Source organism: Fringilla coelebs, assembly GCF_963513975.1.
Source record: "Fringilla coelebs genome assembly, chromosome: 3".
NCBI classification, from domain to species: domain Eukaryota; kingdom Metazoa; phylum Chordata; class Aves; order Passeriformes; family Fringillidae; genus Fringilla; species Fringilla coelebs.
The window spans coordinates 106,781,900-106,909,993 of NC_140030.1; the positions used below are offsets into that span (position 1 = coordinate 106,781,900).

General features: G+C 40.9%; 1 protein-coding gene across 8 annotated transcripts; it reads left to right on the forward strand.

The window, feature by feature from the left end:
• The first annotated feature begins 23,085 nt into the window (after window positions 1-23,085).
• On the forward strand, window positions 23,086-115,046 carry ENAH (ENAH actin regulator). Of its 8 annotated transcripts, none has more exons than XM_084201828.1 (15): window positions 23,086-23,453; window positions 67,468-67,633; window positions 68,969-69,146; window positions 80,994-81,078; window positions 95,437-95,756; window positions 96,950-97,750; window positions 99,857-100,164; window positions 100,819-100,958; window positions 101,334-101,388; window positions 101,682-101,730; window positions 103,450-103,516; window positions 105,816-105,878; window positions 109,160-109,238; window positions 110,445-110,502; window positions 111,608-115,046. In XM_084201828.1, exons 1-15 carry the CDS (start codon window positions 23,449-23,451, stop codon window positions 111,643-111,645), a joined length of 2,412 nt encoding a protein of 803 aa, XP_084057954.1. In that variant the 5' UTR covers window positions 23,086-23,448; the 3' UTR covers window positions 111,646-115,046. The 8 variants fall into 8 exon arrangements, with proteins under 8 accessions (XP_084057954.1, XP_084057958.1, XP_084057955.1 ...); XM_084201832.1 differs by having other exon boundaries at window positions 97,640-97,750; XM_084201829.1 differs by lacking the exon at window positions 105,816-105,878.
• The last annotated feature ends 13,048 nt before the right edge of the window (window positions 115,047-128,094 follow it).

A 128,094-nucleotide genomic window follows, 5' to 3' on the forward strand; every position in this document is an offset into this window, starting at 1 on the left:
TGTGTGTAAAGACCCTGCAGCAGTCTTGAAAATTTGTTCCATAGCTTCCATGAAGAGAAGCAGTGCCTTTGCTTCCCTTTGATAAAATCCATATCACTGTTCAATGGTAATATTAGCAATGGACTTGAAATATTTGGGTTCTGTGGAGGATTAAACTGTTGCTATTCTTACATTAGACATCTTTACTCATAATGGCTAATAAGAAAATCCTGGGTTGGACATGAGGAAGCAATTTTTACTTGCTTGCTTGCAGGTCCCAAAACCTGCTTGATGTTTAAAGTTTTCAAACAGAAAAAAGAAACAGATGCTGAAGTTTATGAAGCTGTAGAATTTACTTTATTCTTGTATCACCTCTTGAAAATAAGCATGAAATAATACAGATTACATTGCTCATTAGCTATTTATGTTGCACCATCATCAATCATCTGGTATAATGTAAGCCAACAGCATCCATTCTACATGGACACCATTATAGAGTGAATATTTCTCCTTCAAAAAAATTCCAGTGCACAAGTGTGTTTGTATACTTTCACTCTTTCCTTGTCCCCAGTGCTTTGATTGCAGTAAGAATCTTAAAATATGTTTGTTCTTGTTTTCCTGCACCTATTCCTGGTTTCCACTTACAAAAATTACAGGAAAACCCATGTGATATAAATCATACTGTAGTGCCTTCCAGTTTTATTTAGTTCCTTAGTCAACCATGCTTTTAGTTATCCCCAGCACTGGATGCCATGTTTAAGAGTGCAAGGGCTACATGCTTATGTGCTTACTTTATTTCCTTTACTGCCCAAGTTCTAAAGCAGTCAGCAGCACTTTAAATATGGATTTATGACTGCTCACGTACCCCTGAACTGCAGGGGAGGGAGGATAAAAATGTTACTGAGTACAGTGGGGTCAATTTCTTTTTGCATGAAAGGGCTGTTCAGCAGAGGGGGAGGAAGATGAACCTGGTGCCAGCTGGTTTTGCACTGGCCAAGTCCTGCCATCAAAACTGCACAGAGGCTGTGCTAACTTAACTCTGCAGCAGGGTCAAGTTAAACTTCCAGATGTGCACTTCTACAGACCCCTGCTCCTTCCCTTCCCTCTGTTCACTTCTGGGACAAGCACAGGGACCATCTCAGCTGGCTGGACATTGTCACATGAAGGCTGTGGTGGTTGTGACTTCTCTGGAGAACCTAATTCAGCAAGTGATCCCAGTTCAGTCATGGCCTCACTGGGTATGAATGGTATTTTTTAACAGGAAAGCTGAGCTGGACCTGACAGCTTTTAAAACTTGTAGATTTGGGAGGAAAAGAAAACAAAAACATATTGAATATAGTCTCTATTACTTTTTCATCTGATGAATGCTTCTTTTATTGTATTTCCTTGGTAGGAATTTCTGTGGTGTGAAGGATTTCCCTGTGGGTGCAGAGCAGGCATGAAGGGTCCTCTGGAGCTAATTTGATCCAATCTCCATTCCAAGAGAGGCCACTCCAAGATGGGGCTGCTCTCTGATGATCCTCCCCTGAGAGATGGCCCATGGTGAAGGTAAAACCTTCAAGTTTAGATTAGGAAAGCATTTCTTAAGCTTCTCCTGAGCACAGATTGACCTCTCCTGAATCATTTGTCTTCCCAAGATTTTTCTGAGTGCAGCAGTTCTGCCCAGACTAGGGAACAGCTTAAAATTCTGCTGATAGCAACAACCCAAATTCCTCCAAGGTGAGGGAGTAAGAATTGATCAGACTTTACTTGTTTGATGTGTGAAGATCCTTTTCTTTGCCTTGGAAGAACTGCACTGCAGTGAGCAGTTACATGAGCTTGCATAAGTACTTGCAGCCAGTTCTCATGCCCACATCCTGCAGGAAATGAGCAGTGTCTAGTAAGGAGATCAATTACAATTGTTTATTTTGGTTTTTTTTTACTATATGTCTCTTTCCTTTCTGAAATTTGCATAACTTTATGGTTCACGCTTCTGAGTTAAGAAGGAAAATATTTTTTCTTTCTTAATGTTTTAGACTCCTGGTGATTCTATCCTTTTCATTGGAAAGGATACCCTGAATTGTCTTTGCCCTAGCACTGGATAAATATAAGAAAGAGACAACTGCTGGATTGAACAGAGGCATTGCAAGATTAAGTTTTCTACTGCTTTTGCTTTGCAATTTGCCTGCTGGTTGATGTAGCAGCATCACCTCTAGCAGTACTTGCTCTCTCTTTAGCCTCTGTATTGATATTTCTCCCAATAAGTGAGGAATCTATTTTTGTGAGCATCTTGTGACAACCAGCTCAAGTGACATAAGCCACTGAACAGCTATTGAACAAATCCAGGCTAGATTCAGAACAGGAAGTTAGAGGGTGAAGTCTCCACATGCAAATAGCAACAACAGATTCATCTGGACCAAATTTTTGTCCTTCAGCTTCTGCTTGGTGTGACAACTGCCCCCTTAAAATAGCATTGAAATGAAAAAGAAAGGAAGCTGTGTCAGTACTTTCAGTCCCACTGAGGAAGGTGTTGGTTCACCCCTAATGCATAATGCACAGCCTCTCCAAAATACACATCCCATCAGTTCCCAGGACCTGCAGTGTTATAAAGCAGCTTGCAAAAGAAAAGGAAGAATAACTTCTCCAAAGGCAGCTAGAGAGAGAAGTCAGAGAGAGCTCTGGATATAATTACCTGAGCTGGAGTCCAGCCAGGAGAATGCTGAGCTAAGGAACAGTAAAGTCCTGACTCTGCACAAGGGATCCAGACAAATTTAAAAGAAACTGCAATAACAGAAGTGGGATTTGAGCATCTGGGAAGACGTTTGAGAGAGTGAATGAATGCAAACAAAGGCCTCTAGGGAGTCTGATAGGAAACAAAAGGAGCAAAATGAAGTACAGTGTTTAATGGTAATATATGTGGCACTGACTGTCTTACACTCAGGGCTACCTGATAAAACTCTTTCTTCTGCATGATCTGTGATCTGACTTCTCTGAGTTCATCTACCTCTCTGTACAAGCCAGACTACATGAACATGGATGGAAATGAGACACTGTTGTGTTCTTAAATAGTGATGAATAAGAACTGAGTCAGATCTGACAAATATGTTAAATTTTTAACCAAATACCAGGTTAATTAGCCACCATCAGTGGAAAGTTTATGCAGGAAGAAGGACTTCTCTCTGTTGGGCTGCTCCCCAGCTAAGGAAGTCTGTTCTCTGACCAGAAGTACTTTAATCCCCAATTTCTCAAAGGTTAGTTATTCTAACACTTGGCCAATGCTTCTTGACAGGACTGGTATCATAGAAACTTTTCAATTTTCCTTCACTTTTTCCTCTGACATAAACTTTCCTCTTCTACAAAGTCTTCACAGCTCTACTATCAGCAAGCCAATATACCTGACAGGAGGATGATAAGGCTATTATCTGCCTTTCATTTAAGATCATGTGCTTGGGGTGATTTGTTTTGTATTTGTTGGGAGCTCAAAGCATACCCAGGCAGCTACCATTGCTCAGAGCACGCCCAAAGCTTTTTTGGTCCTTCCAAACTGTTCTCATTCAGGCACCCCAAATGGTTTATAAGGTTTGTTAAAGAGATGTGGTTTAAAACAGAACGCAGACACAAAACTGGAGAGCTGATGGATGCAAGCAGGGAAGGTGGTCCAGAAGGCAATGGTAAAAAAAGGGAAAAAGAATAAAAATAAAAAAGGTAGGGCTGGAGGGAAGGTAGAACATGAGGAAATCCAAGTGGGGTAGTATCTGGAATCTGAAACTCTGCATTCTTCCCACTGGCAGGTTTTTTTCTTACTTTCCCTAAGCTGTTCCTTTTTTCACATTTCTTTTTCCCCCTGTCTCATTTTATGCCAAGAGGCTTATTTGTCTTTCCTGACTTATTTGTAGTGCATCTGGATTTAGGCATCCTGATAAATCAGTTCCTCTGAAGACTGTGATCTAAAAATGAATGTTGAGTTGAATTTTGAGCTAATTTAAACTGATATACATCTGATGAAGTGAGGTTTAGCCATGCAAAATTCCACTGCTTGAGCAAATGCATAAACAATGAACATTATTCCCCTTCAGTGTGTCAGAAAAAGATACTGTCTACTCCTTCCAAAAAGATTATTTTACATTTGAGACACGTATCTATAAATGTCTGTATTTTGCAGTTTTGAAAATCTAAACATGGAAATGTATTATGTTAAGACATTCCACGTGCTTCAAGAGATTGTCTTCTACTGAGCACATTATTTGTGAGAAGAGCTAAACCTTTCATTAGTTTTATCTGCCTGAATGTGTTGGCTTAATTGTGTGTTTTATTTGCTTTATAATATCATATGTGCTTACTATGCTTCAGCAGACAAACATAAGCTGGGGTCAGAGTGCAAGCTCAGACAATAGTCTGAAATTTTCAATACTCTGCAGGATTTGGGATTTCATTAGTAATTTTTGGTTTTATTTTATTATTAAACATGGAATGAGAGCACCATTGAACTGATTCATCTTAGGCACTGTACTTATATGACTGGCTTGGAATTGAAAAAATATATTTTAGTGACAACTTTGCTTCTGATCTCAAGGAAAGCACTGATGGGAATTAGTTAGCTGCTGTGCCTTAAAAAAAAAAGGCACATAATTAGAATTCAAATTTTAATCTTGCTGCCTTTGAAAGCGAAACAAAATCAGCAACAATCTAAAATCATGTCCCTTGCTACTTCTCCCTTCAGTCAGAGGAAGATTCCCACTGATGCCAAGAGCATGACTCCATGTTGAGAGATGAGCTCTGGTGAATTTTGCTGCAGCAGCTACAGAAGTTTCTGCCTTGGCTTCCCCCCTGCTGCTTGGCTGGAGGTCACTGCCACCCAGGCAACCTTGGCTGGAAAGAGCTGTCACACCTCAGTCTCCTCAAGGATTGTCTGCTTCCATTCACCTCAGCTGGATTTCTGACTGGGTTTGCACTGATCTCTCTGCAGGGGTGGAAGCAAAGACTTCTGCAGCATCAGGTGGAAAAGCCTTCTTCAGAAGGACAGGTTAGCTGAGGGGGGCAGCTCTTGAGTCTGGCAGAGTGGTGTATGACAGCTCTGTGTCAACAACAATTAGACAAAAAACAGATTAAGGGCTTCAATGGCAAAATAAACAAAAATGTACCTGAATGGAAATAAGAGAAAGGAAAAATGCTTTAAGGTCCAAACAAGGTACACATGGTGAGTAAAATGTGTATCTCTTTTTCCAGCATTATTTTTGTTGTCATATGCACGAGGGCCAAGTGCCACCACACCAGTGGTGCTTCGTCCTTTGGTTATCTCTGAAGACATGAAAATTACACGTGGAATGAAAGTGCAAGAACACTGTGGCCTCCTCTGGATCTACCACCTGCCATTAGAGAAAAGAGCTACCAGCAACTTTCAACATTTGGAGTGGGATCCAGGCATGCCAGCCCTAACTGTTCTTGCTCTCTAGACCTACTGGAGACGTGTTTGGACATCTAACTTCCTAATTAATTATTCACCTAAGTCCTTACCAGAAGCAAAAACACATTTGTCCAGCAAAATGTGCAATCACTCTGGGAACTGCTGAGTTCCTGCCTTTTTGGTGTGCTGTTGAAAATCAAATTATATAGCTTGAGCAACAGAACTGTAATTAGGGTCAGTAGAAAACTGTGGGTAGGATAATATTGTGGATTCTGCAATTTTTTGTCATGTTGCTCCAAAATATGCCAGATAAACCAGAAGTTTTATTGCTCAACAGTGCATTAACACTGTCAGTGAAACATCCTCTGCTTCCTGATGTGGAACTGGTCCTTCTGTGAGCCTGTTGCCAAGGCTGGCCTCAATTTACAATAATTCACAACTGTGCTCCTCCTGGAGTTGGTGGCAAAGCTCTTTGTTAACTCCTGTAGGAGCTGGACAGGTCTAGGCAGGGAAAATAGGGATGGATAAGGAAGATGATAGAGCAGAGCTGAGGAGGAAAAAAAGGAGGCTATGGTGTTTCATCATAATCTCCCCAGTTATCACTGGCTCTCATACTGATACCACCAGGAGGCTTTTTCATGGATTTAAATTACTTTGTAACTAAAAGTCAATCAGTTCTTATTTTTCTGTTCTCCATCACACTCAGAAAATCTCTGCTCCAGGCTACTGCTGCTTCTGCCTCTGGGCTCTCTTAAGCTCCTCCTTTTTCTTCTTAGATTTTCTTTTCCTAACCTCTCATCCTTCCTGCACATCTTTATTCCAGCTGTTTCCAGATCTTGCCTCTTGGGGGGCTCCATTCTCTCCACTTGCACCATTCCAACCCCCAAAATAATCAGCTGTGGGCAGGCTAACACTGACTGATGTGTCATTGCTGGCCCTTTCAGCCAGGAGAATACACCTCTTGAGATCATTCCTTCAGGATGTCAGCAAATTCAGACAGACTTTACAAGGCTGATATCATAATTGGAAGGCTGCCTAGGATCAGTTTTTATTAAAAAAAATATTAAATATATATATGTGTTTTAACTCTTGTGACTATAGTGGTGGTCTGAAGATGTAATATAGGTTCAAATAATTATTAAGATATTGCAAAATCCAGGCTCAAGCTTCATTCTTTGGGACAGTAGAGGGAAACAAAAATGAAGAAGGAAAAAAAAAAAGAGCTAATTGTGGAAAAGAAGCACAGAAGCACAGAAACAGAAGAGGTGGAAAGGAAAAGAGCAATGAAGAAATATAGAATGCTTTCATTTTTTGTTGAAAAAGTGTGGAAAAAACCCACAAAAACCAAGAAGCAAAGAAAAAATAAAAGGAAGAAGAGTAGAAAGAACAGCGAGATGAGCTGGGGGTTGGTTGATTTCTATTTGAGCCATGCAGTGAAAAGTTCCAGCTGTGGAATTACAGTCCAGATTCTTTAGATGGTGAAGTAGTCCATGAACAGACTGGATCTCTGACTTAGGGACTACCACTACCCCAACACTTCCCAAGAATAAAAGGCTGAAGTAACGCAGGAGCACCAGAGGACTTGGAGGAACCTCTGCACGAGGTGCAAGAAATAGACTGGATAAAAATGGAAGTGCTCAGAGCAGATGAGCAATGGTTGAGCTCCAATTGTTGTATTCCTGTACTTCCTGCTTTCTGAAGGCATCACTAGTTTCCTTCACACTACTTTATGTGTCTTTATGTGCATATATATACACAAACACAGGCATATCAAAAAATTTCTTAGCTTTTTAAGGAAGGGAAGTTGGTTTCCTTTCACATGTTACTACATTCAGTTCCATTTGTTTCATTGGAAGGAATTCCAGATCCACAGATTGAAGCAGAGGTTCATGGACAACTCTCACTGTGCAGTAGTGTATCATCCCTGTGCAGGCTGCAAGGAGAAAAGGCATCTTTTTTTTTTTTTTTTTTAGTAGATCTCAGTAGGAAAAATAGAAAAATATACAAGTCAGAAATTTTGGGTTCTATTCCAGATTCTGGGAGGAACCCTTCTAGGCACAGTGTCAGCTCTTAACACAACTCTCAAGTGTTCAACTCCTACTTACTCTAGCTTTTCCTTCTTACACTCCCAATTTAGCCCTTTTAGCCTTACATCTCCTTGATCTCCATCCCTGTTTTTCAGTCTCCTTTCAGCTCCAAGTTTTAGTCCTCACCACTGCCATATTCCACCTGCCAGGAATTCTAGAACTTAAATAGAAATAATGAATGTACAACCTTTGGGTTGATTGGACACCTGGATTATTTCTCACTGAGAAAAATAGTACACCTATCCACAAGCAAATTTTCAGAAGAGAGAGTGGAGAGGTCTTTTTCTAGACCTCATCCTAGTCTCCCTTGCTTCCCAGCTCTGTGGTACTCCAGGTACCCCAAATATCTTGTCACAGGGCTGCTCCCCCTGCATTTCCCCACTGCTCTCTGTCACAGCACACAATTTAATCCAAGCCTGCCCATTCTTTACTGAATGACTGAAAAGCAATTGGCAGAGGTTTGCTCTAACTGAGAGGCTTCTGAAAGGAGCAGTAAAAGTTGCCTCCTTGATCTCAGCATTTGTGATCCTTCCCTCCTTCAGGGTAAGGATGGCCTAGGATCACTACAGGAAAGGATGTGAATGTTTTTAAGGTGATACAGTGTCCTTCATTTTTGCTGGGGTTACTTGGGTTAGATTGATTCCAAAGTATTGAGATGAGTTGGATACCCAGCAGTGTAACTTTCAGCTGTCATCATTAGTACTTGCTAATGTTGGAATACTGTAATTCAGCAAGAAAACAGTGAATTAAATGGAGAGTGTAAAAACCTCAGCTACAGGAAACCTTATCTTTATTATCCATAATGTCACAGCCTCCTGGATGAAATAGCTACATCTGCTTTGAAAATTGCAACCAAAGACCTCAGTTCACATTAAACACATTTGCAGGCTCTCAGACTTCCTGGGATGGGGAAATTATCACCATGAAGGCAGAAATGGAGACACAGAGGCATCACAGGGTGGTTTCAGAGTGCCACAGGGGACAGGAGGGAAAAACAGATCCCACATGAACTTTAATTCCTATTATATCCTAAATATCATCATTCTCTCCCCATGGTGTCAATGGATTCAGGGAATTCCCAGTGACTGAGGCACAGTGAGTGCACTCCAGGTGTGCCAGGAAAGGCAGGAATCAGTGAGATGGTCTTGTGCTCTATGCCTGAGAGACACAAGCAGTTTTTTTCCCAAAGCTGTTTGCTGTTGTATCAGTTATGCCAACAGTTAATTCCTGACAGGGCCCAAACTACTCAAAAATCCTTATGACTTGCAGGATCATGGCTTGAGAGAGGATGTTCAAAATTAAAGCATGAAAGTTTTTTGCTGACTCCACCATGCCAGCTTATTTATCATTTAGCACATGATCATGGCTGTCACTGATTTACATATGAAACATGAGAGGTTTTTCCCCTCAGCTCCTGATGTCCCAAGGCTATGCATGTGTACATAAACCATATGTAAAAGAGAGGAGCTCTGTTTTCCAAGTGTGAGAAGGAAATTGTTCTGCTGTGAGACATAGGTCATCCCTTTGCCTTTGTTCCCAAACATGGTAAAGAGCAATAAAGCTGTTTGTGGACAATAATGTGACGTGGAGTAAGAACACACAGTTCCCATTTTTTCCTGCCTGTATGTATATAACAATGTCAGTGTGGGCATCCAAAGAATGAATGGTTATGAAATACTGCTCAGCAGCAATGTATAAAAGGTAAATGACACACAGCAAAGGAATCTCCCTTCAAATCACATAGCACATGAAACCATTTTGGTCTGTGACAGCTACACCACTAGATTTTTTCCATGTTTATCCAAAGTAGCTTAGTAAGCATAACATGCATGCCATTCACTAAGTCTGTGCACCAAAATACAGAGTATGATGACCCCAAGCAACATCTCCAGTGCTTGTAAGCTTGTCAGAAAGGAGGACTGGCTGCTGCTACCTCTGTAAAATATCTATTTCAATTAATTTTGGTGAGAGAAGTGACAAAAATAGCTCTCATTTTACTACAGCTATTCAACTCTTCTTTCGGTGGAATTACACCTGTGTAGATTTCTTAGAGGTAGGAGTTGTGCACATGTTCTGTGAACTAATGAGACTTCAGAAAAGGTTGTCAAGAATGGCACAAGACATATCTATTATTTTTGATTCAGAAGGAACCCATTTATCTCTTCTCTTTGCTAAAAAGGGCAATTTCAGGGTTTTTCTGGTGACTGAAAGAAAAAAGCAATGCTAGATGCAGGCTTCCTTCTGTCCCATATGTCTTAAGTGTACAAAGCTTTTTTTAGAGAATAGCTTTCTTTCAGGGCAAACCAGTTCTTACTAAAAATAATTCTTATGAGATCAGATAAAATGAGAGGAATGTTGTTGGCAGATCCTGATGCCTTATTTACAAAAAAAAAAAAAAAAAAAAAGGCTAAATCAGCCCAATCCAGGCCTGTAATACAAGGAGAGAGCTGAAGAACCTTCCCTGTTCCCCAGGGCTGTGGTTGACAGCTCCAGAGCTATTTTGGTGGCTGTGGTCAGAGGATGCAAAGTGCTGGGACAGTCCTGTCCAGCAGTCTGCCTTAACCCCTGGGAATGCCCCACAGAGCCACTCACAGCCCCGTGCTGAGGCTTTTGGAAAGGCACAGGGACAAGCTCCGTGCCCAGCTGGGGGCCTGCAAACACAAAGCACAACAGCATCTCTCATACTGGTCACACCTTCCTAGATATGCATCTGTTTAATGAGAAATATTCAGGTCTAGCTGGGACAGAGCTTGAAGTACAGCAAGGACTGGCTGCCTGGTGAGGTCTTGAGATCACACCCAGCGTGAAAGTAAAACTTGGATGGTTTTTGGTGTTACTGTGCTCTTGGCTTTGAACTTCACACTTCTGCCTCCTCTTCCTTCATACCAATGTCTTCTCTCAAGCTTTTAGTACTGAGCAGTGCCAGACCCCTGCTAATTTCTGGTGTTGTGTATAATTTTCCATCTTTTTAGCCCATTTTGGAGGTAGACAGCAAACCCCTGAGGCGGGGACTTGCGTCATCTATTTAAAAAAACACTCAGTAATTATTTATGATTCGTTTGTTGCAGCATTTGTGTACATTATTTAATAACAGATATGGACCACAAGTGTTGAGCAGACAAAAAGATTCCTGTTGTCAGGCAGACTGAACGTGATTTTGAAGACTTCACAAGTTGTGAAATACCTACATCAGTGGACAAACTTACTGCATGTCTAAATTCAAATCAAGCCAAAGCAAACCAGTTGCCTTTTCTGTGATTTGATTATCCACAGTTACTTAAACTGCATCAAACAAGCTGACATGGAACTGTTTGGCCTGGTTTTACATGTAGCTATCTTAACTCTTTGTTTAAGAGCAAAACAGTAAGGTCTGAGATGAGTTGGGGTCTTTTTTCTTCAAATAAAACATTTCCTTGTAAAGAATTCATTGACTGAATGCATTTAAAAAGTGTCCCTCAAATAGGTTAATTTTATTTTCGAGCTAGAAGAATGCCAGGATCCAGTTGTTCATTTATAATTCAGCACTAAACTAAAGAAACAAGGGCAGAAAATGCATTGTTGTAAATCATGCTTGCAGCCACAGAACAATATAATGCAGAGCAGCCATTTTAGGTTTTTGGTTGCTTTATACCCTTTCCACATAATGAAGCTTGTTAAATGAATCCTTATGGGAATTGTTCCCAAGGTTTGTGTTTTGTACATGAAATTCCAAATACAGGAGTTTAATTTTGTGAAGTAAGTGGTCTGTATTCTGCAAAAATTGGTTCAAGGTACTCCTATTTTGGAAAGGCTTTATCCTTTTTAGTAGAATGTAAACCCAATGTCTCTGGAAAAAAAAAAATCAGTGGAATTATTTCTGCCAGGGGGAATAAAGGTGGCAACTGCAAATCCTGGTGTATTTTACTCAAAAGAATTCCTAGGTAGTCTATAGCTAAATACATGGATCAGATCCTCCTTTCTTCTCTATTATGGAAATCTCAGAAAGAAATAAACTGTTGCTGTTTAACTTCAGTCTTCAAAGTGAAGCCCTAACAGGGGATGGAGTAGAGGCTCTACTCAGTAAATATGTGTAATTCTAGCCCACTTTTTTATCTGAGTGCTTTTTTGATGAAATTATCACACTCTCTCTTCTGAAAATTTGCTTGTGGATAGATGTATTATTTTTCTCAGTGAGAAATAATCCAGGTGTCCAATCAACCCAAAGGTTGTACATTCATTATTTCTATTTAAGTCAATTACAACAGTGCAGATGTCTCTTCTATTTGATGATTTGCTTCCAGAGAAAGACTAGAGAATTAATTAAAATACACAATCTAATTGAACAGAAAATCATAAGATTTTGTTTCTAGGAAACAACTTGTAAGTACAGGGGATCTAAAGTTGTGCATTTATATCTAAGTAGAGAACATATCATCCCAAGCCACCAAAGTTTGACTCTGAGGTCAGTTTTCAGACTGCAAGTCTAATTTAGTTTCAGAGTGGAGCTTAAGGTTCCCAACATCCAGAGACCTGGGTGGGGGCGTAGGGGGGAAACATGTGATTTTGGTTTCAGTTAATTTCAGATTTATTTCTGTTTAGCAGATCAGTTTTCTCTTTCTAAAAGTGTTTTCATTTTGGCAGACTCCTCAAATGAAAGGCTTATTTCGAGATGTTTCCTGTGGAGTAAATGCTGCTGCTGCTGCTGGAGGTAAAGGGAGACATGCACAGTGCTGAAGGGAACGTATGGAAGTGTCATGGCAATGACAGGCACGGAGCCAAAGGCTGCCCTTATCTTTCCTTCCATCCCAGAGGAGCTAAGCAGGCAGTGCAGAGGGAGAACATGCTACATGGCATTAGCAGATCCACCCTCCAGCCTTTTGGGTGCTGCCAGCCAGGTATTCTGAATGGAGACTAGGATTTGTGTCTCACGTGGTCATAGCTTCCAACCCTTCCCTTTTCTTGCACAAAGATTCCCAGAAAGCTTTGCAAAAGCATGGGGATTCTTCAGCATTTATTTCCACTGTGCTAAAGACAGCAGAAACCAGAATTCTGCACAATAGTCCCATTTGGACAAGCCCATTGTAAAGAATCTGTCTTTTGAAGTGAATATTCAGCAATCTTGGCATTTTGATGGATTATGGAAGATTACTGTTTCCAACTAAGCATTTCTGTCTTTCCCTACTAATGACCACCCTTCTGCAATTACTCCATAGCTTCTATACCCATCTGTCACAACCATAATAATGAATTTAACATTAAACAAATTTTTTTTTACAGAATAATGGAGAAGAGACAATGAAGATAAAATCTTGGGTGCTTAGGAGGAACTTTTTAAATTGCCTTGTGGATTAACAGCATTGTCTCTGCTGTTACATTTAAGTCCCCTGAATACACTTGGACAAGCCTTCCCCTGGTTCTTACAACCAGCCAGAACTCCTTGGTACAGTTGCTGTAAGAATGCAGTAGCTGGAGAGGAATCATTTAACAAGTGAGGTCAGCATCTCAGGAGAGTCTGTCTGCAGAACTTTGTAGGTAAAACCTCAGCTATGGAAAATTCTCAGCTTTTGAGGAAAACCTGTTGTGAAGGATTTAGCAAAGGTACACACAGCAGGATGCAGGAAGAGAAACACATTTTTGGCTGCTTGAGAGCACTCAGAGAAACCAGTAAGATGTCCAAAAGGTCTAAGAATTTGAGGGAGAAGTGCTTGTGAAGCTGAGCAATTTTGTGAATTGCGGCTGGCTTCACAGAATTCTTAGATGAGGAACAAAAAATGCAAGGCAGTCTCTTGTGTGCTTATTTAATGTAATTAATTAATGCATTTTGAACCACTTTTTTTTGGTGCAAAAGGATCTTAATTATAGCATAAAATTCAGCTGTAATTGATGTAAAAGATCTTCATGTAAATGAAAAGAAGAGCTGCTGTGTTTGAAACAGAAGGGAAGAAGAAATGCCCTGTTGTAAGGTCACAGTTTATGTGGGTTGGAGTCTCAGCTGATTTATGTTAAAGGTTAACTCACACAGAGAGAACATGCTCAGGTACTTGTGTAGCACGTGAACCAGCACTGCTGTCCTGGGTGAGGCTGTAATGCAGTGATAATGAGGGTAACTTGCTTATTTCTGGGACTTAAAAGATCCATTCCAAAAATTGCCTGAAAATGCTACAAATGAAGAGGTTCATAGAGAAAGCTTGTGAATTTAGCTGTGCTCAAGAAGGACTCCTGTGTCCAAGACCTTCCTGCAGCCTGCACCAGGCTGATCTTCCTGAAAAAATCAACAGCTTTGGGCTTTCCTCAGTGATCTGAATGTAAGTGGAGGCAAGAGCACCTCTTTCTTATTTAATTAATATGAATGCCACCAGAATTTGTTTATTAGGGTGAAATTTCCTCCATCTCTGTAGAAGTCACAGTCCAGGATTCCAAAGCAATGCTTTTAGTCCCATTTTGTTCAGGTTCAAAGGCCTCACTTCTTGTGGTGTGCTTTGACCTAACATGATCTGATCCATGCATGAAATCTCCCTGTGATTCCCTGGGCTAGTTCATCTTCTGAGCTTTACCTAACTCCTCTCCTTTCCCAAGCAAATCCTGCAGCAGCTTCCAGCCTGCTCTGAGTACCACAAGTGTGCTCAACCTGAAAGGACCATTGTGAGGCAGGAATCCCTGTGCTTTGGTGGGACAGGAGGCACATATCTGCTTTCAGCTGTCCTCTGGACACTCCATCTGTTCCAGATTATGGAGAAGAATGTGAAGCTTATGATGGTTATTGTCAAATGAATCTTGTAATGTGTCTGTTTTAAAATTCCTTTTGAGTTTTCATGATGAAGTTAAGAGATGGAAGGGCAATGCACAGCAGCTTTATCAGAGTAAGTAACTGGCCTCCTTTGGTTTTAAAGCCATAATTAAACTGATAAATGCAAAGCCCACCTCTACAAAGGCAGACTGACTTAGGTATTATATTTTCTCTGGATTTGGTTTAAAGTTATGTTGTTATGTTCAGAGTAATGTCTATGAGACATGATTATATGGTAATTCCTTTAAAAAAAATTCATTCCCTGCCTTTGTACATCAATGACTTGTTCTTTTCTCAGGACAAATGCTGATGGATTCATGCAGGGGTTTATCAATTTTTTAGCATTGTAACCTCACCACCTTCTTGCTGAAGCCCCATTTCATTTCCTGCTCTTGTTCTCAGCCATTGCTCCAAAGGAGCGCACAAGGATTGCCCTTGCTGCTGGGTTCTAGGAACAGGCTGGCAACCTTGCATAAATTCCCATCCAGTTGTGTATTTTTCACCTTATTCATCACTTCTTGTGGAAAGAGATGGGTGTCTTATCCTCCTAGCATTTTTATCTGAACATGTTTTAACCAACACATCAGCTCATATTTGTAGAATCACAGAATCCAAGGATGGCTTGGGTTGGAAGAGCCCTTGAAGCCCATCTAGTTCCAACCCCCTGCCTTAGGCAGGGACACCTTCCACTGCAGCAGGTTGTTCCAAGGCGTACCTAAACTGGCCCTGAACACTTCCAGGGATGGATGCCAAGACCCAGGTGCAGGACCTTCCACTTGGCCTTGTTGAGCTTCATAAGGTTCACGTGGGCCCAGCCCTGTCAAAGTCCCTGTGGTGTCCCCTCCCTCCAGCACCACTCAGCTCATGTCCCCAGCAAACGTGCTGAGGGTGCACTCCATCCCCAGCCCCTGTCCCTGATGGAGGTGTTAGACAGCAGCAGTCCCCACAGTGACCCCTGAGGAGCACCACTCCATGCTGGTTTGCACCTGGACACTGAGCTGCTGACCACAGCTCTTGCAGAGTGACCATCCAGCCAATTCCTGATCCACCAACTGCCAGCTTCACCAGACTGCCACCATTTTTCAAATGTGATGGACAGTGGCTCAGCCACTTCATCCCCTGGTGCCCTCAGGCAGGACCCATGCATCCCATGCATCTCATGCATCTCCTCAGGTTCCATGGATTTTACACCTTCACACTCCTTAGATGCTCTGGTGCCTGTTCTTCCCTTGCACTGTGTGGTTCTTCATTCCCCCAGTCACCGCCTTTGCATTCTGTGACTTGGCTGGTGTGGCTGGAGCCCCTGCTGGTGAAAATGGAGGCAAAACCATCATTGAGACCTCACCCTTCTCCATGTCCCACCTGGGTAACCAGCTCTTCCATTTCCTTCTGAAGATGGCCCACATTTTCCTTGGTTTTTCTTTTATCATCAGTGTACCTGTAGAAGCCTTTTTTGTTCTCCTTGATGTCCCTGGCCAGGTTTAATTCCATCAGGGTTTTGTTTTGCATAATCTGATCCCTGGCTACAGTTCTGTCTGTATTCCTCCCAGGCTACCTGTTCCTATTTCCACCCTCTGTAGGCTTCCTTTTTCTGTTTGATTTTGTCCAGGAGCTCTTGGAGGATTTTACTGATCATTTTATGAATATACCAACCCTGTCAGATGCTAATGGTTATGGCTGCTACCAGTTTAGGATGATTCAAAACCAAGAACAGGTAAGCAATGGAAGGGTTTTATTTCTTTGTAGATGTGCCAATACCCTAGTACAGTTGTTTTAATAATAATAATAATTTAAAACATTGCAAAGCTGGCATTTCCCCTTCACCCACTGGTGTAGTCACAGCAGAATGAATGGATCATTGTTAGAAGAGCCATTTCCCTGCACAAAGCAACCTCTATTCACAATTGGAAGTTTAGAAATGTTCAACCAGTCGTGACAATTAAATAAAATTATTGTCTGAGCATCTGTTAGGGTTACAAATCATTCTGTCACCAGCTGGTGCTACCTGTCCTTTATTATAAATCCACAGAATTTTTAAGACTGACAACAACTCTAGTGGAAACAGTCTCTTGAAATATGATTTCTGTTTCCATGTTCAGAAGCAAAGAGCAGTTGTTTGTACCTTGAATAAAGAATAGTTTTGTGCCCTTGTCCCCAGGACTAGGGACATGGGAAGGAGCTTAGAACAAAACCACAAAGTGTCAGTGGAAGCTTTTGAGAAAGTGAGCTATGGGAACAATGAAACATTTGGTTTGGTGACAGAGAGCAGTTGGTATTTTTGGGATAGTTGATGTCTGAAGAAGTCTCTGATAAAATTTACAGCTATTTAGAAGAGAAAAAAATCAGGGAAGATAGAATTTATCTAGACACAGTAAGCCTAAGAGAAACAAGGGAAATTTTACAAAGAACAACTTCTGTCAGTAAAATGTATTCCAGATAGCAGAAGGTTGTTTTTTGAAAACTCTGAAAAAAGCCTGGTGGAGAATTTTTATTGGTCTTTTCCTACCTCTACTTAATTACACACTCCAGAAGATGAATCCTTCCTTATTAACCAGTAAGAAAGGCCAGCATTCAGCAAGGATTTGAATGTAGAGTCTCCAGCAGTACTCTTTAATGAGTGGTATTCTTGGAAAGCACTCAGTTGACCGTAGTAGCTGAATTCCTGACTGCAGCACTCCAGTCAGTGTCAAACACTCAGGATGAGTTGTTTAGAAATAAACCTGTGACACAGGAAATAGGCTACGAGGTGGTTCTGTGCTGTCTGAGGGTGGAAGGAGCTGGAGAAAATCCATCACTGTTTATGTGGTTGTATTTGTGACACATGGAAGATGAACTAACAGAGGAAGTGGAGAATAAATAAATACTCAGCAGAGAGTGATTCTGGTTAAGAATCCCTAGTCCTGTAAGCGTGACTTAGGGCCAGCTGCAAGGAATTCCTTCTCATTGATTTTATAGAGTATATCTACATTCTGAAGTAGTTCCTAGCTAGTTATAGTAATAATAATGGCATGTGTTAATGTTGTAATCTCTTAAGAGCTCATTTCTTCACATGTCTTTTTATAGAAACATTAATTCTTTTGGCAAAAAAAATTTGTGATGTTCTTTCTAAAATACTGAGGAAGAATATTTTTGCAACTGCTGCTTTGTATATTTTGGGTCTCATGCATGATTTATCACTTACTAAATTTGAAATCCAAATTATGGAACTGGCTATAGCTATTGCCAGAAAGCAGAATCTGCAGTGCTGGAAAAGGACTAAAAAGGTTATCATCTGACTAAGCTGCAACCTTTCTTGGAACAATATTTGTATTGTAGGTTACTAACAGCTTTGCAATCCACAGGTGCTCCCTCACAATAGCAAAAGTGTTGTAATTCATCTATAATCAGGACATTATTTTTACTGCAAGTTATTCTGACTTTGCAGTCAATGGAAACTAACCAGCTATAGTAAAAGTGTTGTCATTCATCTATAACTGGGACAGTACTTCCATGGTAAGTTATTCCAACTTTGTAGTGAATGAAAACTTACCAGCAATAGCAAGTGTGTTGTCATTCATCTAAAATAGAAGGGAGGAGAAAGGAGAAAGATGGACAAAATGCAGAACACATTTGCAAAGGAGTCTGAGTAAAATAACCCCAGGGTAGTGCAAGGTAAGGTTAAGTTGGTGAAATTCAGGCTTCCACCTGAAAGGCTACACCATTTCTTTTGGCATCTGCCTGCCTAATCTCAGGATGAAGAGGCACAGTGCAGTGAATGTGCTCTGGTGAAGGCAGAGCTCAGCTGGGGTTGTAGAAGCTGCTTGCAGAGCTCAGTGCACTTTAAGGTAGGGCAAGTAAGAGAAGTAATACCTGAGTATTTTAAAGCTGGCTTGGACATGGGAGACTGCAGTGTAGACATCCCATACATAGCCCTTCTAGGCAAGAAGCCTGCCCCTTTTTATGCTACAAGAGCACTGTAGGCACTTAACAATTATTAATAATAACTAATTAATAATGGTCCAAATCCTTGGCTGTGACTGAGGACCTCAGAGAATAACTCATATAGAGTTGTAAGAAAAGATGGCTCTAAACAATCTTAACCAAATCCTGGGCCAGCTTTGTGCCTTGACTTTGCTCCAGCAAAAGATAAAGCAGCAGAGTACAATTTGTTCTAAGACATTAGCAAGGGAGAGAGAAGGACATAATGAATACATTTTATTGGTAATGCACAAGAAGAATGCAGAGTGGTGGCAAACAAGACTATTAGGGGATAAGAGGATAAAATTAGATGGAAAGGAAGAGATGAGATTGGTCAATTCCACTGGTCCTAAATCAACATTTCATCTCAGAAACCACAAAAGTCAGCAGCTGAGTGGAGGCGAATGAAAGACTAGGGTCAAAACAACAATCATAATTTATCTGAGTGTCAGAAAAGCATTTTTACACTAAGTACACAACACATCGATTTACACTTGATAGACAGTACTTACACAAAAAGAGACTTCAACCCTCCCTGAATAGCCTGCAGCACAGTACAAATTCTTTTCATGGTAAACCTGGGGGGGAAAAACAATCCCTTTTTATACAAGGAATTTTCACTTAAGTATTTGAGTCTACTGGGAACAGCCTGAAAGACACATGCCATACTCCCCACTCACATCTCCAGAGGCTTGTGGTTTGATGTGCTGATGCTGTTTGATAGTGTGGGGGACACTTTTAGGAACCTTTGGTGGGAAGAAGCACAGCAGAAAGCTTCAGCTGCTGTTTTCATTCCTCTTTGGAGGTGTCTGATGGAAGATCTAGGAGTTGTTTACTTGCACAACAAGGAGCAGGGTATGCTGGTAGGAAGACCAAGTTTCACCTTTGGGAGCCAAAGGACTGTGTTTGATGGCAAAAGATTTGCTTCCTTTGCTGGTGATGTTGGTTTTGCCTTTTTTACAACAGAATAAAAATATTATTCCTTTAAGAAAAGACCTTCTTGGCTGTTGTTGTTGTTATCTGCTGAGTCATGCCAATAATTGTTTATTTTAGCATTCCTAGAGAATTTTAGAGATAGTTTACTTCCCCTTCACCAGAAGGCAGTTAGGAAAAACTGTGCAACTTCATAAATAAAATGAAACTAAGGAGTTTTTAGTTGAAAGCATTTCCTTTAATGGTCTGCTATGCAACAGTTCAGCAGTCGGCTGACTCATGGCAACCTGAAATTGAAAATGACTTGGGGTTGAGGGAAAGCAAGAAGAGGACAGGAAGAATTATACTGGCCAGTATACTTTAACTATCTGTATAATAGTTGGATCTTCATGGTTCAGCTAACCATGACCTCTCAGAATCGGTTCAGGCATCAGCTCTGTCTGGTCCAGAGGAAAAGATGTATTTATAAATTAGATTAACATAATCACTGATGAGAAAAATATATTCAATTACTTAATTCACTTTTGTTTTGATAATCTTCAATGCTACCAGAAGCACACTGTCAGAGCTATTTTCTTTTAGTCCACCATTTTTGGAAAGACCTTCACAATCTCTGGAAAGAAAGCTCATGCTTTGTTGTTGCAACTCTCTCACTTCTATTATATAGCAAACTGTGTTTTCTTTCTGTACTAGTTCTATAGAAAATAATCCAAACAAGTGAAATAAAGTATCTTTTCTTATGTAGTCAAAACCCAAACTCTGGATGTATTAAGTGAAAAGAACAATAACCCTCAAAAAGCCAAAACCACCAGAAAAAAACCACTTTCCCCTATTCCAGAAACTTCTTTGACTGTATCCTGAATTATGTTATTTACAGTCATTGAAGAAGGCCAAAGTAACCTTGCACATGAGCTGCTGTCCTAGGACACTGACTTTTGTAAGACATATGAAGATCTCAGCTACTTTTTCCTTTCTGAAGAAACTGGAAAGTGGGAGATTGTTTCAGAGAAGCCAGGGAAAACCTCACTGTGAGAGAAAGGATTACTCTGCTTTTTGAAGCTTTTGGGTTCCCTGAATGTCTCCAGAACATTAGAACACCATGCATCCTCCTCCTGACCCTGTATCAAGAGTGATCCATGCTGATGAGATGTGATGGGATCTGCTGGGTTTACTCAGGAGTAGCCTGCCAAGCCTCTTGCATTTGGCTGATGGGAAACAGGAGTACATCCTCTCCTGGTTTATGCCCGGGTGAGCCATTTCTGTAGCATTCAGAAAGCCTTCATTAGCCAGCTTGTTTGGAGAGCAGGCACACCATACTGCTCAACCTGAGCTGGCTGAGCTTTTCAAAGCCCCTGAATTCCAGTCCTAACTTGCAGCTGAACAGCAGAAAATGCAGGAGGGAAGTATGCAAAATGGTTTTTGGGGTATGCTTGGATCCAGAGGAGGAAGGGCATGAACACAATCCTTGGACACTGAACCTTTACGTGGCTCTGCCTCGTGGGCTGTCACAGACCTGGGGTTATTAGCCTGACACCACCAGCTAAGAAGGCTTTCTGCCACATGGGTTTGGTCATTGCCAGAAGAAAGGAGAGCAGTGGGAGAGGATGCAGAGGGCATTGACACCCATGCTGTGCTGCTGGAGGGTCCTGTCAGCGAGAGAGGTGACAGCAGGGTGGCACCAAGTGACTCGGACACAGGACACACCGAGCTATTACGGCTTGGGAGCGTCTGCTGCCAGAGCAGGCAGATTTCTCAATGCATAATTCAGTACCATAAACATGTACATGACACTAACTCCTTCTTCTGCTAGACTACTTTCATTCCTTGACAATAACCTCACTAAATTGACCTGGAAAGAAAGAGGCATTCAACGTTTATAATTTGATTTCTGCCCTATATAATTTTGGCTCCTCTCCTTCTCATGTAGCTGCTAATATGAGTTACTGCAGATTTAGTATTTTGTTACAGATTAATTCAATGGGATTTTTGACTAAGCTAGCGTCCAAAATGACTTTGCACTTGGTGACATCTGCGATGCCAGCATGCAAAATGATTCTTCTGGCATTTTTACAAATTCTATTGTACCACTGAGTAGGTCTTGAGAAATCCAGCTATGACCATATCTGATTTGGCTAAGAACACCTAGTAATATAACACAAATAGCGATAATAGTTATTTTGCAGGAGTAAAAGCTTCTGGCTATTTTCATTCCCTCTCAGGCAGACCTGGAGCCCAGGCATACTTTCAGTGTTTTTTATATACCTGTCACAGTCAAAATTCTTTTAGGTTTGACTAATAAAACCAGACAGTTGCATCAGGACAGACACATTATGATGCTGATTTTTTTCTGTTGTAGAACAACTGGTGTCTTTGAACAAAATCTTCCTTCTTCTGACTGTCTCTGCCATTCCTTCTACTGATGTACCTGCTGAAGCCCATTAGACATACATCTTAGATGTATCTATATAGATAGAGATTTTAACATTTCTGCTTGGCTGCCTTCAAGAGACTTTTCACTGCCAGAATGGCTTTCTTTCCAAACCTTTTATTTGGAGGATGTTCTGGTGATAGGAAGCCCAGATCTTAGAAAATTCATTATGCCTTAAGAACTGAGGTCCACTGCCAGTCATTAGAGTCCTCAGCATTTGTTGAAAGCAATTAAGGTAATTTTATTTATCAGATTCAATTGTGTCCCTTTTCAGACTGTCTCTACATTGTTGACAGAGGTACACAATTCTTAAGATCACGATGTCGCTTTTCTTCTGATTACTCATCTGCATTTTGTGATTCACCTCTACAGCAACATTTTCATTGACATCATCCCTTTGCCAGTAAAAACATGTTTTCTTACTAAACTATACTTCATTAGCTTCAGTTTTAGAGCCTGTCCTTGTTCCCAAGTTAGTGTTTTCTAACAACTGGCCATTTTTTTTCTCATTGATTAGTTCATCTCTTACTGTGCTACTGACACCATTAATTGACAGGGAGTGACTCTGCCTCAGTGATCAGGGAAGAGGTGGTGTCAAATAGCTGAGATTCATGGTAAAATCCCCTTAATGTGTGGAACCTACATCAGAAATACATATATATATTTTAAATTCTTCATTTTTTATATCTAGAAGTCTAGACACTTATAAAGAAAACGTTTGTTTCTCATGTATATTTTTACTACTAGACCCTGGAAAGCACTGGTATTCATTAGGGAAAAATGAAATTGGAGGTGCAAAAGCACCAAGATGGCTTAACGGCATTGGGAACTGCAAAGACACTTTGCTCATCACTTCTTTTAACCGAGACGAAAGAGAACGGGCATTCACTCGCGGGCTGTCAGCAAGGAGCCGAACACGAGCTGGGTTAAAGTTACTCGTACAGTGCGCTGGGTCCGCTGCGGGTACCGACAGCAGAACGTAAATCCGCATTTGGGGCAGCCGCCTTTCGGGGCTAGCGAAAGACGCAGAAAGAACATTCCTGCGGAATTCCTGAGAAAGGCTTAGGCCACCGGCTTCCCGGGGCACCGAGCTTCCCGCAGCGCTGTCGCTTGCCGGTACCTGCCGAACTCGGGCAGGGGGGCTCCGTGTTCCTCCCGCCCCGGCACCGCCGCACCGGGCGAGGACTGCGGGCCGGGCAGAGCGCGGTGCGGGCAGCGTGGGGCCGAGCGGGGCAGGCTCACCGGACGGGCGGAGCTGTTCACACGCCGGGAGGCTCCGCCGGCCGGGACGCGGCTCTCCGGGAGCCCATCCCGCCCCTTCACTCCGGGGCGACTCCCGAGGCCGCCGGGGAAGACGCTGCCGCGGGCAGGCGGTTCTCCCGAGGAGCCGCCGCCGCCTCACCTGCGGCCACCCCGTCCCTCCACCCCCGCCGCCCCGCCGGGCCGCCCGGGCACAAGCGCGGCGGTGGGCGCGGCCTCCTCCTCCGCCGCCCGCCCCTTCCTCCCTCCCTCTCTCTTCCCTCCCGCCTGCCGTCGCTCCCGCACCCCCGGCCGCCGCCGCTCCCGCGGCCCCGCCGGTATCTCCGGCCGCCCCCGCGCTCCCCCCGCCCGCCCGTTCACCGTTCTCCTCCTTCTCCTCCTCCTCCTTTCCCCCCGCCCTTCCCGCGCGGTGGTTCGCTCCTCCCCGCCCCTTTCCCCCACCTCTCCCGTCCCCTCCCACCCCCGGCTCCCCGCGGTGGTCTGGCCCGGCCCGGCGGCGGAGGGAGCGGCGGAGCGGGCGGGCGGCGCTGCCGGGCGGGGGTCTCGCTCTGCGGGGGTCTCGCTCTGCGGGGACGCGGCGAGCGGCGGAGCGGGGCGGGGGAGACAGCGCAGCGAGCGAGGCAGCGGGAGCGGCTCCCCGACCGCGGGCAGCACCATGAGGTGAGCGGCCGGCTCCGGAGCGGGCGGCGGGCGCGGGGTGGGGGGCGATGCCCCGCGCCCCCCGGCTCGGACGGCGCACGGCCGGGAACGGGAACGGCAGCGGGAGCCGGGGGGATCGGCCGGCGGCGGGGGAGGGGGCCGGGCCGAGGGGAGCCCCGCGGTGGGGGAAGGGCCCATTGTTAGTGGCGGCGGGGGAAGGGCGGCCCGCCGTCCCCGTCCCCCCGCGGCGGCGGCGAAGTTGCGGTCGGGGGGCGGCGGCGGGGCCCGAGTCCGGGGCGGGGGGCGGCGGGCGGCCCCGCTGCGGCGCCTCCCCGGGCCGGGCACGGCGTGAGCCCCGGGCGCCCGGCTCCTTTCTTTCTCTGCCGGTGGAGGTTTTTTTTTCTCCCCCCTTTCCCTCCGCCTTAGCCGGCGCGTGTTGCATTGCAGCAGCAGCTGGGCTTTTCCCTCGGTAATCAATAAAGAGGCGCCGGGGGGGAAGCAGGGAGGGGGGATCCCCCTCTCGGCAGCCGGGGAAGTGTCGCGTTTGGAGGTTCGCGATGTAAACACAGAGGTGGCCGCGGCTGGGGGCGGCAGGGAGGGAGGTGGGTGCCTGCCGCCTTCCCGCCGGGAACTCCCGCTCCCCGCCGGCTCATTCATTTGAAGGCGATTTTCTGCCTTCCCCCTTCCCCCCGCCATCCTCCCCCCAGCTCGCTTTTAGCGCCTGTTCTGTTTCCATAATCTCCTTTCTGGATTGGTGCAGGACCCGGTGAGAAATGCGGCTCGGTGGCCGAGCGCTGGTCTGGCTGCCCGGGGACGCCGTGCTCCCTGTAGGCCTGCCCCTGTCTCAGACAGCTGGGGAAACGAGTTACTCATGCCTTCCCTTTTTTTTTTCTTTTTTTTTTTTTTCCCCTCGCCTGGAAGTTATTGTCTGCCTTGCAGTTGGATATGAACGTTCTTTGTCTTAAAGACACGACTGTAAGTCGTGAGGTCCTTTGGAGTAGAGGTCCGGCAAGATTTGCGCGATCAAAGTCGGCAAATTCCCTCTGCTGCGTGAAACTGACGAGCCATTAGAATTCCTTGTCAATTACAGGAAAATCCCAATAAAATTTTTTGTACTATGAGGATTCCCTCTTTCAGTGCACCTTCAGTGGAAAGGGTAGCGTTGCAGCGGGAAGCATGGGAACAATCTCCCCGCTGTTTTGTTTAGAATTGTGTTCCTGTATTTCCCTCTAGCTTTCTTTGTTAACTGTAGGTATTTATGTTCTACGTTATTTTAGGCTTTGCTTTGTCTTGTGATAATTTATTTTCAGTTATTCGTGTTGCTCACATTGAAGTCAGATACCCTGCAAATGAAAAGTTACAGCTTGGACAACCTACAAGTTTGTATCCAGATCCTTTAAGCAGAGGTGTTCTTTTTAATTATCTTGACAGCCTTTATCACAATGAATGCTGCTAATCGAGCAAGGCTTGGCATAAATACCTCGGGAAGCCCCATGGAAGTTTGGGTTTCGTGCTGGCAAAAAGTGCTTGAATTGTGCCGGTGATGCTGAGTGGAGAGAGCTGGAGCAGCCAGGCTGCTCCCTGTTCACTGTGTAACTGTATGTGTGCTAGGACTTGTGCCAGCTTGGAGGGAGCACAAGTATTTCTCTCAACCAGCACAACAGGAAAGTGTCTAGGTTGAACCTACCCTAAGGTTGCTTATTTAGGTGTTTGAATGGCTGACTTGCAGCAGTGAGGAAATGTAGGTAAATGAATATATTACTGCCCTTGGAGCTCTCTGTCTGCTCCTGCCTGTGGAGCATCAGGCTGCTAAGGGGGAGATGCAGTTGTGATTTGGAGGTTTGCTCTGATCAGTGGTCGTGGGGTGTTTCAAAGGAAACTGACTTGCAGAACGCTTGGTTCCGGCCCTCTGGAAAAAAAGAAACAAGCTGTACCAATTAAAGTACACAGGCTGAAAAAATGATGTGGTTAAAGAAGTATTTTCTCTCTATAGAGGCACTATTAAACTCACTCAGTTTTGTTTAATTGGTCCGACTCCAGTACAATGGCAAGCTTTCACTGCACTGCTCTCTCTTTGGGCTTGTTTAGACTATGGTTGATGGTATATTTCTGAAACATGTTTAAACAATATCTTCATGCTCTGTATTGTTCAGGCAATGCCTTTTAATGTGCATTTGCTGGTCAAGGCGAGGTCTGATGGGTGAGGAGTGACAGGGTAGATGGGACAAGCAAGCAGCATTTCATATGCAGCTCCTGTGTTTGCAGGTGCTGTTAATTCTTAGCAGTTCATACTAAAAATATACTTTTGGCACAATATTGATCGTCTTGTGGAGTGAGTCTGTCATTGCTCTTGGGCAGGTAAGTATGTAGTTGGTGCTCCAAAGAATAAAAAACATGAATAGATGAACTGGGGTGTGGTGGGGGGGAGAAGTACCCTCACTTTCTCTCCTGTGGTTTGGCTTTTCTTCAGCCATCATGAGCCTGAACTAATTCTGATGATTTTGTGTTAAGATCTTGTGCCTTGTCTGGGTGATTAGCTGGTCAGTTACCAAAGAGCAAACTGATTTTCCTTCTGTCAGATAATACTAAACATTGTTGTGAAGAGCATCTTTGAATGTTCAAACAATCAGCAGTTCTGTAAGACACAAACACCGACACTACACAAGAATTAATTCTTGCAGAAGTCTGCTTTGTATTCAAATTGAAATGATATGCTATTTGAATAACATCTGTTAGGGGTTTTAGGTTGCAGAGAAACCCTGAATATTAAATATCCCAGTGAAATGGTCTAGCCTGAGTATGAAGTTACTTGGTTCAGGAGCCAGCTTGAATAGGGCTGTGTGTATCTGTGTCTCCTGCCCTAGGTAAACAGCTGATTCCCACGGACACCTGTTGCTCTCTTTGTACTCTGCTTAGCTGCCCCTAATCCAGTTTCCTGAGAGCACTTATAATACAATAGGTATCCAGGAATGGGCAGATTCAGTGAAGTTTCCATTCACCAGCTGACTGCAGCGTGGTGGAGATGCAGGTAACAGCAGAGTTTGGTGCCCCTGTTCTAGTAAAAGCACGACTTGCCGTCGTATTTGTACAAGAAGAACGTGTGTGAACAGACTTATTGTAGCATATGTTGAAGTTGGTAAACACAACTCTGCTGCTAGAGCTGAGATTCTACAGTGAAGGTTAACTGAATTACCTTTTTTCTTTTTTTTTTTTTTTGCATATCAAGCTCATTTTGAGTGTTAACTCCAATAAAAATAAACGAGCTTTACAAGATACTGACTTTTTAAAAATCATACTGTACAGCCTTCTCTTGGGATTACTACATCCATTTCTTTGTGTGGGAAAGAATTGTTTTTCATTAGTGTGCTGGTCAGAAAGCAGACTGCTTAGTTGGGTTTCATTACTCAAGTTCCCAAGAGCTGGGAAAGAAACAGTATTTAAAAAAAATTTTAAATTCAAGTCTTTCCAGAGCCTAGTATAATACTTGGCGTTTATGATGGGCTACTATGCATATCATATATATGTGAATTTAATTCCATGTTTAAATAGGGCTAAATTACTATAGATTTTGCCTTTTCTGAAAAGTCATGTCGTATTCTAGCTTTTGTTTTCAAGCTGAAAAGGTAGCTAAATTTGTGGTCTCTAAGCCACACTGAAATTTCTATTTACTTACAATCAGAAGCTTTTCTGCTCAAATATATTGCTACAGAATGCAGTTCACATTATTATTTCAAAGTCAGCATATTTTATGCCTGGGTTGGTAAGCCTTCATTGTATTTTAAGTGTTGTGCTAAGAAAACTAACACCATACTCACTGTTTACTGAGTGAAAGCCCACAGCACAAGTAACAAAACATGTCCTCCATTAGGACTAGGAATGCTTGAAGGAACCCACACACATTTCCTGGGGTTTCCAGGAAAGTGGGTACACAAGAGCATTATTAGAGACAATAGTACAGCTCAGTCTGCTGCAATAACTGCAGTTATTTAAAGTGGTGAAACAGCACAGCAGCAAGGCCATCAATTTGATGGTGACATTAAGTTATTCTTGGATATGTAAGGTAACTCTTTGGGATTTTGCCTTTAGTTTTAATACTTGCCCGAATGGTGTATTTGAAATAGGAAGCTTAATTTAGTTGAGAAATATTTGACAAAATGTTGGAAGTGCAAGCAGGCAGTTAAATTAGACTGGATATGCAAAACTGCAAGCAATACAGTTCCTAAAATTGCTTGTATCTCAAGAGAAAAATTGGTGGTGTGGGCAGGTTGTTTTTTTTTTCAGGTGGATACAAAAATTCAGGTTACTTTCCTTGTTCTTAGGTATACTAACAGATGGACTGAGTCATCTGTCTGATAGAAGTGTGGTCTTTAGCTTGCACTTTATTTGTGACAGTTGCAAGTAATTTTTGGACAGGCTGTTTCTGCCCACCTGATATGGGATCTGACAGCTGTTTTGCCCCCAAGGCCTCCGGATAGTTTAGTGAATTATTTTGATAGTAAAAGTATAAAGCTTGGAAAATTTGCCCCGTGAATGGAGAGTGAAGGAATGAGAATCCAATTTTTTTAGACAAAGCTATTTATGACCATCTTAGCAATTATGCTGTCAGCCTCTAAAAATTAGAAACAGTCTGGGAGTGTGTATAATTCAGGAATGCTCTTTGGAAGGGCATGTACAAGTTTTTTCTTGACTCTGGTTCAGGGTTTCATGTTTGCTGTTGGAGGTCAGAAAACAAGACCGAGTTAGTTGGCATCCTGCTTCAGGCCACTCTAGCCTAAAAGCCTTTTTTCTCCACTTCCATAAAAAGCAGAAACATTTTTCTCCCAGCACCTGTTTCAGTGGATGCTTTGCCCTAAGTGACGTCTCTCGGCGCTGCCGTAGGCATGTGATTGGAAATACTTTGTAATGAGGGCTGCTCCTTGCCATGCCAGGGCAGCTCATGTGGAACTATTCTAGAAGTAGGTTATTGAACCACTGGATAGAGTCATTTGCTTTCATTACTAGAGAGAGCAAATGTATTTTGTGAAACAGATATTATTCCCTTCTTTGCTTTGACCTTTCGTCTAGAATTGCTTTTGACAGTTCAAGCCTGCTTCCACTCAGCAGTGGAGAAATCCATGTGCCAGCTCTTTAAACATTCAGGCATGTTTAGGTTTTAAGAGTGCTGTAGTGGTGAGAGAGAGCAGAAGATACCTGCTTTTTGTGTTCAATTCAAAAAATTTGACTTTTAGTCATAGCTCAAATTAAACATGGCAGAGACTGAAGTCACATCAGCCTTGCTGAATTGTCAGCTGTGTTATTTGTTGGTACCTCTCTCTCCCAGCCCACCTTGCCCTGCCAGTCCTTGGGAATTCAATCCAACCACTTTGTGTTCTTGGGCTGTTAGAATCTCCCTTGGGATTATTGTGGGAGTGAAGCTGCTTTTGTACCTACCTGTATTTAAACCTGCAGGTGAGGAGCCACTGTTGTGTCCCTGCTGTGTCTCTCCTGCCTGAACTTCCCATGGCTTCTCACAAACTTGGAGAAGAACATAGTTTGTATGGAGGTTTTTTTTGGTTAAATAATAGACAGAAGCTTTTTCCCCTTTTAGAAATACATGCACCACCTTATTTTACCTTTCAAGTTTTCTAACATGAGAAATAAAAGCATATATCTAAGTAATTGAGTCTGATTTGAAAATGCTCTGTAGCAATACTGCTTACAGAGGAAAATGTTGCATTTTACTTCAAATACTCCAAATAAATTGTCCTTCTAATTGCCAAACCTCTTCCCTGCTATCATGTATTACAAGTCTGCTTCACTGTAGCTGTTTCATGACTAATGTTAAAAGCGATCCAGAAGAGGATGGGGATGTTGTGCTTACCAGCCTGTGATGGTGTTATGTGCTGCTCCTGATGTTCTGGCTCTGTAGGCACTTATGGGAGCTTATGGAACTGCTGCTGGGGAGGTGATGTGACATCTTTCTGGGTCTCCTGCCCAAATTCTGGTGACAGCCTAGTGGAGAACACGGGGCTGTTCAGTGGGATGTGAGATGATGTGTCAGTCTGCTTCGGATTAGTCTTTCCAGCTGAACTGCTTGTAATAAGCGCATGTTTTGGGAATCAGTGCACAAGTTAATGTGAGGAATTGAAGTACAACTCTCTTGTCTCTGTGAGTAACCTTTAGGCAAGGCTCATTAAAAGAAAACACCGTCAATATTCAGGCAAAAGAAATAATCTGCTCTTAGTTTCACACATTGAACATTCTCCAGGCAAAGCTGTTTTATGTAAAAGAAGAATAGTAAAACCAATTTCAGTTTAGTCCAAAACTGGTCTGCTTCTTTGCTGAGTGTGTGAGTTGGTGTTGTGTGTTTTTTCTTTTTTTAAAAAATTATGGTAAAGAAAGGTGCTGACACCAGGTGAAGTATGGGAGAAAGAAGTGGAAACTGATTGCACTCCAGAGGGTGATACAAAAATGTTACTTTGCTGGACTGGTGTGCTGCCAGAAATAACTCTAAACTTCTAGTGTGCCGCACAAATGCAATTGGAAGGGTTTTGTATGAAATTGTTCTTTCATTGTCTTTTCTTCACAAATTTAAAATTTGTTTCTTGAACTGGATTACAAAGTAATCTAAATTTACTGCAAATTCCATACAGAAGGTAAGGCAAGGTTGTTGATTGCTGTAGTATACTCACTACCTAGTTCAGAACAGAAGAACTTTTAAAACCTGGAATTAAGCAGAATGGTAAAAGAGCAAGAATAATCATTGGTATAGCCAAGATCTATATTATGCATTAGTTGCTTTTATTATTATTTATTATTATTAGTTGCTTAAATAAAGAAATATTTAAATTTTCTTTTTAGAGGAAATAAATTTCTATGTATGTCCTTAAAGCAGCTTCCTAAAATGTAGTTTAACTGGCTGCTGTCAGTTTATTGCTGGTTACCATACAGTGGAAGCAGCTTTTAAACTGAAATGCTTTGAAGGGCATGTAGTTAAGGTAGAGTTTTATTGTGGTCCTATCTGGCTCCTGGTGAACACTTTTCTATTTCAGTTGTAGAGACCAATATGTCTTTGTAAGTGGTCATGTCTGCTAGAACTTAATATTTTGTGGAGATTTCCATTAAGTTGCATTTTTTTTCTGTTGTATGGGATTGAAAATGGAAGCACTAAATGGAAAGATGATTTAAGACTCTTGTCATAGTTCATGTATTTCCAACAAAACTTTCAATACTGTTGCATTAGTGGTATTTTTACTGGCACTGGTGGAAAGAGGTGGTTGGTAGTTTTAGGTTCCTTTCAGCTTTCTGGTTGGCTTTGCAAATGTGACTTAAGCATATGCTCTGAGTAAATCTGGGCATTGAACCTGGTGGTATTGCTGCCTAAAATCACTAGTTCTTCCAAAACTTATGTTGAATATGTGGCTTTTTTCAGGCTCCAAGCTTCCAGCTCCAGATGAGCAAGATTTTTCCTTTTCTAGCTAGTGTATGTTTCTCATGTCAGTAATGCATTACAATGAACACTATACACTGCTGCTCATTTGAAAACTTGTTTTCTCCCTGTATTTTCCTGTTCTATAAAAATCCCATTGCCCTTTGCATTCTTTTAAAAGCTTCTATGAAAAAGTCTTCTATAAACAGCACATAGTGATGTGTACACCTTTTATTATATCTCCTGTGTTGAACTCTTGCTGGTATTTGAGGAAAATGTATGATCCATTTGGCAAGCCTGAGTCCATTAAACAATGCTGGCTCTTCTTTAAGAATACCCAGCCTAAGTTTAATAAAACTGATTTTTTTTAAAAAAAAAATCTTGTTGGATTTGTATTTAAAACTGTACACAGTGAAGCTTTCCTAGAAAATTTGTATTGTGCTCTTGAATGCATTTGCAAAGCCTGTTTTTAGAAATTTGCAGTTGTCTACTGTGGATGATGGTAAATGAGCTTTACAACTTCAGAATAAACATAGTTACCTATTGTCTGAAATAGATGGTGTGGCCAGACTGATCAAACAGTGAAACCTGATCCAAATGAGCCTAATTTTGGCAGAGATGGTGAATGACAGCACTAGGAAAATGAACAGTATTAAAGTTTACCATTTGTATATGTAAGTTTAATCACTGAACATGCTACTTAAGAACAGGTATGGTTTGGTTTTCAATATGTACTACTCTAGCAGTAATACTGACTTTTTTTTTAAATTATGTTTAGAGGTACTTTTTTTTCCTACTTGAGAATACTTCTGCTTTGATAGAAATCTCTGAATATGGTCAGAGATTGTATTATATTTCAATTTATTGTTGTACACTGATCTACTTAGTTGAATTATGTTGGTGTGAGTAGGACAGGAGGTGTCTGATGTATGGATATGAAATAAACATGTTTGGAACACAGGACTTCTTTCCAGTCAGATATGAACCATCTAATCTGAAGCTGTCTGGAGCCGGTAGTTCTGTCTCTAGTCTCTTTTTCCCCCTTGGTTAGAGCCTGCTGTTTGTGGGCTGAGGGAAAACTGAACTTTCCAGTTCAGTGTTGTTCTCAGCAAGAGAAGGCTGAGGAGAGAAGTCCATTTTGGAAAGCTAGCAGGGAATCTGTGTCTAATCATGAGTAGGATGATGAGGAGATGAATGATTAGAGCACTTGAGTAGTAAGTGTTTGAACTGAAGCACAAGTTGTTCAGCTGCTTCTTTAGTGTTACGTGTTTTGGAGAGTAATTGACAGTGAGGTTTTGTACCATTGCAGTGGTTTCCTTGGGTTTTTAGCTACTGAGTGGAAATGCAGTAGTGGCTTTTGGATAAAAATTCTTACTTTGGGATTGAGGAAGAAGACCAAAGCAGTGAACACATAAGAGAAGTCAGTCAAATAGATTTTGCATCTTCAAGATCTTTATGCTGCAATCTGAAGGATTGTGGTGGAACCACTGTTCTGGTTTCACTGTGGTGTGAGGAGTCTGGTAGCCTTTGGTGATCAGCTGTGTTAACTGCATCATACATGGATTGTCCTCAGAATGATTTCTGCTGCACTTTGCATCTGACCTTGCATCTAATTGTGACATGAAGAAATCTGGACTGCTGCACTCAGGGACTTGATTTTGTATTCTGGCAGTATCTTTGAGTAGTCTGTTCACAAAGTTTGGGGGAATAGCATGGCTCCAGGCTTCTTCTTTGGCATACTGTAAAGGTGACTTTGAAAGCAAAGGGTATTCCTTTTATTTTGTGTACCTTTCTTAGTCACTGATAGAACAGGTCTGTGCTCCTGTAATTGTCACAGGAGCATAGCTTCCAACAATAGCTAAATCCACAAATAGATGGCAATGTGACAAGCACAAAGGTTGCCTTGCAGGTTATGAATGCTGTTGCTGTGGCTGTGTTGCTCTAACTTTATGAAGATGACAAAGGTTTTATAAGGAGAGGCAATATATTTTATTAGATCACCTGCTGCAGTGGTGGGGAGCAGGACTTGGGCAATTTCACACATCCAAGGGCTGAGTTCCTCAGAAAGTTGCTCAATTATTTGGAGACACCACGTGGAGATTTTGTACTGTGTGGATTGTTGCAGGCACATTGCAGATACAGGTAAGTGTTACTGTGTGGTTTATTTTTTCATAGGTAGCTCATAGTTTTGATGTCTAACCTCATAGCAATATTTGGTGTAATTTTTATTTCAGAGATTAAGGAATTAGGTGCTTGAAAACAGGTTAGCAGCTGTAGGATCTATTTGAATTGCAATTTGTTTTTGTATTACTCTACAAAGATGTGTCTGCATAAAGGAAGTGGAGATTGCATTGCAGAGAGCAATGTCAGAAAGTAAACCTGTGAAAATACTTTTCAAATGTCACTGTTTCCATGTAAAGCATCAAGATATATTTTCCTTTGAAGCATCTGACTACTGGAAACCATTGGGGGAAAAGGATGCTTGGAATGCCTTTTTTAAAGAGCACATGTCTGTTATTTTTGTGAAGACGTGGTCCTGGTCACTAGTGTGACTTTAGAGTAGTAAATCTGTAAGATGCAGATAGAAGTGGATTGCATTGCAAGGCTTGCATCTTTAGACATGACTAATGCTTAATAATACTTAATAGTAGGATTTTATTTTCCCTGTTGAAATCCCCAGTTACCACAGGACAGAGGAGTGTAATGTTAATTCTGAGTACCCAGGATATCTTGCCTTGAATTTCCATGCCTCCTTTTTTTAGGGCAGATGGATGCAAAGCAAGAGACCTCTCCTCTTGTAGTGCTCCCTGCCCCAACAATCAAAAGAAAACCTTGATATGAAGACTGTTCATGTGAGGAATGCTTGCAGCCTTGGTGATTTGTGTAGCACCAGTCTCAGATTTTGAATCCATGTATTTGAAATCTCACATTTTTTTCATCTTTAATTGAGCTAACCTCCTGGTGGTCCTTGAGTGTGTCTGTGCTGGGGTGGCTCTAGGGGCTAGGCTCACCCCAAAGCCCACTTATCAGGTGTTTTGGTTGTAACTCTCAGTGAGCTTAGCCTTGGAATGGGGAGGGTGTTTAAGAAAGAACTAGCAAAGAAACAAAAACCTGAGAGGGGATTCTCTCCAATTTGCTGGTGCATATTTTTATATAATTTATGATGTATCAATGTATCGATTTCCCAGCCAATTGAGTGATTGTAATTTTCTTGTTCTTTTGGGAACATGGGGAAATCTTGTGCAGTTTATACTGTCTTACAAAAAACTTTCCCATGAAGAGGCACAGAGTTTAAGTGTACATACATTATTATGAAATCTGAAGATAAACCTCATTTTAAATTCAAAGTAGTTTGGGTAGGTGCTCATTTTTATTATTTTGTAAGACAAAACCAATACCCCAAACAAAACATAGCAAAACCATTTGGAAATAAAGCTATAGGCTTTTCTTTCAGAATTTGAGTGCTTTAAATTTTTTTACATAGCATGACAGAAATATTGTGAAATGACAAAAGCATTTCATGCTTAAGAATGGAAGTTTTGTGCATCTGAGAACTTTTTCTCTGTCATTACTAAAGAATTAAAATGTTGCTGGCCATATGCACTGCAGCAGGGAATTTTCTCTTGGCAGCACCCTACCCTCCAGCCACTTAAATGCACAGAATCATTTTCATGTAGAACAGAGTAAATGCTGGAGATAGCATCTTTGGTGGACTGGTGACAAAGGTAATGTTTATGCTGTAGATGTTCTGTTTCTCAGGAAGACTGGGGTTAATTGTAGCTTGGCAAGTGGGGGGGAGGAAAAAAAAAGTTCCATATTGTTTTTCTGCAGTAGATTCCTGTTGCTATGCAACAAACAGAATGTCACTTAGTACAGGATATATTAAATTGGTATTCCCAGCACATATCTGTGCCTGTTCATTTTATACTTTAGCAGGAGGGGATGGTTCTGGTTTCCTGTAGCAGTGGAGTATGAAATGTGTATTGGAGCTGCTATTCTGGGGCTGTGGTGACGTCAGTGCACTCGCAGAGCCTCTCTTTGTTTGCATGGATGGGACACCTGTGCAACACAATCAGGCTTCCAAGCAGACAAAAAAGGGCTGGTGGTTATCTTCCCTGAGGTGGGATGGCATTGCCAAGCAACATGTTAACACTTCAAAAGGGAGAAATTTGTTATATGGGAAAAAGATGATTGGGCTGTGAATTGTGAAAACCTTTCCGTGTGATGCAGATGGCGTTATCTGAATCTTTCAGCCAAAATATCTGGTTAATTTTTAATGATTAGATTTTCTGTTAATATTTGAATATGTTCATACCTCTTCTGCCTATCTCCCCATTCCCTCCAGTGCTAAACCCAACCAGTCTCAGCATCTGAATTCTGCACATTTGCTTTCAGTGGATTCTGGAATAAATGTTTAGAGCGTGTTTGGGAAAATTACCCTCTGTGGCTCTGGAACCAGTAATTAAGTAATGGACAAATGACAACATCTGGTAAGGCATTATTTTATAATCTAGTTAGTCTTCTGGAGTGGAAAACAAGGCAAAAGTAATATTTGAAATCTAGGAGGATGTTAATTTGATCTTTGCTTCAAAATCTCTCAAGCAGTATAGATGTCTGAAATACAGAAACTGGAAAGCTGAGGATTTGTTATACTGTGGTTTTGTAACATATGCATTGTGTCTCAGGCACGATGTTTATACTATGTAACCATCTTCTTTTAGTCAGTTTTCTGAATTTTCATGTGGGTTTTGAAGGACAATTCACAAAATCTAAGCTGAAATTGAGAGAGATATTTAAATTAGCAGGTCAAATACTGTCTCTTTCTTGCTCTTAGAACTGTCTAACATCTCTTTAAATCTGAAACAGATTTGAAAGTAGCTTTTCTTAAAAAAAATACTATAGGAAATGTACTTATGTGTAGGTTCTTAATAAAGCAGAAACCAAAAGGAAGAGTTGAAGTAAAGCTAGGAAAATATTCAAAACACCTCTCAGTACTGTTCTCTTGCTTGTTTTGCCAAGGGGGTGTCTCTAATCTCTAAAGCATCATTGAGCAAGCAGCCTTTAGTAACACAAATGCCTTTCTGGTAGTCTGATGCTTAATTCAGACCTCAATGCCAGGGAGTCTGTGCCTGTTCTCAAGCAGGCCCCATAAAAAAACAGTTGTGTACACAAAGAGAACTTGATGCAACCTAAAAAAATTCTTAGGGCATTTGGTGAGATCAAACCTGAGCTCTGTCTCAGAAATGATTTAAATACATGGACAGGGATGCTTGGGGCCTTTTTGCTTTCTGTTTTGGGAGGAGAGATCTTTGCTTCTGTTGCACAACTGTTTGATGAGAATAAGAAAACTGCTTGTGACTTTGAATGCTCTGATGGTTTGTATTAGTTCTATCTTTTGGCACAGGAAACAGGAGGAATTTGTAAAAATGTCTCTACTTCTTGAGAAGGGAGGTAGAAGGAAATTGAATTGTGGAAATAATATTTTAATCTGTAATTTTAATGAAATGAACTTATTTTAGTGTGTAGATGGAGAAGTTGTAGAATATACCCAGTAAGGTGGGAAATTTGAGCTGTAAGTTTTAAGTAGTGTGCTGGTAGGCTGCTTAGGTAAATCTTAAAGAAACTCAGGGTAGAAAGTGGATGTTCTGGAAACACTCTGATTGTAGAACAAAGGGCATTTAAAGGTTAGGTTCAGGTGCTATGCTGCTATAAATAGGGCTATGACAACACAGTCAGCTTTTCCTATCCATCATCTTTCCCCCCCAAATTGAAATTAAGTTGGGGGAAATCTTGTAGCTTTGATACCAGTGGTCCAAAGTTCTGTTTGGCTGTTGAAAAGAAATCAATACAATCTTTGTGTGTGTGTGAGCAGTGACACTGCCCTGCTAGTCCTTGGTCATTAATTAATACCTGTATGCATCCACCAGATGCAGAATTATCTCAACAAGGATATTGGAGCATGTGGATGAGTTTATGCTGTTTTTTCCTGCCCTACAATAGAGCCTGGATTGCAGATAGAAATAGATGATGGTTTGAAGCCTGCTTTGTTTTGTTTGTTTGTTTTTTAGTTTGTCTTTCTCTGTTGCAGAGGTTGGAAAGTCTCTAATGAATGAGATAGGGAATTGCTTGAAGGTAATATGATTTCATGGACTCAGTGCTTTCTGTTTTCTACAAGAAGCACTGACTGCTTCTTATTTTTCAAAGAATTTCTGTCCTTTGGTGCTGCTTGAGAGTTGTCAGGGGTGTTCATTAGCTGTGTCCCAGCTTGTTTTCTTACTAACTTAAGACTGTGGGCCTGATCTGTCAAAACATTAAATTATTCAGCATCTACCTTAGTCCTTCAAAGCAGAGAGAATCTTAGATGGCCACTGAAGACAAAGGCTCCTAGATCATCTTGGATTAAATGAGCAACATCAGAAGACTGGTGCACCAGCTGTTGTGCTTCAGCTCTCCCATGGAGGAAACAACTTCTTGTCTGTTTCTCCTTTACTTTCCAACTTTTGCTAATTTCTTAAAAAGAAGCTGTGCTCAAGTTTGAAGCACTCAAATGCTATATTTTATGACACTGTGCTTAAACTGTGAATAATTTCTGAATTTGGTATTCAGAACAAGTTTTGATTAATGTGCAAAAAACGTCACTACACATTGAATAATGAAGAAACCTACTAGCTGTTCGTTTACTCCTCAGTTCATCTATCCAAAGTCAGAGGCAGTCTGAGAAAAAAGGTGGGAGGGGTGAGAGGAGTAAGTATGTAACTAAGACTTTTTAATGGTTTTACAACTGCAAGCCTCTCCTTCCTTCATCTATAAGCAACCAGAACTTTGCAGTGCTCTTAACTCATGTACTTTTTTTTTAACTTTGGAGTTTATTTTTAAACCAGAATCCAGTGTAATCTTTCATGTTCTTTTAAAAATGGAAATAATAGGCCAAATATGACGTGGGGTGATATTTGAAAGGCATGTAGATGTGGAACAGATTGTCAGTGCTCCCTAAAATCACTGTGACTCTTGGGAGTTCTTGTCCTGTTAGTAGAACGTGCACATGAAGGAAACAAAGTGTGATCACAGCAAGGTGTTCTTGCCAGGAACCCAAACTCCAGGGATCTCTGACCTCCTTGTACTGTGCTTAATCAGAATTGCTAACTTCAGCCAATTAACATCCATCAATAGTTATCCAGCAGCTTTTAAGGCAAGACTGGAACACTTTGTTCACTGTCCTAGTGCTTTGTGTAGGTTAGACCTGGTGGCTTTCTTTGGAGGTGCTTTGCATTGGACTAATTTGCATTGATGTCCCCTTTGCCATACAGATAAAAGATGGGTGATGTTCACCTGACTGGGGCACCACTTCAGTGACTCCTTTAGATAACTGGAAGTGCACCTGGTCTGCAGTAGATGATGAAATGGGTCACTTTTGGGAGTTTTGGCTACCTGGCAGATGTAGGCCTGGTTGTTAAGGAAGGAGGTGTTGTGGTACCCTCTGAGCAGCAAAATAACTGTACACGTTCTCTGCCTAAATCTTTGGAGGCTCCTGAGAAAAATGATGCCAGAGACCATCCAGGCAGAGAGATTTTTCCTGCAGGCTCTGGTTTGTAGGTTGCAGTTTGGGCACCTCATTTAAATATATCTTTAACCTGAGATGGTATCACCTGTTGTGAAACTTTTTCCCATTCTCAATTATCCTTGGAGGTTTTGTCTCGCTACATTATTTAAATCTTCCTTCTGTATATTAAGGCTTCCATACTTACTAACCATGGATAATACAGACCAGCTTATTCTCTCTGAAGCTGCTTTAGTGTATGTGAGGCTTTGTGTTTCTCCTGAGTCTTTTGAACATTGAGCTCACCAATTTCATTAATTTCTCATTGTGGTCTGTTTTTAAGACCTCTTGCCAGTTGTTACTCTCCACTTGTTCCCCCTGATTTGGAAGTTAAGGCTGATTGTTGTCCAGTCTGTCATATCCTGATTTGCATCTGTTCACTGGCATGAATCTAAACATAGACCTGAACTTGTTTTTTCTGTCACTCTTCCAGTATGCCAATATTAGTCAGAATTCTTACCCTGCTTGCATCTTCTTCTGGGCTCCTGTCCTCTCTGATAGCGAGAATACTCATCTCTTCATGGTTCTGCTGCAGCACAGGCATTGCAAAGCTGCACTTGATATATTTTCTCTGAGTGTAACATCTGGTGTCTGAATAAGGTTTTCAGAGCTCCTTTCTGCTCTCCTTACAGTAATTTTCTGTATACATCTCTTACAAAAATGCCCTGTGAATGCTGTCAAGAACAAAGTCATTCGACAGCATCTGCCCTCTGTGGTAATTAGTGTAGAACTCCAGAAGAACTGGAGGAAATTAAACTATTTAGCATCATTAGTTCATAAGTGGCATTGAAGATACAATTGTTACCCTTTAACAGGTTTTTACTAATAATTTGTGCTGGTGTTTTTGTTGTGATTGAAATTAAATATAGGCTCTTTATGGACATGACAGCCTGTGTCCTTCCCCATTCCAAACCTCACATCTGCTCCATGGGCTTCTGCAAACATGATTGACATCCCTCCATGGGCTGAGCTTCTGAGCACCAGCTGAAATATAGTAGTTTTATGGAAAATGTTGCTGAGTTTCACAGCTTGGAGCTGTGTCTGTTCAGTGTAAGCCAAACAACTGCAGTCTCCTGAAAACTGAAGCTCGGAGCTGTGACATTCAGGTTTTTCTCACGGGGAGAAGGTACAGAGTAAATGCAGACACAAAATATATTAAAAAAAAAAAGTCATCAGTCATGGTTGTAGCTTGCAAATTTTTGCACAGTTGAGAAGATGAGCTTTGTAAAAAGCAGTGTAGAGCAATCTGTTGCTGGTATCACTGATAGTACTGCAGGGAAAAGGCTGAAGCATAGAGTGAGAGTGGTGTGAGCTCCCCTGGTAATGCTCCTTTGTGAAGGATTACCCTCTTGGGATCCAAGCAGAGTGGTCTGGTCTTTGGGGTAAAATGTTGGGCTACAACCTCCTGATGATAAGCCTGAAAGAGAGCAGGAGGTTGGATTTGCAGGAATAACCCTGTTTTTACCATAAACTCTTCTTGCACTTACACAACTGCACCGTGCTTCCAATTTTGTTCCCTTACCACGGTACCGGTGTGTTGCAGGCACCTGATGAAAACCCTTTCAGTCTGGCTCAGGCTGTTGTTTGCTGCAGTAGATTGTAGCAGAATCTTAAATTTGCTCTCTATTGAATCTTAAATTTGCTCTGACTTTGAGCAGAAATTCCATGTTTTCATCAGAATGAGGTATGTTATCATAAAAGGGATCTGCATAGTTTGGAAACCTTTAAGGATATTTGATGCATTGGAGAGTGTTTTGTGATTTATAGTATGTTCTTCTACAGTATAAAATTTATAAGTATAATCATTTTAAAAACCAAAATGTTTTACTTGAAAGTAAATCTCTGCTTGAAGAAGCTTTGTACCATGAGAGATAGTTTTGCTGAGATGTAATTAGCAGTGCTCCTGGCTTCTGCACCCAGCAAAAATACTAGTTGAAGAGACAGGTGGTTTGTCTCCTTTGGACACAGCTTATTTGTGTTTCATAATTGTCTGGAAGTGTTGGAAATAGTGCTAGACTGGGTTATAAAATACTAATTTTCTGTGTAGCTACTTGGTACACTTAGGGGATAAGCTTTTAAACTGGTAATCATGGATTATTTACTTCTATTTGAAAGTATTTGAATTTTTATTAAAAACAGACAGTTTCACCACTTGTGTCTGCAAAACTGCTTGAAAATGTGAGAACCTTTGCATTTTGCTTTCCTTTTGTGTTGCAACAAGCTGCTATTTGTAGTTATGGTCATTCCATGGAATTCCTTTCATCCCCTGTACACTGCTGAGTATCTTCAGGTTTAAGTGAGTAACTTCAGGCTGATTGTCTCCCCATTGGATGTTAAGTTTAAAAAGCTTCATAGACAGTATGGCAGAAGAGATCAGAAGAGGAGTGGGAGTGGGGAGAATGCCCAGCTTTTTATCCAGCACATTCCATGTACAGAGAGAGCTTAACTCACTGTTCTAAGTAAAATCCAGAGGTGTGAGGTAAGTGGCTCATCAGGAGCATCACATGCCTTTCAAAAACAGGCACTGCCTTTTCTCCCATCTTAACCAGTAGGGCCAGCAAAGGCATAAGTGAAAACCTGAAATAGAATTTGCATTTTAAACCTCTCTCAGTGGTATTCTTAATGAAACAAATGTTCATTTGGCAGCGAGTGCCTTTCTGTCAGCTTTCTGCCAAGGATGCTTTCCAGGTGATTACTGTAGGGTTACAGATACCTGTTGATGGGATGAGCAGGAGAGCATCTTTATAGCCCAGCACTTGTGGAGCTGCTACCAAAAAATGTAATAGGGTGAAGAGGACTTGACTGGTAGGGGTGTTTTACAAGCTTGTGTAATGCATGTAGCCATCCTCCTTGTTTTTTGTGTTTTACAAATAACTTAGCTCAAGGTTTGGAATTTAATTATGCTTGGTGAAAATAAATGTTGTTATGAAGGCTTACCTGATCACTGCTTTGTCTGAGCTTCACTAATTGCTGATGAGTGATGTCTAGCACTTGCTAAAATTGTATTTCATTGCAAGCTCTGTACAAATTAGAAGCAGAATTTTTGTCTGAAACAGTTATCTGCTTTTTTGCCATTCTTCTCCTAAAAATTTTGAAGTGAATGGAACAATTTTTCTAATGTTAATTAAAATGATTTTTTTAAACATTTTATTCCTCTAGAGATCTTTAGGGGTTCTCTTTCTGTGATTTGGACTGACTGGACAAAGTGCAAGTGAAATATCAATCCTAAATTTACTTTGCATTTTTGAAGATCTTTTATGTGCCTTGTTTGCAAAACAGGTCATTGTCTAAAAATGAGAACTTTTGTTTCCTAGCTTTAGAATGTCTTGCTCAATGGTTTAGGCAAGGCTTGGTCAGCTCAAACCACTTTAGAATCTATTTGCTCATCTTCAGAGATAATAGTATAAAAAGCCATTTTAAAAAGTGGCTGCAGGCTACAGAATTCTCAAGACTTCCCCCAGTATTTCCCCAGTTTGGGGAGAACTTCATTGACAGCCTGTGTACTCCGTGTGGCCATGGCAAAAAATGCTGGGATTATTTGCAGCTCTGTTTGATCCGTGGAATGCACTGCATCTATTGTTAGCTCTCCAGCTGAAGCAAGAGCTGGAGTTGTTTTTCTCTTTTGACACTGCAGTAGGTCTGGCCAGACAGTGCTGCTGTATCAGTCTTGAGTTGTTAAAGGTGAAAGGATTGGCCCACTTCCCATCCTTTTAGTAGCTGAGATGTGGGAGATCATAACTTATGTAGTTGGGATTGGTTTAAAATTCTTCAGAGGACTGCAGGCAGTGTCTCCCTGCAAGCCTGTAAAGTTCACTGTGCTCAGCTTTCCTGTTGGGTTTAGTGTCTCTTGGAAGTCTAAGCTCTTTTCCTGGATAATTCCTTACCACAGAGATTAAACACTGTGTGTGTGATAGTAATGAGGGCAACATTGGCACATCTTGTCTGTAAACACACCAGCCCCACTAGCACACATACACGTGCTCCTCTGCTGCTGAGATCATCATCTCTTTTTTTTCTTTTATTTTCTCTTCAGCATAAAATTTGGATGTTGAACTCCTCACAGTTTCTTCACAGAGCTCACAGATCTGTTAGTTGTCTCAAATTCAGTCTTATTCTGCATTGTGCTTTCTGAATTCCTTCCATCTGACAGCCTGCTCTTACAGGGACATGGAGCAATGCTTTTTTGGAGTTACCTGATAACCAGAGAACAGGGCTTGTAGGGACTGGATTTAGGTTGATTGGTTTGTTATGAAATATTAGATAAAAATATATCAAAAGTAGTGTAGCAGTAGATTACTTAAGAAATAATGCAAATAGGTTTGAAAGCTGTTACATCTAAAATTAATGTCAGATTTAAAAAGAAAGCTTGCCAGTATTTCCCCAGTTGTGATCCCTGAGCAGAGTGGCTGTTTATTTAAACTGGGACTTCCTTCTGACTACTTAAAACAATAGCAAATGACTTTTTATCTCAAAGACTTTGCTTCCTATCTTAGATTTAACTGCCTTGATAACGAGACAAAGAAAACAGGATGTGCAATTTAAACAAGACAGATACCAGCATTCTGTGATTCCCTGCCTATGGAAGGAGTTAGGCTTTGTGTGAACTGCAGAGATTTTAATATTAGAGTAGCATTGAAATTGGAGAAGTGCCTTGCTGGGGCAGAGCACTGCTCAGTGTAGTCCCATACACCATCCTGGAACACAGGAATAGGAGAAGCTGCTTGGCAGAAATTGCCAGCAGCCCCGTGGGGATCTCTTTTCCTCTCCCTCTGCTAGCACCCTAGAATCCATTGTCTGTTTTGAGGTGTTTTGGAACATGCCTATGGATTCCTTTTATTATTTTTTTTTAAGAACCTGTTACCCATGAATTGCTCTAAAATCCTTTGTAGCTTGCTGATCTTATCTCTCTCCATAACTTCCTGTAGCAACAAAGTCCAGAAATTCACTATCTTTGTATGTAACTATTTAACCTTTAGGGTGGTAGGGATTTATTTAGGTGAAGTCAAATCAGGAGTTCAAATTTGCAACTCCTTCCCTTTGCCCTGTCATTGTGAGGTCTGCTTCTTTTAAGCAGCCTGGTTTATGGTATGCAATACAGTACAGTGAATATATTTCTTTGCAAGTAAAATGAAAAGGAGGAGCAATCACGTTCCAAAAGGGCATTGTTAATTTTCCTCAGTGTGGATTAAGTGGATATGCAGATGAAGGAGTTTAGAGTATCCAAACAGCACCTTCCAATTTATTCCTTTTAGCAAATAAAGGTCTGCACTAGTAAGGGAAGATCTTTCTAAACATTTTGACAATTTTTTGACAGGTTCCTTTGGTGATTGCTCTAGCAGTCTGTAATATTTTCATGGCACCGTTTCTATAAAAGTGTTCTTTGTGTGTCTAGCACACAGGCAGCGCGTGTTGCGTAATTTCTGTGGCTGGAGGGAAGAGCCTGAAACTTGCACAGCTCCTGTGCATGCTTTACACTGAGCAAGAACAGGGCTTTCCTGCTGCTCTTCCTTGCACTTCTTGCATCAGGTCACTGTCCTGCTGCTGTACCTGGTTCATTACTCAGATTACAGGTCAGTTTTGCTTGTTTTTCTGTTTCCTTCCCCCCCTTTTTCTTTTTTTAGCTGTCCCTAGGTAGCTGAGTTTAGAGCAAAGCACAGAAAATGAATAGAAATCCTGTGACAAAGAGGAATATTAAAATTTTAAGCTGAGAACCTGTAATGCAGGAATGTGAGTTCTAAGACCTTAAACTTTAAATTCACTGGACCCTTGTATGTCAGGAGAAAAATCAGTAGATTTTTATGGTGTAGTAATAGTGGCTGGCTCTTTAACCTGCCTTCCCTTTATCTCCTTGATATGAGAGTTGTAAAACTGAAGCATGGTGACCTCAGAAGATAGTTATGGTGGCATCACTCTATATACTGTGACTCTGATGGAAGTTTTTCAGTCTAAGAGATAAATTGACTGAATAAAACCCCAGCACCTATGGTATGGTTAAAGTCTAGTGAAATGCTTGAATTTACTCCTCTTTTAAGTTGTATGCTGGCCATTGCATCCATACTGCTTATATTTGTGGATTGGCATAGTCTGTGTATTGTGAATGTTTAGGATTACTCCAGGAATTTTTCTCACAGCATTTCTGGATGTTTCAAGTCTTAATCTGACACTAATGAAGGTTTTGGGACTTAGTTAGAAGTTTTTCAGTGACTTTGATAGAAGTTTTTCAGTGTAAGAAAAGTATTTACTGAAAAAAAAACCCCCAGCACCTATGGTATGGTTAAAGTCTAATGAAATGCTTGAATTTACTCCTCTTTTAAGTTGTGTGCTGGCCATTGCATCCATACTGCTTATATTTGTGGATTGGCATAGTCTGTGTATTGTGAATTACTCCAGGAATTTTTCTCACAGCAATTCTGGATATTTCAAGTCTTAATCTGACACTAATGAAGGTTTTTGGCTTGATCTCTCTTACATCCTTGGTTGTCATAAACAGGAGTAGGAGTAATTTTTCAGTGATGGAAGGTGGAAATTTTTGTGGGCTTTAGGTATTGAAGAGGATAACAATCTAGTGTTGAAGTACAGGCAAGAAACTGATGAGTTCCTGATTTGTTCTGGGGAATCTGAAATGCAGAAGGTGCAAGTAGTTACATCAGAATTGTTATTTTTTTGTCTGTTAGATGCTGGCTGTAAAGAGAGAATGTAGCTGTGTATAAGAAAATGTGCTTGTATTCTAGTTAATTCAAAATTCAATGTTGTTTCTGTGTCAGGACCAAAAGCTGTCTTTATTTACAGTTGTAAAGCTCCCATTGAAAGGAGCTGAGGTTATGTAATTTAAATTTAGGCCAAATTAGGTTCTTTTGGATTGTAAAATGGAACAGTGAATGATGCAGGAAAGACCTTCCTTGTCCTGTCTCTTGGAATCACAGAGGGGTAACACCTAGTGAGGATATTTGCTGACCACAGTGAGTTGCCTTTACAAATAACTTAAACTGAACTCCCATTTTAAGGTGGATAACTCTTTTTGATACAGAAAACCTCTACCTTGTATTTCCTTTAAAAGCAGTTCTGAATTTAATTCATTACCTCTCTGATCCAATTAAGAGACCCAACTTTGTATTTAGCTGTTTTGTTTCTCTGCAGTATTGTTGCTGATGGCTAGCTGCAAAAATCAGAGTGTACTTAGGTGTTTTAAACATAGCTTTTTTTTCACATGCCTTTTATTTTTTTGGTCCTAGAAAATGGAACTCTGAAAAGGTGTTCACTGTTCGTTTAGGACCATTTAATAAATGAATATTTTTTTCTGCTAATTGCTTTCATAGGTAAATAATACCAGAACCTAGATTAAAATCCAAAAATACTGCAATAAATTTGGATTCCTACTCAAATTGTAGTGACAGCAAATTGAAATAATGAAATGTTGTCGAGAGGTATTTGCTGTTACCACTGAATCACTTGGTTTATCACTGGAGTACCCAGAACTGAATATTGATGAAGGCTAGACATGATTCTGGCTGTTGTTGCAGCATAAATTTTGCAAAGAACAGCAATTTTGGCTGTTAGGATTCTACACCCTGTGTACAGCAAAGGAACTGAACAAAAAATGTTAAGCAGGAATAAAGATTTTTCCAATGAAAATGGAAATGATGACATGGGATTGTTAGCTGAAGGTAAGCATAGAGATTTGGAGTGCATCAAATAAATTCAACTTAGAATACAGCACTTAATACTACAGGATGTGTTAATTCAATAATAATTCAATAATGCAATAATGCTGTGGCTTTCTCTCCAGAGGAAGGGCTGGTGTATTGCAGTTCTCCTTTGTAAGCATCCTGCAGGCTTGTTATCAGCTGGAGAAGGTTCTGGAGGCAGCTTTTTGTCCTGGCTGCTGTGCCACACCCTGCTGCTTACCTGGCTGCCAGGAGAGGCCCTGCAGGTGCTTCAGGCACCCCCTGAAATGTGGGGCAGTGGGAGAAGTCAGTGCTTTGCCTTCTAGTCCTAAAGAACCTTCAGAAACCAAGTGCAGGTCTCTTAAGGTGTAGTACTTGATGGAAAAGCTCTTTTAAACAGCTTCAGAATTCATCATGTGAGGCTTTGTAGGGTGGTTTTTGTTTCCTCACCAAGTTATATAGTTTTCAAGTCTGGAGGCTGCTTTAGAGTATGCAGTGATGTTATGATACCAAAAAGTATTCAAAGTACTTGTGAAAGTTTGGGGAACAAGAACTTTATTTAAATTACATTATGGTTGTGGTCATGCAGGCTCAGACAATGAATTCACTGATTCAAGCCAACAATTGGGATGTGAAAAACAGAGACCTGTTGGCTTTGGGATTGCACTTTGAGTCAAATGGCATGCACAGAGCAGGAATTTGTGCAGTCATTCTGCAAACAGACCTTGTGTACTGTCTGACAGGTTTTTTTTTTAATGCAGTTTGTTAAAAATATAACCTCTCTGTATATGCTGAAGTCAAGACTTTCAAAAATACAAATTTGCTCATATGTGCAAGTTTTAATTCCAAGCTTCCTTTAGCCAGTATTTCTAAAAATGTCACTTTGTATATGAAAGGGGAGCATGGATAGCACCAACCTAATTCCAGCACAGAGAATATCCATGCAAACTTTCCTACACAATTTTCTTCTTTGGTTTTTTGCAGACAGATTCAGACCAATCTGTTACAAAAAGGAGGAGAGAAGGTTCAACATCTCCTCTTCACCCTTTATATGTATTTATGCACCTGGCATGAAAAACCACTCATGGGGACTGGACCTTTAGAGAGCAAAAGCTGATTTCAAAACCAACACCAATTACTACAAGCCCAGAATTCTCAAGCTCTCTTTTTTAGGAAGAATGTTTTAATAGTTGTTCAGCTTTCAGTGGTCAGGTTGTTTGAATCTAATTATCAGAGTTGTCCCAAGGTGTTAGAATTTATCCAGACGCTAGAATTACACAGGACAACTGATACCAAGTTTCTCAGGGACATTGGTGAGATTGACAGCTTGGCCATTTGTTGTCACTTAATGCTCTGGCAGAAGTAGTAGCAGCTGGAGGATAAACATCTGAAGTGGTTGATAATGGAAGTTAAATTAGACTTAAACGTGGACTGCAGCATGTGAGAAGCTAATGCATGTCTGGAGGTGGTGAAGAGCCACAAATTGCCATAGTTGGAATTACCAGGCACTTGCAGATGTTTGTGGTGCCTGTCATCCTTGGGTTTCTAGAACAACCTCAGTGCCACAGAATGTTTTCACAGCATGGGTCAGGTCAGAAGGGACAGCACTGGGTCACTTGGTCCAACCTTCCTGCTCAAGCAGGGTCACCCCAGAGCACACATGGCCCAGGATTGTGTCCACATGGTTCTTGTATGTCCCTACTCAGGGAGACTTCACAGCCTCTCTGGACAACCTGTTCCAGTCTCCAGGCACTGCACGGGAAAAGTGTTTTCTCACATTCAGGTGAAACTTCCTGTGCATGGGTTTCTGCCCATTCCCTCTTGTCCTGTTGCCTGGCATCACTGAGAAGAGCCTGGATCCTTCCTCCTGGCACCCTCCCTCAGGTACTGAGAGACACTGATGACATTGACATCCCCTCTGTGTTGTCCCTTCTCAGGGCTGAGCAGGCCCAGCTCCCTCTGCCTTTCCTCAGAAGGGAGATGCTCCAGACAAAGCTGTACGTGAGCTGTGCAGAGCTCTTCGTGTACAGTGCATGAAGAGATGCTGTACATGCTCAGGACTTGGGGAAAACCATCTGTAATCCAGGATTTTTAAAAGAAGCAGATAAAGATCCAGACTGTTTGACCAGAAAATTTGCATATTCTTATCAGCTGGAACAAATACCATTTGAGTAACCACAGTGGAATGAGTTTCACCAGGCACCTTAATAATTGAAACCACTGAAACTTAAATACAATAATACTAAAAACAAAATTATTATTTTACTGTATTAAAAATTGTTGGGAACTGTAACCAGGAGTCTGTTTTTAGACTGCTTAGGGATTAATTTGATTTCATTTAGGGATTCATTGGTTTCATTTTGTTTCATTTTAAGGAATATTATTGCTAAAGGTTAATGGGTTCCAGAAATGATAAAAACAGATAACACTTAATGTTGATTATTCAGCCTTACTTTTCACAGTCCCTCATCATTTATGAGGACCAGGTATCTGGTTCTCAGAATAGTAAATGCCCCCTATGATGGTAAAGGAAGAACTTCTGTTTTGTTTCTTCCCCCCTGCCCAAAAAATTCTCTCTGCCTGTCCTGCTGTGTGTAATATTTGAAACTTGGAATATTTGTCTTATACCTTGTCTGAAATATTTAGGAAAAATGGTGCTTTTTGAGCTTGAAAACAGACAATTTAGTGTCTCTGCCAGTGGAGGGGAAACACTGAGAATATTATTATGCAAGCACTGCCCTCTTTTTTTTTTGGTGGGAAGGGGTTGTTTGTTCCTTTGTCAGCAACCTGAGAGTCTTTGTGCGTTGTGAAGTTGCACGTGTAAGGAGGCAGAACGTTCTGCTCTAACCATGAAGAACTTGTTCTGTAATCTGTTATCCTGGGACTCTGAATTAATCAGATGCCTGCTCATAATTTACCAGGATCATTTCTAGACAGTGCTGCATTTGAGGGACTGTTTATCCTGGGCAGATAAGTCAAAATAAAAATCACTTGGGGAAGTGTGAGAAAAAACAGTAAGAACACTGCTGAGCTGTGTCTCACTTATGTTGATGAGACATTCTGAATTCAGGGAAGATTTCTCATTTCCTAAACTATGATAAGTGAGTGTTTAGATCCTTGCTCAGTTGATTTCCTGCGTGCATCTTTGTCTCTGGCATGTTAAAGGAAGTTGGGATCCTGTAAGCATCGGGTTTTTTTTTACTGCCACAGACATTGAGAGGCTCAAATAACACAGCACGGTGCTTTGGGCCACCAGCTGGTGCCATAATTGCAAATTAGTTGAGCTGTAGCTTTGGATCCTAATGAAGTTATGCATGCTCCTTGGGTGTTTCTCAGACATGGGAGCAGAGCCATGGCCAGGGAACATCTGAGCCAGATACATTTGCTTGATTGATTCTTACTCTGTGCCTTCTGAGACAGCCTCCTGCTGCTCTGGGAGCCATAAAACCAGCACCTAAGTGCTGCAATACATTTTGTAACTCTGCTGCTGGATCCTGACCTTGTTCTGCCAGTGCTGGTCTCTGCTGTGCCAGGGTTCACCCGGGATGGATACCTGTGGAATTGCATCACTGCCCGCAGGGGTTCATGTGATGGGCTCTGTCCCTTCCCACGGTGGGGTCAGAAAGGGGGGCTGGCACCTTCTGCCTGCAGGTGGGCTCTGCTGGCTCTTAGGTCAAGGGCTGCCTGTGCACAGGGATGCTCCAAAAATAGCAGCCTGAAAAGATGGGTTTATTGGATTCTGTCTGGACATGTATAACTTTTTCAGACTCTTCCGTGAGATTTCACAATCTTTCTTCATGGTCTGTTCTAGTGTTTCACTGCTGTTACTGTTAGAGGAATTTTCCTGTTATTCTTGTTTATAGGGGATGTTTTAATACATCCTCAGGTTTTTTTCCTCTGTGTGGAATGCTTTACTCTTTTATTTTGTAACCTTTTAACTCCCCATATCGTTTTTGATGCACTTCTGCCTTGCCAAGTGTTTTCCCACTTTGTATGTCTGCTCTAGTCCAAAGTGTGCTTCTTTGTGCTCATGTTTCTAGAAAGCAAACTGAAGTTACTTTTTCTTTATGCTTTAGATTTTACATTATATGGCTAGATGTCCATACCATACACTTAGCATGCAGTCCTTCCCCCCTGCCCTAAATAAGCTGGTTGATGATGGAAGGCAGTGCCTCTCACTTCTGTGTGATCTTTTGTCCTTCCTGGCAGGAAAGTGGTGCTTCCCCTGTAGTCTTGTTTGTGCCCACATTACCTGAGCCAGATTGTTACAAACAATTCCCAAATGACCACTGGTAGCTACAGCTTTTATTCCCCCCCTCCCCCCATATACTATTTCATGACAATACACTCATCAGTGGATTTGTCACAGAAAAGGTTATAAAGTGGTAAATCTCACATTCACAGGTAGCTGGGAATCTTAATTTTTATGAGCATGTTTTTCATACTTGGAGGTGGATTTGCCTCTCAACAGGAAGCCTCTGCTCTTGGCAGTAATAATACTATTTGGATTGTTTTGGCCAAGCCATTGTTAATATCACTAGATCTCGCAGTGTGAATGTTGGTTACTTATTGGAGGTGAAGAAATTGTTTGATACATCTGTACTTAGTACAATTATTTATCTTTTTAAAAAATAGTATAAAAGTGTTCCTTATGGGCTTACACTGCACTATAAAAGACATGACTGTTTTTTTATGAAGCTGTTCCACAAACTGAATTTCTTTATGTGATGCAACAGTATTTTTAGATGTTTCAGGATGCTGCTTTACCTCTTTGAAGGCTTTTCTAATTTTCTTTAGCTGTTGAGGTGAAGCAAACACAGGTGCTCATGGTGGCTCCCACTGTATGCTGTGTTTTGTGAGGAATTATGAATAGTGTTTGGTCTGTTCCCAGACTTTCCAATTTGCTTTGAATGCTCCCTTATAATGTGTTGGCTACTTTTCTGACCATTGTTAGGCAGGAAGAGGTAAGACTGCATGCTGCTGCTTGTTATTGTATTTTTCATTTGAATATTTTCTTCAAAATGCCTGTGCTTTTGTGTTGGTTTTGGGTTACTTTTTTGACAAGTCTTGCTCCTGTGGACTTCTCTGTGTGTCCATTTAATTTAGCAGATATTAGCTGTTAAAAAACACCGCCTGATGTCCCAGCTGGTGGAGGGAGATGTGTTGCCATAGCTGGATTTAAATAACCTCTGTCCTGCTTTGAGTGCAGATGCTGCTGTAGGTCTGACACAGAACCATAAGGAAAGCAGCTACTGACATCCAAACTCCTGCTTCTAACAAGGCCTGGCTTTGATTAGGCTGCCTAGGTTGCTGGCAGCCTTAGATGCCTGGAATAAAAGTTCCTAAACCAAACCAGAACTTTGGCTAATTGAGAGCATTGTGCTGCTGGGGTGGCTCACCAGTTTGCTGGGGTTTCTTTTCTCCTTCAGCCTGGAGCAGCCTTTCTGCAGCTTTCTGCTTTGTTCACTCTTGCTGGCAGTAGGAACCCCAAGTTCCCCCTGCTTGGTTTTGCTTCCTATTTGTCTCAGTTTTGTGAAAAAGATCACCCAGTTCCAACCCCTGTGCCATGGGCACAAACACTTCCCACTGGATTGCTCTGATTGCTCAGAGCCCCATCCCACTGCCCTACACTCATGTCAGTGTCAACCTGGTGTTTAAAAACAAATTAACAAAACATGCAGGTGAAATTAAATTTTAGGAAGAAATTCCTTCTTGTAATGAATCTTTCTTATAATGAACCATGAATTGCATATTCAAGGGGCTAGAATGTGTCACTCAAAGATTAGCTTTTGCTTCTGAAGCAACTTGCAGGAGGATGCAGAAGCAGAAGAACTCTTCCATGGAGTAGCATGTGCTTCTAATAGCTCATGGTTACATGAGCCTCAGTGGCATGCTGCTGGATGGGTTCAGGAGTGCTGTGCAGTCTGACAAAATGTGATTAGTCTGCACTTACTGGTACACGTAGTGTCTGGGAAACCCTGATGTAAGTCTTGAAAGGCTTTATCTCAACAGTCTTGCTTGATAGCCTTTGGGAGCTTTTTTCCAAAACAAATGACTCACAGCCCTTAGGTCCTTCATAGAGGCAGTGAATGCTGTTCTTTGTGCATGGGAGGAGGGAGAACAAGCAGTTTACCTTTTTGCTTTTTAAGATAAACTCTATAAACAAAACAACCCCCACAAGTAATATGCTGATGTAGGGGGGGGGAAAAAGGTCACAGTGGAAAAAAAGTTGAAAGTATGTAATTTTTTGCAGCCTATTTAAAGGTTGCTAGTGTTTTCTGGAACGTTACCTGTTCATTTTATGCACAGAGATGTGTAAACTGAGTTCTGTTGACTTTGTGTCACATTACATTTACCAAATTTTATCGTTACATTTCATCACCTTCTTTTTAAGAAATTAATTTGGACAATTGGATATGCAGAAATGGAAACTGAATTAGACTGTATCAGGGACCAGCTAATTGAATTGTGGTTTTACCATATAGCCACACATGGCATAAAGCTGGTAATAAAACTTCTCTTTTCCCTCTGTCTCCTTGCAAAATACCTATTTGGGGTTGGTAGTGCAGTCTGTTTGCTTAGCTTAGCTTAGCAGCTGATCACATAATGCATTCTGGAATATGAATGCATAACTAGTCTGAAAATGCTGTTTGGTGTTAAAGCCCTTGTCTCGTGTTTCATTTCCCTAAAAAAGGCTTTTGTGAAGCAGGTAACAACTGAAGAGAACTAAATCTTGTAAAGTGTCTAGCTGGTGTTATCAAACTGATGTGTGTGCTACAGCATGGAGATATTCTTGAGTTAAAGAACAAAAAACCGCCCATCAACGCACCAGGAAAACCCAAACCAAACCAGAAAAACACCACCCAAACTGCCTAAAAAAGTCCAAATTTGCAAGCAGAGCTGAAGGCCCTGGTTGGAGAGCAGGATTCCCAGAGTTTGTGTGAAGAGGGAAGCTGCAGAACACTCCCTGTGTGGTTTAAAGATTAAACCTCTGAGTGTAGCTGTTGAAAGAGCATCGTGACACTGGAAAAACCCAGCCTAGGAGTAAGGGTGGGAAATAGCAGTCAAATGTTCTCTGCTATAAATCTTAAGTTATCTTAGCACTGAAATGAGTATGAGAGACAGCAACATCCTAAAATGCTGGTTTCAAACGAGGCAGGGTTGCCTGGAAAAGGTGGTTTCCAAAAGCTGGAGAAGAGGGAAGAGAATACAATGGTTGGAGTGTTGATCTAGAGCAGTGAAAGGCGCGTTCCATTTGGAGCCCGGTCTTGTACAATGGGAGAGGCCCCTGGATGCCAGCTGGATTGTGCTGCTGCCTTTATGTGTTAAAAGAGCATTTTCTGATAATTACTGCTGGATTAGCTGAACCAGTGAAAATCCCTGCTCAGATAAAGCTTTCTGGCACTTGCAGCTAGCACAACCCTAAACAATGGATATGCTGATAAGGAGTCTTGATTTTCTAGTGTGAGCAAAATTGTTCTTCAGCTCACCTTTGCGTTCTAGTTTCTCCTCTAAATTATTTATCAATGGAAATAATCAATGAATATATAACTCTGCTTTTAAATACTCTTTTCCCAGTTGCAGTTTGCAAGTTGTTTTTTTTTTTTTTTCATTTGGAATGTATAGTGGTTAGTGTTGGTCTCTACCATTTTATTCCTCTGATGTATTTTTCATACTTAAAACCACAGAATAAAAGCCTTAACTGGCTAGAGCTGCTGTTCTGTTTAGGCTGTTTGTATTCTTACTTTCTAGATGGAATTTCTAATTTCAGTTTAATGAGAATTACTTCCTTGTATGTAATGATTCACTGAATAAACTTGGGTAAGAAAAGATAAGCAGTAAAATTAAGTACAAAGTAATAGTATTTTCAGTTTAAATACTGGGCTCTCAGGGTGAGATAAGGTGTAGTCAGTTATGCTCCTTGAAAAAGAGGAAATAGAATAGCTGACATCCAGTTCTAACTAATATTAGAAGAAAATGTCTAAACATATCTTCCAGTTTTGATAGTAATGTAATAAATGTACCCTTGCTAAATCAGGGGGGTTTTGGATCTAATTGCTATTTTGAAAACTTCATTTTCCTGTTTTTCTAGTAAAGGAAGCCAGTAACTACTTTTGTCCTTGCCCTGAATTAAAAAAAAAAAAAATTATCAGAACTTTAAGGGACTTCCTGACCTGGCAATACCATTGGGTATAAAGGACTAAGTGGAATTTTTTGTAAAATAATGTCTTATATGTACAACATAATATATGAAAGCATAAAAATCTGTAGACTTTTTCTTCTGAGTGATGTTTTTAATTAAATTTTGGCTGTTCTGGAGTCAAGTCTTGTGCCCAAGTACAGATAGAAATTCACATGCAGAGGTTTTGGATTTGTTGAATAATTATTTGTATTTGTTCATGCAGATATACTTAAAAGTGTGATTTGTCATGTCTGGGAAAGTTTAAAATGAAAGGACTCTTGGGAAATACAATCTCCTTTTGCTATCACCAGTAGATGTGATGCAATTTGTTCTAAAACTTGGGGGTAGAGGTAGGTGGTATTTTAATGGAACAGAACATGGATATGTGCCTGTTACTGTAGATCCTACTGTTTAACAAATTAGCATTTTGTCCTGTTTCCAGCTAGGACACACATTTAAGATTAAAGTAAACGTGAAAGAGAGTTGCCTTTCGAGTCTTAAAATTGAGGTTTTGTCTCTAAACATGAGCATTTGCAAAGCAAAGGGAACAACTGGAGAGACAGCTGAACTGCTTGGGAATTGGGAGCAGGAAAGCAAGGCAAACACAGTTTCTCACTGTTTCACTTGGTAACTGTTTTTCTGGTGTGAAGGCAGATCTCAGTGACAACATTTAAGAAGCTAACAAGCAAAGCATCCTAAAATGGGGGAAACAAAGTATTGCAGTCTGAAGCAATAATTACTTTGCCAAGAGGTTTGAAATACTAGAAGAGATGCTCTCTAGAAGAAAAACCAGTGTGTAACTCATGAGAAAGATGTTGATCAATATAGTAACTTTTATGACCTTGCATAATGATTTAGTAATTCTTTTTCTGTGTGGGTGTTGTCTGTTCTGGAGTGAGACTGCTGTTTCTTTTTTTTTATTTTTAAATTGTGTAACCATTTTGCTAGAATTTTGATACAGACCTATATGAGAGAGGTGAGAGATGTTGAAAAATTGTTTTTACTCATGGAGATGATGGTGCAAAATGTCCATTTGTGCTGGCTTACCCCTCCAAACAAGTGTTTGAAGCACACATCTGTGTTGATACACTTCTGTTCAAGGGCTGTGTGCTTATTGCCACTGCACTCTCTCTGCTTAATTTTTATTGCAAGAGATACTTGAAATAGCTGACATTGTGGGAAAATCAAACAGCTTCTACTCAGTGTTTCATGGTGCATCTAGATCATCCAATTTTCTGGGACAGAACGTTAGATGTAATGAATGCACAAATGTAAATGTTAATTATTAACTAGATTGAATTAGTTACTGCAGTCATCTGTTGGTGTTCAAAGTTAAAAGTGGGTCACTGAGTCTCAAAATACTTTTGCAATGAATTCTAACATTGATTTGCCTATTTCTTCTTGTGCTGCTTTTTGCCTGCTAGTCTGGAGAGGAAGAGTAGAGCACTTGGAGCCTGTTGCTTGCACAAGTAACAATTAGTGCACAAGTAACCTGTCCCTTCTGCTAGAATTACAGCAGTACCTACATGACAGGACAGCTTCCTCTGAATCCTTCTGCCACCTCCAGAAAAAGCATTTAATTTGTAAGTAAATGTATGAATAGTGATAGAATCTTTAGATCATATTACCTTTACCACTTTGTTGTTATCAAAGTCATTAACTGATGAAATCAAGATTCAGACTTTAGGAAGTGCAGAATTTTTTATTGTTAGTTGTGAAACAGCACTGTATGAAGGATATTTAGAGGAAAAAACTGATCACAGGTTTGAATGATTATAGCTTCATTTAAGCTGCATTTAATAAGGGAATGTATGCAATTGAGATTATACCTCAAGGACTAGGTTTTAATGGCAAGCCTCTGTACCTTGAGGGAAATGTGTTAGCAAGCCTTGCTGGAAGAAGGGAGGAAGTTGGGGGGTGGTGTGTGAGCTGGAATCAGGAATTTCTTCAAGTTAAAATCTTGACTGACTTGCAGTCAGTCTTGGAAGAAGAGCTTCTGAAGTAGGGCTGTGTGAGCAGCCTCTTCAGGAAGGACATTACTAATATGTAGGGTATAGGAGGAGTGAAAAAATAGTAGTTTAAAAAGTGATATTGAGAGATAAGATGATGTGGGAAAGAAATCAGAGTTATTCAAATAAGACTGACTTAGCCTTGCCAAAAAGTAATTTGGATCAAAGAAGAGGAGAGTACAAGAAAAATGTGCTGTTCCATGAGTAAATGCAGTAGTTTGGCAGGAAAATTGAATTCATATTTCGATATAGGTGGTAACTTTGACTACATTCAGTGGCAAATGTAAATAACCCATAATTGAAGTAAAAGCAGAATGCTTCCAGATTGTGTCAACTTGATGATGATAAGCTCTCCTTGATTTGTGAAATTTGTATGTGGAAACCTGTGCTCAAAGAGGAAAGCAGACCTCTACTGTAGAGAGGCATTTAAGTGGAAATTGAGTATTCCTTTGTTTTACACATTATCATAAATGTCTCTGCTGAATGCACAACATAAGAATGCTCATTAGCTGTTCCTGTACGAGGAAGCTGTTGTAACTGGGGTAATTTTTACACATCAGTGTTTGCTTACTACACTGTGACAGGTCTTGGGTTGCTTAAGGATTCCTTTGTTTCGAGCTGCTTGAATAAGACCCAGAACTTTGCCTTATCCTGGTGCCCTCGGAAATGAGGACAGGATTGTCAAGAGCTCTGTTTATAGTTGAACTATTTTGTAGTACAGACTTGTTAAGAGATGTCAGAAATTCATGAATCAATCTTATGTGTTTTGTTGGAAGGAGAGTGTAAAAGAAGTAAGGCTTATTATTAAATATTCAGACATTTATTTGGTAGTACACATCAGTGTTATAAATACTATGTTGTTTATTTAAACCTCTTACTTTTAGGCTTTGAATATTAGAACCACCAGCAGTCTCTTAAGATCTTAATTTAAAGGCTACAGAAGGAGAGGCTGCTTGAAACTTCAAGTGTGAAATGCATGTTGTTATTTTTGGGAAGAGCATTCCAATAAAATGAGGTGCTAAGGCAGAAATTGTCATAAATAAAGTACTTATATGTCTGCAGTTCAGTGGGGTGTTCTCAAAGAGTTTTATTTTCTTCTTGAGCCACACACTGTCTTAGTCAAGTTCTTGGGGTTCATCTGCTCTCATCACCTTGGCTGGGTTAAATTTTGAAGTCTCAAAGGATGGAGATTCCACAGCTCCCCTGGGTAGCCTCTCCCAGTATTTCACTGATTTCTTGGTGCAGCTTCTCTGTGCCTGGTTAAAAGCTCCTTTTCTGTAGTTTTTGATTATCTCCACCTTTCTGTAGTGCACTTCTGAGAAGATTGTGACTCTTGTTCCCTGTAATTCCCTGTTGAGTAGTTGAGAGTGGCCATTATGTTGCTGCCTTAGCTGGAGACTGAACAAGCACAGCTGTGAAGCCACTCCCAGTGCATCTTTTCCTCCAGCCCCATTATAATGGTTTTCTTTTTAATTTGCTCCAATTTATCCAAGTTGTTTCTTCCACTGGGGAGCCCAAAATTGGGCACAATGTGCTGGATGCAGTCTGAATAGAGGGGAGCAATCACTTTTTACATCATTGAGGTTATTTTGTCCTAGGTGCAAGTTTTAGCCCTTGCCTCCAGATTTCTTGAGGTTTCTGTCACCTGATTTTTCCAACCTGCTGAGAAACCTCTGAAAAATCAGAAAAAGAAAAACCTCTGAAAAAATAGAAACACACTGGTATGCTGGACAGCAGAGCTGCTATCACAATTTACAGAAATACATCCACAGACTTGCTGAAGTTTCATTACATCCCATTTTCCTGGTGATAACTGCATTAAACAGCATTGGAGTGATATTGATGCCCCTGAGCAATGCTCTAGTGACAACTTACCAGGGAGGTGTCAAACTGCTCCCTGCAGCCCTCTGAGCCTCCTCTGGCTCCCCAAGCCTTGGTTCTTGTTCTGCTGGAGGGTGGTCATAACATTTGTCTTCTTCAGGCTGGCAGGAACTTTTCTTGATTACCCTTTGGAGCTGTTGGAGTGGCCTCATGCTGTTCAGTTGGATGGACTCTGTATCCAGTTCATCACACTGGAGCCCCTAACTTTATTTCCCTCTGATGCAATATTCATGCAGACCTGGAAACTCTGGGACCAAACTTGGTTTTGAGACCAAGGCAATTGTATGTAGTACTTTTCTTGTACTTTGCTGCTCACATTTTCATGATTAACCCATAAAACCATAGAAGGTTTGGGTTGGAAGAGACCTTAAAGATCACCCAGGTCCAACCTCTGTGCCATGGGCACAGACACTTTCCACTAGATCCAATCCAACCTGCCCTACACTCATGTCAGTGTCAACCTGGTGTTTAAAAACAAATTAACAAAATATGCTGGTGGCTTGCTTTTCTTTCTAGCTGAAATTAAATTTTAGGAAGACAATTCCTTCTTGTAATGAACCATGAATTGCATATTCATCTATTAACACTGAGGTTAGAATGTGTCACTCAGAGATTAGCCACCTTCCCTTTACACAGCTCTCTACATCAGAGGCTGCCCTTGTATTAAACAGGTGATGTAAAAACGCTGCTCTCTTGCTGTTCAAGAGGAGCTGGGCATTGTTTATCTGAAAGTAAAATGAGTTACATGATCTGTGGTGCTGGTAATGTAATGATGGATTCTGTTGCAGCACCTTTAGGAACTGGGATTGCCTGGGGAATCTGGGCTCTGAGAGCTGTGATTTGTACCATGTGTCAAAAGCTTAGGCAATAACAGAAAAAGGTCACTTTTTTGTTAAAATATGTATAGAACATAGGAAATGTATGGATGTTAAGTGGTTTTTCACAGGAAGTCATCAGCTGTCAGTCTAGTTGTTGGAGATGTTGTTTTTCATGCCTGCTTAAAAAGGTTTTTCACAGTATGTTGGGCTCAGATTCATGGAATTGCAGCAAAGAAGGCAGCAAACCCTTGAAAAATAGACTGTTTGTAGGGAAGAACTAATATGTCTGGCTAGCTTTTGGTCCTGACCTTTTAAGGCCTTCAGGTTAAAAGCTTTGAACTTTACAATCCATCCTGATGGTTCCTGTTCAGTAAAGACACTGATTTTATGGTTGATAGCTTAGTTCAATTACAGGGTACCCTGGTGCTTGCAGGTTGGTTCATTCCCAAATTTTGCTCTAGAGATTTTTTTCCATTAGCTTTGACAACAGAGACAAACCAAGAAATTGATTTTTGATAAAAATCTGTCTTGAGATAGGTGAAAGATCATGGTAGGAATCTTCTGCTCCTGTTGTAGTGTTGAGTAAAATCACTACCCAGACAAAATTAGCCTTTACTGTGGCAAAACCTTTGGCTTGTGATGCCACAGGATTGAATCTGCTTCAGTTACTGCATGGATTCTGCACAGCCTTTTAGTGGTAAATGCCCTGAAGAAATATGTTTGAAAAATCAGTGGAAAAATGGATTTGATTATAACAATGTAATATTTTTCAGGAAAAAAATCAGGATAAATTACCAAAAATGCCATGTCTAAGGGAACACCCCTGTGTAAGAGGATAAAAGAAAACAAGGATATGGATGAGTGCATGGAGCAAGCATAAACTGAATTATCTTATTTCATGGTTCTGTGGAGTCTAAATGCAGGACTTTATTTTACCAGTATAAAAATAATAGCTAGAAAGATTTCCCCTGTCAGTGTAAATGTGTTATAATGAAAACCCTGGCCTCTGGATAGTCCTGATGGTTTTTTTCAAAACATCTGTTGGAAATATTTATTGGAAAAAAATATCTTCATGATTCTCTGTAGGATGAAAAGATAGAGAAAATAGTGGAAGAAAGTGGGAAAATGCTGCTCTTGTCTCTTGCAGGTTGTTTCATTGAAAATCTTACCTCCAAGCTAAAATAATGAAGGCTTCTAATAAAGTATTTCCATGGAGTTACCACTGAGTTTGCATACAAGGCAAAGACCAAATCTGTGTACAAAATTCTAGTATATATAGAATTCTAGCATATATTTTTCTGTCTCAAGCTTGGAATGATGGATGGTGAAAGTTCAGGATTCTATACTTTTTAAAGGAAGAAGACAGCAAATGGTTATTCCTTCTCTCTGTTGATGGAATTGTTTAAAAAACACCCTTACCTTTGTGTATGAAAGGATTTTAGTCTCTCTCTTAAAAAACTGGTATCTGGTTTTGGGTAACTACACGGTCTGTTTACATTGAGAGTGGAGAAGTGAAGTATCTTAATATCGTCTTTGGTTGGACTTCAGAGAGAATTTTTGAATGTAAAGGTAGCTAAAATTAGTCACATATATAAATTTTTTTAATACTACACTACATTATTGCATATACAGTTAGCCATTGTTAATACAACTAGTTTCATGCTACTCAAAATCCATGTTTTTCAGTCTGTTGTTCTTAATTCCTATAAATACTTCTGTGTTTTTTTATGGTTTGTCTCTGTAGAGTCAGTGTTTATTGGTTTGACTTGTGTTCTCTTCTATATATTTCTGATTTCCTTTGAGGAAATAAGTGAATTTTTATGTGAACCAGCATATGACAAATCTGGAGACAATATTGAATTGCCAAGACAAAATTGCTTTGTCCATTATATAAAAACATGAAATACATGAATATGTGAAACGTTTGGGTAAAGAAAATTTCTTTAGGTTTTAATTTGGGAATTCTGTGTGAAAAGTAGGCTTTCACTTGACATCAGCCTGCTGTTCTAAATAATATTTCTCTTTCTGCCTGAATGTCCTGCAATGATTTCTTTCAGCTGTTTGATATTCACCTGCTGCTGTGGAACAAGCTACAAATGCAAAATCATCAAGGAACAGATTTATAGCAACAAGAGAAATTTATGAGACTTTTCTGGCTCTGAGAGCAGACTGCTCCTAAATTAATGTTAAATGCTTTTATGCACAAGATGAAAACCAATTTTCTTTCAGTGGGAGATACTCATTGAGCAAAGAAAGTTTGTCCTCAGCAAATTGTGTACCAACTAAAACTCTGGAGTGTTACAGAACCCTGTGCCAAGAGCAAAGCACCTTTCCTTTGCCAACTGTTAATCCCAATGATTCAGTTTCCCCTGCTTCTCAGCAGTACTAGTTTTATTTCTAGTTGGGACTTTCCATGCAGGATTTTCTGCTGGTTTCTGATGTTGCAGCTAATCTGTATTCTGAGTAATTCATGAGAAGAAAAAGTGGGAAGAGATGAATGAATCTCTCGGTTATCAGAGACGGAAAAGTGGGAGAGATGAATGAATCTCTCGGTTATCAATCAAAAGTTTCCTAGGCACAGGCAAGTGCAGGAGAGCTGCTAGTGAAGCAGTCTGGGATTTTTCCCTCTGCATTCACCTCCTGTTCCAGCAGGCTTTATCATTTGAGTTGGATCTGCTGGAAGGAATCAGCAAGGACTCCTGTCCTGTGGGGGGTTGTAGTGTCTGAAGAAGAATCTGCATGGAAACAGGTCAGATGAATCAGCTGCTCCTGAGTCTTCTTTTAAAACCTAAATAGCAAGTAAATTCAATCCTGGCTGAAGTGTTGGAGTGGGCAAGCTGCATCATTTGAAGCTGGGTGCAAGTGCACAGCACAGCTTTGTTCCTTCTGCTGTACCAAGCATGTGATGTTCCCTTGCCAGCCCCATGTTTAACTGGCTTTTAGTAATGCAGGGAAAATTGAGATTCTTCCTTTCCAGCTGAGGATGAGTTAGAGAAACTTAACTTACTGAACTGCTGTGTTCACCTCTGCAGAGCCATAAAGGTTTCTGTTTTTCCATGATATCCTGTTGATGGTGTGGATGTCTTGTTGGCAGGAGGAGGAGAAGAATTGTTATACTCAGCCTCCTCTGAGATGTTCTTCTGGCTGAAGTGCTAAAGTTCAAGAAATGAATAAAATTAAAGCAGCTGATTAGGAGTTAAAAACCTCAAGTAATCCAAAGTTCTTCCCCTCTCCTCACTCACATCACCCCTATCAACAAAGCCAAGCCCTTTCCCCTACTCCCAAAAAATAAACATGAAGCTGTGTAATTGAGTTCAGTCTGGAGCATATTTGAGGGCATAGGAAATATTTCTGTGTTAACTTCAAGATGCTAAAAACTGGCCTAACTGTTAAGCCAGATGGGCAATTTAGGATACATGGCAACTTTGTCTACAGTGTCTGATTTAGGTAATAGAAAGTAGTGGTACAGTATATGTGGGATTTTGTTTTGGTTTTGGATTTTAACTTTTTTAATAGCAAAACAGAGAGCACACATTTTCACTGTGATGTGTCACTTGGGGTTTAGGAACAAGCAGGAAAAATTACCTTGCAAAACACCACCACTAAGCTTGAGAACTTTATATCTCGACCAGCATTTAACTGCTTTTCAAAAATGTGTATTTTTAAGATGTTAGAATTGGAAATGTTTAGAGTTTCTTTCTAGCTTTGTGCCACATGGTTTGAAAATCCTAAACAGGCGTTTGATGAATCAGTGTCTCTTCCCATTCCTTCTGCCCCGCAAAGACTGCACATTTTAAGAACATGTTGTTATGTCTCTGTAAATTGAGAACATAGCAGGAAAAAAACCCAACCTGAATCACCAGAGGCAGTGGTAATGGGATATAATTTTTCAAAACTTCATTGTTACATTACTGACAAAAATAGCCTAGGTTGAGCATCAGAGCTGTCACAGCTTTTCCTTGCTTTTATTAGAATATTTAAGTGACCTTTTCTGTGGCTGCAATTGTGCTGTGTTTCATATGAGTTTGATCTTTGAAGTATGTTTATCCTTTTTACTTCTTGAGGGAGGAAAACCGAGCATCCACTTCTTGTGGAGAGGGAGAAAAAAAAAATAAGGCTTAGGTCAGCAGACTGGATTGGTGTCACTGTGCATTGAGCTTAAGAACTTGGGATGTGAAAGAATGAACACATTCCATCTGGGCAAAAGAATGATGTCTGCTAGGGTTCAGTTTGCTATGGTTTTTGAGCTTTTTGTATGATCTCATCACTGGAGGAGGAAAGTATATTCTCCCATAAGAATAATCTTATACTTATGATTCATTACTACTGTGGTTTTTTGTGTGAGCCTTTTGAGTGCCAGACCTCCCCCCACTCTTCCACCCCAAATAAAAACCAGCCACCCTGTCGTTGGCTTTATATGGTATTGCTGTAGGTGGACTTACCCAGAATAATGGCTGGCTTTAACAATCAGAGCCTTACATCTTTGTCTGGAGAATAACTCCTCCTAACATATATTTATCCAGCTATTTGTCAAGCTTTACATTTGGGGAGGAGAGCTTTGTACACTTTGTCTCCTAAGGTTTGGTAAGCACTTTTTTCGCATGAATGTTCCCTCGTAAGAATTTTCTGTTTTCTGCAAATAATTTCATTTACTTTGTTTAGTAATTTTACTTGGGAACATACTGAATTCTCAGTTTTTCTTTGTTAATATTTCACTGTAGTTCCCCAGCACACTGCCCTAATAATCTAGCAATCAGTTCTTGGAGCAGCTGTGCATTTTGGCAGGAGCATGTGAAGCTGGAGATGCTCAATCTCCCACATCCCTTAATCAACTCACATATTGAAAAGGTACAGGCTAATCCAAGTCTAATGGTTTCTGGAACTATTACACCCCACCAGGAAGAGGAAAATTTGTAGATAGGCAAGTAAACCCAGTAGGATGCTTTTGAAGGCCCAATGACATGGCATTTTGCTTTTGCAACATAGCTGGAGACAATTTATTTGCCACCAGTGTAAGGTAATACATAAAAAATCTGCATTTGTTATCAGACCAGAGTGATTCTGGTGCAGTGAATGAAGGAAGCCATCCTAGCACAGGTGATGGGAGTGACACAGGTGTCACAGCAAACCCTGGGGACTGTGAGGAGCTTATGTATAAATCCTGAGATGGGTGAAGACCTGTTCCCTAATACAAGTACAGCAGGGAAGTGTCATAAGCATGAAAGGCAAGAAATACTATAAATGATACCATTCTTATTCACTTGGCTCTTGTCCTTTTGCACTGAAGTTGATCTATATTTGTAGGATACAAGAGGCTGGTTCAGCTTCTACTCTCAGTGTGTCTGCTAGAGTCAGAATTTTCCTAGAAAAAGGTGGATCTTCAGAAAAAAACCCTAAACTGTATTTTTCATTAGACCTGTCAAAGATAGTCATGAGCTAACAGTGTGGATTTTTGATTTGGTGTAACCCTTTAAAGTGAATGGATTTCTAGTATGCTTTTTTTTTCTTTTTCATTTTTAAATACTTTATGGTGTCTAATTATAATGTACAATGTACTGTATTTAGATGCTAAACTATCAAATTGCCATGGAAGAGCAGAACTAAAGATTCTTTTCAATAAAACTCATGCCTCCATGCTTTTCTTTTTTTCTTCATTTTAGAGAACTTATTACTAAGAGTAATTGAATAAATCACCCTTTCACCTGATAATTATTGAACCCTGGAAATAGGCTAGCATCCTGTGATGGGTTAATTTCTTGCTGATAGGGATCTTTTCTTTCATTTTTCCATCTTATTCTTGCAGTCTGATAAACAAAGTGCTGTGTGGTGGGAACTGTTGGCAGGAGGGGAGCATGTCACCTGCAAATTGATACCTGGATATGAAAATTACACACTTGGAACACTGAAATTTTAGTTACAGGATTTGTATGAAGCCAAGGCAGAAGGTTTATTATGTAGTGATTGAAAAGGTCTGCTGGAAATTGTTTGTAGTTGTCATTTTAAAAAGTTTGTGAATAATCTCATATTTTTATATGAATAAGACTAATTCCCTTTAATGAAAATTGTTTTATTTTAAATGTAACATGGAGTAGTTGAGATCTAGACTTGGTTGATACTTCCAGTTATAAGACATGGCCTGAGAAGTGGAACTAAAAATAGTTTAGCAGTTGTTACAGAAAAGCCAGAAATTCAATTCAAGGTCATCTTATTTGCACTTGTGAAGAGTGCCACTTGAATACTGAATAGTTCTAAAATGAATAGGTTTTTCTTCTTTGTTTCTTTATTTTTTTTTGGTATGTTAAATAAAATAATGTCAAAAGTTTTAGAAATTTAGGCTGAATGAGAGCACCTGAAATTTGATGGTCTGTCCTGTTAAGTCTCCTGTTCACTGCACCATTACTCAGTCCCTCTCTGCTTCTACCTCTGTTGTAATTGGAACATATTAGTTTAGAATTATAATCTCAATTTTTAATAGATTTTTTTTTTTTAATCTGTCTGGCACATGACTGAGTGGAAGTTGCTTTTTTGGCAAGAACTCTGCAAACCACATGGCTCTGCTTCCAAATCAGCATCTATAGCCTGTCACCTATAGTTTATCATGCCTGTGATTGATCCAAATTGAAATATAGCAAAAATTTATTATGGCTTCAGAAGTTTTCCAAGTTTACTGTCAGGCATTTTAGAAAAACCACTACTGTTTGTCATGTACTTTGTGAACAGTACAGAATGTTTCTAGGTTTGAACTTTAAGATGTGTGCCAAAAATATCTAAAAATAAAGAAATCCAGTAGGTTCTTGCACTGTCCTCCTCTGATGTGAGTGAACTGTATTTCACTGTGGTATATATTTAATGGGACTGCAAAATGCCTAAAAGCTGTACCAAAATTTGGTTTTTTGCATTTAGTCTTCCTGTTTTGGGTGTGCTCCTTCCAGTCTAAGCTATAGACTATGCTTAGAAAAGAAGCATTTTATAGTTATGTATATTTTTACTTTAATATCTCTAAATTGAACTAGAAAAAGGGTGGTTTAATTAAAGGTTTTAATCCCATTCTCATCTAGCTGTTGAATAGGTGATGGGGTTAGAACATGTGCATTTTTAAAATTAAGAACCTATTTCCTCATTTGTGCATGAGAGACATGATCTCAGTATTCTCTCTTCTCCAGGAGCCCTAAAGAGCATCCCAGTATTGAGCACTTTTAGAATTGTTAGAATGCCATGGAAAGTGTGATAGAAATTGAGTCTGTTCTCTCAAAAATGTCTGTATTGAAAGTTAATAAAACAGCTGGATGTACTTCAGAATTTTCTAGTATTAGGAGATGTGAAAAAGATACTGGGAAATTCAGCATGGTCTTTGGAAAAAAACCCCAACAAACACACCCACCCCTTCCCAAACCAACCAACCAATAAAAATCTCAAAAAAACTCCAAGATAGATGGGGAGGGGGAGGCATCCTTTGCCTCTTTCAGCAATTATGAAGAAATACTCCTTTACTTTCCTGTGTCTCTTCAGCCTTCTCAGTTTCCCAAATGGCAGGCTGCATTCCTTGCAAGCCAGGCATCATGTGCTTTCTATAATGTTGGATGTGCTGGAGTGGTGTGCTCACAGAATCTGACTGACTGATAAGAAATCATTCCTTTCTATTTTTGTTTCCTGTCTGCATCTGGACATTACCCCCAAAGACAACCTGCATGGTATCACCCTTTCCTCTCCTAATAAATAGTCTGTTTCTGCTATGGGCTGATTTCATCTGTTTCTTATATGATGACATTCATGATATGCTCCTTTTTAATTTCAGGCTGTAGCTCAGCTTCCAGATGACTGGCATAATTAGGATTAGCTCCCAATAGCAATCTCCTGATGAATTTGCACTTTCTGGTGATCAGTTGAACCTTTTCTCAGGGAGAAAATGTTACATCTGGGTGTCAACTTTTATAAAATGTGTCAAAATGTGTTTCATTTATGAGCTGATGAAATTTTTGTGCTGGACTTTATTCTCTGTGTTTGTTTTCTTGTCTATATGTTAAAAGGTGCAAGGGTCTTCCAATTCTCATTTCTTGTAGAAGTAATTTCCACTGGGAAATGTAGATTGTATGAAGCTAGTGCAATTCCAGATTCTTTGCAGAAAGCTTTGTATGTGGTTATGGCATTTAATGAAAATTCATGGCTGGTGGTGAGGAAAAGGAGGGGGGGGGAAACTGTAAGGGGAAAAAGTGCAGAAAGGAGAAGTGAATACCTTCTTGATCCCTTTTATTACTTGTTAGGCCTGTCTGTCTGGACCACAGCTTTTCAGAATGACCTCATATAAGCAAAATATCAAAGTCCTGGTGGTTTTGTATTCAGAAAGGTGGAGTTTCAGCAAGTTGCAAGGACTATTGCTTTAACATTTTAAATAAAATAAAAAATAAAGAACTTAACCAGAAAGATGATGCTTTACTACAAGTAATTTTATTTTCTTCTCCACTTTGTATATTAACAGTGAACAGAGTATCTGCCAAGCACGAGCTGCTGTCATGGTCTACGATGATGCCAATAAGAAATGGGTACCAGCTGGAGGATCAACTGGATTCAGCAGAGTTCACATCTATCATCACACAGGCAACAACACATTCAGAGTAGTGGGCAGGAAGATTCAGGATCATCAGGTGAGGAAACATCTGAAAATTTAGAATATTAAGGCTTCAGCAAAATTATGGGACCAATTTTTAAAAAAATGGTAGCAGAGCTTTTATTGCTTTTTCCCTGTGAACTCATCACTTTGCATACCCCCAAGGCAATAGTCCTTTTGCCATTCCTTCCCACAGATATCTATTTATAAAGGCTAGTGGTGTACACAGAAGTCATCTGGCTCTTTTTAAGGCAAAGTGGCAACCTGGAAGCTTCTCTCCCCCACTCTACACTCTGAGCTGCAGCCTGTGTAGACACCAGCAGTTTTTCTAGCTCTCCTTACCTCATGGAAACTTGGATGCATGATGTCTCATTTCCCCAGGTCATTTTGTTCAAAAAACCTTCTGATGTTTGGTAATGCTGATCATCTACCACTTTAAGAGAGTGAGAAGGGATTACATCTTTATTTCCTTGATGAAGTTAGTGGATCATGATTAAATGGCAAATTAGCACTCTGTAAATGTGCTCTGCCATGTGATAGGGTTAAAACCTAATTTTTTGTTTGAGGAAAGCTTCTTATATTTGTTTCCCTCCCTCCCAGCATTTAATAGAATTCTTTTGGTCTGTTTTTGGTCATTCATTACACACCTGAAGCCTAAACTGTGTGATTTGTTACTAAATATTTACTCCAAGTAATTAATGGTCTCTGTGCGTTCATCTGAGCACATCTGGGGTTGTTTGTTTGGGGTTTTTTTGTCCCATTATTCAGCAGAAAAAGGTGAGAGGATATAGTTATCCAAGGGCAATGGGATCCTCTTAGTGGATGGCTTGTAGTAAATGGTTGCCCTAATAGCTCAAATTTTCATCTTTTGTGTGAGCCACAACAATCTTGCAAAATGATACCCTGAGATCCATGGTACAAATCCAGCAAACTGCTGCTGAAAGCCCTGCAAGCCAAGGGGTGCAGCAGCCACAGGGAGAAGGTAATAACTTGGTTAAAAAAGAAACCTAACAAATACCCTGTGAAATTCATGGGAAAATGGAAAATGAGTGTGTGAATTTCAGTTGTGTGTTTCAGCAGTCTGCTGATGTTACTGCATTGCTGTTAGGAAACACGGCTGAAGTGAGAACACTTTAACTACAAAAGTTGATACAGAATATCTCATTAGTCCCCTTGTGTATTCCCATCACTGATTACAGACAGTGGTGGAATTAAATTTGAAATGTTTTGTGCTTTCAGCCTTGTGTTTCACAGATTATGGGTCGTGAATTAACCCGTGTGCTGAAGGAACAAAATTTACACAAAGCTGAAACTTCTGCTGGAACAGCAATTTTAAACATAATTAATTTTATTTTTTTTTTAATGATTATAGGTGGTAATCAATTGTGCCATTCCAAAAGGGCTGAAGTACAATCAGGCTACACAGACCTTCCACCAGTGGCGTGATGCTAGGCAAGTGTATGGTCTGAATTTTGGCAGCAAAGAAGATGCCAATGTCTTCGCTAGTGCCATGATGCATGCCTTAGAAGTATTAAATTCACAGGAAGCTGGTAAGAGTCTCTTCACTTATTTTTTTTCCTCTTAAGATTGTTCAAATACAGAAAAATTCAAATGTTTATATGTAAAAGTCTATAATCTTATTTTTAATCATAAATAAGCCTCTAGGTGTTTTAATTATTTGGATGTTTTGTCTGACTAATTAGTGCTTCTTAACAGTGCTTCTCAACTCAACTGGCATCTCTGTAATTGCACTTCCTAGCAAGTAAATCAATTTACATATTTCTCTATTAGATACAGAAACTGCTGGCTTTGCCTTTTTTTTTTAAGGAAGCCAAACAAAAAGACCTGCCCAAGAAGGAGGATACTTTTCAGGATTTCTAGAGACATCCAGGTTCCTATTGTGTGTTGGTATTTTTGCTTCTCACTGGTTCCTGGCTTATTATAAAATTGTGAAGGTTTTTTTCCTCCAAACTCTGCAATTCTATGGCAGTTTTTACCATGCAGAGTCTTCTAGCTCAGAGACCTTGAATCCAGGTTAACATTCAGATGAGCACATACAATTTAGACACCAGGTCTATAATTTCATTTGTTTGAAGATCAGGGTTACATAGGCTTGAAAACAGTGGTGGAAAAATCCCTGGCTGTCAGTATTCTGCTGATAGCTGTAACATATTCTAGGTAGGCTCTACAGCAAATTGATCAGTATAACCCTGTGACACACACAGAGGGAGTTTCTTTTAAAGGACTAAGAGTCTTTTGTGTTCTTGTAACCAAATAGAATTCTTTTGTCCTCATTAAACTTTAAAGATTGCCTGTGTAACAAGAGATAGTACTTGTGTGCCAGTTTTCTTTCTCTTGTGTACAAGAGAGGCTGTAGATAACTGTACCAGGGCTGTCTCAGCTACAGCAAAAAAGGTGGTTTTATGAAGTTGGTGTTTTTTTCTGGTAGTCTTTTCAAGATTTACCTTTTGAAACTTATCTGTCTAGGCTGTGGATGATAGATTCTGCAGTGCTTACGTTGTTACACAACACAGGAGGCCAAAATAGAAATGGTAGCTAGAGTTTTGGGAGGTTTCTTTTTGCCTGCTAAAATAACCCAGTTGTGATTCCCAGTCTCCTAGCTCTCAGCTGGATGTTTTCTACATCCCTCAGTTCTGCTTTCCCTAGGGTTACTCAACTGTAAACTTTTCATGCATTCTGACTCTTCATCACCTGTCTCCCAACCAGTATTTGGGAACATAGGAAGTGCTGGTTTGTACTGTTTTGATGAAAAAGCCTGATTGATGGTAATTACCACAGATTTGAGGGGTTCAAGTTCTTTCCCATTACCTGTACTTGAAGAATTTGTGTTTCAGTGTGTTTCCTCATAACACTGAACCTGAGCTGCTAGAGAGGCTGAAATGACATAGGCAGGCATGGCATTGCTCCTTTTTTAGTTAGACAGTGTGTCCTTTTTAAATTTTGTGGCTTGTAATTTGTCTGATGACTTGTTCTCTTGCTACTTTATGCCAGGTGTTTGTGGGCTGCTGCATTGTTCTGTTGTTCAATAGTAGAAACTTTATTAATAAACAGAGATGCCATTTCAGTTTGGAAAGACTTGGATAAAACTAAAATTTTTTTGACTGCAAAATTTCATAACTGTGTATGACTTATCACAGCCTGGTTGCTGACTACAGTGCTGTTGTCCTCTGGTTTGTTCTCAACAATTCTGAGATGGACACGAATTAAGGTTTGTAACTATTTGAAAGTGACTGGGTTAACCTTTTAAGTTTTTTTCCTGAATTACAACATTGTCACTTTGTTTCTCCTTGTTGTGAATTTAATTTGGTGGTGGCAGCAGGCACAAGTCAAAATGCATTAATTAGCTGCATCACAAGCTAATGGTGAGCAAAGGAGATAATTGTTCTTTCCTGGCTCCTGTCAGCCAAGGGCTGCTGTGGTGGTTTAAGATGAGCTGTCACCTGTGCCACAGACAGGTGCTCTAGCTTCCATCAAGCTGAAATAAAACCAAACCTTCACATTATCAGCATTGTTTCAGCAGGTGAGCAGTTTTGCACTGCTGCTTCTAAAAAAATATCCTAATAAGGCACAGGGAATTGCTCTGTCAGCCTCATCTCACTTCCAGACAATGTTTAAAGACAAATGTTCATAATGTTAGATACTGTCAACAAGTGTTCCCAAGTTTCATCAACTGGGAAGTTTGTCACTGTCTGATCTAGATATTTCTAGATATTAGTTAATTTTTCTGACCTGTATCAGTGTAAGAAGCATCTTTCTGAACATGCTGCTTCAATAATGGAAATAGGTTGCTAAGTGGCTTGCAGTTTAGAAACCAACTAATTGTGCTCCTTGCTCCAAGTTCAGTGCATTTTGTTTCTCTGTAGCTGGTATAATTTCCTAAAAGTGCAGCTAGAAATGAATCCTTGGTGTTAGGTTCCTCCTCCCCCAGGATCTCTGAAATAGATGAATATTTACTTAGACAGGTCACTGGCTCTGAGGCTCTAATATTAGCTCTTCATTTTAGGAAATGGATTGCAGCTGCCTCTCTTTTATAAACAAATTACTCTTTCTGAAAAGGTGTTGGGAGGGTATGTGTCATAAAATAAACTTACACTGATATGTGATGATCAATACATTATATATGGTTAGTTTTATTTCTTTTAATGTATCTGCTTGGGTTTTAAAATTTTCTAACCCATGCTGTCCTCGTTGGTGTTTTGATGATCCTGCTTCAGCAATCTGTTCTTGAAGATGACAACTTGTCTCTATTAGTTTAAATAAATTGCTGTGTTTCCTAGTGTATCCAAAATGGCATATAGAACCTCCAACTGAAATAAAAATAAAGAGATCCTACATAGATAGCTTCCCTTTTATTACAGGATTGCATCCAGTTAAAGTTAGATTCTTGCAGTATCCTTATTTTCTGCTGTGCTTTCTCATTTTGGCAATTTCTTTTATTAGCTTGCTTATTTTATGTTGTATTTTATTCATAAAAGGAAAGCAGTTTTAATGTTAGCTGAGCATTACTATTCAGAAATTCATAAAGCTGCAGATGAATTTTAAATTTTATGCAAGGGTTCACAGAAATCTAAATGACTTCTGAGGGATATTAAAGATTAAGTTGTGTACATCCTCTTGGTTTGCAAGTCAGCTGTTGGGTATGGCTCTCTCACTCTTTTTAAAATAAAATTAAATCATGGTCTCCTTCTCTTGCATATATTTGAAAAATGTCATTGATCTTTTAGTTGGCATCCTCAGCTGTTCTGCTGCCTGCTGGCAAAATTGGAGGTTGTTTAATTTAGGATCTCCCTCTAGTGGATCTGCTGGAGTCGAGGCACTGCTGAGCTCACAGGGACAGGCTTTTTGTCCTCCTGATGAGTTCAGAGTGCAGAGTGAAAATCTCTGAGGTTAAGAGGAAAGGCTTTACTGCAAGTGGCAGCTTTCTGCTAAAAAAACAGTGCAGGTTTGTCTCAAAGGGCTGGGAAGCAAAAGCTGCCTTATCAGTGAAACTGCTGCAAATGCTCTGCTGATGTAGGATTTTATCCTCCCCCTGAGCTGTAATTTTATCCTCCCCCTGATCAAATGAACGTGCTAACTTCTCAAATGGTTGAACTCTGCTTATTTAAAGGAATTTATTTTATTTTAGCTCTGTTCTGGTTGGAATGATTGCATTAACAAACCCTATTTTCCTGCAGGCTAGTTGGGCAGATTGTAGGCAACCAGCAGATCCAGGAGAGTAGGACAACACAGGACTGCATTTTGTCCTAGAATTTTAAAGAATTAAATACTGCACATTCCTGCCCTACTCTGTTTCAGAATTGCATTAAAAGGATTTTATTTCCTGACCCTCATTTGGGAAAATTTTGAAAGACTTACTATTCATTGCATTAAATAACTGTTTGACATGGTCAAAAGTGACACCTTCATCAAATGACAAGTGCATGTCATCAAGTTTAAGAGGTCAAATGAAGAGGATTTCTGGCTCTGAGGCTGTGTGCAGCGTGTTCAGATATTCAGTAATTGTCTTGTCTGGAGATGACAGCTTGCTGCAAAGGTTTTGCATTGCATTACAAAGGAAATTTTCATATCTGCATTAAGTAGGGCTCATTGTTGCAATCAAAGTGGCTCTGGAATGAGAGAAAAGCTTCAATGAAGGGAAATGAGACAGCTGAGAATTCTCTGATGTGTGAGACAATGGATTATTTCTTTGAAGGAATAAGGTCACGTAAGGGAAGCTTGTGTTGGGAGGAACAAAGGAGCATCATACTCAGTTTTGCTGCAAAAAGCACCTTCTAGTTCAGCTGGAATCAGTGTTGCTTTGTGTGGCATCTGTCTTCAACCTCAGGATAGCCTTGCTAAGAGAATAGGAAACTAAGTGTGGGGTTTCTAGATGTGTGATTTGCACCTGGGGAGGTCCTGGGAGTTGTTTGCTGCAGAAGATGAAAGCAGCAGAAGAACTGAAGGAAGGATGTCACAACAGTAAATAAATCTCTTTTCATTCTTTCTCATAGAGTTACATAGATGTAAGATTTGTGATGCTTTGTGTGCTAGTCTATAGCAGATATATATTGATTCTTGAAAATATTTTGGAATGTTCTGGATATAAAGGCAAGGTCATGAAGGGCTTCAGTGCATCTGTTCTAGTGTTGCCTTAGATCACAGTTTAATTCATAGGAAAATGGGGAGGAAGAAAAAGAATCAGAGGGGGTTTTTTTTGTTTCCAAGGTCTCATTATTTTATCCTTCTGACCTTGGAGGGGAAAAAGCCCCTGTGGTTCAAGTTTTTTGAATTCCTCTTGAATGAGTAACTCTAGAAGGTAGGTTGTCCAGTTATTAAATAAACAAATCTTTATTCACAGCTGTACATTTATGTGCAGTCCTTTCTCTTCCAGCAGAGATAGGTAATTAAATCCTTGGTGATAGAGGAATGCACTCAAATAATGGATTGAATAATTTAATATCTTTGGGAAATGCAAACTGAAACAAAAATTGGGGTTGCCTAATTGGAATATATAGAGAGACTACAGAAGACTGAAATGAAAAAAGTATATGTGGAGCTTGGGGGCTGCTTTTCTTTGTACTGTTTTGGTTCATGTCATGCTAAAACTTGTTTGGAGAGAATAAAAATTCTGCAGCAGTGAAGTAATGATGCTGTACCTGTACTCTTAGCAAGCTTCTGGAACAGGCTGTCAGCACTCCCTGTCAGAACAGGAGTAACACGATGGTATTTTTATTACCTATGTTGTCAAAAGTTGGATAAGATTTTTCCCTTCCTTTTAAATGTTGGGTTGATTAAATAATTTTTTAAAGTCATTACTAGGTGTGATGCTGATTAGGTAATCCTGATTTATGTGCCAAAATGCTGACCCTGCAGGAAATTGTACCTGTTCATTGGGCAGAGTATTTCCTGTTCATGGTAGTTGCAGATAAGATTATTGAAAGCATCATCAGTGTTAGCTGTGGTGTTTGGAAGTGAAGGGAGAATTGTTAAGTTTTCAGAGTTATACAGACTTTTAAGGGTTGCCCATATGGTGTTTCTAATTTTTTTATTCTTCAGAATTAGGGGTGTATCATGTGAAAGCATTCAATTTTAGGTGAACAACCTGAAGAATTTAATTAAAATCTGGCAGCTGGTCTAAACTGCATGGCAAATATAAAGAGAAATACATTAATTTATGGCTAAAGTTTTGTTTAATAAACATAGAGGAATGTCAGCATATTTTACAGTTGGGGCTTTATAGTGTTGTCTTTAAAAATATTATCAGTAGAAGTTGTAGATAGATTAAATCTGCCTTTTGGGAGCAGGGTGTTTTCATAAAAGTCTTGAAGATAATTGTGAAATATACCTTGGTAGGGCTTATATCACCCAGTAGTGACAATCATCACCTATAACATTGCTATTTAAACAAATTTTGGCACAGCTGAGGCTGGAGGGGGAGCTCTAAATATCCCACAGTGGATGGTATTGATAAATTTAACTTCAATATTTGCTCCTTAGTGTTTGTGGTATTGTAGTTTCATCCAGCAGCTGCAGTTCCCTGCTGGTGAAGCTGTGTCCCTGGGCATGACAGGATGGCAGAGGGACACTGGAAGCTGCTGATGTCCCCCAGCACAGTGGGGCTGAGCCAAGCCTGGCTCCCAGGTTATCAGAGCCTGCTTTCCAAGGCACTGCTGGCTCTGATAGGGGCTTCTGCTGGCACTGATAGGAGGCTTACCTCTCCTTCAGTTCCTCTGTGCTTTCATGAATAGTTTTGTTGTTGCTTTTTATTGCCTCCATGGAGTTAAAAGAGCTTGTGGATTGAAGTGGAAAGTGTTCAGCTTCAAATTTGGAGTGATGAGTGAATGAACTCAGCTGAAGGGAGCTGTGAGTGAGGAAGTAGGTGTTCGAAGGGAAGGGAAGCCTTGGCTGGGAGATGATTCACCCAAACAGAGGTACTAGAGAAAATTTTGTCACTAGTTAATGCCTTGGTTTTTGGTCATCATGGTCTTGTATGTGTCATAAAATAAACTTACACTGATGTGATGATCAATACATTATATATGTTAGTTTTGTTTCTTTCAGTGTATCTGCTTAGGTTGTAAAAATTTCTAACCCATGCTGTCCTCATTGATACTGCATCAAAAATCTGTACTTGAAGATGACAGCTTGTCTCTGTTAGTTTAAATAAATTGCTGTGGCTTGAGCAGTGAGGTGGTTTTGGTTCTGCTCAAGGCTGGTTAGAAAATCAACCCAGCCTTTGTTCTGGCATGGCCTGGAGCAGGACAGGCTCTGAAAGGAGCTGGAGACACATCAAAGAGGGATACCACAGTTGTTGTTCTTGCTGCTTCCTGCACAGATCTCTGAAAAGCCTGCTTTCCATTCATTCAGAAAACCTTTAACCATTTAAACACACTTTATTTATTTTTTTTTTAGTAAGTTCTTATATACCCTAACAAAAATACATCTTTTTGGCTCTAGCTTTGAACTCTTGCCTGGGGTGTGGGCTTTGTTTAGTGGGAGTATTCAAACTGTCCTTAAAGAAAATATTTCCTAAAGATTATAATTAGCCAGGTCACTTATGTTTATATCATATAAATGCATAAATAAATTTGCTGTCCACTTTCAGTCTTTGAAAAGACTTCTAAAAGACAAGTCACACTTTGATTTGGATATCAGACTGTATAATTGGAACACTGCTTAGTTTTGGCACTAACATACTGAGAAGTGAAGGGGTGGAATTTCTTAGTTACTGAGTTGTTTATATAAACTTTTTCTCTGGGGAGAAAATGGAGATCTTTACCTCAAACTAAAATTCTTACATGTGATATTTGACCAGCTTTAGTAGATTTATTCAAAAGTTAGGGTGAGAATAAGCTGTACTCTGAAGTACAGTAATTGTGAAGTTTTCTCTGTGTTTTTACCCTCTTGATTTAGGCCATGTGAGGTTCTGAGGAAGATTTCACATGATCTGGCTGGCATTGGTCCCCCCAAACCCCTTTTCATCCATCCTTGTGTTAGCAGCTCCCAAGTGAGCCTGTCCAGCCAAAGGAAACACCACTGCAGCTCAGTTTATAATTTGCAGGACATGTGTTGTGCCAGTCTTGAACAGCTGATGCTTGGGGGGTTTTTTTTTAGGGCTACAGGAATGTGATATTTTCAATATCAGCCAGTGTCAACACTGCTAACATACAATGCAGCTGGCATGAAAAGAAGTGGGGTGGGGTGTGGTGGGACACTCCAAAACAGAGGAGGTAACTGAAAGAGTGAAGCAGCAGAGGAACAAAAGGCATTGAGGGAGGACAAACCCTGTGTTTCCTTCCCCAGCCTGCCAGTTATGCTTTCATAGGGTTGTGCAAGTGAAATTGGTTTGGCTTTTGAACAGAGATATAAAGTAACCAGTCAATTAGGGCTAAAAAAATTAAGGTGTTTGATAAACTATAACTCTGGTTGTGGTTTAAAAGGGTGATGTTGGGGATGCTTGATTTGGTTCAAGCAGTCCCCAGCAGTCTGATGTTGATGTTCTGATGTTGATGGCACCATAATTGTCTGTGTGACTGCATGAAGAACCAGGTCTGGCTGTCATCTAGCTGGTGGAAATGCTTTTTCCCCTGAGAATTTTAATGTGTTAGATTGCCAGTCCATCTCTCACCACACAGTTGCCTGAACTGTCATAGAGGAAGGGCGATGCAAAGGTGAAAATAAGCTGAAAAACAGAAAGCACTGAAACTGGAATGGCTGCTGAACAAATTAGTATAAAATTATATCCCTTGTCTGTCAGAATGTGCTGCAGAGTGCACCATCTGTGCTTTTTTAGAAAAAGAGAGATGTTAGGTTTTCTTTTAAAACTCAGAATGAATAGACCATTCAGCCTCATCTCTCACTTGGCTTATACTGGTTTCTGAAGATAAATTGATCCTGTAAAAGGATCAGAGTTCTTTTCCAGGCAGTATCTGAATATTTCTCATGGGGGTTGGTGTTTCTGAGGTATCTTAAAGTGCTCAGAAGCTTTTGAGAGAGGTTTTTATTAGCTAGTTCCTGTTTATTTAATATACCACCTGTCCTGCTACCCAGGCAGTTGTATTTTAGCAATAAACTGATGGTCTTAGCTCACTGTAATAAACCTTCTAGGATAAAACATGCTTTTCCACCTGGCATGTACCTTTTAACTTCCTAATGTTCATTAGCAGGGTGGCTGCAGAGGGAAATTTCATGAGAAAACAGGACAGATGACTTGGGAGCTGAACTTCCCTTTTCTTGAAAGCCTTTGGTATACTCAAATTGCATTTCCTTAAGGCAAAAATGTGTAAGAAGTACTGCAACCACCAGGTTAATTGCCAGCAGGTGATATTTTTTTTCCCCTCTTCTGTGTGCATAGCTGTGAAAGAAGCCCATCCCTGGAGTAGGCTGGCCAAGCTAAAGCTGCCTTGTCTTGCTCCTGTTTGCCTTGTGCAGAATTGATGGATCAGTTGGTGGTTTTCTGAAGGACAGTGCTCTGGAACAAAGTTTGAGGCTACAAGAACAGGTTTTCTCACAGTAGGTGTGTTGGAATAGCCAGGGCAGATGAAGCTTGGTGTTTGCTTTCTGGAGGTGTTGGCTAAAGAAGGATTAAGGTAGAAAGGTTGGAGAGTGGTGGTCTGCACCCAGCTACTGCAGCATGATAATACCTTCTTCAAAAAAACCTTTTGAACACTCTTAAAGATTAAATTGGTGGAAGCTTGAACTTTTCATTTTTACTGCATTTTCAGCACAAAATAGTTCTGGTTGGGATATGGACACATTGTGACAGTTTCTTTTCCTTTTTGTTTTTCATTATTAATTTTCAGGTCAGCACGTTCCATTCTGAGGAATAGGACAGGAATTTCATCCCATATCTGATACTCCAAGTGTTGCTTGCAGTTTGCAGCTCAAGCTGTGAGCCTTGACTCGCTCCAAGTGTTCTGCTGGGCATGGCAAGCAGCAGGGCTGGTGTTTATAGCACCTTTCACTGCTGCTGGATTGTGTCTGCCTGGGAAAGGCCATGAAAGGCTGCAGCCTGCTGCAGGCAGCAAATAGCCCAGCTGCCTGGGAGCTGCAGTCATGGGCATGAAAGCTTCCCACCTGTCACCCAGGGCAGAGGAGAGGAGGATGTGTGTCTTACAGAAGTTTTAAAGCAGGAAAGTTTTCCAGATGAGCCCTGTGGCAGATGTTTCTGCTTAATGATCTGTCTTGGTTTGGAAAGACAGGTGCCTGCTAAAGGAGACAGGAGCCTCCCCTGAAATGGAGAATGCAAACCCTCCCCACCACTATGAATTTTAAATTAAGGGGCTCTCAGGCAAAAAAAATATGGGAGCAGGAAATAACAGTTCTTTAATAGGGAAGGGGAAAAAAAAAGATAAAAGAAAAACAATGCAATAAACTAGAACAACACTGTCAGAGTCAGAACTCAACCTGACACCCTGTTGGTCAGGGTGTTGGTAGCAGTCCAGTTGGAAAAGGGACTGCAGCCCTCCTGCAGTGTCAGGGGTGGTTCTGTTGGAGCAGGGGGGAGTCCTGTAGGAAAGGGGTGTCTTCTTCCTCTGCAGATCCATGGAAGTAGAAGCAGCTGCTGTTCCTCTGGGGAGTCAGTGGAGAAGAGCTGTGCTGGTGTGTCACAATCTCCAGATTATATCTGGGCAGGAATGCTTGGCTCCTCCCTCTGGGCTCACATCTCCCAGTGGGATGCTGTAGTTCTTATCAGTCATGTGGTGACATTCAATAGCTTCTTATCAGCAGATGCCCCCTGCTGAGGGACCTTGATTATGATCACTCAGGAAGAAAGATAAGGAGAATTGCCCACTTGACACCAGATAACTGCCATACAGATGGCAATAGAATACATCTTGCCTTGCAATCTGGAACATGATCATTTAACTGCGATGATAAATTACTAATTAATTTTTTTTTGCATTTAAAATATTATAGGTTTTATATCTGGGGGTGTCTCTTGGAGATAGTTCAAGCAAAGCTAGTGCATCCCAAGCAGCATCAGGGCATTAGGTATAAGGGCCTAATGCTTGCTGAAAGAATAACTAAGGAGGACAGCACCTCTGGAGTACACTGCCTGCTTTCATCCTCCACAATTAAGTCCCATTTTTGTAATTGTAGGGTACATAGATGTGCACTTTTATAATTTTCATTATTAAAGATCACAGTGGACGCAATACTGTGGCATTCTGAGGAAATTAACCTTTTTGCTGGGCTTTCAGACAAGGCACTTGTTGGCTGTGTCTCAAGGAAATTGCCTGTCCTTGATGTGTTAGTGTATCACACGTGGTCTTTTTATGGGTTTGGGTGACTTTCACAAGTTCAGATAGGAAAAGATTTTGTATTTTGATATTTGAGATGGGGAAGATCTCATTACAACTCCACAACTCTAACTGGTTTGGTGGAATATCAGTGGGAAATTACTGCTTTGCTCTTGGACATTTTCAAAACTCGATGTTTTAATTGATTTTAATTCTTGTTTCTTATAAATTCTATAATCTTGAGCATAGCTGCAGTCTAAATAATTTCCTGGATTTCTGCCTGACAGCAGCAATGCATCCATGATCTCCTGTATTCCATTCCACACTTTGTTCTTCACTTCTTTTTACACAGTTTTGTGTGCTGTAAATAAATTTGTGATTAAAATGGTAAAGCTTTTTTTGTTTCTAGAATACAGATCTCGCATAGACAATTACTTGAAAGTTGTATGGTTCAGAATTTCCCATCAGTAAAGGCTGAAGATGATTTTGCATGACCTTCCCTTTTGCATCTCTTGTGCTTAGCAGAATTCACAGTTTTTACATGTGTTACATGCCCCCATTCCTTTGGAAACAATGCTTACCTATGCAAAAAAGGTCTTTGATCCAAATTGATGACCTGAAATCTGAGTAAATTTTGCTGTGACCTGTAGAAACATGCTTTATTTTCCTTCTTTCAGTGTGGTGGTATGGTTCTGATGGTTTTTCTCCTGTTCTTTTGTTTTTTTCCTTTTTCTGTTTTCTCCCCCTTTTCCAGTGTTCTATTTAGGTGAGTGGTTTAATTTTTTGAGCCTTTCCTGCTCCTCCAAGAGTATTTGTTCATTGTTTTAAAAAAAAAAAAAAATCAAACTTAGAGTGCTTTTCAAAGCTTTTGTCAAATTCCATCATACAGAAAGTTTGTTTTGCATTTTTGTGAGACCTCTCCATCCATGTGAAATAAATTCATTCTGCAGATGCGTGAGGTAACATAGTACATGTGTGAGGTTGCAGTTTTTATTTGCTGCGTTTTGCTGTTGAGCTTGTTTGGCTTAAAAAGCAAAAGTGAGCAGTTCTTAAAATGTTGTGTGATGGCTGGCATTTTTCTTTGATTTTGTGCTTTTTTTTTTTTTGCATGGTAAAAATTCAAACCATTAATTTAGGATCTGTCTTTGCTCTTAGGTCCTACATTGCCTCGACAGAATTCACAGCTTCCCTCTCAAGTACAAAATGGTCCATCACAAGAAGAAATGGAAATCCAGAGAAGGTATGGTACTAAAAATGAGCAGCTGTTCAGTTCAAGGAAGTGATAACTCCTAATGAGGAGAAAATAAATGTCAAGGACTTAGAATTGCTCTCCTGCATTTGTATGTGCACAGTTTTCAGTGCCACTCTGCAAAAACTTTGTTGCTGGGTCCCTTGTTTCTGCTCTCCACCCTTTCAAACAATGCAGTTGGAATTGGCATGCCAGGAAAGAGTTGAAGATCAGAGGGGAAGCCTTGGGAGATTTCACTGTTGTCATTTTCAACCAGGCTAATTAATTTTCCAGTGACTGTTTTGTGTTCAGTTTTTGATGCTGAAAAAAGCAGCAAGTGAGGAAGGAAGTTTTAGAAGCTGAGAACTTGAGTCATCATGAATGACAGGGCTTTTGTCCTGAGTGTGGATGTGCTAGATCAGAACATTCTATTGCAAATCTTGTTTGCCTTTACACTGTATTCTTTAGCAAAAAGCCTTAATTTTCTGCTGTTAGTGTATAAATTGATGGAACCTTTAGCAGTTTAATTTTCAACTGGAGCACTGCTGGTTATATCTGTGCTGCCCTCAGTGACTGCTCTGTGTTCCCCTGGCCAGTTGGGACTTTCTCCAAGCTAAGCTGTTCCTTTCAATTTCTATCCCTGTGGGATATTTTTTCAGACCTGTAGCATTTTGAACATACAGACTTTTCCCCCCTTCCTTTTAATAATCATTATGTATTGATGAAATGCCCAGTTCCTACAAACTCTGTGGTTGCCATCTTCCCACTTCTGTTTTGTGACAGTGTGGGGTGAGTGTGTGAGTTTTGAGTGTCTGACATGGCAAAGGCTTGTAGGACAGTGCTGTCACACTGGGCTAAGGGAAAACAGCAAGACCTTGGGCTGTCCCAAGCACACTGCCTGTGCTGCAATCCTGGATTATTTTACCATCAAAATACTCCCAGGAGATTAGCTGTTCCCTTCCTGAAGGGATGCTGGGAATGATTCAGGTCACATGCAGGACAGATCCAGGGAACAGGAGCCTTGAATAAATGGGAGGTGGTCCAGACTGATGGTGTAAATGCACCTAATAGCTTTTTGTGCTGACTGGAAGAATGCTTAAACATGTTGGGTCTAATTAGCACTGAAGCTTTTTCTATTTTGCTATTCAGCATTTAGCATGTTTCTGAAGAGGTGAGCAGAACCAAATTGCCAATTTAGGAATAATTCATTTGATAAAGAAGCTATATACGTTGAACAAAGGGTTGCCATCAAAATTGGCATCATACTCTTCTGTCTCTTTTTTTCTATGTCATCTTAAATCTGAGCAGGAGTCACTTTATCTGAAAGTTACCTTGTTTAAGAACAAATACCAAGAACCTCATTACAAATCTGTCTGTTTGATGTGTTTATGTGCAAGTTTGCTGTCATGATAAAAGTCTTTTATGTCACTTCTTTTGACAGACTTTTTAAAAGCCTTTTTTCTTTTGATTTTTTTTCTGTCCTACATTAGTGGTTTTTAGTATTTTTATTTGCTGTCTGTTCCTTTAGAAAACTGCATTATCTGAAATTTGTAATGCTGAAATACTTTTGAGAGAAGCATTGTAGAGTGGCATCTCCTCAGAATAAATGCTGCCCTATATTAAGAGCTCTGAAAGTCTCTTGAAATTTTTGGTATGTGAAGGACATCCTATCAGATGGCATTCTTATGGCTTGGGCTTTTTTGATCAGTGTGCTTGACTTGTTTCCATTTAATGTAATGTCCTCTTTGAAGTCTGGTTCTGGGTTTGCTTTGTTTTTCCCTGAAACAAGGATGGAGCACTGGAATGAGTGTTTACTCATGCTGCTAGACAGATTGTCCGTGGAAGGACTATTGCTGCTGTGTCATTAAGCTTAAGAAGAACATGTAATTTTGTTAAAACATTTCACAAATGCTTCTTCAGTCTCATTACTCCTCTAACTACATGGGAATAATAAAGTTCAATTAACTCTAAGCTAGAACTTCTCTTCTGTAGTAACTGTCTTGCAGCTTTCAGACTCTAAGAACAAGAGTTACTACCATAAAGCAGAGAGTAGTAAATAGTTGGGAAAAAATGGTTTAAGTATATATTACTTTGAACATATCTCCAAGTGACATTTCCAATCTCACTAAAGGGTAAAAGCAGTGTGGGCAGACTTGAATCCTGTGGGGAGCAGTAAGACTACAGGGAATGCAAGAAATGGGAATAAATGTTACTGCGTGGGAAGGAACATGAGATTTGTGATGGATCAGGAGAAAGGCTTTGCCAAGTCTATGGCTTGTAGAATGTGTGTCTGTTGGGTGGGGGCTTTCTTTAAAATGTGCCTTGATAATAGTTGTCTTTGAGTCCTGCTCTCCTATCCCTCTTCTTAGGTGTGCCTGGATTTAGCAGTGTGTGACTGACTCCTGTGTTAAGTGCAGGAAAATGTTTTTTTTAATTATTCTAAGCTGGAGAAAAATATCTGCTTGCATGAAAATGAAAGGGACCCTGTGGAGGTCTAGTCTAACCCTCTGCTCAGAGAAGGACTAATTTCAAAGTTAAATTATGTGGCTTGGAGCTTCAGGGTTTTCCTAGGCAGAAATAGAAACATTTCTTCAGAAGTATTTTGCCAAAGGACTGACCAGTGAAGAGTGGCATAATAAAGAGAGCTCTTCAACCATCAGGGTCTGATGTTTTCCTTTGCTTTCATAACCAGTGTTCAGGAATCTTGGGAAAATTGGGAATTGAAGAGTGAAATTAGTTCATTGCCAGCAGAAGTACATTATTTTGGTTCAGAGATTTTTCTCTAGTTTAGAAAGTATTTAGATGCCCTTACATTTTGGGTAAAACTACTTTGTTTATTTTGCTGCAGAGCTTCTTACTTGAATATTTATATTGCTTACTGGGCAGTGATACAGTTTCTTAGGCTGCTAGGACCAGATGTGCCATCTGAAGCACTGAGGTTTTTATAAGGCCAAGATTACACATAAGGTGTAATGAAGGAATTTTTTCTGGTGAATTGATAATTTTGTTACTGTCTCTTAAGAAACCTTAACACATGGTGGATGCTTTCCCTCTCAGGGAGTACTTGAAGCTAGCTGTAATTTTCCTTAATTTGCACTCACTTCAGTACAGTAATAGCAAGCTTTAAAACACTCCAGTTTCCATTTTTGATCCTCAAAACTGAAGGGATATTTTGTTCTGTGGGTTGTTTTTCATTTTGTCAGAGTGATGACCAGGCAGTGTTTATAAATTCCACTGATTGATAATGAGCCAGCTTCAGTTGACATACATATTTGTTAATAACTGCAGAGTTACCTAATGCCAAAGACCATTTTAAAATAAAGGATTAGTTCATGGCATGCCTCTGTGTGCTACTGCTGCATGTAAATTTACCTTCTCTCCCAGCCGTGGTAAATACATTGTCAGGAATATGAGTCACTGAGTCGGTATCTAATATGACACTTGGGAATTTAATGAGTTAATGTTTATAAATAACTTCAAAATGGTCACTGCTTCTTAAATAAAGAGCTCCAGGAAGAGAGGAACTGTACAGATAGTAAGGAATGATGAGGGTGTACAAGCCCCCCAGCGCCCTTCAGGGACGCCATGGACCAAAACTCGACCGAATTCTTTCGTAAGTACTCAAAAACATGACAGGCTTGGAAAGTGCAACAGCAGAATATTGGGAGGGATTGTAATTATTAAATGCTTTATTTGTTTTGGTTTAGTTTTGTTTGTGATGATGCTGTTCAAGAAAACACAGGGTATGTCTGTGCTAGAATTTAGTATTGATATGGTGTGGGTTTTGTAACATCCTGTGGAAGGATTCTTAGTTTTAGTACAAAGTTCAGAGACTGTCAAATGTAGCAGTTTCTTAATAAATAAAACACTTGAAGGCAAGATTTTTATTTTATAGATTAAACCAATTTTTTTCTGAGTTTTGCTAATCTTATTCTTTAACTACAGTAAAATGTTTTGCCCCTTGTAAATTAGTAATTATGACATACTCCTGAGCTGTTTTGAAAATATATGTAGAAATGCTAAGAGAAGAAATCCTGCAATTCAGTGTCAATGTAGCTATTGTAGTTTAAAGGAATAAAAGTTTGCCCGTGGCTGTGTGTCCCTGGTAGCCTTGTTTCTACAGATTTCCCACAGCCTCTAATTTTTCCCTAGTTAGGGGCCAGATTTACAGCTTCCAGCTTTCCTTTGCTTCTGAAATCATTCCATTTATCCAACAGCTTCTTTCAAGGAAGTAGGATTTCTTTAAAAGGCATTGATTAGATTATAACTGAGCACACAGCTCTAATCTGAGATACACATGAAAATGATGGAGTTGTTGGCTTTTTGGTTTAGGGTTTGAGAGGTCAATAGAATCCACTCATATGATTGTATTGTTTGTAGCTGGGCACAGACATGGTTTAGATGGACTCAAAAGGGGCTTTTTCCCCTTTTTATTTTTATTTTTTTTTTTAGGCTGTCTCATTTTCTTTCCATTTGTAGTAAAGTTTTCAGAGACTTACCTGGCCTTATGGGTAGGTGTAATGGGTGTTGTGTGGTTACAGCATAATTGTAGATGCTGGTGACATTGATCTATTCAGAAGACTGAGAAGACCACTCTTCCATTAAGCAGTATTCTGGTGACATTGATAGAATTGCTTTGAAATCTTTCAGTTCTGTGAGCTTTTTTCTATTTAATGCAGAACATGAAATTGGAGTTGCAAGTTGTTCTACAGTTTTGGTTATTGTGGTTCCCTTTTAAGAAATTGTGTTCCAGTTGTACTCCCTGGAATACACTACTGAGAGAGAGTTGCAATGAAAGTAGGTTTTTCTGCTGCTGAGATTGTTCTTTTTTCTAAAATGTCATGAGTACAGGTGTCTTTCTGTGACCTAGCTTCTGCCAGGAGAGCTCATGTTCTGTTAGTTTGAGATAATATATTGAAAAGATGGAGATGAGGAAAATTAGGCTTAATGAGGTTTGATCCAAGAGCATTAATAGATCCCTTAGTCTGTTAGAATTCCTCTGTCTAATACATTTCAGGTTTCTAGTTGTCTCTTCAAGTCTTTATCATTGTGGCTGGCTACTAATTTTTGCTTGACTGATAAAACCTAGTTCTTGGTACTTCCAGCTAATGCATTTTTAGCTTATAACATAAAAGCTTCTTCTTAAACCTTAAAATCCCTTTTGATCAAGGAGATGAAAGCCTGTTTAATTTGACTTTGGTAACAGATAAAACATTGGATAGTAAACTGGACCCAGCCAGTATTTTCTTCACAAAAGCAGAAAGGCCTTGGTAAAGCATTTGACAGATACCAAGAGGGAATTTTCAGTTCATGTGGAAGTGTGAGGAGCACAAGAACAGGCATGAGTGCACCAGTGGGACCTGTAGCAGTCAAATTTCTTTTGTTGTTTTGCTGAACAAAGCAAGTCCTTGTTGCTGATGTGAGTTGAGATACATGAGAATGAAGGAGGAGCTGGATGATATTACAGATTTTGATGATTAGAATAGAATGAGAATTCATAGTAGGTGTCCTGTTTTTAGAGGGGAAAGCCACCAACCTGTAGACCACATTAGTGTACAGGGAAAATCAAATGGACATTGGAAGTGTTACATGCAATGGTGACTGATCAAGAGAAAGCTGCCTGAACTTTGGAAATAGCTGTAAGGTCCTGGATTTGTGCAGTGTTTCAAAATCATGATACATGTAGTTACTTACATGCCTTCATCATTTCACCTTGGTGTAAAGTGTTTGATACAAACCATAATTTGAACCAGTCTCACCTCTCAGTGCTGCTGAAAGAACCAAAGGTGCAGAGTGGCAGAAATTGTCATTTCCAGAGCATATACATAAACTCACTTCACAAACCTCTGGCCTTAAACAGTCAGACTTGGCAGATCTTCTGAGTCCCTGTGTCTTGCTCATTGTACCAAGCTAAGTCTGGTCTGGGTTTCTCTGACACCATGTGCATTATGCTCAAGTAGAAAGAGTCCTGACTGTCAAGCACTTGACAGAAAATAAAGCTGACTTGGTAAGAGTTTTAGAGTTTAGTTTAGATAATGCAAAGTGAAGTTTATGCAGCTGAGATTGCTTAGGAAGATGCAGAGAGGATAAATATTGATCGCTTCTGCTGAGCTTATGTTATTGGTGCATCTTATTTATGAAGATTCTCAGTCTGTGAGATGAATCTTGTGAAGATTCTTCTCTGTGGAGGCTGCCTGTGTTTGATGTCAATACAGCTTGCAAATTTCCAAGATGTGGATGTATTTTCTCTTTGTACATGAATTATGAAATTTGGGGGGTGGTGTGTGTTCATTCCATGGTACATAATGTGTAGGCACTGAGATACTGTAAATATTCACTAAGTTTGCGTGACCATACAGGAGAGTGAGCTCTGTGGTAAATGCTGAATTTTGGAGTGGTGAATAAATATTTAATATTAAAGATAGAAGAGCAAGTTTAATGCTGCTACTCCATTTTGATTATTCACATAAGTTCTTGCAAATTTGAAGGGCCATAACAGAGACACTTTCCTGAACTTGTACAGAAGATGAGCAGAGGATTAAGCTATTAAAAATCAAGCTAGGAACTAAGTTCAAAATAACACATCAAAGCACCTTTTTTTCCCCGTAATAGTTTCAACAGGGCTAAAGTAGCTTGGCTGTGTCTGTATCTCCTTCTCTGGATGTCCAGGTGTTCCTGGTGATCACAGGGTAGAGGACAAGGTGCTTCACATGAAGCTGAGGTCAGCCTGCATCTGGTGCTGGTGCTTGTGGCTAGGAGCTAAGTTCAAAATAACATGTCAAAGCACTTTTTTTTCCCTGTAATAGTTTCAACAGGGCTAAAGTAGCTTGGTTGTGTCTGTATCTCCTTCTGTGGATGTGCAGAGAGAGATCCTGGTGATCACAAGGTAGAGGACAACATGCTTCAGATGGAGCTGAGGTCAGCCTGCATCTGGTGCTGGTGCCTGTGGCTGAGGCAGACTTTGTGTAGCCTGTGTGCAGCCAGCTGCTGTGTTTGCTGCAGTGACTCAGTGCTGGGAGGAGGAGAGCCATCATGTGAGATGTATTCTAGTGAGTAGTGACTGTTGGATTAGATAATGCTATCTGTGCCCACATGCTGGGGCTAACAGCATTTGAGAATAAAACTCCAAACATTGCTGGCTTGGTTGTTGCTCTGCAGTTGGAGGCAGGGCTAGAAGAGCTCAGGGCAACCCCAAAAGCCTGGATACACTGAGGCTCCAGGCTGAACAACTCAGTTGGTTTGGGTTGATGAGCCCAGCTTTAATTGTAGCTTTAGAATTTAGCATTGTAGTTATTCCTAGATTTCTTGCCTTTAAAACTTTAAAAAAAACCCCTAGTGAAGCACAGAAAGAAAGATGCATAAGCTGTTGAGTACTTTCTTAGAACCACATTTGGTTTCTTATCTGAATGTCTTAATGGTAACTTTCAGAACAATAAGTGCAGAATATTGCTGCAATGCTTGAAGCCAGCAATAATCTGGTAACCTTCATGCTGCCTTCTGGGTGTCAGCCTTACATCTCTCTTCTGACACACTTTGTCATTTTAGAAAAAGTAACAGCACAAGCAAGAAACTATTTTTCAAAAAAAAAGGCAAAAAACCCCACCATGTGGGACACAGAAATTCTCCCCTCAATTGTATATTTTTAAGTCCATGTTGTTTTTTAAAACCTCAAGTGATGGTTTTTTGTGTCTTCTTTCAGTACATATATTGAATTTTTCCCCCCTCATTTGCCTTCTTTTTGTATCTTTAAGCAGACAAAACAGGGATAGTGTTCATATTGATCTCTGAGTGATTTGATGCCCTGCTTTGACACACAGTTTTTCTGCCAAGTAAGAATGAAATATGAAATTTGTGTGTTCATAAATGACAACTAACAGCTGTCAAATATTATGAATTATCAGCCTGCAGCTGACCTCTTCATTCAATGCAGCATTTACTTCAGTCAGCTCTGTTCCTCAAGATATTTTGTTTTCTGCAGGCTTTGTCTTGGATCTTTGTTTTCTACAGTGAGTTTTAAAATTAAATACTTCAAACAAGTTTCTGTTCATCTTGGAATGTCTGTCAGCTCAGTGCCTCCTGAATTTGGATACAAAGATGCCTTTGTACTGTTCATGGAAATACCTCTGTTTTTAATGTATCTGGCTTTGTGACAAGAAGCCTTCCAGGTTCGTGGCTGAGCTCTGTTATTCAGGTTGATCTATGGGCTCCTCAGTGCAATTTCCTATCATCTTTTTAGGAAAAAATGTAATGGCTTCATCTCACAGCCAAGAGCAAAGCAAGCTAGTGTTAGAATCCTGAAGATTTATGTGAATGTACAGCACAACTTCCACTTGAGGAAGCAAGGTGACCTGCCAGAACAGGCAGCTCTTTGCTTTTGCAAACTCTTTCAGCTCTGGATTTGTTACTCATAGGTTTTTTTTTCCTCTTGGTGCCCTTGTGACAGAAGCTCTGGGTTTTGACACCGTTGGAGTTTCTTGATGTTTCAAGGCATCCTTGCTCTGGTGGAAGGAGTCTGCACAAATCCAGTAACTCTGCTGCAGGTGACAAAGATATGGAGGCTTAGATGTGGAAAGTGTCCCAGGAAAGGACAGATTTTCCCTCTAGCTACTAAGTCAGCTCTGAAACAGAATATTGTTTTACCAGTAAACACTGAAGTTTCTTAATCTAGTTGAGATCTTTGTCTTCTCTTCAACCTGTATGGTAATTTTAAGAGAATTAACTGAGGGCTCCATTCTTTTAATTGACTATGTTGAGGTCTTCAGCAAAAGGCCCAGAGGATCTCACAGCCATTCACCTTCAGGAGCAGAATTTAAAAAACCCATCTGTTCCCTTTCCCCTCCCCAATACAGATCAAAAAAATAATAAATAGTATTCATTTGAGATAGCTTCCTAGTCACCCATCACACACACTGGGCTTTGAATGAAGTGGTGCTGCTTGCTAAATGGAAAGTGATTTCAGTGTGCATGTGGTGCTGGCTCATTTCATAAAATAACAGGAGCTGAGACAGCAGGGCTGCTTAATTGTTATTCCTTTTTATAATCAAGAGCAAGCCAGGAAGGCTTTGTGTGTACCTGAGTAAGTAAATGAACTGCAATTCTGTTTTGCAGTTGTCATGTAGGAGAAATTCTAAACATTGTCACCATCACAGAATGGGGGGGGGATTTTTTCCAGCAGGGATGCAACAGTGTGTGCTTAATTCTGCTCATTGCTTTCCCCCCCCCCCCATGTGTTATTTCAAGAATGTAGTCATGCTCCTGCTGCTTGGCTGCCCAAAGAACTGCAGGATTAATGCTCATATTAAGTCACAAGTTAGTATTGTAAATATGATTCTTTATCCTCAGACAGTATCTCCTTAACTGGACAAAAGCATAAGGGTAAGAGGGGAAATAATTTACAAAGCTGGTGCAGTATTAAAGTCAGCTAATTTAAAAACAGCACCATCAAAAAAATAATCAAGAGCCTCTCCCAAAACACCCCAAAGTGAAGTTTCCCAAAATGCTTTTGGCATGAAGCTAATTAAAATCCACAAAGAAAGTGTCATGAGCAGTCACTGTGATAAAGCTCCCAGCTATTCTGAGATTCTGAAGTTGACTCTGAATCTAAACATGAGTAACAGTACCTTGTGTGTGACTGACATGTACAGTTCTACAGCAGGCTCTGCTATTTCATGGAAATTACCTCTTACATTTAATAAGTCACACTTCTAAAATAGTTAGAATAATCACATTGTCTTTGCATAACAAGCATTTCACTACAAGACAGCTCTCTGGGGCATTTTGAGTATCTCTTTAGCTTTTTCAAAAGTTGTCCTGGTCGCCAGATGTGCTTTCTAAGACTGAAGGATTTTCAGGTATTGCTTTCACAGGGTTCTTGAACCACCAGTCTTGACATTCAGAGGTACTTTAATTGATGTGTGATGACTCTCCTTAATCTGCTAATGCTTTTGTCTAATATAATTTTGATCTCTGACAAAATTTAAAAATAAAATTATACTATCTAATGCTGGCTGAACAAAGCCAGAGGGATTTAATGCCTCTTTTTAAATATATATAATCAAATATGGTTTTAATATTTTTTTAGCTACAACTGTAACATTTGCTAAGATCTAATATGTAGCTTATGGAATTCTTCCTTGCTTATTAAGTTGTGTTAAAGCAACTTGATTGCATTGCTGGCATACTGATCTTCTGACCTGTGCACCTTTTGGTTTGCTATTCAAAAGGTTTATTAAAATTGTTAAAATGACAGCAGAAGTGTAGTGAGTTATGAGGTGTGGTTTTTTGGTTGGGGTTTTTTTTGTTTGCTTGTTGTCTTGGCTGCTATTTTTTTCCTTCTTTGTTGACAAAGGGATGCTTCAGTGACATATAATGAGAATTTATTCTCAACAGTGGTGTATTTAATCTCATATGTATAAGATATGCTTGCAAGGTATTTTGCTGCCCTCTCCTGGTAGAGCTTTTGTATTATATGCAAAGTGCTTAACTTTCTTCCTGGCAAAAAATTCTTGGTTTATTCCTTTTATTTTCTGAAGAAATGGGAAATTTGGATTCTTTTACCAAAAAAAAAAAAAAAATTAAATACTGCCTTACTCAATATTTACTGAATAATGAGTACTTTGTTATTCAGGTCCTGTGTGGTTAAAAGTGATTATTTCACTGTCTTTTACCTTATTTGGCCAATATGATTTGATAGTGTTCATTGCCAGCTGAAATAATTTTTGCCTCAGACTAAATTGAAACACTTAGGTGCATTTTGTTATGACACAAACCCTTCTGGGCCAGGCCAAACACCTGGAATTCTTCCCTTTGCTGCTCTCCCGTCCTCTGAGCATCCCTTGGTTCAACAGCTTCTGCATGATGGAGTTTCTGTTTTCTAAATGATTTCCCATGGTTCTTGGTGGGTTTTTTCCCCACTGTGGGCTCTTTCTTTGAATCACTCTGGCAAGGCGTTCCATAGCTCATCTGCCTGATGTGCAGGGCTGCTCTTTACTTTTGAGCTTTGCTCTCATCACTTGCATTGACTCTTCTCCCAGCTGTTGGGAAGGGGTGTCCCCATCACTCAGGATTTCATACAGCTCCAGTTGTCTTTCCCAGAATGCAGAATTACAGCTTTCTAAATTATTTTTATTCCCAGGTTAGTTGGAATTAGAAGATCCATCAGTAATTCTTTATAATCAGCCATCATCCTTGCTGCCCTAAAGAACTGAATATTATTAAGGAGCTTTCTGACGAGCACCTCGCTGTTCCCTTTCCAGGTTGCTTATGGAAATATGAAATTATGGCAGAGCCTTTGGTATGGCTTATTGCAAAACAGCCTTGGCAATGCTGCCCTTGTGTGAGGAGTGACCTATATTGAGCTTCTATTTCTGTAAAGAAATGAAGAACTTAAGCAAAAGAAATCTTCTGGCAGTTGCTTGATGTGTTGTTAAACCCAGGGAATTGATGCCTTCCAGTATTATAAACTAAATATAACGTGAAATGTTTATGATCCCAAATGCCATATCTACATTTTAGGTTTAGGATGAACAGAGTGTACATTTCTAGGTAGAATATGCTCATTTCTGGCAAATGGATGCAAAAGAATGACGAAAATAAACAAAGCTGCTTTGGAGTCTGTCAGTGTTGTCTTCTGCTCTGAACAGTCTTTTAGATACAAATATGTGCATCCACCTCTCTTTTATGGAAAAAAAATTTTTTTACATGACCATGCTGAAGTTAGCCTTGATGAAAACCCTGATTTCCTCTAACAATAGGTTTTATCTGAGGGGAAAAAAGAGCACATAATCAAATTAGTTTTGTACAGAACAAGCAAAAATGTAACATCAACAATATTTTTATATACCTCTTGGAGGTATTAAATTAATATTTCTGTGGTTTGTATTGTATTCTCTTAACATTTATAGAACTCCTCTACTGGTTCCAAATATGTATGGGTCAGTGTCTTGGTTTGGAAAGACAGGTGCCTACTAAAGAAGGCAGGAGCCTCCCCTGAAATAGAGAATGAAAACCCTCTCCACTCCTCTGAATTGCTATGAATTTTAAGTTAAGGGGCTCTCAGGCAGACAATATTGGAGCAGGAAATAACAGTTCTTTAATAGGGAAGGGAAAAAAAAAAGATAAAATAAAACAATGCAATACACTAGAACAACACTGACAGAGTCTGAACCAACCTGACGCCCTGTTGGTCAGGGTGTTGGTAGCAGTCCAATGGGAATTGTGGCTGCAGCCCTCCTGCAGTGTCAGGGGTGGTTCTGCTGGAGCAGGGATCCTGTAGAAAGGGTGCAGTCTTCCTCTGAGGATCCAGTGGAAGAAGAGGCAGCTGCTGTTCCTCTGGGAAATCCAGTGGGAAGCCGTGCTGGTGTGTCAGAACCTCCAGATTATATCTGGGTAGGAATGCTTGGCTCCTCCCTCTGGGCTCACATCTCCCAATGGGATGCTGTAGTTCTTATCAGCCATGCAGGGACATTTGATAGCTGTTATCAGCAGGTGTCCCCTGCCAAGGGAGGAGTGATTGTGATAACTCAGAGAGAGATAAGGAGCATTGCCCACTTGACAAAAAACAACTGCCATACAGATGGTGATCGAATACATCTTGCCTTGCAATCTGGGACAGTCAATCACCAGACTTTTTAGTGGTCTTGAGTTGCTAAAAATCAGTCATTTAACAAGCTGGGTTGCAGCTCTGGTTTCATAGTGACTGCTCTTACAGCTTTGGTTTATGGCTGAGGGACGAAATGGTAAAGGAGCAGAACTGGTTTTTTGCTTCTGACGGGTAATGTGCTGAGTAATGAAAAAAATCCTTTTGTTGTGGATAACAGGAAGTTAATTTGTTATAGAAATAATGAAATTTCAAAAATTTTAATTTTTTTTTTTTGTTTGTAAAGGAAGAACAATGGTCTGAAAATCAGATGGATTTCAATAACAATAGTTCATGGGCTGGAGTTTGCAGTTATGCTGGTATTTTCTGGGCAGGAAAAGGAATGAAACAGCTGAAGTTACTTTCCTTTTCAGAATTCTGTCCTTATGACCCTACATATTGGCAATACTATGCCAATGACTGCCCAAATTAATTTGCCCAGTGGCATAGTATAGAAAACACCCATCTGGTAGTTTGAGGCGTCAAAATTCAGGTCTCCTCTCTGCTTTACAGTTAAGAGCTGGCCGTGCTTTGTTTTTGTTGAGAAGCTGTCATCAGTTTGCATCTGAAACATGGCAGAAAAAATGGCTCTGTGCTTTGTAGACAAGATTTTCTTTCTAACTGCTGAGATTTTTTTTTTTTTTTTTTGAAACAAGAATTAAATAGAGAACAACAGCTAGCAGCATTTTCAGTGTTATGTACTGACAGGAACATACTGGCCACAGCTGGGAGGAGGATCAGCCTAATTTTCTTTCATCGCTGAGTTATCCCCAAGAGATGAAAAAGGTTTGAAAATCAAGAAGCTGTATTTTAACCAACTAGGAAGATATATCTTTTAAAAAGTCCTAAAAATCCCTAAAGAAAATACAGAACAGGTTGAGAAGAAAGGATCAGACAGGTAGTATATAGCTTTTCCCACTGGTTTTTTTTTTTTTTTTAGGAAAGTCCTTTCAGCCAACCCAGTGGCTTTGGCAGAGAATTTTACAAGGTTTCTTCTTACCCTTAGGGTATTTCTACTGCCTGGCTTTTACTTGTTTTCCTCCTCTTCACGTCTTCCCCCTCTCTGCTTTGCTTTGCAAAGCCTCCCATGAGCTGGAAGCCCTGCCAGTGTTTCCTTGGCTGCTGCACCCTGGATTTTTTTGACTATGTCCATTTTTCCTGTGCCTTCAGGGTGTTCACATGTTGTTGCCAGATCAGCTGTGTGTGTGTCTGTTAAGATGCAAGTGGGGATGGACACGTGTGCATTTTGATGGATATGGAATAAAAAAATATATGGATAAATTCTACCTGACTAGTTAATCCAAAAGCCATAATTTATTTGAGGTGTTTCTTTTTTTATTTAATGAGTATTTGTGTTACTGCTATTTCACTGCTCTGAGTATAAAATACCCTGCAAAGAACAAATGTAACTCCATATCCCAAACTGGGAAGATGGTATCAGTTAGTAAATTAGCAGTAAATTACCTCTTGAGCTCTGTCTCTCAGAACGTTCAATTAGTTAAGAGGAAATCAGATATGTGATTCTTTCTACTGTAAACATAATAAAACTATTTTCCAGCTCAGAAAAGTGGCATGTTAGGATTAAGACTTCCAGGTAGGTACAAATGCTGTGCTTTTGTCCTGGCTGCTGCCAGGATTGTTGATTGGTTTATCTCCTTGTCCTTTGAAGAGTTGCCTGATGTTTTTGGTTTTCGCTTTGCAGCTCAGTCTCTTTCCTTTTCTCACCACTGCAGACAGTTGCAAGAGCAGCAGAGGCAGAAGGAGCTGGAACGGGAGAGGCTGGATCGCGAACGGATGGAACGGGAGAGGCTGGAGAGAGAGAGGCTGGAAAGGGAAAGGCTGGAAAGAGAGCGTCTGGAGCAGGAGCAGCTGGAGAGGGAACGGCAGGAGAGGGAACGGCAGGAGCGCCTGGAGAGGGAGAGACAGGAGAAGGAGAGGCAGGACCGGGAGAGACTGGAACGGCTCGAACGGGAGAGGCAAGAGAGAGAACGGCAAGAACAGTTGGAAAGGGAACAGTTGGAATGGGAAAGAGAGAGAAGAATTTCAAATGCTGGTAAGAATTTCAAAACCTGAGCGTGTTCTACCACCAGACTGCTCTTGGTGTGTTTGGGTGATGGAGTGGGAGAGACCCAACAAATGGCAAGGGTGTACAGCTGTGTAGCAGCAGTCAGTATCTCAGGCTTCTTTTTGCTGGAATTCCTTCCCTTTTTTTTATGGCAAGAAGTCCAAGATATTTGACTTTCCTGTCATAATTTTCTATTAATTCTGAGATAAATTTTTTTGCATTCTTTGCTCACTCTGTTGGCATACTCCCCGATTGCGTGGAAGAACTTGAATCATTTTGGGCACCTCCAACAATGGTTGAAGTGTGATGAGTTAAACTTCCTAAATACCTTATCATTGTTTGCTCTATTCAACAAATGTATTGTCATTACATAAGTTGGGAAAAAAACCCTAAAAGGTGTCAGGTTGAGTGTGTTAACATAGAAGGTATGTTAGTGTGAGAAATGCTTTTCAGTCTGAAGTCTTGCTTAATCTATCATTGTAGTAAAATTTCAGTGAAATGTGTTGTATGTATTTGTAGATAAGATAATGCACTGCCTGTGGAAATGTATCCAGTGATAACTGAAAGCTTTCTCATTTTGGTAATATAATGGAACATTAGTCAAGTGCTTGGTTGTTCTTCAGTCTCAAACTCAATTTACATAAGTCAGCTCACGGTGAAAGTCAAGGAATACTATGTAAGTCATTTTAGAGCAGAGGGTTTTATTGGTAGTTTTATTCCCAGTACTTTCAATATTTGCTGTGCAGCTTTTTCTGGGGAATAGAGAGATGACACTTGCTGCCTATGGTAAGAGTTTTGTTAGTGGAGTTGAAACAAATGTTAAGATCACTACATTTGCTTGCAGTTTGCAACCAAACAGGAAGATAAAAGCTGGTAAAAGACTGATTGCTCAACCCTGTATCTAACCCATCTCACAGATGGGATTTGAGAAACCTTTCTCTAGAACGTACTTGTAAATTCAAATGTTGGCACAAAAAGAGTTGGTAAAATTTAAGAGCAGCTGTTGATAATATGTAAAACTTTCCTAACAGTATTTTCACTTGTGCCTAATCCTCTGGTACTAACTGTAGTCTACATTTTTACATTTTGTTCGAATGCTGGTTTTGTTGCTTCATTAGCTCCCTTTTTCTCTTTCTCCTTTTTTATCCTGCCTTTGCTGCTGCTTTCCATCTTCTGTCCAGCTCCATCTTTCGACAACTCCCCGTATAGCACTCCACTTCCTGAATACTCCAGTTGCCAGCCTCCTTCAGCACCTCCTCCATCATATGCAAAAGCAGTCTCAGCGCCAATGGCCGAGGCCACGCCGGAGTACGCTGTAGTGACTTCTGCACCACCGACCTCCACTCCCCCTACACCGCCTCTAAGGCACTCTGCATCACGTTTTGCTACATCCCTAGGCTCGGCTTTCCACCCCGTTCTCCCCCATTACGCCACGGTTCCTCGGCCCGTGAACAAGAGTTCTCGGCCCCCTTCTCCCGTGGGCGCCGCCGCCACTTTGCCTCCCAGCACCCGGCCGGCGGCCTGGGCCGCGCCCAGCTTCGCCCCCCTGCCCCCGTCTCCTCCGGTCATGATCAGCAGCCCGCCGGGCAAAGCCGCCGGCCCCAGACCCGTCCTGCCCGCGTCGGCTCCCGGCGCGGCGGCCCAAGCGTCCACGTCTCCCACGGCTCCCAACGGGCTCCCCGAAAACCTGGCTTATCCGGTTCCTTCACCTTCTACCTCAGGTCCAACGCCGCCTCCGCCACCTCCTCCCCCCCCGCTGCCTTCCTTTCCGCCTCTGTCACTCTCTGGGCCTCAAGCTTCTCCTTCTCCCAACTCCCCGAATGCCTCGACTCCCTCATCCAAGCCTAGTGTTCTCCCTTCTCCCTCTGCAGCTACCCCTGCCTCTGTTGAGAACTCTCTAAACTCTGTGCTGGGAGACTCCTCTGCTTCTGAGCCAGTCTTGCAGGCAGCCTCTCAGCCGGTTGAAGCTCCGAGCCAGCAGGGTAAGGCTTTCTGTTATTGCTACTAATGCGCTAAGGGGCAGAGCCCTGACTGCCCCCAGGCATGGGCACCGTGCTTCCCGAGCTGCACTGATCCTCACGCCAAGCACTGCTGGGGCAAGGGAAATGGAACAGCTCTGTGCCTAGGAGATGGTGTTCCGTGGCCTGTCAGGAGTAAAATCCTCATTTCTTAACAACTCGCCTTTGGAGAGCACAGTTGGTCACGTTCTTGCTTGGTAAACCCTGCACTGTTTGTTTGGGAAGTGCTGTTACCAGTTCATTAGCTCATAGATCATCCATTTCCTAATGGCAGACAACATAGAGGAGCACCTTTGGGGCTTGGGACATGTAAGTGACCTTCAGTGAGGCCACTGGGACATGTAAGTGACCTTCAGTGAGGCCATTGGGACGTGTAGGTGACCTTCAGTGAGGCCATTGGGACATGTAGGTGACCTTCAGTGAGGCCATTGGGACATGTAGGTGACCTTCAGTGAGGCCATTGGGACATGTAAGTGACCTTCAGTGAGGCCACTGGGACATGTAAGTGACCTTCAGTGAGGCCATTGGGACATGTAAGTGACCTTCAGTGAGGCCACTGGGACATGTAAGTGACCTTCAGTGAGGCCATGGTTTGTTTGGGAAGTGCTGTCACCACTTCATTAGCTCGTAGATCATCCGTTTCCTAATGGCAGACAACATAGAGGAGCACACGTGTGGCTTTGGACATGTAAATGACCTTCAGTGAGGAACAATTCAAATTTAGAAGGCCATGTGTGACACCTACAGAGTTTCTTTCTGGGCAGTGCTGTATTTTGATACATTGCTGTATGCACACACATATAGGTGTGTGTGTTTAGATACAGAGACAGATCTTTCTGCAGTATTTTACCAGTGTAGCTAAAAAGACTTTGGACAAAAAGTTTGATTAAGCAGGTGACAGCCTTAATGAACACTCCACCAGCATGATAGAAATGCATTTTATATGGTAATACATGTCTCTGTTAACCTGCTTTTATTATTGATTTAACAGATTTAGGTGGGTTTAGTAGATGTTCTTTGTACAGAACTCTGCAGTAGCTCCATAGCTGTGGGCAGAGGGGCTCCTGGGGGATAAGCAGCCTGGTACAAGCCATGCAGACTGGACCCTGTTTATATCCTCCTGTCTGAAATGAAGGTCTGAGCTGCTTTGGGAGCAGGAAAATAGAGTGGGATTACAGCGAATGGCCTCACTTCTAGTATGGAATAGAAGTGTGCACTTGGACAGTGAGTGATGGGTTTAACAGGCTTTTGAATTTCTGCAGTGGGTAGCAGAGTAGGAAACCAGGAAGACTCCTATGTGAAATTCCTGCCTTTAGAGGTTAAGGTAGTTGGGCAGTATTTTTCCTGCCTTTTGGTGGTTTTGGTGAGACAGAGGTAGGATCTGTGGAGGTGTGGAGCTGTTGTCTACGTCAAGATTTGTTAAACTCTTCCAATAATAATAATACAGTGATCATCAGAATATTCTTTTTTCAAAGTACACTTTGGATAACAGTGTGAATTTAAATAAGTAAAAGAATGATAGATTAAAAATAAAAGGGCTTCTTCCCATTAGCTTGAAATATGTCAGTCTTCTAACTCACTAATTACTGTTTGTATTAAATTGTAAAAGTTGATTGCTGGAATTATTTTAAAGGAAAGATTTACATACAGCTTAGAAATTAGCATTGGCACTCGAACATTTCAGGGGTTCAGATGTTTGGGTGATGTGTTAGTGCTTGTTAATGCAGTGAGATGCTGTTCAGCACCATGTGAGCACACCCTGTTGTTCCTCCTGCTACGATGCTCATGCCTGACTTTACTCTCTGCCTGTTTCCTGGTGTAAAGCACAGAACTTGAGTGAAGGGGTTTCATGTAAATGTCTCTGGAACTGTCTGATCTCTCACAGGATACTGTGTAAAGTTTTTAGTACATTATATAAGAATGTTTCTCTCCTGAAATTCAGTGTTCTCTTGCCAGTATCTTACCAGTTTTAATGTCTCGTACACTGAGTTAAAGAGCCACCCTTTCAATGGAAGCAAGACCTTTGTTTTCTAAACCCTTAATGTCTGTCTGTTTTCTCTCCCACACTAGGTGCTGTCCAAGGACCACCTGCACCTCCTCCTCCACCTCCCCTTCCCACTGGCCCGGCTCAGTCTTCAGTAGCAGCCCCACCTCCTCCTGGCCCTCCACCACCTCCTCCCCTCCCACCTTCGGGGCCGCCCCCGCCGCCGCCACCGCCTCCTCCGCTGCCCAGCCAAGCCCCTCCCGTTCCCCTGCCCCCTCCGGCTCCCCCCCTGCCAGCCTCGGGCTTTTCCGCGGGATTCGTGGCCGAGGATAATCGCCCTCTAACTGGACTAGCAGCTGCACTCGCTGGAGCCAAACTTAGGAAAGTCTCACGGGTAAATAGAACGCTGGTTTCTTTTTCCCCTTCCTGTCCCCGCTTCTAAGCTTTGGTCAAGGTCAACAGCAGTATCAAGGCATTTAGGGTAGGCTTAATTCATGAAGAAAAAAAACATTACAGGGTGTGCTGCCTGCCCATGCTGTGCTTCATGCACTTGTGCCTGTGGCATTCACGTTCTCTGAAAAAAATCCCTTCACCCAGGAGTTTTCTCCCAGGAGAAACCTCAGGGAAAAGGAAAACAATTCTTATTTGCTTCTCCTGTGTTGTGCTCACATGTGGAATGTGTTTGGAGACTGTTTTGGAGATGATTGTTTCATTGGATTCTGATATGAATTGTTTTAACTCTCTGGCCAGTTGGGGCCAAGCTGTGTCGAGACTGGAAAGAGTCAGGAGTTTTCATTATTATCTTTTTAGCACTGAGTAAGTATCCTTTCTGTATTCTTTAGTATAGTTTGATATAATATAATATATAATATAATATAGTAGTAAGTTAGCCTTCTGAAAGCATGGAGTCAGATTCATCATTCCTGCCTTCCTCAGGACACTCCCAGCAAATACAGTATGTGCCTTTCTTGCGCGTGAACTTTGCTGGTTCCATGAAGTCAGCTCTCATTCTGTTGGCACATCTGCTGTCTTTTTGTGTACTCTGAAGGGTGAAGACTCCTCCAGTTCGAGTGGAGGAGGAGGAGGAGGCTCTGCTTCATCCAAAACAGACGGTGGCCGTGGAAATGGACCCCTTCCCTTGGGAGGCAGTGGGTTGATGGAAGAAATGAGTGCCCTGCTGGCCAGGAGGTGAGGAGCTGTTCCTGCTCTGCTCCAGCTGCTTAGTCATCACACAGGTGGGATTTGGGGTGCCTGCTTGCAGCTGGCTGAGGATCAGATGGAGAGCAGCTCGTGGTTGCTTTGGGAGGCTGATCATGTTTCATAAATAGCCATTTTTATTGGAGTGTAATCCAGCACTTCTGTGTAAGCCTTTGTGCAGCAGTAAGGGAGGGCATGCAGACTTCAAATTGCTTTGGCAAGAGGGCTTTGCCTTTGAAGGTGTTTTGAAAGTACTTCTTGAAACACTTAATTTTCATGAGACTGTATAAGTCTTTAATTGCATTAAACAACAGTCTTCCATCTTAAAGCCATGATGAGCTTGGTAACTTTTGTCTCTGCTTACAGGAGAAGAATTGCTGAAAAGGGATCAACAGAATCAGAACAGAAAGAAGATAAAGCTGTGAGTTGAGAAATTTTATCTAATTCACATTACTCAATACAAGGATTATCAGAGAGATTCCAGTGGTGCACAAGGGATTATTTATACTTTACTGTATAAATATGTATATAACCCCTTCTCTGTGAAGTGCTTGCTCATTTTCCATATACAGTTGAGCAGAACTATTTTAAATCTATGTAAAAACTGAAATATTTAAACAGTTGAGATTGATTCTTGTGAATATAACAGATTATAAGATTATTTTTCTCCTTCCCTCCTTACTCCCTATTCCCTCCCTTTTCCATTTTAATCAGGAAGAATCAGAGTCTTCATCTTCTAAGGTTTCTTCAACAAGCACACCTGGTAAGTAGCTCAAGTTTGTGAACTCTGGGACTCTATAATGCTAAAATCTAGTGATGAATCTCAGTCAGCTCTGCTGAATTTTGGAGCCTGCCTCTTCTCCTATGATTACAGCTTGGGGTTTTACTGTGGAAGTAACTGGGTAATGAATACACCAACTTTCAGCCTGTTCCAGCTTCCTCTGCTGATGGCTTGCCCATGTGTGCACTTCTCCTCCAGATGATTCAACCACTTCATGTGCAGACCTTAACATTGAAAACCACTGCTGTAGTGTGAACAAAACCCAGGTGACACCTGGCTGGGGAATAAAAAAGAGTGCTAGGAATTGTGTGTCCAGATGGAAATAACTGGCAAACTTAGTATTGAGATACAGGCACTCATTTGGAGAAGTCAGACTGCAAGGAAATAAATGACATCACACAAGTCAAGGTTTTCACACACACACCCCCATTTTTTTTCCTCTTCTTTTAAGAGACTCTGCTTCATTCTGTTAAACAGAAAGGACATTAGCCTTGGAAAAACGATTGCTTTTGAACACTTCTAATAATATAGGCTCAAAAAGAAAGAAATTAAAACCAGTGGAAGTGGTTCCTTTAATTGGTGATTATAAAAAGCCTCATCAAACCTGTTAAAAAATGTCAAATGCATTCAGAATTTGACCATTCCCTTCCAGTTGAGAAAATTGTCTTTGTTTCTTGCTGTGAGATGCTCTGGTAATGCTGAGCCTCATCACTGGAACAGATCTTTATAGTGTTTTAAGAGGAATGCTTGGCATCCTTGAGCAAACTGCAGCCATAGCAGAAGTTTCTCAGTTTTGCAGATGTAGCTAAAAACCTGCTAAAATAACTCCTATGGCAGGACAAGTGCTGAAGACTGGTGTATAAAATCAAGTTTAAGGCTTATTACTAGCATAAGTGGCCTGCACTTGGCTGGGTTACAGACTGTGCTGGCAGACTTCTGCAGTTTAGATATTCTCAGTATCCAGCTGCATCCCAGGGAATTTTCTGGTCAATAGGAGACTCTGAAAGGGCCTTTCTGCCTCTCTGCTTGCCCAGCTTAGCAGAGCTAAGCAATATGAAAGAAAGGGAGCAGCACACCAAACAAACTCCAAATCTGAAGTGAAGACTGGTAGGATCACTGGCACACTGAAGTCTGAGTAAGTAATGATAGCAGGTAACAGCAATCCACACTACAGAAAGGCTGTTTTAACTTGTGCAGGTTGTAAGGAATGAGCCTTCTCCTTTCCTGTTGCTGAAAGATACTCGAGTTGTGTCAGGTTCTATCTGCTGGCACTTCACTGAAACTGGCACAGAATTAATTTTCTATCATTAAGAGTTTAGGAAAACTCCTTTAGCATAGAAACCCATTCCTCAAGTGTTTGCAGCTGACTGGTTACAGAATTCCATGTTTCACAACTGAAGCCATCCAGTACCTATAAATACCTATAAATAAATCTAATGCCTATAAAGCACAGGCAGACCTTCTCCCAGCTGGATCAAGAATGAAATGGCATTTACAGTGCCTGGGAGACCAGGAACACTTCAAGATGCTCTCACTTGATGCATTCAGAGATGAATACAAAGGGGTAGCTTAATATGAAAGAGCTAAAGCAATGTAGTAAAAAGAGCAAAACACCAAGCAGCTGACTTGAGTTGCTTGAAGGTGCTTGAAGTTTGCTCACATAAATTACACAGTTTTTCATCTCCTCACTCTGTTTTCCAGAACTAACAAGAAAGCCTTGGGAAAGGACAAATACAGTGAATGGAAGCAAGTCACCTGTTATTTCCAGGTACTCTCCTTTTGTACCAGCTGGTTTTTTCCTTACATTTGTTCTTGTTGCACATGCTGCTAAAGATCCTGGACTAGAATAGTAAAGATCATCTTTATGGGTTTTGAATTGCTGCTGTGAAACTGCTTTTAGCAGTTTTAAGTAGGAATGAAGAGTTACTTTTGGAGAATGCTAATAAGAGAAATTTCTGACAGTAAAATCAAAAGTTTTACCCCAAAAAGTTTCTTTTTATAAGGTCTATATTTGCCTACAGCAATGTTGAATTTTTCATTTGAAGGCTGAAATTTCCTGCAAGGTGAAACCAAATTCAGTGCTGCAGTTCACATGTTCAGTAGTAAATCTAGTGAATAGCTGATCTTTCTATTTCTCTGCCACTCACAGAATGCCTTTGTGGATATTTCAGTTATCTTGGGAAGATCTGATTCTGTGACAATTTTCAGTGGCTCTCTTACCAATGTAAGAAGGTCCATCCTAAAGAAGTATAGAAATGTTTTACATCCTTCAGTGCATCAACCAGTCTTTGAGAACTTGTCAGCTCCAGGGTAGGCAGGGAGTGTTTTGGAAGGCATTTTCAGTAAGTGGAATGGCTGCTTTAGCAAGTTTTTGGAGGTATATTTAATTGTCATTTACTTGAAGCAGAAGGCTTGTGTTTCATTTAGAATTCCTGTGTGTTGTGTATGCAGAGGTTAAAGGGTTCTGACCTGAATTTCTTGAGAGAAAACAAGAGAACATGTTCAACTTGGGAATGCTGTGTTTGAAATCACTTGAATTCCCATTAAAATCTGGCTGTTGGAAACAGCTATAGAAGATTTGGTGATCAGAGTTTTAAAAATTGTTCTCTGAGTGGCCTCCCTTGTAGTTGAGGTTGCCCTTGGGGTCTTCAGTTCTAAAATGCAACACTAAACACTCTCAGTATCTTTCTCTCTTTTAGAATAAATCCAGGAGTTTGAGGTGTGTGCAGCCTTGGTTCTGGTTGCTTGCTTTCTTTTTTGTCAAGAAGCAGGTGCCATTGGTGGTGTTGTTCTCTCTGCCACACTGTCACTGTAACAAAATACTGCATCACCTTTGGCCTTGGCTTTCCCCTGCCCTCTCCCCCTCCTCCCCTGTAGCTCTGACCTTCTTTAACCAAGGTCTCTTGTGCTGACACTTTGATCTGCTTCAAAGGGTGGCATGGAGGGGGAGCTGTCACAGAAATAATTGGTGCAAGGAGTCCTAAAGAGCATTTTAGAGTTCATGTTGTGTGAGACAGTTGCTGACCTGGCCCTTTGGCTGTAGATACTTTGCTCAAATTGCTTATCCATAGGGTAAAGGGATTAATAAGTAGGGCAACTCTCAATATCTGACTCTTTTGGGATGTTCTGAAGTCTTGGTTCTACAGCAGTAGGTTTTTGTAAACTGTTTCATGCTTCCAGTTTCTCTGATCTTTTTCCAGCTGGTGAAATTCAGAGGTTGCTGAGGTCTGTTTTAAAATGTTTTCTGACCTAGAGGAGTACAGAGGATTTTTAAGATCTCTTAGATTTACTGGGGCACTCTCTCCATCAAGCTTTTGTCTTCATTCATCCAGTGGGAAATGCAGATAGAATTTAACTTGGTGTGAGCTTCCCTGGGTATATACTCTAATCCAAAATAAGAATTCTGTGTTTATTTAATGTCAGTTTTCTTTCCCAGTGCTGTCATAACCTGCTGGAAGGTGCCATAGCACATACTTCAGGCCTGCTGATGCCATTTTCTAGTCAGTGTTGACAGCATGCTCTGCCAGGATGAGGAAAATTCCATAGAAAAGAGAAGCTGTTAGAAGAATTCTCTCTTTAATATCCTTGTATTTCTCTTAACTCTCTACATTTGCCAACTTGCCAAGTCTCTCTCCGCAAGCAGCTTGTTAAACTAGCTTTGTTTAGTCGAGGGGAGCTGCAGTTTGAAACACTAACACTCTTTGCCAGGAGGGGATTTTTCACCTGGTAGGGCTGGAGAGCTGCTCCTGACCTCTGCAGGGAGGATGTGAGTCACACACAGGGATTAATAAGCAAAGCACACTTGAGAAACTGGCAAGTCAGCAAAATTTTCTCTTCAGAAGTTGTTGTTATTCAGAGTGAATGTTTTTAAGTATTTTAAAACAAGTTAGTGTTCTGTCTAAAATCAGGCAAACAGAAAAGACTTAAGCTGTGAGCTTTTAATATTTCCTGAAACATGCAAGTAGAACTCTTGAATCTCCTGAAACCCCCTGGTGTTTAAAGTGCTAAAAGTGAACAAAATGAACACCTAGAATAGCTTTTAAAGGTAGTGTTTCTCCCCCTAATAGACGGGAATCTCCATGGAAAAATCTGCTTGCTTCTGAAAACAGGTTCTATGATTCATTAAACAGGTATCATCCTGTTGGGATTTGAGACTTCCTAACAACCCCTTTGACCAGTTCAGGGTTGGACTTTTTCTACATGGGTTGGTAATCACCACATCCACCAGCAGGTTCCTCCCCCTCATTTTGTTTGTCCAGTTGAGCCCAGTTTTGGACTGGTTAAAAGCAGATGGTGTCAAAGGCAAATTGAGATGGCTTAAGAACCAGGTATGAATTCATATGAAATTCTGGTTTTCTGGCAGTCTCCACCTGCAAAGGTACAAATTCCTATGGAATATGCCAGGATTTAGTGTTTTAAGAAGCAGGTTTTCAAAATTGATACAGATAGATACAGAGGAACAGGAATTAAATTTCTAGGTGTGTTTTCACATCTGCTTTTTGATTAAAGATGTTTAAACATAAATTAATGTTTCTACTTGGAATTTATTCACAAGTTGGTTAACATCATGTGTATTTTTTTGCTGGAGATCTTAAGTTTCACTCTCTAGTGGTCATAAAATACTGACATTGAAACCCTTCAGGCTTTGAGAGCTTTCCAGAGGGAAATGTGTTCCAGAGCCTCTCAGAATTACTGAGTCAAATTCCAGCTTTATTTCTCATGAAGGCACTCGTTGTGGTGATTACTGAATCTTTTTGTATGAAAAGTTCCTCTTTTAGCTACTTATCTTGGGTGGTGTATTCTGCATGTTGGCATGGATAAGATCTTTCCTTTGCATGCTTGGTTGAAGGTGTGTTAGGGTCTGTCAGGCAATGCTGTGAAAAACCACACGGGAGAGCTCTTTAGCCACTTTAGAACCTTTTTTTTTTTTCACTCAATTTCAATTGCTAATGTTTGCCTAAATGACAACTGCATTCAGGCTGAAAAAGGAAAAAAAAATAGCATAACTTGGGGAAGAACACAGCTAGATTTTCCTGAGATTATAAATTTTTCTAATCACAGTATTTCAGTGTTTGAATTAAGAATGTCTTGCATTTTGGAAAGAAAAAAGGGAGCACACTGTCAAGATTGAGGGGCAGTGTTCATAAAGAAACTTTCCTGTAGAGACTTTTAACAGATAGAAGCAGTAGATAGTTATGGTGGGTAAAACTGATTTTTTGTTCTAAAGATAGGAAGAAAAGGAAGCAGTCAGTTTGGGTAGAGCTTTTCTTTGAAGTCATCTTATTAATACATTAAACTCATAAGTAATTAAAAAATAATTAAAGTGTGCTGTTGGTTGGCTTTTTCCATTAAGGCAGGCACTGGGTGACTGTTAGCAATTGCCAGGAGCTGCATTTAAGAGGATTTTTTTCAGTCATGTTGGATAAGTGCTGTCATGCCATAGTGTATGGGAAAAGAACAACAGCAGTGGAAATGATCAGAAACTATAAATGAACTATCTGAAAAGATCAGCTGTTCTGCCTGGAGCAGGTCAGGGCTCCCCATTTCAGGTGTAAACTGCAAGTAACTCTTTAAATACCAGGTACCAGATGAAACAGCAATGCCTAAAGATCTCTGATGAATGTTTTTGAGCAAGGAACTCTTCCATAGTGAACTTAGCACATGTAAAAAGATCTGTAAAAGATCCTAAACTGTGGTTTGCCTTCATAGCATTAGTGCACACTGGAGGTTCCCTGGTGGTTGCAAGGTGAATTCTATTTTCCAGCTTCTTTCACTATCAAGTCACTCAGTATTTTATCTTCTGTCTTACTCAGTGGATTGTGTGTTTCATTTTGGTGTGTTTCAAGAATAGTAATTGCAGTTTCTCTTTGGGAACTTCCATTTAAACTGTGTGGACTTAAGTCTTTACAGCTGTGACAGTTGAAGTGTGTGATCCCCAGGGAAGAGCAAATATCAAACCAACATTGTGATGTGTGCACCCTTTTCTGTTGGAATCACACTTGGAGTGTTCTTCTTCAGTTAGCATAGTCCTGTCAGGTTGTAAAAGCCAACAAGACAACCTAGTGTGAGGTTCGTTCAGCTCCTACTGAACCAAACCAGCAGAACAGGATCTTCTCCTTATGGATGAACTCCTGTCTTGGAAGGGAAGGTGCATGAAAACTCAGGGTAGGGATTTTGTAAAACAAACAAAGAAATAAAGTTTTTTTTCATTCCTGTCTACCTTCATGGCAGTAAATCTGTCTGCACCCTCATGTAACAAATGCAGGAAAATGCAGTGCTGAATGAATTTCTCCTGTGTAGGAATTTTGAAGGGACACACTGAGTTTAGGCCAGGATATTTTGTTCAGAGATGCCACATACAAGGGCAATGAAATAGGACACAGCTTAGTCTACTTCATACTCAGCCCTTCCTTAAAGTGAGCATTCTGTGATAATTCTAAACATCAGGGAAAAACCCCCTGAGATGAATTGTCAGGAATTTTATCCACAGCTTCTTTTTGGCTTGAAGTTTTATAGGTAGGGGAGGGAGAATGCTAGCCAAGATGTAAAATGTCTTTAAGAACAGCAGAACATTCCTCCCTCTTGGGAGAACTCTCTTGATACTCCTGCTGTGAACATCCAGGCTCTTCTCTGCTCTCTGTAAGTCCATGAGTGTGAGTTACCCTTGAATGAAAGAGGGGATCAGGAAAGAGAAGTGAAAAGGCAGGAAAACCCCCTTCTTTTGGAATCTGTGTTAAAAATGCAAGGTGATCTGGGTAAGCAAGTTTTATGAAATATGACATAGTCCAAAACATTAGAACTTCCTCTCAAGTATCACCTGATAAATCTTGCTGCTGTTACAGTATTTGCTTTCAGTAGCTTTAGAAAGCAACTGATGGAATAATTGAGGTTGCATAGGAGTTGGATAACATTGCTTGGGTCTGTCAAGTGTTGAAAATCCCCCAGGGTGATTGCTCAGCATTCATACAGTCAGCATCAGCATGCAGTCATTAGTTAGTGGGAGTGCTTCCTTGGGAGATCCTCTTTGGAATGAGCAGGCAGTTTCAAAAGGAAAGTGCTTGACATTTGAAGGCATTCAGCTTTTCATGCCCATTATGAAGAAATCAGAAACCACTGACAGTGAAATCTGTCTGCTGCTTTGAAAGTTCTTGTTTTGAACTAATAACTCTTATGGTAATTAATGTTTCCAGTGTGTGGAAAACATTCTTGGGTGTTGCTTTCTATTCTGTGTGGTATTTTGGGTCTGCTTGATTTTTCCCATCCTCCCACTCCCAATATTTTTTTGTTTTCCATTCTGATTTTTTTACTATGTTTTTGTTAGACAAATGTCAGCAGTTTTGATGGGGGAATCTCTTCTGTATCCTGTGATAATGAGCAACCAGTAACTCATGGATGTGTTTTTGTGCTGCAGACCAAAATCTACACCAACGGGACAGCCCAGTGCCAACGGAGTACAGTCAGAAGGTCTAGATTATGACAGATTGAAGCAGGTAAGTGGATAATGCTTGAAAAAAGGTTGCTGTGGAAGTTGGCTATAAGGACTTGCAGCTGTCCAATAGCAGCTTTTAGCTGTTTTTTTAGCAAAGTTTTAATGATTTAGTAATTACTAATCTTTATTTTCGCTCAGGCGTGTGTCAGGGTTCTTAGGAGCTGTAGGATGGTGGTTTAGACAGCCCCATCAGTTTCTCACCAAGTTGCTGCTTTTGCATTAGGCAGCACACACAGGATGGTGTTGGCATTATAGATGGAACTGGGAAATCAGTTTGCCTGGAAAACCTTTCCTTCTCTGTATCCAAACAAGCACCAAGCCCTTGGGGCAGCTCTAGCTGAACAAGTACCACCAGGTTTTAGTATCAGATGTAAGCACCTGTGGTCACAAGTTTGTGGTGGAAGAGCATCCAGGGATGCTGCATTTTGTGCAGCTCTCCAGTTCAAGAGCAAAGGAATCCTGTGGGAGTTGTGGAGTTGGAGGTGAAGGATCTTCAGGTTGGTGTTTGGATCAATCATCTCCAAGTGGAGAAGAGAGATTCTGGTGCAGGCTGCAGCTCAGTGGATAATTCTAGAGCCACTTCTACATTGCTAGCAACTTTTAGTTGCTTTTAGACCATGTCCCCACATGGTGGTTGGCTGTAGGTTGGTTTGTGGATCAGTTTTGGATGGTTCTGGATTGGGTCCTGGTTCAACAGGTAGTTCTAGAGTGGCTTCTGGCCTGGTGAGTGGTTCTGGAGGAGCTTGGAGGAAAGGATGGGAAAAACACCAAGCAGGGACAGCACTTCCCTCTGTTGTCTTCATTCCATCACATTCCACTGGGAATCATACCTTGATTACTTTTTTTTTTTTCCCTTGGAATACTTTTTGGCTCATGGTGTTTAGTGAGCTCCTTTCTTTGCATTCCACATCACATTTCACCTGTAGCAAAGCTCTCTCATTCTTACCCCTTCTCCTCTCATAAATTCTATTTGTGGCACTTCTAGGGACTGTTTTTTGTGTTGTAACTGCACTAATAATGTTCTAGGGATGCCTTAGGTTTTGAGGATGAACTTAGAAGCTGAGGGGTGGGTTATGCTTCTCAGAAGGGATGAGGATTAATGGGAAGAATTGTAGTGGGATAATTCTGGATTTCTCTCCACAGAAATCTGCAGGTGGCAAAACTGATCTGTTTGCTAATCTGTTATTTATGCTCTGACACATTTTAGGATATTTTAGATGAAATGAGGAAGGAGTTAACAAAATTAAAGGAAGAACTCATTGATGGTAAGTATTGCTCTGCTCACTGCTGAGTAGCTGCAGGTGGTTTAAAATGGAAATGCAATGTATTGATAGCCTGAGAGTGATTTATTGGTAAAAGTAGCTTGGTTCTTTGTCTGGTGGCAAACCATGGGTGCCAGACCTGTTCCAGTTGATGTCCTTCAGGGATTTTTCTCCTGGGGTTTTTGTTTTAGTAGAACATTGACACCAGTGTGTCTTTTAAGAGTGGTTGAAGTGATGCTGTATTTGAGTGATTTGAAGTTATCCTTAGTATCATGTGGTGGTAGGTGGGTTATTTTTAAATAATCCAGAGCTGCTGAAAACTAGAAATATTCAGAAGAGAATCGTGCTTCTAGCTTTCAGTTACCTCTTTGATCTGTAACATCAGAGTCAAAGAAAAGAAGTCTCACAGTTTTCATTTTTATTTTAACAGAAGCTATTTTCCTATGTATCTTCTGTATTTGAGGGAAATCATTGAGAAAACATAATCCTAAAGGTTCGCCTGTCAGGAATTAAGCAAAACTCTGTGCATGATTTGCTACCTTGGTGGGCCTTTTGTTCTTTTTGGCTTTGTGAAATGTACCAAAACAAAGTGTGGGGAGGAAAAAAAGTCATCCTCATCTAATACCACTGCTGGTAAAATATTGAATGTCATCAAGTGATGATGTAGAAAGATCTGGCTGGTTTGGGACAAAGGAGAATGTAGTGCTTTTCCCTTTATTTTGTTTGTGCTGTGTTGCCCCATGGCCTTTTAGACCAGTGGAGTACAAACAGGCCCCTGAGGCTGCTCTTATATAAAAAAAAATTTAAAATAAATGAACCCATACTCACACTCATTGAAAATCCCAATGGTGGTGTTTCCCACAGGCTTGCTGGAGGTGGGAACTAAAAATTAAGATTTCAACCTAAATTTGACAGGAAGAAACAAGGTAGTGCCTGGTTGATGATGCCACTTGTCTGATGCCACACGGGGCTGCCTCAGGTGCTGGTTCTTCGTGTTGGGAGAGCAGGGTGAGCCTGCTTTGGGGGGTCACTTGTGTGCTCCAGCTTGCTGCCCTAAAGTAAAGAATTCTTGATCTGATTTGCTAACCCTGTCTCTGTCTCTCTGCAGCTATCAGGCAGGAACTCAGCAAGTCCAATACTGCATAGAAAGACTCGTACTAAGCCGATGTGACTCTTTAACTTGATATAAAACTGACTACGTTTTGTGAGCTGTTAGAAGAAAACGGAGACAGACAGACAGACACTTGGAAGGAGGGAGAAACAACCTATTCTGAAAAGCTTCAGACACATCACTCTGGTGATAATGCTATTCCCCTCCTAGTTTGCAGCTTTTTTCTGACCTTTACAGCAGGGTGGAAAAGACTCTTAAAGTTACTGTAATGATTATGCAGAAATTCCTACATCTATCAGACAAGATCACAGTGCTTTGAAGTCTACTCATGTCAAGATAAAATTGCACATGTTTCAGAATTTGTTGTTGAGACGAAAAAAAAAACAAACAGGGAAAAGCTTGGGAAGGCTTTTCAGAGAGGTTTTCTTTATTAATGAAGGAGTTAGCAAGTTATACTGTTGTACTTCAAATGTATCTCAGGTTTGTCTTCCTATCATATCTGATATTTCCATGAGTCATTTAAAAGATCAGATGTGTAGAAGTTCAGTTCACGAGACGAGGAGCAATCAGAGACACGTGCTTTGAAAGGGCAATATTTGTAAGTAAGGGTGACCTAGACGGTGATGACATATCAAGATTTTGGAATTTTATGATAGGAAGCCTCTCTAGTTAGCCTTCATGCAATTTTCTAGGAAAAATTAAAAAAAAAACAAAAAAAAATAACCAAACAAAAAAAGCAAATACAGTCCAGAGTTTAAAGATGTAGATGCCTTCCTACATTGTTACGATGCTTTACCAAATCTAAGACTTCGACATAAAGCGAATCAGCAGTCAAATGTAAATCATTAGTATGTTGTAGATTTACAGTAGATTTTGGGGCTTTTTTTAGATTTATGCATGTGGACATTTTGTAATGTAACACAACACAGCCAGCTTTTTAATTAAAAGAAAAATTGCATGTCACAGAGTAGCCTTTTCATTTGTAAGGCTTAATTTATGCCCAGGAAGATGTGGGAAGAGGGAGGGGGAAGGTGACACATTTTTATTACTTTCTACACTTTTTCTTCATCTTACATGCATGTGTAATAATGAGGAAAACATGACTTTTATCAGTAACCATGTTAATGGAACCAGGTACTTGATCCTTTTGTATCTTTTTTCAGTTTTCTATTTGAAATTCAGTAATAACTTCCAGTAATGGTTCTGAAACTCCCAGGTGAACCAAACTTGTTTCTCAGTGAGAGAAAAAATGTTGTAGGCATCTCTGACTTGCTGAGGATGCCCCTGTGTAAGTGCATTGTCCTTCACCTTTTCACCATGACCCTCTGCTTCACTCTTTTCTGAGACTCCTTTTTTTTTTTGGTTGTTTAATGAAACAGAACAGCAGGAGTTACCTGAGGATGATCAGGTCACAGTAAATGGCCCCTTCTCTTCCTAATTTATCTGCCACCCTCCTTTCCAAAAAACCTCAAAACCAACAAAAAAAACCCCACAGCTCCACATGAGACAAACCCTGAAAAATAGCAGTGATATACTATTGGTTTTGCTCAACAATTTGAGAGTCATTTTTAGGGGAGGTGATACCTCTCTCTTTCCCAGGGTTTTCAATCTTAGGAGTGTAAATTTTTTAGTTTTTTAATTTTGTTTTTTAATATGGTAAAGTTCAGTGGAATAGAAAATCTGCAAATTGGCTTTGTAGTGCTTCGGACAAAAAATATGGATCAAAATCTTCCCTTTTCCTTGCACTGTCCATTTTTCCAAGCCCTGTTTGCTTTGGAATCTGTGCTGATCCAGAAGAAAAGTTTACTTACAACTTGTGGAGAGATTTGCCTACAAGTACAGGCAGCTCCATTCGTGGCACAGGTGCTTTCAATAACAGACTGTCTAGAGTGCTGAACACCAAAGCAAAACAGCACTTAACAGCTTCAGAAAGGCTTCACTAGGAAATCTTTTTCCCATTCAAACATTTCCTGATCCTTTAGGCTCAGATTCTAAGGGAAGATGACAGTGGAAATATTGCCTAACTCCATTTTTTTTTTTTTTAATAAAGAGGAGAAACAACATCACTTTTCTGCATGCATTTATTGAAGGCATTAAAAAGAAAAAAATCCATAGTAAGCTTGTCAAGTACTGTTTTTCTCAAAACAAGAGAGGAGGCATTTTCATCTTTGTTGATGTAGCTTTTTGTTTTACACAGACTTTTTGAGCAGTAAGGATGTTTACCCTTGTCAGAAATCACGTTTGATTCGTTTCTAGGAGGGTTCAGGAGTTACATAGTGGAATAGCATGGATGGCTATAAGTGGTCCAAAATTAAAGGCTGAACTTCTAGATTGTGCAAGGAACTGGCTTATGCACTAAACGTTTTGTGCCTTGGTCTACAATTAACATGATTTCTGTTTAAAAGAAAAAAGGAACAGATGTTGTCTTTTTGTGCTGCTTCTACATCCATACTTTCTGTAATCCCAACCTGCAGAACTGGTTCTTTCCAGGAAATTGGATTGAATTAAAGATTACTGTAGACATTTCCTGACCTACTGACAGTTGCACCGTTTCCAGAGATTTCAGTATTGCAAATGAACTGCAGAAGCTACGATTGCTTTGCTCACTGGTGACTGAGTCCTTTAAAAACCATGTTGTGGTGGTTCTGTGCTTTTGTACACGGATGTCTTAAGCTGAGGGCAGTTTAAGGGATCCTTCCTAATGCCAGGAGGGCGTTGCTTTCCTCAACACTGTGATCTGACCTGTGATAAACCTGCACTAGAGACGAGTGGCTCCCGAGTCAACCGCAAACCAACTGAATGTAAAACCCTTAGTGCTGGTGCTGAAATCTCTTCAGACAGTCACAATGATTTCCAGTTCGTTGTTTTAAAGTTACCAAGTGTCAATCAAAGACTGAAGCCGTTCACTAATGAATGTTGACTTTTCATGCATTTAGGTTTACCTTCTTTTTAGTTTCTCAGTTCATTCTCTGCTATTTTTATCATATTGTGTCATTTTAAATTTCTTACATGCTAACGTTTTGTTTGAGCGAATGAAATAAAATTGCAATATATACACGTTGCCACCATTTATTTCTGGAACCTCATGGAAGACTCTCTGAGGTTCACTACTCCAAGTCCCCAAATTTTTCATGACTCTGATCATTCCTTACTCCTTGATTCCGCCTCTCCTTTCTGTTTCTCCATCAGAAGATCCAGAAGGGAACAGTGAAGACTTAACCTTACAAAGAATGTAACTGCAGGGACTGTGTACATCCACAAATGGTGACTGCTGTACATAAATGAAAATGAATTTCAAATGTATGATGTGATTTACATTCTCACATGGCATATGCACACTTTGGTCTCTGTATCCATGGAGAACATGGAGGGAGAGGGAAAGACTGGGGGGGAAATAATTGCAGCCAGCCTGACTTCTTCTCTTGCTGCTTTTATGTTCATGACTTATTTTCAATACTGCTAATAAAGCAAGGATCTACCATGGCAGATCATTAGAGGTTTCTGTGCACTAAGGACAGTTTCCTCAATTTATCTTACAGCAGAATCCTGAGCAGAGCTGTTCAAATGTCCTTAACTTGACATCCTGAGGCTGCACTTCACTGCTGCTGTTGTTTGGCAAACCTTGGTCCCAGTGCCAAGCTTGCCATCAACCTTAATGAGTTATAAAAGTTTGGGGTTTTTTAAATAAAATTATCACTAGATTCTAAAATGCTCTGCTGTTCTTGGGGCAGTGTTTAGGCACCAGGTGTAAACATTTCTGATTTAAATGTCCTAACAGTGTTACCATTGGTGTCAAGAGGTGGATGGTAGCTGCTGTTTAAAGTTGTTTATTAAAAGGTAGGGAGATGGTCTCTGGTTGATCAAGGTGGGGGCTTCTCAAAATGTTTAATTGGGCTCAGTTCCAGTGCTGAATATTATTACTTGCCAATGTCTTTTACATCTAGTCATACGAAGAAAATGCAAAATCAAGAAGATTCCCTCCGTTTTCAGCAGCTGAACAAGATGGGAAGCAAGAAGATTTTTTCCCCAAACAGTTTTTTTTACCAAAGACTTCACAATTCCTTTTGAGGCTGTGAAATTATCTTGATTCTGTAGGCTGTTGCTGGGCAGGAGGTGATGGAGAGAAGGTACAAAGGGAAAAGTCAGTGATTTGGGAGGAACTGGGGCTGGTTCAAAGTTCTTGAAGAATAGGTTAAAGAATCACTTAAATTGTCTTAAGGGGTGATTTTGGGAATTGTCCTGCTGTTATTCTCATGTCCTGCTGTTCAGCTGCTGCAGCTGGGCTCTGCTGCTGCTCTGGCTGTGGCAGCTGCACGCTGACCTCTCTGAGATGCTTCATTTTGGCACCACCTTCTCCTCCCTTCTCAGCCTGCTTTAGAGCTGTCACCTGTGTGACATTTTCACTGCAGGTCTCTCCCTCAGCTGCTCAAGCACAGTAGAGTTGGAAGGGATCTCCCATCAGCATCTGATGTTTGCCATCTTTAATTTAACTTTTTATCCACTGAAGTCCCCAGCTATTCCCTGAACAACATCAACTCAGCAATAAAATTGTCTGGGCTAATGTTCTGGAAGTGTGCTGAGCTGCTTTCCCTTGCAGAGTCTCTGGTATTTGTCCTGCTGACACAGGCAGAGGGAAGAAAAAAAAAGAGGTGAGGAAGTGGGTACAGAAAGAGAAAGTGTAGGGGCTTCTGGAAGTGTTCAGGCTACCTGCAGGGAAGGGTGCTGCTGGAATGAATGGAGCTGCAGGAGCCTTGAAAACACAAACAGCTTTCAAACCTACTCTGGATGCTGATGGAATCCATAAATTGAGATAGTCAGGCTTTCTGGGCAGTCTAGGGCTAGGAAGTTTAAAAAAAATTATCTCTGTGTTGAAGGTGAATTTTTTGCTACTTGGCATTTTTTTCCCCAGTCCTGTTATTGTGAAACCCCTCAGACCCCACCTAGCTCAGGGAGCCCTGTGATGCTGCAGAACCCAAAAGCCCTCCTGAGGAAAAGGGGGATGCAGACACACTCATTAATACCTCCTGGCTGGATCTAGGGCTGTCTGTCACTGCCAGGAAACCTCATGGCTGGAGAAACAGAATTTTCCATGGCTTTTAGGCTGAAATCTGTCTTTCTGCCTCAAAGGTGAGTATTAAAAACAAGCTCAGTGGTCTTTGCTGCAGTGGTGAGCAAAACTCTGCCTGGCTCTCATCCCACAGTGGACTCTGCAGTGTAGGAAGCTGAGAGGGGTCCAGGGAGTCCAGTGCTGCTGGAGTTGGTTCATCTAGGAGTTTTATAGGGTAAGTGAAAAATCCTTGTGTTCAGAGTGAGTGAGGGCAGAAATGCAGCCAGTGTTTGGATTCTCAGAGGTGAGAACCTTTTATAGCCTGCTCTTACCTTCCTTGTTGTTATGGGAGTGAGTGTCTCAGTCACAGAGCTAGTTTGTGTGCTCCACCTCCCCAAAGGGACTTGAAGTAGGAGTTAGGCTCTCAGAAAACTGAGATTGGCTGTTCTGTGACTTAATGAAGTGAGGAGGAGGTGACCACCACAGCCAGGAGCAGTGGGAAGCTGAGTTCAGTCCTGTTGGGCACTGGAAGTTCAGGGATGTGGGAGGGGCAGTGCCTGATGAATTCTGTGTCCCCAGAGGGAGAGTGCAGGCAGCCAGGGATGCAGCTTCAGGCTTTGATGGTCTGAAGTCCAGCAGAGAAAGGAAATCCACTGCTTGTCACCTTTTTCCTTTTGTTTTCACCCTAAAGCCTGTTATTAAAGAGAGGAGTCAGTGATGCTCAGCAAAGCTGGAGATTGGGGGATCTCCCTGACCTGGCAGCTCAGGGTGGGACATTGATTGCAGGGGTCCCAGGATGAGGGAAGAGATGAGAATTCGACTCCATGTTTCAGAAGGCTGATTTATTATTTTATGATATATATTAGATTAAAACTATACTGAAAGAATAGAAGAAAGGATTTCATCAGAAGGCTGGCTAAGAATAGAAAAGGAATCAATAACAAAGGCTCGGACTGACCCAGACAGTCTGGACAGCTGGACTGTGATTGGCCATTAATTAAAACAACCACATGAGACCAATCCCAGATCCACCTGCTGCATTCCATAACAACATTTTTACAGTTTCCATTTTGTTCCTGAGGCCTCTCAGCTTCTCAGGAGAAAAAAATCCTAAGGAAAGGATTTTTCATGTGACGTGTCTGTGACACTCGGGGTGCTCAAGACATTTTTGGAGGCAGCATTGCTGAGTGAGGCCTTAAAATTTGCTTTGGTTGTTCTGTTCCATGGGGGGAAACAGAAATTTTCAGAGCTTTTAAAGATTTAAACAATCTTTTCAGGTACTCTGCAGTCAGGAGAGCTTTTGTGGAGCTGTGGTGGCAAACTTAGCCCAAATCTTCACAAGGTCACATGCCCACACAGATCTCAGAGTGCAAGGGAGGGGAACACACTGCTTTCCAGTGACAGCTTTCAAGTACTCTTTAATTTAATTACTTTAAAAAAAGATAAATAAAGGCACTGTTTGAGGGCTTTTAGAAAATCACTTGCAAGCTGAAAACGTGGCAGTTCTGCAATTTATTGGTTGGCTTAGGGCTGGAATTGGGGTATTGCACCCTCAGGGTGAGCAGGTAGAGAAGTCACAAGTCCACAGCAGTCGTAGGAAATTGGAGGACTCCACAAGAGAGGGGTTTTGACAGCCAAAAATGCAAATTCCTTCCTTGAAAATGAAGGAGTGGAGTTGCAAAAGGCTTCAAAGATGGTGGCAGACTTAGCATGGTCAAAGCAATTAATGTTGATTGGAGCATCTGGGTTCCCAAGCATTGTGTGTGAGGAAAGCCAGAGGAGAAGAAGAGAAGGGAATGAGCACTTTAAAATTACTGCAATTTCCTGCTGCATTCCTTTTCACTTTTATACCTTTATTTTTTCATGAGAAGTGAACTGCATAACCATGAGCATGCCTTTGACAATCTGACTAGCACAGAGGGAAATGAGTTCAGGTGTGGGGGCACAGCCTGGCCCTGAAGCTCTGAGCACCACCAGGAATCTGGGCTTTGGCATTGTGCAATAATTCCATCTGCTGGAGGACAGCTTCATGGCCATGAAGTCATTGCTCTTCCTCAGTGTCAGCCTGCAACCTTTAGAGCAAATAAGTCAATAAAAAGACCAAATTTACCTGCTATGTTACCCTAAAGGCAAAAGGGCTTGTGATTTGTTTACTGGACCCAAATCATGAAGGTTTCCCTGTATAACTCTCACCTATCAGGACAAAAAACACTGCACATGCTCAAGCCCTGAGTGTTCTCAGCTTCTCTGAAGTCAATACTAGTTTGGGGTTTTTTTAGTCTGAAATGTTCCCAGCCATCAGATTGTAGTTACTACAATATGGTAAATACTGCCCAGCACTTTTTATGCAGCTATGAAAAATATTTAAAGCAATAAAATATAATTAAACAGCAATTCCTGACAAGTCAGGGCTCCTTTTTGAGCAAGGAGCTGGAGTGCATCTCCAGCTGGTGCAGATTTGGAGCTGGCATTGCAGGGGGATGCAGCCATTGCAAGCCTTGGAATTTGGAGCTTCAGCAGCACTAAATTTGCAACAAGTAAGGGAAACTCCTTTTTAGGGAGAGGTTCCTCACTAGGATAGAAATGGCTACAGGTCTGCTTTAAAGGGAATGAAAATAAAAATGCTTCCATTACAAAGTTTCCTCAGAGGGGATTTTTAATGTCATTGCCAAGGCTAATGCTCCCAGAGGAAAGCTTCAGTGAAGTGCTGCACAGATGCATCACAGACTGAGATTCTGTATTGCAAACTGACTTAGAAACAGTCTTTTTGCATTTTGTGAACTTCATGGAGATTTTGTGTTCCAGTTAAATTCAGTTCTTCCTTTTGGAAATGCCCTTTGGAGCAGCTGAAAGCATCACTGAACTGTTGATGGAACTGCTTCCTTCCCAGTTTGGAGAACAATTCCAAGGTGATTTTAGTCTTAAAATAGCTTCAGAAGAGGCAGGGGGTGACTGTTCAGACTGTTCATGGTCTTTTAAACCTTAAATTCATCTTGAAAGGTAGGCACATGGATATGAATCCATGGTTTTCCTCCAGGCTTCCTAAATCTTCTCCCTTAGCATCCCCTCACTTGCCTGTTGGGGTTTTTGTCAGCTCATGGCAGAACCTGAGCTGTGCTGTGCCTCCCTTGTTTCCCTGGGCTTTATTTCTCTCCCCATTAGTAGTAGTAACACTATCAATTATTAAACTGCTCTTATCTCAGCCCATGAGTTCAGGGGTTTTTTACTTTTTTTTTTTTTCCTCCTGATTCTCCTCCCCATTCCGCTGGGGAAGGAATGAGCAAGCAGCTTTGTGGTGCTTGGTTGGCTGCTGAGCTTAAACCATGGCACTTGGCCAAGGTGGTTTGGGTTATTGCCTACCAGTAATTAGGTTTAGAGAAGATCTGTTCCTCCCTGGGAGTTTACTGGGGCTCTACAAGCAATCCTGTGTTGGTGGTGTGCTCATTCTCTTCCCACCACAACAGAATCTTCTTCAGCTGTTATCCAAAACCAGTGGTGCTGGGATGAATGGCAAAATAGTCTGTCTGGAGGGGAGGGGGCAGGTGATGTGGACTGTGCTGCTTGGCACAGTGGTTGTTCTCTTTGCCATGGGTTGTTCTTTTTGCCATCTCAATGATGTTCTCTTTGCCATTGGAGAAGCAGGAAAAATACCTGGCAAGCCCCAGGGCACAGCAGTGCAAACACCCAAGCGCTTCAGCACCCAGGATACTACTTAAAAATCAAATCCTCTGGAACACCCCCTCAGGAATGCTCAGGCTGGAGTGTTGTGCAGATGATTGTGTATTGAGAAGTAAATTATTGCTGTGAAATGCCCCTGCAAAGGCAGCAGCAAATGGCAGGGTGGATCCCCTCCAGATACAGTGGCCAGCATTGGGCTGTGTCATGGGAAAGGTGCAAAATAGCTGGAGCTGAGGAAGAAGGAAAACGAGGTCTGTGGGAACCAAGGAATAAATTGTAATGTGTGTGTGATTAAACTTTACCAGCTTCAGGAGAAACACAATGGGCCCATGAGGAGAAAATGTCCTGTGCATGATCTCTGTTCCCAAACACATGAGATTCTGTTTGAAATGAAAAACTGATCAAAGATCTTTCCAAGGTCTCAGGATACAATGGGATTGATGGGCTGGCAGTGTGTGGGATAGGGAGACAAAAGGATCACTGACAGTATTGGACCTAGACAGGAATAAGGAAAATGTCATCTTTTTTCTTTTTCCTTACAAGAAATTATTAATATCACTGTAGCTTCCCAGCCTCTCTGTCTTCTGGTGTGCTTTTCATAGGAAATAGTGGAAATGAGTTTCCCTGCATGACCCATCCATACCCACATTTCTGTCACATTCGCCCAAAGAAAATCCATGCAAGAGCACAAAGTAGATTGTGGCAATAGATTTTGATCTGATTCTTTTGGTCTCATTCAAAACCAAAGCTTTGTGTGAGGACTCCAATTGAAAAGGAATTTTCCATATTCAGGTTAAATATTCCTAACAAACTACATAGGGGACATCACAAGAAACTTGTGGTATTTCCACTCCTTGCATCAGCATCTGTTATTTTCCTAGTCTAGCAAAGCAATTTAATTCTTGCTAGGCATGTCATCCAGAAATCTGAGCTCCTACTTAAGCCTATGATTAAAAATTTCCACTTTTTTCAAGTGCAAAAAAGATTCAGATGGGAGAACTCTGTCTGTGGACAGCCAGATGGACTCTGTGTGTTTACTCTGCTTTGCCTGTGCACCAAAATTTACACTGAGCATGCACAGATACTGTGTCATAAGATCTGTTAAAACAAAAAGTGGAGATGCTAGGGCACCACTGAACAGCAATGGTTGCTGGGGGAAAAAGAAAAATCTGCATCTGCTGCTTCTGTTCAGCCAAATATGCAGTTGGTGCATGTTGGTGATGGTTTTGCTTAAGTGCATTCAATCTTCTAAGGGATTTTATTAAATTATTCCTCTGTTTCTTTTGTTTTTCTCTAGTGACTGAGTGGCTCTTGAGCTCAGCTGTTGGTGTTACGTTCAGGTAGAATTTTCTGAAGGGCAAAAATAGCAATCTTTCAAATAATCACCCAGTAAAAAAAATATGCATTTTACCTTCTAGCACAAACCTGGGAGTGACACTTCTACATTTCTGAGGGGGCTGACCCCAAAGCATGCTGCTAAAATTTCAAGAGAAAAAGAAAGGAAATGTTTCAGTGGTTTGAGTTATTTCCTGCCACGAGGCAACATCTTTGTGTGCCACAAGCACACAGTTAAACCAAAGTTAGCAGAAAATTGTCTTGTGAGCTCCTCACCCTGCCCACGTTTCTAGAATAGAGATGTACAGGTGGTACCATCCCATGGCCAGTGGAGTTTGAGGCTGGTAGGGCAAAAAAGCTCTGGGGAGTTGGTAAAGTGGGAGTTGTTGCTGACAGGAAATATTCTTTGTCAGGTGAGTGTTGGTGCTGCTGCCCAGTGGGGTGTGCTGGGGGGTTACACCCTGCTGCAGGACAGATGCCATCCTCATCTGCCTCAAAGTCTGCTCTGACCATGGAGAGATGGAGGAGTAACTCAGGAGTGGTGCTGAGGGAGGGGGGACATCCTCTTCTCCTGTGACTGGAGGAAAGCATCTTGGGAACAGGAAAAAGTCCGGAGCTAGAGGTGCCTGGTAAAGGAAACCTACAGCTCCAGGAGGGACTGGCACCATCTCAGCTTTCCCATCTTGGTTAGGTCTCCAACTCCAAAGCACCCAGCCTGACACAGCACTGGAGAGAAGCAGCATCTCCAGAGGATGGAGGCTTCATCCCTCTCTGTGACGGTGTTCACAGGGGTCCCAGGATGAGGGAAGAGATGAGAATGTTGACTCCATGTTCAGAAGGCTGATTGATTATTTTATGATATATATGATATTAAAACTATACTAAAAGAATAGAAGAAAGGATTTAATCAGAAGGCTGGCTAAGGATAGAAAAGGAATCAATAACAAAGGCTCGGACTGACCCAGACACTCTGGACAGCTGGACTGTGATTGGCCATTAATTAGAAATAACCACATGAGACCAATCCCAGATCCACCTGCTGCATTCCACACCACAGATAATCATTGTTTACATTTTGTTTCTCTCAACTTCTCAGGAGAAAAAATCCTAAGGAAAGGATTTTTCAGAAAATATCATGGCCACACCTCTCAGACTGTGGCTTGACAATAGGGGACCTACTTTGCTCAAGAAGGGATGCCAAGGGATTTGTTCCAGCTCCCTGACTGCTGTGCTGCTGTGGGTGGTCTGGGTGCTGTTGGAAGGAGGTTTTCATCATTTCACTTGAGATCAGGGAGATTATGAAGGAAAATTGGCTCCTTACACAAGGAGTGGACTCCTGAGGATGCACCTGAGGAGAAATTCCCTTCGAAAAATCCAGGAGCCTGGGGTGGAATCTTCTGCTGGGAGGTGAGTGTGTCTCTTCTGTGTCTCTCTTCACCTGTAGGCTCCCTCAGCTCAGAGGATGTCCAGGAACTGTGTGGACAACTTGTTTAAGGGTCCATCTTGGTCCTATTCCCCTTTCTAGTTGGGTTTTCCCACCTTCCTGTGCTCCCCACCACTCTCCTCAGAAGCAGTGACCCTTTAATTATTGCTCTGCCATTTGCAACTCCACCTCCATCCACATCACCCAGCCTTTATCAGAACACATGACCCACCACACCTGATCTCCCACCACAGCCTCTGCACCCAGAGTTTCATTTAGAAACAAAGCCAAGCAGCAGGGGGAGGCTGGGGTGTGGTGATTCCTGCCTGGCTGCTGGAGTGAGCTGCTGCCTGGATAAGTCACAGGCCACCACTGCCAAGCCCCACACAGCATTTTGAGCCTTATCAAGGCTTCTCAGGCTGCAGAGCTGGCAGCAGGCAGCAGTGTTCCAGCAGCTGGGCTGCTCCTGTCAGCGTCTGTCTCCAGAGAATGTAGGCCAAGGAAAGCAGATGGCTTCTTCCACCACTCTCCCACAACCTCTTCAGGGACAGACATGCATTGTCTGGACAGTTTACTGGCAACAGTGCTGCTCTTTCCTGCTCTGAGCAGTGTCAGGAAGTGCAGAGACTGAGAGACTCAGCAGGAAAATGCTCCAGCAGAGGTGGAGCCTGACCTTCCCCAGAGGTGGCTCTGGTTCTTGCTGATTGCTGGATTTCCATGTGTGTGCCTGGCCAGGTTTCTTGTATCAAGAACCAGCAGCTCACAGTGAAGCTTCAGAAAGAAGCTAACAAACCCCCAAACCCTTTCCTAGCCCTTTCCTTATGGAAGGAGCTGAGAGACAGAGTGGGATTCTTGGGATGTCCTGTGCAGAACATCCATCAGTGATGCTGATGGATCCCTTCCAACTCAGCTCTGTGATCCTGCAGGCTGCCTGAGCACCAGCAGCTCTCCAAGGATTTGGGCAGCACAAACTCCAGGCAGGATGCTCCAAGCATGGCTGTTCCTTGAGGTTTCTCTTGTGTCCCTCATTGTCCATCTGGGATCTGCCAGAGGGGGTTAAAGGCAGTGAGCAGCATCTGTCATGTCCAGCCTGTCTTTGCCATGCTGAGGTTTCTGCACCAACCCCAAGAGAACTCAGCCCCCTGAGAAGGGGGAAAGTGATGTGCAGGACTTAGGTGGTTTTTCCCAATCACCAGCTTTTGATTTAAGCAATTCTGGAAAGCTGCTGGGCAGGCACCATGACGTACCAAGTAACAAAAAGTCCTAATCTTGACTGTTTGATGCATTTCATAACAAATTTCCTGCAGTGGCATCTGCTGGCAAGGTTAACAGCTGCAGGGTTTGCAGGGATGTGATGCTGGATGTTGGTAGAGGCACTAAGGAATGTTCTGCTGACCTATTTAAAATGCCATATCAAGGACAGTTAAAGCTCTGAGTGGGCAGGCCTGACCTTACAGCTGACCTTGCTTTGAGATGAAGGTTAGATGAGGCCTGGGTCTGTTCCAGCTGGAATTTCCCTGCAATCCACTTTAGGAGTTCGATTCTTGGCTTTAAATATCATGGAACAAAATCCACTGATTCTTATTTAAGGATTTGCTTCCCTTGAATCAAGGTCAGTCCTAGAAGATCTCAGCCCAGCTGAAGTCACTTTTCTTTGATGTCTGTCACAAATGAGAAACGCCAGATGGGTTCGCCTAGTCAGGCTGGTTAATTTCAAATTCTTCACTGGGATACAGTCCAAGGAAGGAATATGTCCCAGGACAGGAGCAATGCAAGGAGAAGGAGGGACTGAAGGGTCCTGAGCACAGCTCCAGCTGTGTGAGTTTCCCTGGCACTCATCCAGATGTGTGCAGCCCCTCTGAGATCACCTTGAGTTGATGTATGGAGGAGAGAACAGACGTCATGCAAATCACACTTGAATTAAGATTGCTGTGAAAACACCCTGCAAGCTTAGGGAATTGTCCTTCACCACCAGGGACAGACCTTGTTTGAAATGCTCAAAGAAGTCACTTTGGAGACAAATATTCAGTGATTTGAACTAAACAAGAAAAACTCTGCTTTATTCACCCCCAAGGCTCCCCACCAGCAAAGATAGGGAGTCAACTGAATCTCAGACGCCATCTGAAAGAACACAGAGTCTGCTTTCAAAGCAGAAGGGACTCACTGCTCTCCAGGTGATGTAAAAAGATGCATTTGATGCATTCAGTTCAGTTAACACACCTCTTCATATGTAAAATCACTGGTCAATGAGAAAGAATTGTGATAGAAGCTTTAAATCCTTGCAGCTCATTTCATTGTATAATTCATAGCAGCAGTCTGGTACTGCTGTCTTTGAAGACCCAAATTATATGTTTGGTTTCAAGCTGCATATTTTATCTAAAACAGCATTAAATGTATTTTAAATAATAAGTCATTATTATAGTAGTAAATACATAATTACAAAAAAAGGAGGGGAAAAGCCATCATCTAAAATACATGTTTTTCCCCTGGGAAAATTTTAACTTGGCACAGTAGACATGCACAGATGCTCTTTGGGTTCAGTGTTTCAGATCTCTGTAGAAGATATCCACCTATGTTTTATAATTATATAGTGAAACACAAAATTAGTGGGAAAAACGCCAATCACTTGTTTTTAAAATTTTAGAAGTTTAATAGTTTAAAGTTTAATAAAATGGTTATAAAAGCAGTAATATAATTAGAGTAATAATAATTTGGACAATTTGAATTAGGACAATATGAGACAATAAAAACAAAGAGTTAGGGACAGTCTGGGTACCTCTTTCTGGGCAAAATAAGCCCGAAAAATAAGCCTCTGTTAACCCACATTAACAGAGGATTAACCCTTAAAAGCAACAGCCTGTTGCATATTCATACACCTCATCCATGATGCATAAATTCCATTTAAACACAGGATTCTGTCTGGGCAGTGTCAGCTTCTTCCTCTGAATCCTGATGGCGTCTTCAGGGCTGAGCAAGGTGGGAAGGAGTTCATTTGTTCTGATAATGGAGCAATAAATTCTCTTTCTCTGAAAGATTGAGGTGTCCTGGGGCTGCTGTCTCAGTGCAAGTACTTTCTTTGGGAAAAAAGAGTGTCCTACATAGCATAGTTTCTATTTTAGCATTTTGTTATAACCTAAAACTGTATTTAACACACTACTTAAGAAAATTAATACAGCATAACTTTCTAATACAACACATATAATATTCATTTTAATATTTGTGAAAAGCCAATCATAAAATATGCATTTTTCACAATTAGCTAGATGGGCCTACTGCTGTACTGCATAACAACACCATTTACCTTTTTTCTGCAGAGTTTCAAGAGCCATTTCTACATGTAACTTATCTTCTACAGCAGGAAATGAAAGAAATGACATAGCAAAGCACTGCTGGATTTTTATGAAGCCTACTGTGCTCTGCAAACCAAATTGGTTTTGGTGTTGTTTCAGAGCTGCAGCAGCACAAACCCAGCACAACTCAGATTATTTTAATAGGGAGCACTTTTTGCCTGAGCAGTGCCAGAGGTTTTGATGAAGACAACTCACCAGGACAGATGCTCTGACACAGCATGTTACACTTTGGGAACTCTTGCCCTGATTTTTTAAGATTTTTCTAAGCCTTCTGACGTTGACACTTTTGTAGCGAACTTTCTCCCACATTTTCTGTAAATAACTCATTGCTTTGCATTCTTTTATAGAGGAAGAGAAATTTGATGGACTGTTGGTTTGTCCAGTGTCATTGGAGAGGTGGCACTGTCACCCTCCAAAGCCACTGTCATTTTTAGAAAACTCTAAACGTTAGAGTCAGAAATTAAACTTCCCCTTTTTGTCTTCACCTTTAGAGCAGCGGTGTGCGCCCGTGTTCTGTCGTGTCCTATAGGAACAAGGACACAACGAGATCCGCTCAGGAACAGAAGAACAAAAGGCAGAAAGCAGCTTAAGGCTGACCTAAATAATCCAATATATTCCTTTTTAAAAACTCCTGCCCTGCCATCTGGGGGGTTGGATCCCCACAGATTACCGAAACGTGGCGGGGCGAGCACAGGAGCGAAAGCAGCGCGCAGGAAACCATCGGGGGCGCGGGGACCGGCGCTGCCATCAGCCACAGCACCAAAAAACTCCAATAAAAACCCCAGCAGCACCCCTGGCCGCTTGGCCCACACCTCCCAGGTGCCACCAGCTTGTCCTGGGGGCCAGCAAGGGCCAAAAGGAGCGGGAAGGTTGGGCGGGCGCTGGGCACAGCCGCCCCGCAGGATGCAGAGTCATTTCCTGGCCAACTCCAGCCCTGAACTCCCTCTGAACCTCCGCCCCAGCTTCCATCCTCACCGACTCTTGGCTTTGCAGTAGTAAAGGCTTCCTAGCTAATCCCAGCTGGGTGTGAAAAATGCCTATTTTGTGATTGGCTTTTGGCAAATATTGAAATGAATGTTATATGTGTTGTGTTAGAAAGTGATGCTGTGTTAATTTTCTTAAGGAGTGTGTTAAATAGAGTTTTAGTTTTAGGTTATAATGTTATAACCTAACCTAGTTTTAGGTGATTACATAATGTTAAAATAGAAACTATGCTATATAAGATACTTTTTTTTTTTTAAGAGAGGACTCACACCAAGATAGCAGCCACAGGACACCTCAATCTTTCAGAGAAAGAGAATTTATTGCTCCATTATCAGAACAAATGAACTTCTTCCCACCTTGCTCAGCACTGAAGATACCGTCAAGACTCAGAGGAAGAAGCTGACACTGCCCAGACAGAATCCTGTGTTTGAATGGAATTTATGCATCATGGATGAGGTGTATGAATATGCAACAGGCTGTTGCTTTTAATCCTCTGTTAATGTGGGTCTTTTTTCGGGCTTATTTTGCCCAGAAAGAGGTACCCGGACTGTCTGTAACTCTTTGTTTTTATTGTCTCATATTGTCCTAATCCTAATTGTCCAAATTTTTATTACTCTAATTATATTACTATTTCTATAACCATTTCATTACTATTTGACTTCTAAAA

Coding starts and splice junctions, on each gene's coding strand:
- ENAH (XM_084201828.1), top strand. Junction 67,634..68,968: donor GGAAGATTCAGGATCATCAG/GTGAGGAAACAT, acceptor TAATGATTATAG/GTGGTAATCAATTGTGCCAT. Junction 105,879..109,159: donor TTCTATGATTCATTAAACAG/GTATCATCCTGT, acceptor TTTGTGCTGCAG/ACCAAAATCTACACCAACGG.